Source organism: Beta vulgaris, chromosome 6 (genome assembly GCF_026745355.1).
Source record: "Beta vulgaris subsp. vulgaris cultivar EL10 chromosome 6, EL10.2, whole genome shotgun sequence".
NCBI lineage: Eukaryota > Viridiplantae > Streptophyta > Magnoliopsida > Caryophyllales > Amaranthaceae > Beta > Beta vulgaris.
In genome coordinates this window covers 11507862-11633055 of record NC_079207.1, presented here as the reverse complement: position 1 = coordinate 11633055, position 125194 = coordinate 11507862, and the positions used below count along the sequence as shown (strand labels likewise).

At 34.8% G+C, this 125194-nt stretch overlaps 6 protein-coding genes and 1 non-coding gene across 9 annotated transcripts; 4 read left to right on the top strand and 3 right to left on the bottom strand.

Moving 5' to 3' along the window:
• Positions 1 to 15320: 15320 nt before the first annotated feature.
• TRNAQ-UUG (transfer RNA glutamine (anticodon UUG)) lies at positions 15321 to 15392 on the bottom strand. The gene has a single exon. It is a non-coding gene; the product is annotated as a tRNA-Gln (tRNA).
• A 3431-nt stretch (positions 15393 to 18823) lies between these two features.
• On the top strand, positions 18824 to 23514 carry LOC104895902 (protein SOSEKI 2). Its single transcript, XM_010682548.4, has 5 exons — positions 18824 to 19355; positions 20222 to 20291; positions 20849 to 20967; positions 21832 to 22708; positions 23121 to 23514. The coding sequence occupies exons 1-5, from the start codon at positions 19043 to 19045 to the stop codon at positions 23263 to 23265; spliced, it is 1524 nt and encodes a 507-aa protein (XP_010680850.3). The 5' UTR covers positions 18824 to 19042; the 3' UTR covers positions 23266 to 23514.
• A 12907-nt stretch (positions 23515 to 36421) lies between these two features.
• LOC104895706 (protein DOWNSTREAM OF FLC) lies at positions 36422 to 39517 on the top strand. The gene is made up of 2 exons (XM_010682277.4): positions 36422 to 36918; positions 38887 to 39517. The coding sequence occupies exons 1-2, from the start codon at positions 36759 to 36761 to the stop codon at positions 39213 to 39215; spliced, it is 489 nt and encodes a 162-aa protein (XP_010680579.2). The 5' UTR covers positions 36422 to 36758; the 3' UTR covers positions 39216 to 39517.
• A 4193-nt stretch (positions 39518 to 43710) lies between these two features.
• On the top strand, positions 43711 to 49231 carry LOC104895705 (type I inositol polyphosphate 5-phosphatase 5). Its single transcript, XM_010682275.3, has 9 exons — positions 43711 to 43828; positions 44046 to 44115; positions 44239 to 44313; positions 45278 to 45371; positions 45478 to 45582; positions 46991 to 47516; positions 47873 to 48066; positions 48183 to 48291; positions 48589 to 49231. The coding sequence occupies exons 1-9, from the start codon at positions 43718 to 43720 to the stop codon at positions 48955 to 48957; spliced, it is 1653 nt and encodes a 550-aa protein (XP_010680577.3). The 5' UTR covers positions 43711 to 43717; the 3' UTR covers positions 48958 to 49231.
• A 10720-nt stretch (positions 49232 to 59951) lies between these two features.
• LOC104895704 (hypothetical protein) lies at positions 59952 to 64928 on the top strand. Of its 2 annotated transcripts, XR_790354.4 has the most exons (6): positions 59952 to 61169; positions 61333 to 61410; positions 61964 to 62181; positions 62823 to 63046; positions 63539 to 64337; positions 64439 to 64928. XR_790354.4 is itself a non-coding variant. In XM_010682274.4 (5 exons), exons 1-5 carry the CDS (start codon positions 60329 to 60331, stop codon positions 64194 to 64196), a joined length of 2019 nt encoding a protein of 672 aa, XP_010680576.2. In that variant the 5' UTR covers positions 59952 to 60328; the 3' UTR covers positions 64197 to 64432. The 2 variants fall into 2 exon arrangements, 1 of the variants encoding a protein (XP_010680576.2); XM_010682274.4 differs by lacking the exon at positions 64439 to 64928 and having other exon boundaries at positions 63539 to 64432.
• Positions 64567 to 69757, bottom strand: LOC104895703 (acyl-coenzyme A oxidase 2, peroxisomal). Its single transcript, XM_010682272.4, has 7 exons — positions 68974 to 69757; positions 68539 to 68654; positions 66708 to 67588; positions 65822 to 66001; positions 65560 to 65726; positions 65309 to 65432; positions 64567 to 65011 (listed from the first exon to the last, which is right to left on the bottom strand). The coding sequence occupies exons 1-7, from the start codon at positions 69420 to 69422 to the stop codon at positions 64856 to 64858; spliced, it is 2073 nt and encodes a 690-aa protein (XP_010680574.2). The 5' UTR covers positions 69423 to 69757; the 3' UTR covers positions 64567 to 64855.
• Positions 69758 to 72302: 2545 nt separating this feature from the next.
• Positions 72303 to 116681, bottom strand: LOC104895901 (transcription factor PIF1). Of its 2 annotated transcripts, XM_048646549.2 has the most exons (5): positions 116352 to 116681; positions 114257 to 114367; positions 99016 to 99111; positions 77007 to 77072; positions 72303 to 72753 (listed from the first exon to the last, which is right to left on the bottom strand). In XM_048646549.2, the coding sequence occupies exons 1-5, from the start codon at positions 116625 to 116627 to the stop codon at positions 72394 to 72396; spliced, it is 909 nt and encodes a 302-aa protein (XP_048502506.1). In that variant the 5' UTR covers positions 116628 to 116681; the 3' UTR covers positions 72303 to 72393. The 2 variants fall into 2 exon arrangements, with proteins under 2 accessions (XP_048502506.1, XP_048502508.1); XM_048646551.1 differs by lacking the exons at positions 72303 to 72753; positions 77007 to 77072 and adding an exon at positions 92527 to 92766.
• Positions 116682 to 125194: the final 8513 nt, after the last annotated feature.

Genomic DNA, 125194 nt, shown 5'->3' with positions numbered 1-125194 from the left:
AATTTGTTTAGAACGAACTATTTTCGATTTTTTGCATTTCTTTTTGATTTGTTAAGCTACCTGATCACTGCGTTGATTGATCGAGATCTGTATCATCGTATGTAATTTTTAAAATGTAACAATTCAAGGATAATTTTAGGCAAAAAGGGGGACAAAACAGGTAGTTAATTTAATTCAAGTACCTAAAGGCTTGGATGAGGAATAAAAAGACGGATTATAATGTTAGAAGTTGCCTTTTGTTATTGGAGTTGATTTATAATTGCGAGAATTTTTTTAAAAAAAAAAATTGTTTTTTACCTACCTATTGCTGTGGGGCCTACCCAAAACCACAACAATAGGCTTCATTTTTTTAATTAAAACACATACATGTTGCTGCGATTTTGGCAAGGAACCGCAGCAATAGCTTGGCCTATTGTTGCGGTCAAAAACCGCAACAACAGGTAATTACCTAATGAGCGCCAGAATAGGCCACTTAATGACCGTCGTAATTAGCATTTATTCTACTAGTGCATTCTAGTAACCTCACTTATTTATACAAGTAAGCTCATATAATCATACGACTATGCCCAATTATTCCAAACGAGTAATCTCTTTTAATCATAAGAATAATACCACTCTTATTACCAATCAAGTCTAACCATAACCCACATTCTTTATCCTTAAATTATAATAATACTACTTTTAATAACTACTAACTCCTATCACATCTACTTTTCAATAAAATAACAATTAATAACCAAATAACAACTTATCATCTAAAACTACATGCCTTGATAAGTATCAAGAGTAACGTATTTGGAACGAAGGGAGTAATTTTTATTTATTTAGTTATTTTCCAAGTGTAAAATATTTAATATTATGATAACAAAGAATATTAAGGCCAAAATTATACTATAAATGCTTTATATATTAATACTAGTATTGGGGACCTGGGCAAATGCCCGTGCTATTCATAAAGAAGATGTAGACTTTTGAAATTTTCACATATCCTATTTGATTGTATTTTATTGTATTTCTCTATATGTTTATTAGTAATATCTGCTGCCATTTTCTTATAAAATATAAAATCAAATATATTAATAATTAGGTTTTTCAATGTCAAAAATTACGGGAAAATGGTACAACTATTTTTGTATTTCATTTTATTTCTTTTATTAGTTGGTTTTGAATAAGAAAATGCTTATAATTTCAATAAGTGAAAATTTATATTTTTTTTAGTTTGATTGGTTAAATATGTAATAATGAATTTACTTAACGATCCATTTTGGAATCATAAGTAACCTAATAATATATGAGAAAAAAAAACATCAGGATGATTAAGGGTTTGTTCTCCCCATCTTATTTTAAGTTTAGTTCAGTTCCGTTCCAATCAGTTTAGTTTAGTTTCTAATTTATTATCATTACTATTAGTTACAATTTAATTCAGTTAAGTTCAGTTGCAATCAGTTCAGTTCAGTTGTTATATGCCGAAGAGAACATACCTTAAGACATGAAGGTTGGAATCATTTGGAGCTGTACTTCTTTATTTTTCTTTTTGCTTTTTTTGTAAGCCCCATGTCAGCCAAAACAGACAACGATATCCTAAATTCGACTTTATATTGATGGAAGAAGGAAAATGTTAAGGACTATTTCATTTGATAGATAAAGTTAATTTTGTTAAGTTTTTTCTTTTTTCATCTATTTGTGTGGTTCAGTTATGCATTTCATACGATTTATAGATCTAATAGGTGTAACACTTTAATTTTTCTTTACTTGCATTTGTAATGTTGTAATTGCATTTGGTGTAGGTTGTTTGATGTATTTTTTTACGATTTGGTTTGGAATATAATGGTTGCATTTGGTGTAGATTGTTTTAGTTTAATAAATATATCCTCTTATACGTTACTCCAATAGGGAGTTAAAAAATATTATGAATGGATCTTATATATAACTTTGAATATTCTAATTCAATTCAACACATGAAAAGGTTTTGTTGAAAATTCCTAATTCTAATTGCAGTTGGTTACTTGGAGTACGTTTATTTCTTCTTATATGTTACCGTAATATAAAATTTAAATATAGTATGGTAATGGATCCTATTTTTTAAATACTTTCCAATGGTACAAAAACTATAATTTTCTAACCTATATATTAAAAGTTATAATCGATATACTATACTTAAGTTTTTCATTGTAGGCCAAATCTATCTTCTCTTATATTAAACTATATATGTGTTTTTATTAATTCGGAACTTTATTTATTTTTAAAAACGGTTTTTTCACCAAATACCCCCGACAAATAAAGGTGGCCATGGGCCGGGCTGGCCCGTGGGCTGCCCGAGCCCGGCCCGTTTTCGGCCCGGCCCGGCCCGAGCCCGCTATGGGCACGGCCCGGCCCGCTGGCCGTAACATGGGCCGTGGGCCTTGCACGTTTGGAGATTTTAGATTTCGGCCCGGGCCCGGCACGAGCCCGTGGGCCTTGCAAATTTTTTTTTTCAAAAACTGTGATTTTTGGACCAAGCCCGCGGTGAGCACGAGCCCGGCCCGCCAGGCCCGTGGGCCGGGCTGGGCCATGGACAAGTTTCCCATAATTTCAACCCGGCCCGGCACGGCACGAGTTTGATGGGCCACGGGCCTGGCCCGGCCCGTATTCCACTTCAGCCCGCGGGCCTGGCCCGTGGTCAGGCCCAGCACGGCCCGTGGCCAGCTCTACCGACAAATCAAGAAATTCACCATATACCCTCAATGTTTCAGAAATGCACCGTATACCCTTGAGTTTTCGAAAACGTGCACCAGATACCCTTTTCCTAACTTCCGTTAACTCACCGTTAGCTCATCGTTAGCTTTATTTACCATTTTGCCATTATTAACCATAAACCCTATTTCTAATCTAACCCTAACTCTAACTCTAACTTTAAACATAAACCATAACCCTAACCCTAACCCTAACCCTAACCCACCCCTAACCCTAACACCATGGCAGCCCCCACCCCCACCCCTCCCCTTCCCCTCCACCCAGCCCAGCCCCCCACCCCTCCCCTCCACTCCACTGCCGCTCCCCACCCCCTACCCTCCCCTCCCCTCCCAGTCGCTCCCCCACACCCTCCCTCTCCTCCCCTCCCAGTCGCACCCCCCACCCCCTCCCCTCCCCTCCATCGCTGGTCCCCCAGCCATCCCCGTGCTAGCCCAGACCACCATCTCCACCAATCCTCTGTTTTGCAATCTTTCTCTCTCTCCTCTGTTTTCCCAGCTTGTCCCACCGCACCACCACTCCCTCCCCAATTAAACCACAATCTCCACCAATCAAACCACCATTTGCCATTTTTGCGGGTTAATGTGTAAAACCGAGCCTAGAAATTGACTGGTTGGGATTGGAAAATCGACTAGTTGGGGCTGGAAAATCGACTGGTTTGGCGTTCAAGGGGGAGGGGTAGGGTGGGGAATTCGAAAGGTCTGGGTTGGAAAATCGACGGGGAAGGGGTAAGAGGTGGTCGGCGGTGAACGGGTGCGCAGGGGGTAGGGAGGCCGGCACGGGCAGCATCAGTGGGGGTGGAAGACGCTGGCACGCACAATGGCAGTGGGGGTGGGGGAGGCCGGCACGCGTAGCGGCGGTCGGGGTGGGGGGCTGACACGCACATCAGCGGTGGGGTAGGGGAGGGGGTGGGTAGGGTAGTGGCTGGGGTGGGTGGAGGGGAGGGGTGGGGGTGGGGGTGGGGTGGGGGCTGCCAAGGGGTAAGGTTAGGGTAAGGGGGAGGGTTTAGGGTTAGAATTAGGGTTAGATTAGGGTTATGGTTAGGTTAAATTAGGATTAGGGCTTAATGATGGTAAAATCGTAAATAAATCTAACGGTGGGTTGACGGCAGTTAAAAAAAGGGTATTTGGTGCGCAAAAATGAATTATCAGGGGTATATGGTGAATTTTTAAAACATTGAGGGTATACTGTGAATTTCTTGATTTGTCAGGGGTATTTGGTGAAAAAACCGTTTTAAAAAAGATGACACGGCACTTAATAAGCATGACAAATTATGGCTTCCAATGAGAACGCCAAATGTCGTGGCCTTGTGAGATGGCTTTTGAACTCTACTTTATATATTAGTTATATGATATGATATCATTAAGATTACTCATTGACTCATGCTTAATTAATTTGCTTAAATAATTTTTTTTCAAAATTTGGTAGTTCGGTCCAGCTCATCAAACCCATAGCCCACCAAATCCGCACTATAAACTGCTAAAACCCACACCATATTATGGGCCGAGCAAGCTGGCCCATCAGACTAGCTAACCCGCCCAGCCCGCGAAACTCGTAGTCCGATCCAGGGTCATAGCAAGCCAAATCGCTTCAGCCCGCGACCCAACTTCCTCTAAACCACCATTGGCCACCTCTACTTTCGTCAATGTCGTACATGTAAATAATTCTTTATATAGTGAAATGGAACCTTGAACCATAACAACCATTGTTGTTACTATTACTTTTCTATTTCCTTGAAGATACTCCCTCCGTTCAATATTAATCGATATATTTCTTTTTACCCCCCACATTAAGTGATACACTTTTTCTTGGACTCCCTTCATTCAATATTATCGATTTATTTTTTCTTGTGTCCCACATTAAGGGCATGTTCTCCCCAGCTTATTTTCAGTTCAGTTCAATTCAATTCAATTCAGTTCAGTTTTCAGTTCAATTCAATTCAGCTCTGGACAATACTTTTACTCTCACATATCACTATTCATTTCAGTTCGATTCAGTTCAATTCAATCCAATTCAATTCAGTTCAGTTCAATTCAATTCAGTTGTTTTATGCCGAAAAGAACATGCCCTAAGTGATACACTTTCTAAAATTGCATGGTCCTACCAATCTAATATAGTTTATCTATTTTCGTCGGGAACCCAACAATAATGAAGAAATAGCCGACGCACTTACTTTAAAAATTGAGGCCCAAAAGCCACCAAGTAAAAGATATCCAACTACCAACAAAAAAATTAATAAGTCAAATAAAACTCCTAATAACTCTATGGCAGTCAAACTGTATCAAGTAATAATATGGGCCAAAGAGAATACTTATACTACCTCCGTTTCTTTTTAATTGTTACACTTTGACATTTTACACTATTCACAAATTGCACTTTGACCATCGTTTGTGATTTATACGTGAATAAAAACATAGTCATGTGGGATCTTGTTAGATACGTATTAGTATGTATTTTATTAATATGTAGTTTTTATATTTTTTACAAATACAAAATTAGAGATATAAAGGCTCAAAGTAGTGCATAGGCATGCATGAAAAGTGTAAGTGTAACAATTTAAAAGAAACGGAGGTAGTATATACTTTCAATTATTTCCATTTTACTTTATTTGGCCATGTTCTTTTGAGCCTATATCACTATTCATCTTTGATAACTTCAGTTCAGTCAAATTTAGCTTACTTCACTTCAATTAAGCTCACTCAGGTTCAGTTCAACTCAGTTCAACCTAAAAGATCAAGCCTTAATGCGTTTCAATTTACTTCCAACACTATGAATTAAAGAAAACATGCCCTAACTACAAATACTACATCCTTTTTTTTTAATTTGTATATTTTCTTAATCCATTTCCTTTAAATCTACATATTATTCTATTTTTGTAACATGTCTCATCTTTCTCATCTTTTCTAATCATGCGATCCTTTTTTAAATATAATACCCCACCTTAAATCCATTTTGTAGTTTCTCTTATCCTTTTAAAGTTTCTTTATTTTATTGTCTTAAGTTTCTCTCTCATACGTTTGGACCCCTCCCTAGTTCTCCCCACAAAATTTCTTTCTCTACCTTTCCTTAGTATTTCCTTCGCTCCAAAATTAATGCAATTCTTGCCTTTTGGTAGTTCTTTAATCAATGCAACACTTCTATACATGGAAAAAAAGATATACCTACACATTGGACCACTTACACTAAACAATTGTTCTCTTTCCTTACATTAACATAAATTTTACGATTTTTTCACCATATATACCCTAATAAATATATTTTTGCACCATATACCCTTTCAACTTTTTAAATTCACCATATACCCCTCACACTTTTCAAAAAATACGTTCACTTACCCTTAATGACTAACGACATTAAACTCTTTTAGTCATTAAACCCTAAATCCCCTTATAACCTTAATTAACTAACCTAAATCTAACCCTAATCCTAAACATCCCTCCCCCACCCTAACCCTAACCCTAACCCTAAGCAAACCCTAACTCTCTTTCTCCCAAACCCAACCCCACCCACCAACCCCCCAACCCAACCTCATCCCCACCAGCACCCCAACCACCGCAGCCCCCACCATCCCCCAACCCCACAACCCCACAACCCAACAACCCCCCACACCATCGATTTTTGTACTCATCAACTGAAATTTCGTGAACGCTTCGATTTCCTGGAAATGGGAATCCGGTGAAACAATGGTGTTGATGATGACGAATTGCAGCCCAAAACGAACGACATCAAACTGTTTATAAATCCAGTAAATTTGGCGGTCGCGTTTTCGAATCGGGGGGGGGGGGGAATTGACAAGGGTGTGGGTGGGGGAGGCACGCGAAAATCGATGGGGATGGGGAAGAGGTGGCGGAGGGGGGTGGCGAGGCTACGGGTGTGAGGGAGGGATGGTGTGGGGTGGCGTTGGTTGTGGAGGAGGGGGTTGTGGGGCTAGTGGACTGGGGGTGGATTGGGGAGAGAGAGAGAGTTATGGTTTACTTAGGGCTAGGGCTAGGGCTAGGGTTAAGGTGGGGGAAGGGTGTTTAGGGTTAGGGGCTAGGGTTATATTTAGGTTAGTTAATTAGGATTAGAGGGGGTTTAGGAGTTCATGACTAACGGATTTTAACGTTGTTAGTCATTAAGGATAAGTGAACATATTTTTTGAAAAGTGGGGGGTATATGGTGAATTTCAAAAGTCAAAAGGGTATATGGTGCAAAAAATATTTGTCAAGGATATATGATGAAAAAATCGTAAATATTAACAACATAACCCACAACCAGCACCCTCACAAATCTCAGTGTCATGTGCAAGTAGGGTTAGCAAAAGACGACCCAACTCGACCCTAAGTCGAAATTTCCGAGTTTGGATTGAGATTCTCATCTCGAAATAAAAATTGGTTGAATCAACCTGGCCCAAAACTTTAATGGATTAAATCAGGTTGACTTTTCGAACCCTAAAGTAACTCGAACAACATGATTTAGAAATCAAGTTAGATTCAGATCCGATAAACTTGATATTAACCCAATCATTATAACCTAGGTGACCTATTTTACAAAGTCTAAATTAAACCGTGGGCCAATCCCATTTCCGTTTTAACCCAATTTTAGGGATGAAAAACCTTGAAATTCTAATCTTCTCTTCTCCCAACTTCTCACCTTCTAAGTTTCTCTAATTTTTGGTAGAGAACTTTGGTTGGATTTAAATATTTAAATTTAAGCTTTTTAATTTGAACTAGGCGACCAATTAATGAATTTGAACCTTTGTTTAATTGTCATTTGAAGTTAGAATTTATAATATTTTATAGTAAAAAATTATTTGTAGAATATAAATTACTAGGTCATATTGGGTTGGTTTCAGGTCAACTCAGGCCCCGGTTCTGACATTTCCCTTAATACTATATTTGTAGTTTTAGAATTTTGAGTAGTACAGAGTGCTTTTGTAAAAAAAAAGAACCTAACTTGGCCAGTCGATTTCTGATTTTCATTATCTTTTGAAAAAAATCAACAAAAGCGTAAAAGAGTAGACAAACCTTTTTTTAAATGAATGAAAATGCATTTTGCGATTTAAATATGGAATATACTTCTACTAGCTAATAACCAAGCAATGCTCCATTTCTTAATTACCACATATGAATAAGTAATAAGATATTTGTAACTTGTAAGTCGTTAAAAAAATCAAACTTGCAAAAGTCGTTTATAACTTGTAAAAATACATGTATATATAATTTAGTTTTTTTAATTGTCAATATAAAATTGTTATCTTATAAAGATTTTAAAAAAAAGTTCAAATCAAAGTACTCTTATAAACTAAAGTACTAGTTCTACATATTATATGTTTTCAATTCAAATTCTTTGCTATGATTCATTATTAAGAATAGACAAAATTTCATCTGCATATAACGTAACCTCATGAAATTGCCAATATTCTTTTTTTTAAAAAAAAGGAGATTTGCAAGATAGCAACAAGCACGCACATTATGCTAGTGGAAGTGGAAATTAACTACCTACTAAGGTCTTGTTTGGCTGTATATAGAAAGTCATACTTCCTAGGAAGTTATTTTTTCCATGTATTTGAAATTCTTAGGAAGTGTAAAATTATGTTTAGTTGATAATGGGAAGTAGAACTTCCTATGGGAAGCTCTACTTACCTAGGGGGATCTAGGTAAGTAACTTCCTCCATTTTGGAGGAAGTAGAACTTCCTAGGAAGTGCAAATCCCTATGATTTTGCCAACCAAACAAATTCATATACTTCTACTTCCTAGAAATTTGCACTTCCCATGATTTATTTTGTCCAAACACAGAGCCGAGCGTTTTAAAAAGAAACAAAATATGAAACAATTACACAATGCTTTTGTAAGAAACAAAACTTGATTGCTACATTTATATGCAAGTGTTGTATTCTTTACGGAGTGTCGATAGAGGTAGTACTGTACACGAGCCAAACAAGCTAAGTTTGGTTTTCGAGGCCTTATAGGCTCATAGCATAAGCGAGAGGATTGTAGGTTGAGTAAACAGTAAAGCGCTAAACTTTGAATAAACAATAATGACCAAGAAAAGTAAAAAATTCGATTGATATGACAAGGTAATCTTATAAGTTTAGCTAAAAAAAGGATATATACAAACAATGGCGGGTAAATACAATGGTAACAGAGGTGAAGAACAAGAGCCATAAATTTTGTGCAGCAAATACACCTAAGCAGCTGTGCTCAAGTCACTTCCTGCGCCATTGCAGACTTGCACTTATAGGGAAACAGGTCTCTCTCTCCTCGGACTCCGACGTGTAGACTTTTCCAACTGTTTTTTTGCTATTAATATAAGGTCGGTTTAATTACTTTAGAAATTACAGTTACCAAAGTTAAATTTTATAAAATGATGATTCATAGAAAAGGTACAAAAATACTACCATAAAATTCAAGGTAATTAATGGTGACAAACTTCATAATTAAATATGAAAAAAATTAATGATTTAGAATAATCTCAAATTCATATATCTAATTATAAAACTAAATTTAATTAGATCATTAGATTTCTATTTTTCTATGATCATAATTATGGCGACCATCTTATAATTTTCATAATAAGTTCCTGTTATTTTGGACTGAACTGGGCTGAATTGAACTAAATTGAACGGAACTGAAATAATATAGTAATAATAGAAATAATAATAACAATAAAAGTAATTATAATTAATAATAATAATAATAATTAATAATAATATTAATATAAATAATTAAAAATAATATTAATAATTAATATTAATAATAATTATTAAATAATAACATAATAGTAATTAATAATATTCCCTCCGTCCCATAATATAAGTCCCCTTTCCTTTTAAAGTGTCCCAAAATATAATTATACCCAAAATACCCTCATGAAAATAATTTAACTCCCAAAAAGTCCTCATAATTTCAGCTTCCAATGCACCATTATTAATGATAAAATAGAATCTCATAACCCATTAAACTCCTTTACACATTAAACTATGCAATATTAATATTAAGTTTTTATTTTTTGTTAAAAAGAAAAAAACAATGCAAGTGTTTTCCAATAAAAATGAATCTTTTTATTTAAATAAAACAAGATTCTAGTTTACCTTAATTCCCGTGTAAAAACAGAATCAGGACTTATATTATGGGACGGAGTGAGTAGTAACTAATGACAATAGTAATAATAATTAATATGATATTATTTTTTTTTCTTGAAGAGAAGTGCATTAATCAAGGGACAAAGTGTCCATAAGTACATAAGCTGCCACACCTCTTTAGGACAATGACGCTCCCAACCTTGTTCGACTCCAAAAGGCGCAACTCTAGCAATATTATGGGCTACCAAATTCCCATCTCTCTTAACATGATTAAAACTAATAGAATGAAACTATTGGCACAAAAACAAAACATCACCAAGTATAGAATCTAAATCAGAAAAAAAGAGTGCGGACTTCATCATTCTTGTGGTCACCACTTAGGCATCAGACTCGATCACCACATCCTCCAAACCATGGGACTTGGCTAGACGCACCGCCATATGAATGGCTTTACACTCCGCTACTTCAGGTGGCCAATAATCTCTAACGCGTCGCACTGCAGCAAAGTACACACGACCAGTCGAATCCCGGGCCACAATGCATAACCCAATCCATCCATCATCACCAACACGGGCATCAGTATTGAGCTTAATTACCCCACTTGGAGGAGCAATCCATCTAGACGAGCTAATAGCGGTATACTTTGTAACACGTCCATAAATGCGTAAAGAGTATTGATTATATTCCTCCACTTGCCTTCCTATTCTTTGACATACTACAAATGGTGGAGTGCTTACATTCTCAATGCAAATACCTTCTTGTTTCTTTCAACCCACGTATTCCACAAGATATAACAACCACGTTGGACCATTTGTTTCTCCAATAATCCACACCAACGCACTAACGTTTCATCCATTTCCTCTCCTAATATACCTTGACGAACTCTTTGCAATTAATATCCTCCCAATATTTTGCCACTTTCGGACAGAAGAACAAGGCGTGCTGTAGGGACTCGCTGCTGCCTCGCAGCGTGGCAGCGAGACTCATCAAGCAAATGTCGGCTCTTGAGCAGCTCCTTTACCGGTAAAGACTTCGTACAAGCCCGCCAAAGAAAACGACTAACCTTAGGAATACACACATGTCAACTCATCATTGATATTTCACTAAATATATACGTTGTTTTCATAAAATATAATCCATTTTTGGAATACTCCCATATCAACTCATCATTGATATTTCTCGAACTCAATGGGATGGCAAAAATGCAACAATGGTCTCTTTATGTAAAAAAAACCTCCCTACCACATTATTAGTTCATAATAATAATAATTAGTATAATAATACTAATAATTATTATTTAATAATAATAAATAATAATAATAATATTAAATGAAATAATAATAATAAATAGTACAAATAAATAATAATAATAACAAAATTAATAATAAAAATAATAATTCATAGGATTTTTTAACAAGAATAATACAAATTTTTGCCCGTTCTCTCGCAATAATACAAACTTCGAATTACTAGTATTTTTTATAATACAAACTTTTGATCAAAATTCCTCCAGTAGGGTAATACCAGTTGTTAACTTGTTGTAGTTGTTAACAAACTGAGGTGGTTCAGGTGGGTGGGGGGTTGGGGGAGAAGGGAGAAAGAAGAAAGATCAATTGTAATTTTTTTGACCTATTTTACAGGTTACAAGTCAACTTGACCTATTGGAGGAATTTTGATGTAAAGTTTGTATTATTGCTTGAAAAAGGGCAAAAATTTGTATTATTGTAGTTAAAAAATTATAATTAATAATAATAATAAGAAGAAAAAGAAAACAATAAAATAATAAAATAATAATAATAATAAAATAAAATAAAATAAAATAAAATAAATAATAATAATAATAATAATAATAATAATAATAATAATAATAATAATAATAATGAACTGAAGATAAGGGCCTAAAAATGCAGTGGAACGAGGAAAGCATAATAATAATCATATATAATAATAAAAGAAGAAAATTTTTGCCTACGTGGCATGCTTCTATGAATCCAGCCCTCACATTGCACGATTGATCCATGGGGCATGGAGATTATAAGCCATGTGTCACAATGTATTGGAGAGCAATGTTGCTAACCATTTTTTAATTTTGACTTTCTACGGTTTCTATTCCTTTTTGAAATCATGATTAATTGATATTCATATCCCTAATCAAGGATAATATCAATAATTACCATATTAGAAAGCTAATGAATCTTAAATCAAGGAATAAAAATACAATCTTATGACTAATACGGTTATATATGATTCTAAAACAAAATTGATTACACAGAATAATATATTACACCGAAACTGTTAACAATTTAGATACCCCATCTTCATAATTCCTTCATATTGACAAACTGAAACACTAAACTCCATAATCATCACTCTCATCACCTCCAAAATCATCACTTTCATATTGTGATTAAATTATAAGCTACAAAAACAACGCCCACTCAATTGTTTTTCATTCAAGTTTGCTCCTAATAGTCCCAACTATCCATTATGTTAGTAAAAACACATTGCTCAATTTTAAAAACATTAAAATAGTATTTGCTTTTAACTCTCAATCTATTTTCAAGCAGCAAAAATGAAGAAATATTATTCATCAAAATTTATTATTATAAGAACCCTTTTCCATAACAAACCAAGAACAATTTATAGTAAGTAAAAAAAAATGGATCTACACTCATATATGTTTCAAAGTATGAAGATTTTAAACTAATAAATTATTGTTTATTGCGAGAAATTGAGGATGTTTTGGTTTATATTTATAGATATGTTCTGAATATATAGATATATGGTAACACCCTGATTTTTATACTAAAAACTAAGACATAAAATATAAAAAACGGATGGATAAATGGGTGACGAATGGGACATAGCACCACCCAAATCTAATCTAATGTGTCACCAGCTCCATCCAACAAACCACCACCGACTTTTCATCTATTTAATATGGGCTTTTACTAGTTTTCGAAATTTGGGTGAAATAGATAATTGAATATCCATCTAAATTGACCATCCTTATCTACACCCTAATTTTAGGAAAAATATCAATATATCATAATGTAAAAAATTTTCTTATTTTTTTATCAACCTTTAATGTAACCATTAACTATAAATATGCACCGAATCAAATTTGAAATATAAATATATTGATTAAACGAAAGATTTTCCATGCTATTTGCACGGGTCTAGAAGCTAGGAAACTCTTTAGATCTCAATTAGAAGAAACAACAACAACTACTAAGCTAAATAAAGTTAACATGTGTTCATAATATGTCCTTTTTGAAATTATGCTAGATTAAAGAAGAAAGAAAATTAGCTAACTCTTTAAATATCAATGAATAGATGTTAGCTAGGATTATCATATTCAAGATCAATTTCATCATCAATGGGCATAATCACTTAGAAACTAATATATATAACCAAGATAACCAGGTTTATATCCATTACACGAAATTGTCAAATCTAAATAAATCGGTTGATTATTTTATTGAAAACTTTAAGAAATTCTACTAATCATACTATATAAGTTTAAACAATAGCTGAACAAATTTGACGTGCGTGCTAAATTTATTCAAATATTATACTTAGACCATGATATTTATAGTGGGACTAAAAAGTGGCAACATGTACAAAAAACAAAGAATCAAAACTTAACGTTTAGAACGTTTATAATCACAAATAGGTGTTGTGTTATTCATTAGATTTTCCTATGAAACTTTTTTTTTTTGACAGACAATGACAATGTTGAACATTAGCATACAACAGTTATTAAAATTATCAAGGTATATAAAATAAACAATATATTTGATACTTTCTAATAGATATAAGTAATGATAAATAAAATATAAGATTTGAAATTATTAATTGAGGGATAAATGAATACCAAAAAAAAATGACATAATGCAAGATAACCACAAAAATTAAAAGTCATAAGTTGCTTTAAGTAGAAGGATCATTCCAACCATGAAAGTCTAAATAGTATTCTGAGACAAAAGAGAATAAAATGTATTTGGATTACTCTAGAACAAAGAGGGTATTAAAGATTAATTTACATTAATTTTCAACGTAACATACAATGATACAAGACTACAAAACAAGTATATATAACGAAAATAATATAATTAGACTTTTGTGACCGGTCATTGAAGATTCTCATTTATGTGTAATTACTCCCTTAAATTGTAAAATCTGCCAATTTTTTTTTTTTTAATAGATAACGCCTGTCAAAGTTCCCCGTGGCATGGTGGTTCGATGGGTGGTGAAAAGTGGGTTGCCAGGTGCGGTATAGTGATGGTGTAAGAAAAACAAGAAATTGGGGGTGAGTGGAACTGCATAAAGCGGGAGCGAAAGTAGTTGTTATGATTGAGTGTAATAGTAGTGCAAATTGTGTTTTTATCAGAGCTTCCGAGTGATGCTACAGGCAGAGCGGCAAATTTTTCAGTCAATATGTTTTATTCTAAAATGAGGTTTGTAATACGTCCTACCATAATATTAACTAAATTAGTCACTGAACGCACGAGTCATAAATCAGTTTTGAACATTTTTTATTACATGATATGACTATAAAAACTTTGAATCGTGAGCTAATATCACACTACGTTTTCAAAAGAAATGTCTTAAAATCTTAAAATTATATAAAAAAAATCTCGTGCATTAGAACGGGTCCAACAACTTTAAATGACAAAAATATTTCAATCACCATAATCGATGTGATCATGAGTTATGGATTTCAAATTTTAGAATGCAACTCCCGGGTTATAAGTCATAAGTCATTAGTCATAATCATGCAACTCACGGGTTGTAAGCCATTTTCACCTAATCAATGTGATCAATACTAATTATTACAAATAAGTGATGTCATAATTTAACTCACGGGTTGTAAGCCAATTTCAAATTATTATTATCTTACCCTAAGCAAGGTACATGTTTTTATTTCATAAAAACTATATATTAAAATATTTCCCTAAATCTTTAGTAAAAATTTTATTACATTATATATTGTACGATACAATAAGGATATAGCACAGTTATATTACATTTGTGAGCAAAAATTTTTTCTAATATTACATTGTTGGTAAATTAAAGAAAATGGTAAACAACATTAGGATAATATATTCTAGATGATTTATATTGTACAATATAATTAACAAGGATATAGCATGGGTAACATAAATCATAATGGTGCAACGCATGAGTTGTAAGCCAGTTTATAATTATTTTGAATACAAAATCATAAAATTTTAATTCAGCAGCTAATACCTCAATTATACATTTTATATTCTTTCAACTTTATATGCATGTATTCTAATAAATATACATTTAATAGATTTGGAACAGAAAAAAACTACTTAATAAATTAAAGGATTCCCGTGCATTACGCACGGGTCCAAAAACTAGTAATAAAAAAAAATAAAAATTGAAAGTAAGTTCGAAAAGTAAGGGCTTAAATGCAGTGGAACGAGGAAGGCATATAATTTTTAATATACCAAGGTGGTGAGCTGAAAAAGTCTGGCTGGAAAAAAATGTGTAAAAAGGTCCTACCGGGAGTCGAACCCAGGTCGCTGGATTCAAAGTCCAGAGTGCTAACCACTACACCATAGAACCTTTGCTGATTACCTTTTCTCTCTATACATATTTGTGAGGGCTTTTATAAAGAGAAGGTATGCCACTGAAATACACATCACATAACTAAAAGGGAATATTATTTGTCCCTAATATTATGTTACTCCATCTTTTATTGTTGTTTCTATTTGATTTTTCAACGCACTTATATATATCATTGAGATACTACCTTAGAAAAATGTATAAAAATTTAATCATTTAAACGAATTTAATATTTTTGAAAGTGGGGAAGGGTAAGAGAATTCTCTCTTCCAAAGTGCTCAATGGAGATTGAACTTTCGACCTTGTGATTGGAACTTAAAATAAGGGTACATCCTACTCCTTTCTATTAGATCGAACTTAGCTTAGTGCGTGTAGAACCGACAATCGCAAATAGGAACATGCACCCAAGTGCATGTAGAGGATGGTGCACCCTCTGCTAAACAACGTAGTTTTAACATTTTAAGAATCCATTATTTTGAGAAAAATGTTGTTTTTTTGTTTCTTTAAATCTTGCAACTATTGTTTCACCTTTTCAAATATGATTGTTAGCGAGATTTCTTTTTTAAAATTTGAATTTTAAAAGTTATATTCTTTTAGTTTAGACTAGTTGTTCATTTACTTTATGTTCTTTTTATTATAACGTATGTTCTTTTGTAATTGGAGATTTACATGTTCTTTAATTTTAAATTATGTGTTTTTTATAGGAATGATATGTTATTCAGGGTGCACAATGGGCACTGTGCATGCACCTTAATGCATAATCCACGCTTTGATTAACAATATTATAATACGACAATTTAGACATGAACCGCTTTTGATTAACAAGAGAGAATAGAAGTAGTCAGTCTCATAATAATCAATAGAGAATTCTATTTGGTACCACTCTATTTTAGGCTTTTACATTTGTTATCTAATTTTTTTGGATTATATATGGTACTGTTATGGGCTACTTGACCGGCAAGTAAACTCCTATCTTTCAACTGCTCTTCAATGGAGACTTGTGCATTGATGTATGAAAGTTTCTCTCTATCTCTACTTTTCCTTTTCATTCTTGATAACTGACTTAAGCTTTGGAGGGGGAACCACCACCCAAACCTCTCGGGTTGGTCCCCTTTTTTTGCAGGTTTTGGGAATGGAGCTCATGTTCGAATTTTGAGATTCAGACATCAATGCACACGTCTCCATTGAAGAACAGTTGAAAGATAGGAGTTTACTTGCCGGTCAAGTAGCCCAAAACAGGTACAACTGTAGTTTGGGCTTATTCTATACTGTAACGTTGTGTTAAAAAAACTTTAATTTGAGGGTTAAATAGGGTTAGGAATTTGTCTAATTTTGAGCAATTAAAGTTTTAGGAGTCATTTTTGTCCTTAACGACAAAATTCAAGGTCCAATATGGTAAAAAAAAAACAAAAATACAAGTTGGCCTTTCCTGGCACGTAAAACGAGATTGTAGTCGTTTTTTCGCCAATTTGGACTCCAATTTTGACCCATAAGAGCCAAAATGAATCTCAAACCTTAGCTGAACAATTCTCGATGCACAAGACATGTAAACGAGGTAAACTACTAATCCTATCTAACCCAAAACTAATATTTTATTTAACGGAATGTTAAGGTAAAGAATAAGTCCAAGCTATAGTGGTAAATGTTGTATCTAAAAAAACAATTCGGTATAAATGAAAAAGTCCAAAGTACAATGACACCATATAGAATTTCCCTAATCGATATTACCAATGTAGAATTATGTATTCATGTTAAAAAAAACTAATAAGAAAACTTTTGTTTTGGCCAAATAACTCTTAACAAAAAGAGGTGAAATCGGTTTATACCAACGACAATACACAGGATTACATCTAAATAAAAGGAGGTAAGAGAAAGACAATGAAAATGTCCATAAGTAATACTACCTTCGTTTCACAATACACGCACCATTTTTATATGACACACAAATTAAGGGTGAGAAAAGAGAGTATTCTGATTGTTTTTTAAACACAAATTATAGGAAGAGATATATCGTGAAACATTCAAAAGAAGAAAATAGGGCATGTATTGTAAAATACAAGCGGTATATTATTCTCAATACGTTGACATTCTCCATAACATGTCATTATCAGTTTACTGCAGCAATGTGCTCCACTTCTTTGCTGGAATTAACTCTGGGGATAAAATAATGAATAAGCAGTGTTTGTTCTGCCACAAAGTGAAAAGCAACAAATAAAAGGCTTATAAACAAAATAATACTAGTACTAACATTTATTTAGGGCAATCTGTCACGGTCTTAGCTTTTATTATTGTTGTAATTTAGAAATAAGTGATAATTTGTTTGTGGAATGAATAATAACTAAGAAAAAACATGAAATTGAACAACAATTAAGTAAAGCAAAGAGAGAGAAAACAAGAAAAAAACACCAATTTACATGAGAAATCCGAGCTATGGGAGAAAAACACACAAACTTGTACTATGGAGTCGATGGTGGAAATACAAATCTCGCATAAACTCTCTGTCTCATTAACTCGGTTTCTTTTTGTGTAAAAGTCAAACCGTTGCAAGTCAAACTCTCTCATTAACTAACTTTATTAAAATTGATGAGTAATGATGATCATGTATTCATGTAAAAGAATGTATAAAATAATTATGTTGTAAACATGTATAAATTTTTTTATTATGAAGAATTGAACAATATGGCACAAATTCCGACAGGTAATAAAATTGTGAAGAAATTCAAATTTTCATTTTTTAGGGGATGAGAATATAAAAATTAGTAACTAAAGATGTATCTAATTATGTATGTAGTATTAGTCACATGAGGAGAACATATAATTTTGACGGGTACGGAGATTAAGGAACCGGAATAAGAATAATAACTTGTAGTAGTAGCACCCAAATTTATGACCCATCTTTTGCAATATTATGATTTATGAGTAGCTAATATGAACATTATGTCAAATTGAAATTGGTCAAACTATATGATAGGAAACACGCTTGTATTTTTGAGCAAGTCAACCAATAATCTAGCTTATGAGGCCAAAACTTTAGGAAGTAGTAGCAGATCGATAAGGGAAATCCCTACTTCCAAAAGACGTTTAATAAAGATTTGATCCATAACCTCAAGATCAATATAAGCTATACTATCATTTACAATTACCGTTTTACTATTAAACCAAGTACTACATGATTGAGACTTGGAAGTAGCTTATAAACCAAATTCTACAAAGTACCTTCCATTGTACCACATAAGAAGAAAAAGCGGATACTGCCTACTTCTTATTTCCTACATAAGGAGTCAATGACAAAGCCACTTTAGCCAGGGAGAGAGCCAACATTATGATACTGAGATGAGAGATCATCTGAAAACTCCTCCTAATAATACTAGTCCTATTTACTACTCCATATACCTATTGTTTTCCCCCTTATCTCTAAAGAATCCAGCAAACTACAAGACACGAGGTTTTATGTTATTTCACTTTCAAAATCCTTTTTTCTCTCTTCATTAACTCCTCTTTGGAAGACAGATGAGAGAGAGAAACAAACACAGTGTCAGTTTATATCAGGGCAACTTCTGCATATAAAAACAACATTTTACTATATGTTATATTCTTAGAATAAGGTGGAAGAGAGAATAATACACTTCTAGTTTTACTAAGAATAAAGCATGGAGGTTAGAAGAGTTGGAAGATCATCAATAAGTGGGAGGTCAGAAGTTAGTGCAATTAGTGTAACTTTAGAGAGAGACAAATTAGCAACAAATGCTAAAATTAGTTGTCATGGAAAACTTCATCATGAACAACAACAGCAGCAACAACAAGAACAACAACAACAACAGCAGCAACAACACCCAAAAAATAGATCAATGAAGATGTTCAACAAGGTTCAAGTTGTGTATTATCTTACTCGAAATGGCCAACTTGAACACCCTCACTTCATTGAGGTTTCCCACTTAGTAACTCAACCTCTTCGCCTCAAAGGTACTACCGTCCTATTTTTATCTGTGTGCATTTAATTATAGTAAGAAAAAATAGGACGGCAAATAGCAAAGTCCTTCGATTAACTTAACTGTTTCGCTTTAAAGGTATAAGTAGTTAGCCCATTTCCAACCTTAGGAACTCGGCCAACGTTTTTTGGTGGATGATGTTATTTTAATTTACTTGTTTCCATAAAAAAAGGCCCAAGTAGTTCGATATAACACAAGACCCTTGTTTTAGCGTATCTGTTTACCATTTTCAAAAACATTTAAACATGTAACAAATTATGCAGAATAAACAAATCCCAAAATTTAGACTTTTTAACATATTTTCACTATTTGAATGAGTTAGACAATAAAAGAATTTCTTCTACATTGCATAGAATTGAGATTTTTCTTTTTTTTGCATTAGTATCTATCATAATCACCAGAAAAGCTATGCCTTGTCAATATTCATGGTCTCAAGTAATTCAAGCAGAAATTTGTCTCTAAAGAACAAAAACAAAAAGACGCAAAATAATGTACCTTCAATCTTATGTGGACTGCATGTCAGTAAATACAGTAATTACATTAAAACCAATGGAATTATGGATGATTTTTTCTTCTTTTAGTAGTAAGTAGAAAAATTGTTGAGTAAAAATGCAAAATTTAGTGTTTTGTGCTAATATTGTCTAAAATTGTCAAATTTGAGCTAGTTTTGTTAGTATACCAACTTACCAAGTTCATGTCAATTGTTGTAAACTTGTAATTGAATTAAATTTTGTGTCAATGAAAGTAAATTTTTTAGATTATAAACGTTCATGAAATGTACTTCATATTTATTGCAATTACTTTGGTGTATGATATTTCTGCATTTGTACATGCATACAGATGTTATAGACAGACTAATGGTGCTACGAGGAAAAGCTATGCCTTGTCAATATTCATGGTCTTGTAAAAGGTACATCATGTGCCATCACTATCACTATTGGCAACACATATAAGCATAGATTTATATGTTACTTATATGTTATATTCTTCTTGCCTTTATTTTTCGAATCCTACTGTATTCCACAATTGGTCTAGCATTTGTCTATCACAATATTCATGGTCTTGTAAAAGGTACATCTTGTGCTAGCTATTATCTAACATAATTTACTCATTAGAAAAATGGTACACACAATGTGCATTACATATATACAATTATATAACAAAATATTTATGTGGGGAGTTTTCTGATGCAATTGTTGTGCCGTGTGAAAATATGAGGTCTAGGTGTTTAGGAATCAATGAAAAACACAATTAACTTCTATAATATTTTGATTGATTGAGAAAGATTTAGTTGTACCACGTCGGATTTACAATAGTTGTAGGGGATCTTTTATGCTATTCTTTATGCTTTGTTTTTATTTCAGACAAAACATTTTTGGCTATAATTTGTGTAGTGATTCAAATCTATTTTAATTTGCACCAATATATGTAGCGTATAAAATTGTTGATGTGAATTGGTATATGTAGGAGCTATAAGAATGGATATGTATGGAATGACATGACGGAGAATGATGTCGTATATGCTTCGGAGGGGTCAGAATATGTACTCAAAGGCTCTGAAATCATACCCGAGAGAGACTTCTCTGGTCAGTTATCATTTTGGACTGTATTTATCCTTTTTATCGCTATATGCAATCCTAGAATCCCAATTAAATTGTTATACAAAGTCCCATTCACATAATTTTGACACAAGATGTTGGGTTTAGTGGCCCAAATTTAATAGTCCATTGTAATTTTCTAGAACTCCACCTTAGATGCTAAAGAGGAATGCATATTTCTCTAGAATGTTCTTCTTTGGCAAATGACTTATAAGCTCTTGGAGTTACTACAAATTTGATGTCGGTTAAATCAAGGGACATAATTACCTAGATTATTCTAGACTTGGATCATGTGGCATCATATGTGAAATATCTAGACAATGTTCTAACCAAAAGCACCGACATACTTCTACTATAAATACAAAGTTGGACATTCATTTGGGGACATGCCATTTTTGGGAGATCAATACATCCACTACAAGAAGCCATACACATACACATCTATAAGCCTTCCTACATACTCCCTCCTTGTATACAATCTCCTTACAAATTACTATTCCACTATTTCTTGTAATTACTCCTAGCGAGTTTATTATAGTGAGAGTTTCCTAATTGTACTTTTGTACTTACTCACCCTAATAATATTTAGGGTTCTTGTACTCTCCTATTTTCATATAGTGGATTTTGGGTACTCGTCGTCCGTGGGTTTTTTGCCTCTATTTGAGGATTTTTCCCACGTTAAATTGTGTGTCCATCTTTTACTACTTTTCTTGCCACATATTTCCAACTCTATTTATTTATCTCAATCTCTACATCTTTAATTTGCTTCCGCTACGCTCTCACAACCCTAACACAAGAATAATAATTTGGAATGCATGATCAACTAATGAGTCCTCTAAAAATGAATTACAGAAATCAGATTAGACGAGTTACAAATTAAAAGGAGGCAACAGCAAAAAGGTGATCATACGAAAACTACTGGATTGACGAACAAATCAATTAGCACAAATCAAGGGCAAAATTATAGCCAAGTAGCAGTGGCTAGGCATCCCGAACAAAATGACAATAACGAGGATGACGAAGAAGAGAAGGGAAGTTGCAATAGCTCAAATGCACCTTACCCAAACCCAACAATGGAAATGGAACAAGAAGAGTCCTACTCCTTGCCCTCCACCTCATCCACAAACTCAGACAAACAGCCGCCACCGCCACCACAACCACCATCAGTACCACCAACGCAATCAGCGAAAACTAACAGAATAATAGAGGAGGACGGGAACCCAACTGTTTCCACCTCCTTGACTCGAAATAGTACAGTTCTCCTCCACCTGATTGCATGTGGAGGAGGTGCAATTGGGGATCCTCAGGTCAAGGACAAGGGAAAGGGCAGCAGCAGCAACAGAAACTTCAACTTCAGCATGAAGAATAGTTTCATACCGTGCTTGAAACAGCAGCTGAGTACTAGAGGTTCGAGTACGAATAGTAATAATGTGATTCCCTTAAGAGTAAAAGGAGTAGGAGCAGAAGAAGATGAACGACATAATAATGATCATAATCAAGTAGTGAATAAGGAAGAATATGATGAAGATATGATGATGGTAAGGTTTATGTCTGAGAATCCTCGATTTGGAAATTTACAATCAGAAGATAAGGAATACTTCAGTGGCACCATCGTCGAGGCCATGGCTCATCATCAGCACACTGGTTCCTCGGCTTCTGCCTCCGGTCACCCTTACCTTCATCCTCAGACTCCTGTCTTCACTAAGTCATCCTCCTATAACGAGCAAAGGTATATATTTCATTATGCATTTTAATTAGTTTAAGGCTATTTTTGGATCGTCAAATATTCTCCATCGTACTAAACATATGCGGAAGAGGTATATTGGTAAATCTACTTAGTTGTTCTGTATGGCACTGAACATGTGAGAAATACATATTTGATAGAGTATACATCTAATCCTGGGACCTCAACCATCAGTATAAGCTTTTGGTTGAGTTGGTCTTTTGATATCATATCAAGAGCCAGCGTGACAAAAAGGTCATGGGTTTGAATCTCATCCATCAGCTTAGATCTATACTCTATCAGTATTTTTGATGAATCCATTTGGTATGGGTTCGATACAAATTTCTCGTCTCTCTTTGGTGGGAAACAAGCTCTTAATTTGAGTTTTTGATTAGTACATATTATATTTTATTGACAGGAGTTCCAAGGCTGGGCTAGCAGCAGCATCAACAACCCAACAGCATGAAGATGATGAGAAAGAAGACACGAAATTCAAAGGAATTTTCAGATTATGTATTCCTCAAAAGAGAAGTCAACTCTCTACATCCACCAAGCTTACTTGATAAGTTATGAGCTTATAGATCTTTTCCCCCCTTCATTGTCGAGGATTAAGTGTAATCGGAGTCCCTTAACTCTCGGTGTAGCAGCTGTAATATAATGAAAAGTATTCAACATTAGTTTGCTCATGAAAGAGCAAAACAAGAAACATTTCCAAGCATAGATTAATACATGATCTGAGAGATATCTGCCTTACTGCTAGGATGAGAAATTGTTGCTCAATAGTCAGTACTATCGGCCTTTGAGTTGCTCGACTCGGCTCGTAACACTTTTACTCGAGCTCGAGCCGAGTGTCGAGTTTTTTCAAGCTTAAATTTCTAATTCAATTTATCTTAAAACTCAATTTGAGTTAAAAAAAAAACTTATAGTACATATATTGTATAAATATATGTTTATACTACTTTGAGCTTTTCACAAGTATTGTGCACAATTACTTTTCATTTTATTTCTATAATATAGCTAAAACATCAACGAGTCTGCTCACTAACTTTTCGAATCAAATTTTGCTATCCTCGGCTTCAGAAAATTTTGAGTTGAAATTAATATCAGATAGGCTAATTAATATCCCTAACTAGAGGGCTAGGAGTCTAGGACCATAGTGAATCTAGCATACTACATATTTCAAAATAGTGGGACGCAGTTTAACTTTTAATACTCTACTTTGGTCGTGTTTCGTAATTTCTACGTAAGAAAAATTTTAATCATGTGAAATCTTGTTATAATTGTCTCAACACGTAATTTGAAAGTATAATTTTTATTATTTGTAATTATAATAGAGAATATTAATTAATTATTAAAATTTTGCATTGACAAGTGTGTCTGAAAAAGGCAAATTTGGCCTCAACATCATAAACTATGGCGCGGATCGGTGTACCCAACGCCACCAATTGACTAGTAGCCAAAATACCCCAAACTATTAGCCTGAGTGCAGCTAGTGTCACAAATAAAGCCAAAGCTAACTTTCTTGTCGGTGATAGGGAAATCGTGTTATTTTTTTCCATTCTTCCCAATTTCTTTTATTTATCTTATTTTTTTCATTGATTAGAAGCTCAAGTCACGTGAACATGTATCGAGGAAAGTTAGATTCGACATTATTTATGACACTCGCTGCACCCATGCCAATAGTTTCTGGTGTTTTAGCTACTAGTCAAAGTTGGTAGCATTTGGTACACACGCGCCTGTAAAAATGCGTCAAATATGTGGAATCGAGGAAGTTACTCTATTTTCTATAGGGGTGTAAGTGGATGGACTTCGTCAAATCTAAATTTAGTCCAAATTTTTTTGGACTCGAGAAATTGAGTCAAAATCCAATTCATACTTTTTTGAGTCTAGTCCAGTCTAGTTTGAAATTTTTTTCTTGAGTCCAAGTGTAGTCTAATCCAGTCAGATTACTATATAATATAATAATTTTTTTTCCAATTTAGGTTAATAATTTTTTCTCATGATTGAATAATTGAAAATTGAAAATTGAAAAATTGGACTAATTACATCCATTATACAAAGTAAGTTATGTAATGCAAAATATTACATATATTCAATAAAGATTTTTTTATTAAAGATGTTAAATAATGTTAAAGATTTTTTTAATATATACATATATTCAATAAAAATATTATTTGAATTGGATTGGACTTATTGGACTCCAAATAAATTAGTCCAAATCCGAAAATAATCAGACTCGAAAATTTGAATTCGAATATATTCTAAACATGTTTCAGTTCAGTCCAATCTGAACTTAATTGAATTGGACTCTGGAATTTCGCACAACACTTACCCCATAATTTTCTATGACACACCACCAGGCTCGGGTAAAAAAAAATAAAACAAAGGTGTTTATCCATTGGACCAATGGTATGGCAGACAGACTTTTGGGTCGATATCCAGCAAATTGAAGCCTACTAGGCTACTATAGTCTATACCATCATCTCACAACGTAAACAAACGTCCCAGTGTCAAACGGTCCAACCCCTCAAAAAAAGACGTGCTAGTGGCCCAAGATGAACTTTAGTCATATTGACTTTTGGACCATAATTTGGTTAAATATTTCATGTTTATGAAATATTTTTATCTTGGTTGTAATGAACGCTTTATGTTTAATCTAATCTGATTTCCCTTTGTTTTTTTTTTTTAAAAAAAATATTTTATCTCTTTCTTATTTTATGTGTTTTTATTTAAATGTATTATTTTCTTTATTGGTAAAAATTTTGGGGTAATTTAATCATTTTATTCTCATTTTACTTATACTACGTGCAAGAAAAACATGGGCAATTAGGTAAGATTTTTATCTCTCTTCTCTTTCTTAATATTTGTACAAATAGACAATTTTGGGTGCGTTCTGTTCAACTTAAAAAATTAAGTTTCAGGTCCAATAAGTTCAAATAAGTTCAGATAAGTTGCAATAAGGTCTAATAAGTGCAATAAGTTCCAATAAGGTCTAATAAGGTCCAATAAGTTCCAATCAGGTGCAATAAGTTCCAATCAGGTGCAATAAGTTCCAATCAGGTGCAATAAGTTCCAATCAGGTCTAATAAGGTCAATAAGTTCCAATCAGGTCTAATAAGGTCCAATAAGGTCCAAATAGTCAATGTTTAATAAACATTTGTATTATTTCCACTATTTTGTTATTCATAATTTCATATCACTATTAGCGGATTATGTTATTATTAGAATTTTAATTAAAGTACCACAATGATTATATAGTATTATACTTGTATTAGTGTCTATTTTTATTATTTATTTGATTATGTCTATTATTTTATTATTTATTTGTATTATGCTATTATTTTATTATTCATATTAACTATTAGCTGATTATGTTATTATTAGAATTTTTTATTAAAGTACCACAATGTATAGTATTATACTTGTATTATTGTCTATTATTTGATTATTCATATTGCTATTGAATAATATTATAATCATGGTCAAATAATTAAGGTTAACAATAATAATAATAATAATAATATAATAATAATAATATTATATAATATAATAATAATAATAATAATAATAATAATTACATAATAATAATTAAGGTTAAAATAATAATAATAATAATAATAATAATAATAATAATAATTACATAATAATAATTAAGGTTAACAATAATAATAATGATTATTAATTTTTTGATTTTCTACTAGTGTTTTATAAAATTAAAACAACACTATTAGATATATTAGTGATGAAAGTTATGTATAGGCAAATATATAAATAGTAATTTTTTTGTTAAATTAATTATCATAAGAGATAATTAATAATCATTATTTTTTAAAGGACGAATTATAATAATTATTATTCCATAAAAAATTTTGAGGGGTAGTATTTACGTTAGTGATAATATTTATGTTATTCATGGTCAATGTTTTTGTCTAATAAGGTCAAAAAGTTCAATCAGGTTCAATAAGGTCTAATAAGTTTCAATCAGGTCCAATAAGGTCTAATAAGTTTCAATCAGGGTCAATAAGTTCCAATAAGGTCCAATAAGGTCAATCAGGTTCAATCAGGTCCAATAAGTTCCAATCAGGTTCAATCAGGTCCAATAAGTTGAATCAGGTCCAATCAGGTTTAATAAGTTCCAATAAGTTCAGTTCAGGTTCAATAAGTTCAGTTCAGATAAGTTCCAATAAGTTCAGGTCCAATAAGTTGAATAGAACGCACCCGTACGTGCAAGAAAAACATGGGCAATTAGGTAAGATTTTTATCTCTCTTCTCTTTCTTAATATTTGTACAAATAGACAATTGTTGTAAAAAAAACAGAGATAATATAATATACTTCATCCGTTTCAAAATAGTTGCACCATTTGACATTTGGTTATTATTTATGAATCAACTTTGACAATAATTTCCTCACCATTATATATGAAAAAATATAGTCAAGTGGAATCTTGTTAAATTCGTCTCAATACGACGATTTTAAGTATCAACTTCTTATAATTTCTATTTATATGCAATTAGAGATATTAACGTTCAAAAAGAGCCTCTTGATAAATATGAAAAAGCAAACGGTGCAACTATTTTGAAATCCGGAGCAAGTAAATCTAACCGTGTTCAGTTGGATGGGGCTAATTTTAAATCTAGTGATACAGATTGTTGTCATCGATGAAGAGTGAAGACCGTCCATTTTCTTCTGTCGGAAGTCTGAGAGAAAGTTATTAGATATTACTCCAAGATGCAAAGTCAACAGCAAAAAGGTGTTTAGAATTGAGATCCACGCCCAAATTTATCAATTTTGGTTTTTATAAAAATGAAAAGTTGAAATTGATATACTTATTACTTAAGCATTACTTCAGCTCACAAGGTATGTTATAAATGCACATGCATGTCAACACATTTCTGTAGCAATTGGCCTTAGAGTAGATTCCCCGATGATGCATCTTAAAAATTAGTCTAAGCGATTTTCATGCCGCACGGTAGCATCTTCAACATTCAATTACGACTATAGTGAATAGTCTATAGGCCAAAAAGGAAGTAGTTTACTCAATTACTCATGCTAGATTGCTAGGTAGTGTGGTTTGATGAAACCTTATTTCCATGAGGAGAAACGAGAAAATATGAGTTAGTATATAAATGACCATGAGTACATAACAATTTTTTACGTTTGATGATCAAAATTTAAAATTCATTATTTTCGATTATTTTATTTTTTGTTAAAAGATACTCTAATTGTTAAAATAAGTTTGGAAATTGTATAAGTGTAAAAGGTCCAATATGTGTGGTACTAAGATAAAAAATTGCGAAAAACATTATTAGTTTTTTTGGTTAAGACGACATAATATTAGCAAAGTTTTCAAGTTACGGGCTTGAAAAACCCATTACAATAATCCATTCTAATAAGTTCATTACAATAAAGAGGGGAAATAGGAAGCTCCCTAATATAATAAACTTGTAAATGGTTCCTTCGGCATTCCTTTGCCAACGCATCAGCAACCCGATTATGCTCCCACATCAAAACACGCATTTCACAGCCTTGAACTCCTGTTTGGACTCCCTACAATTTTTCAAGATATTTGTATATACATCATTAAAATCACTATACTGATCAATTAAAAGGAATAGCTTGCTTGCAATCCGAGCAAACCATAACATTGTCCACAAATTCACTTTTTGCCAAGGGTAAGCCATAGTTATTGCAAGAATTTCAGCCATAAGAGCATCCAAAGTATAATCAGAATAATATGATGTTATTATTGCTTGTTTCATATCATAAAGATTACAACCCTTTATATAGAGAAACATAACATAAATTTAACCTAACACAACTTAACCTAATGGGCTATGGCCCAATACTCCTAACACCCTCCCGCAATCGTAACGGCAGTAACACGAACGTTACGATTGGACAATCACAATTATTAGGAAAAAAAACTCAAATTCTTCAATTATTCTTCAAATCTTCAATTCTTCAAGGAAGAAACCTCGTCTCAAGGTACAAGGAGAACCCATAAATCCATGTCGCACGACACATGGAGAGCCGCTTCAGATAAAATCCATGTCTCATGACACACGGAGAGCCGAAATAAGTCTCACAATCTGTTTTGAAAATCTGAAATTGAGACGAAAGAACCAATTTTTGTGAAAGTTGTGATGGAATGGTCATCATCACAGAAACAAAGAACAAATTTTCGATGGAATGAACATCATCGACAATTTGAAAGAAACTGATCTGTTTTGAAACAGATCTGAACAGAATACCAAACAAAAAAACACTAAATTTTTGAAGAAAAGAAAGAATAATAACACACCCAGGAAAAAAAATAAACCAACATCAATATTTTAATTGATCCATTATAAGTCTCACATGAGACAAAAGAATGAAGATTTGAAGAATGAGCCTTGCCTTGCCTTGGGAATTCCGTATGAGTGACAGAGAAGGAATTCCGTATGAAGTTTTTGTTTTTTTTTTTTGGAAAAAAAAATGATTAAGAAGGTCAGATATAAAAGCACAGCAGAAGAGCACTGCGAAATATCCTGCCGGTGGGGTTAATTAATCAGTCACCACCCACCGGCGGGAGAAAGAAGAAAAAAAATTGAGAGATCCCAAGAACTTAACCTGCTCTTGATACCATGATAAATTAGTGAACAGAGAGAATAATATGATGTTATTATTGCTTGTTTCATATCATAAAGATTACAACCCTTTATATAGAGAAACATAACATAAATTTAACGTAACACAACTTAACCTAATGGGCTATGGCCCAATACTCCTAACAGAAACCCATTAATCCAGTGCCCGTGAGAGTTGCGAATACAACCTCCAAAACCTGAAGGCTCAAAACGGTTAGTGAAGGACGCATCTATACGGACACAAGCCAAATCAGTAGGGAGGGATATAGATCATATAATTGTGTCATTTGGGGAAGGGGAGATGCTTTGCGATGATGTATATTCCCAAACAGCGAAGGTGGCTTTTTTAGGCTCACATCGAGGGGTGGATGAGGGATACCTTCAAACAACATCTTATTTCGGCAAACCCAAATTTCATAGCAAACGAAGGGAAAAGGATCTCGCCATTTTAGCCCCTGCACATATTCATTATTCCCAAGGTTGAGCTTGAACCATAAATCCTTATCATTAATCTCTACAGTGATATCTATGGGAATAAGGGCCCAAATGTTCGAAGCATACTCACAATCTCTTAACATATGGATTACAATTTCATCAAAGGAGTCACACAAGTTGCACGTTGGATTCGACACATTGTTTCTAAGAAAGAGAAGGGGCTAAGTGGGGGAGTCTATCCCACCAAATCAACCAAAGAAAAAATGTCAGTTTCGATGGATGTCTACCATCCCAAACCCAGAGATATCTTTCACCTTCTCTTGGTTCGAGACAGTGATGTGGTGAAAGCTTGCTTATGGGAGAACATTTGGTTTTTAACGAAGGAGGAGAATTGTTGATCAGGTTCGTCAGAGGGGTGCCAGTCAAAGTTTAAAATTCTTTGAGATATGTGCATGGGAAGGTCAAGGGAGAAAGAGATCCCATTCCAATCACCCGAATGCCAACACTCCCTCACTGAGGCATTCATTTCATTATAGTTCATAGGGACGGAAACAAAGCTCCTAGTAGGACACACACCCCTAGCCAATTATCATGCCAAAAGGAGACTAACGGCCCATTTCCTAAATTTCAATGACAACTAGATTCTAGAATAGACCACCCCTTACCAATGCTTTGCCAAATCCTTGATCATTTCTGAAACTTTGTTATGGCATTATTATGGATACATTTGGACAGTACTTTAGCTAGATTCGGAGGGTCTTGACACATTTTCCAACCCAACTTGGCCTTAAGAGTGAGATGGCTCCGAATCCCTAGCCCCCCCCCCTCTTTTCTTTTGGGAGAAAGAAAGCATTCTTTGAGACTAATTGTAAGCGATTTTCCCCTTCTTTGGAGCCCCACAAAAAGTTATTGCAGATTCTATCAAGATCATCAAGGGTAGAAGTGGAAAAGAAATTAGCCTGCATATAGTAATTAGGGATTGTATTTAGGGTAGAAGTAATAAGGACAAGTCTACTAGCCCTTGACAGAGTAGCCTATTTCCAACTAGCTAGCTTGTTCCTAACTTTTCCCACCACAAACTGAACTTCACTTCTCTTTGGGCACTTATGGGAGACTAGAAGGCCTCAATATGTCCCCAAGTTTTCCGAAGCATGCACGTTAATTGTGTTATGGAACAATTCTTTTAGTTCAACTCGAGTATTAGGGGAGAACACAAGTCTACTCTTATTCTCATTAAATATTTTGGCTTGAGAGTTTACTAAATTCATCTAACACATCCCTTACCGCAAAAGCTGTGTTTTCATCAACTTTCCCAAACAGTAACAGATCATTAGCAAATAGAAGATGCGAAACCTTAACTCTTTTTCGGCCAACCCAAAACAGGGTCGAAACATGATCTTCACAAGATTGATTAATGAGGGTAGTCAAATACTCCAAGCACATGTTGAAAAGATGTGGGACATAGGGTCACCTTGTCAAAGACCGTGAGAATGGTTGAACGAGTCAGTTTTTTTGACAATTAACGAGAACAAAAGACGAAGCCTTAGAAACACAATCCATAATGAGCTCAACAGATGCATCGTCCAAGTCATACATACCGAGACATTTCCTCACAAAACTCCATTCCATTGTATCGTAAGCCTTTTCTAAGTCAACTTTTACTGCGAACCACCCTGCTTTCCTTTTTTTCTTGTGCATGGAGTGTAGGATTACGGAAGCTACAACATGATTAATCTCCGGCCCTTACCCTTTATGAAACTATTTTGGTTGTGGGATATCCACTCCGGGATAAGAGGTTTGAGCCAATTGATGACAATGATTTTTGTGAGCAGCTTATAAAGACTATTACAAAGACTAATCGGTCTCAAATGCTTCACCGTTTCGGGAACTGCTTGCTTAGGAATTAGGCAAATTAGGGCATGACAAAGACTTTTCAAAATTGACCTAAGATTAAACCGAGTTTGGACTTCCTCACATATATTCTCCCTATAAGATTCCATTTGGTTTCGAAGAAGATTGGGTGAAACCGTCAGACTCGAGCGCCTTTAAAGGTTTCATAGAGAAAAGACACACTAAATCTCTTGAGGAGTGGGAAGGTAGGCAATATTAATATTACCATCCACGAACACCTAGTGGCGAATCGAGAGAGAGAGAGAGAGATCAGTTTCGTATAAGGTTTTGAAGGCGAAACAAATGTGATCCCTAATTTGCTCCATAATATCCAACTCTTCACCACACTCCTTCATAATATAAAAGATCCTAGAGGTGCTACGGCGATGAGTGACACTTTTATGAAAGAAAGCCGTGTTTCTCTTTCCCTCGGATAGCCACTTAACCCTACACTTCATGTACCAAAGTCACTTTTCTTGCTCTAGGATTTCTAACAACTCCATTTCTAAGTCGGACTCAAGATTTTGAAGGAACGGGGAGGTAGGATTTTCATGCAAAGCAATCTGAGTACCTCGAAGTTTTCGTCCCACTTTTTTTTTTCCTAAAATAGATATTTCGAAACACCTCTTGATTATTTAGATTGAAATCTCAACCCTCATATATTATTGTCTTTTTAAGTATCAAAAAACGTAGAGAGCTAAAGGTTTAGGAACAAGGTTGTTCGATCGAAGTTATAAATCCATATTTGGACTAAACTGAAGCAATACAAGCAAAGCTATCAATGTTGAGGTCCCTCCTATTTGAAGGATGCTCAACCTCAAATAGTTACAGTCTATTATGTACTCTAATAGGACCAAGGTGATCTTCTATATAAAGTGGATCGAGAATTCTTTAAATATAACTCTTTTTGGTACCACAAGAAGCTAAGTACAAATACATAAATTATAAAAAAAGGAAATACCAATACATATAGCAAATACAAAATTCAAATAAATCTATACAAATATATTAAAAGGCGTGCGGAACAACGTCTATGCGTCACGTGGCACCCTTCTCCTGCCACCAGAATTTTGCCACGTGTCTGTTAACCAACAAAGTCAAGTGGTCATTATTTAAAAAATAAATATGCTGAAGTCTGGGCTCGAACCCCTGACCTTATGTAAGGGTTTTCAAAGAATCACCATCTGATCTAACGTCTCTTAATGATCCATGTTTCCACAAAATTACAAATATGTGTTGTAATTAGTTAGTGTTATTAAACATATCCCTTGCATCTTTAAAAATAAATAAATTTGCATATGTTCATTAAAATTAATTATGTATGACCACTACAATACTACCCTTATATATTTACAATAATACTATAAACAAAATTTAGCCTAGGTCGCATCCTCGTCTAATATATTGAGAAACGTTCTTTAGAACGTATATGTGCTATGTGTCACCATCCCTTATTGAGTAACATTCTATCCATGTCTTTCTCATATAGTAAAAAAAAAAAAAGCATACGTGAACATTCGAACCCACAACCTCAAGTATGAAGGAAAGAGATACAACCATCACTCCACTATACTATTATTGCTTATTTAATCAAAATTAATGATGATGTATGAAAAGAGAACTTTCAAAATCCATATAATGAATTACATAACTTTTTAAATGAGTATGAGATGACTTATTTAACTACTACTACATTGTAGCACAGGAAAACCACGAGGCATCGCTCGGTAAATACTAGTTGGCACTTTCAAAACATGTCTTAGAAATACTAGAAGGATTTTATATAGCCCCAAAATCACTCAAAATTAGTAATTAGAGATGACAAACGGATCATATGAGTCGAGTACGGGTCGGATCATAATCAGGTTGATTTTGTGTTTGGCTTTCATTCGGGGCGGGTACGAGTACATGTCCATCTCGGGTCCATGAAATTTTAGGTGAGATAGAATCGGTTTAAATCAGTTTTTTAATCTCTCAGATAAATAAAACACATATAAGACTAATTATAAGAGTAAGTTAAAGAATAAATAAATAGTGGCTAAATCATATATATAGTATTTTATGATAATTTTTTCCTCAAATTTGTTTAAAAAGTAACTAACATACCAACTTTTTGGGTTGAGTTCGGGTCGTTATCGGGTCACTCGGGTCGGGTAGGTTCCGGTTCAGGTCTATTTTACTTTATGGTCAGGGTATTCAAGTTTTGGTTCTATTTTGGGTCATTATTTTTAGGTGGAAGTCGGGTCTCATGTTTGGGTATTTCGAGTTGGGTCAACAGGTACGGGTCTATTTTGCCGGCTATATTAGTAATAGATTATTAGTTCTTACTAGATGCAATCATACAAAGTTAATATTGTAAAAAAAAATTGTAATTGTCTACAATAGAAACTACTAGTGGTTAGACTTTTTCTCCTTAATTATAATCTTTAAAAACTATGGATGCCATCTACGTAGATTTAGCGTTCAGGGGTTTTGCATCAGCCATTTAGCGTCCGTTAGCGGACGCTAATCTAATTAGCGTCCGTTAGCGGACGCTAATCTAATTAGCGTCCGATTCCGCGTTTTTAGCGTCTGATTTTGGCGGACGAAAAGGAGTGACATTCTTGTTGTATAATTTAGTTAGTAAATTCTTGTAAAGCAGACACGAAAGACATGAGATCGAATCGTGTATACATTAGTATATTTAGTCGCTTTTTAGCACCAAAAAATATAGGAAAAATTATTTTTAATAAGTTAAAATTTGCGTGTTCTTCTTAAAGTAAGTCAACTTTTCAGTTAACTATGAATAAGTTAACCTTGTATCTACTTTTGCTATAAATGAGTTAAATCACAATGTCATCCTATTAAAATGTGATACATATCATAATTTCAACGTCATTAACTCGTTTACAGCAGAAGTAGATATAAGATTAACTTATTCTATGATAATCAAAGGATTGACTTATTTTGAGAACATCAACCAAATATTGACTTATTAAAAATAATTTTTTCAAAAATATATTTAAAAGCTCACCTTAATCCGAAAAAATTCAAAAATTACCACAAAAAACTCCTTGATTGTGAATTGGTTTTGGAGGGGGAGAAAATGTTGATCATATTAATGAAAACAGATAACTTTTTCTGTTTTTGTTTTACTTGTAACATTGGAGTATATATGGCGCAAAAATTTAGGAGTGGGGAGAGCTAGAAAGAGATAAAAAAAGAGACCCCAATATAATAGCTTTTAGCAGAGAGAAATATATAGTGCGTATTTGGCAATAGTTAAGGTAGCTTTTAGTGTTTGGAGTTTGGACTCAATGAAAACTCTAATAATGGTGAAAAGTTGAGTTTGGTGAATTAGTGTTTGGAGTAGCTTTTGGTGTTTGAATTAGTGTTGTGAAAAAGCTATGTGAGTATTTGGCAATTAGAGTTTTGGAGCAAAAAGAGAGTTTTAGACAACTTTTAGAGTTTTGACTAGTAGTAAAAATCTCTAAAAGGTGTGTTTGGTAGAAGAGAGTTTTAGAGAGAGTTTTGGAATAAAAACTCTCAAAATGAAAAAGCTCCTAATAGAAGATTTTTTTTTTAGAGGATTAGGTAAAAATGTGTTCAATGACTTTTTTGCCTCTAATACTAATCCTACCCATATGTATTAAAATGTCTATAAATGTCATTTTCAAACAAACAAATGACAATAAGCTTCTAGCAATCAGTTAATTATTACCAAACAAATTTATAAAAAATAAGTTGTCAAATTAGCAGTCAAATTTGTTGAACAAAAAGTTAAAACTCTAACAACAAACTCTAAACTCTAGAATCTATTTGCCAGACAGGGCCTTTATATATATATATATTAGCTTTTTGGATAGATGAGCTTTTGGAGTAGCTTATAGTTTATTTTTGTTATTTTTTAAAACTAAAAGCTAGTTTTGCCTAGCACTAATTATCATAAAAGCTATTTTTCAATCAAACTCTAACAACTACTACCTGAGAGCTGCGAGCTAGTACAACGCCTAACATCTACATCTGTCACTAACAACTAGCGCAACAACTATTTTTGTCGAACATGCCCATAATATATTGCCAAAAATGTCTACAATCTAACTTGCGTGGATCCGGTTCACATAAACACTAGTGTGCATCATGCCAAAATACGTATCATTACTGAACAATTCACTATATCAAGCAGAAGCCCATTATATTATGCAAAACCTACTATATCAATAAGAAACATACTATACCATGCAGAATTAAATTACATCATTTCTCAACAATCCACTATATAATTCAGACACATACTATATCATGCAGAAACTCACTATGTCATTCAGACACACACTATATCATTCAAACACACATTATATCATGTAGAAACTCACTATATAATTCACAAACTCACTATATCATGCAAAATCTAAATTATTCTATATGTTAGAACACGTTATGTTAGAACACGTGTCACAATATATACTATACAATTTAATTCTTCCTACATGTAAAACATTTTAACTAATTCCTCCATTATATTGCATATAATTTTACTATATGATTTTTGTTAATTAAATCCACTAGCTATATTGTATATAAGGTCAATATATCTCTATAAAACTCACTATTTAAACATAATATCAATTACCAATCCGGTCCAGACTAAGTCGGTGTGTACCGGGTCCATTTAAGTTTTTTTAAAGGTCTAATATGAAACTTCCTAAATAAATAAAAAAACATTGTAGGTTAAAAATAAAGAAAAGGGAAATATATTATATACAATCTTTGAAAAAAGAGGTAGCTAGCTTGGACAAAAGCGAGGGAGAGGGCGGGAGAGTAGGAAGCGCCGAGCAATGCGCATTTTGTTACTACCACGCACTCTAAACTCTAAATCACATTCTCACTTGAGAGTTGATTCATTCATTAAAGAGGAAGCACCTTCCCTTTGCATCTGCGATCAACTCCCATGTGACACACCACCACTTAATCAACAACTTGCTATTCTATATATCTACTTCCTCTACTTATATTAGCGTACCTCTTCTTACTTGACTTTTTAACCTCCTTCTTCTTCTTCTTTCAGTAGTACTTTTACTCTCATTGTACGTAGCTACAGTTTTGTGTGTTGAAGATTGTCAAGATGATGAAACGAGGTTTATTACTCTTGATTGCACTTATGTCCATTTTTGCTGCCACCACCGTGGCTAAGAAATTGCGCCAACCCTACGAGCTCACCGGCAAAGTTTATTGTGATACTTGCCGCTTTGGCTTTGAGACTAATGTTACTTTCTACATTTCTGGTAAACATCTAACTTTCTATGTTACGTCCTCTCTCTTTCATTTCACTTGCTCCATTAGCTTTTTCATAGTCGGTTACATCATTTTAGAACTTTTTTTTTTTGGTGAAAATGGATTGCATAGAAACATTTTTTAGACCTTTACCACTATCTTTACTTACATATTATCAATAATTACAAGGAAGTAATAATTTCATATTATGAAAATGCGCATCAAAATGAACTCACAAAGATCGTATATACGTACAATGCATATCTACATGAGAAATTAAAATGAATTTTACGTGTTATAACTCTTGTGGGTAAGTGATGTAACCCTAATGAAAAAGTGATGTAACTCCAAAAAAAGTATATCAAAATTTTCTAGGGGTATAACTCTAATGAACAAGTATTATAACTCTAATCTAATTGTGTGGTTGAGATTCATTCTTATTTCTCATGTAAAGAGCATTCTCATGTGATCTTACCTCTCTCTATATATATTTGTGAAATAAAATTGAACACCTAAACACACTTAAACATTAGCTTCTAATTTTATTATTTCAAGTCTCAACTAACTCTTATGTTTTAAAATATGTTAAACATTTATGTTTCGAGAATTTGGCAAAAAAAAAAAAAATTCAATTTCGCGAGGAAAAGCATTTTTTGTGAAAAAACCACAAACTTAATTTTTCTTGTAAGATGAAACATATTCCTATTTTTCGGTGTGGTTTTTGAGATGCATGGGAGTGCTATTGCAGTTAATAAAAATAGGGGGGTTAAAGAAAGATAGAAGGATCGACGCCGGAATTGAGAAAAACCACACCGACAAATAGGAATAGGTTTCTTCTTGCAAGAAAAATTAAGTTTGTGGTTTCGTTTTTGCAAAGAAGCAGGTTATTTTTTCGCAAAATTGAACTTTTAAAAGGGTTTTTCTAGCAAATTTCCTTTATATTTTAGTTTTACCCGGTTTATCAATTTCATTAGACAATCCAAATTCTTAGATGCTCCAAGTCTGAAGTGTTAGTAATAAATGCAATTTATAGAACCTAGGATTTAGAGTATTAGTTAACTTCAAATCTAACAATAAATGCAAAATCTAAGACTTTAATAAGAAATAAAAAACACTAAAGAGAGACAAAGAATGAACGTGGCTCTGTCAACTTTGACCTACATCCACAAGCAATAACCTTGAAGTTTGTCTTTAGCCTCTCTATTGGAAGAATTAAAATGGAGAAGAAGAGAGTAAGAGGAGAGAATAATTATATTTGATGGCTAATAATGAAATTAGGGTTCTCAAATGGCTTTAAGATGCCTTATATATACGACCTCCTAAATTAAATTTGCAAAATGAACCGAAACAAAACCAAATAAATTTCGAAAAATCCATCTAAAATTGTGCAAACACGAAAACAAGGCCAAATGTCCGACCGGACGAACGGCCAGCCGACAGTACACGAGCCCGTCTGGGCACACAAATCCTCGAACTTATTGCCTTGAGTTTCCCTTGGAACCACGAGACGAGGAGTCGATTCCCAATCGGCGACTGCCCGGCCGAGTCCGGCCAGGCTGCTAAAATTTTCTTGTGACTCTCTTCTTCTCCCTCAAGAAATCAAGGCACGACTTTACACGAAGCACTATTTTTTAATTCATTTGATCATTTCTTGCTCATTTGACAATCTTAATGAATAAAAAAGATTTGGGCTGGATATATACTAGGGAGCACCTAAAGATGAAGGTTTTGGCTACACAAACACACACCCTAAGTTGATTTATATAATACAAAGTTATAGCTTGAGTCTTGGGATTGGAGGCAATACAACATCTTTGGTTAGTCGTGAGTCGTTTTAGCTAATAAAATTACATCTAGACGATAATCAAATTCGTCTTGAAATCAATTACACCACATGAGTACATGACAATGCAATCTTAATTTTTTCCATGATAATTTGTAAATTGCACGTTAAACTGACGACAATTATAAAATGACAGGCGCAACTGTGCAATTGCAATGCAACGACAAATCTGATTCAAAGTTAGTTTTCACCAACACAACCGCCACAGACAAGAATGGTAGGTTCACCTTTCAAGTGTGTGAGGACCATGGTGATCAATATTGTGATGTAGTATTGCTCAAGAGTCCATTGCCACACTGCAAGATCATCGATCGTGTTCGAAGCCATTCTCGAGTTATTGTCACTGACCTCAACGGCATCATCTCTCGTCGTCGCCATGCTAACAACTTGGGCGTCTTCCAGGATTATGCTTTGCCTGTTTGTGGCGACCTTTACAAATACTACTTCCACTCTGACGACATATAACTATAAGAGTGGCCATACCTTAGCTTGCTTGTTACTAGAATGAAGTTGTTTTACTTAATTTTCAACTGAATTAAAAAAAATTTATTCATGCTTATATGAAGAAGAAAAAAAAATACTATGAGAAATTGTAGTTCATGTAAACGGATACAGAAAAAAAAGGAGATAAGCCAATTTTCTCATTGGTTTCTTCTATCTAGGCTTCATCGTTATTGTACTCAATTAGTTGTTCATTAGTCTAGTGCTATTGTGCTAGTGATTGCAGAATCATATGTGCTTATAAATTACACTTATCTGTCTGCCTACATTAGCTATACACTTTGTGAATATGAAATTACTGTGTACTCCCTCCGTTTCCTAAAAATCTTCCCACTTTCCGTTTAAGGGTGTTTCCAAAGATTCCTTCCCACTTTTGCTTTATTCCTTATTTGGCAAAACAAATTTCCCTATTTACCCTCTCATGTCACTATCATGTGGTCCACTATTACATTATTAATTCAATTTTATTCCCTTTCTCTCTCCTACTTTAACCCCTTTTTATTTGTTTATTTATCTTAACCCTTTCTCTCTCCTACTTTACTCACACCATGCCCCACACAACTTGATTTTCCTTGGTATCTGTAGGAACAGTAAGTGGGAAGATCTTTAGGAAACGGAGTGAGTATTAAATCTTGGATCAAACAGTCTTAACTAGAATATAACATTTGGTTAAACTAGTAGGTTTTGGTTTAAAGAAAGGGGTCACCGAAACATGAAGAAATATGTCAAAAGCTACTGTCTAACGTCTAATCTAACAAGTTGTAATATATATCATCTAGGCTTCGTTTGATAGGGCGTAAAACATTTTCGTCTAAAATTGATTCCATCTATTTTTAATTTTATATCGTTTGGTTTGCAAAGGAGTGTAAAACCATTTTCTCTAGTAGTAAAATTACTCTCCCAATAATAGAAAATCATTTTTCCTTCAAAGACCTCACACCTCTAAGCTAGCTCTTCCGCTAGTAGCATAATTTTAAATTTGATTTAAATGTACTTATAGCTGGCAAAATAGACTCGTACTCGTTGACCCGACCCGAATACCTGACTAGAAACCCGTTTTTCACCCGAAATAGAACCAAAATCCGAAGTAACTCGACCAGAATTAAAGTAGACCCAAATATGACATGAACCCATTCTACTCGAACCCAAATCTACATGACCCGAAATTGACCCGATAATGATGACCACAACTCGAACTCGGCCCGAATATTTGTCATATTAGTTATTTTTAAAACAAATTTTTAGGAAAATATATCATGAAATACTAATATATGATTTAGCCACTGTCCATTAATTATTTAATTTACTCTCATTAGTCTTATATGTATTTTATTTATTTGCGAGATTGTAAACCCGATCTAACCCGAAACCGCATGGGCTCGATGTGAACCCGTACCCGAACGTAATTCTGATCCGATTATGTCTCGACCCGTACCCGACCTATATGACTCGTTTGTCACCTCTAACTGTACTAGGTAAATGTAAGGTGGCATAGCCCGCCAATCACGTGCAGCCCATAACCTATGCATTTTGAAGATGATGGAATGGTAAGATAAATCTCATTTTGAAATTATACGTACTCTATTTGTTTCTTTTTTATTGTTTATATTTTACACTAAAAATATTATATGCCCAACCAAATAGAGTCTCTAATGCTTAGATATATAGCCTTTTATTATTGTATTACTTTTAAAGATTTCAGTATCTACTTGATAATGAGCCTAATTAATTGTATGCTTATGGAGAAAGTGTCTACGACTCTTATCATACACATGAATATATCATGAATATGACCTTTTTTTTTTTTTTACTAATTACTCATTTAAAACCTTCAAATAAGGCAAAATTTGCATATCGAGGAGAGCCCAAATGAATATAAATAAACCTTGAGATTATTAGGCTCATAGTACACCCGAGTATACCATAAATGTTATCAAATACTCCCTCCGTTTCCTAAAGATCTTCCCACTTACTGTTCCTACAGATACCAAGGAAAATCAAGTTGTGTGGGGTATGGTGTGAGTAAAGTAGAAGAGAGAAAGGGATTAAGATAAATAAATAAATAAAAAGGGGTTAAAGTAGGAGAGAGAAAGGGAGTAAAATTGAATTAATAATGTAATGGTGGACCATATGATAGTGACATGAGAGGGTAAATAGGGAAATTTGTTTTGCCAAATAAGGAATAAAGCAAAAGAGGAAAGATCTTTTGGGAACACCCTTAAACGGAAAGAGTGAAGATCTTTAGGAAACGGAGGGAGTATCTACTAATTACACTTGAATAGTTAGGATTAGATTTAGATGTGACATATTTTAAAAAATTAATATGAACCCGGTGCACCACTAACTTATTGTGTACCCGATCCATCTCACTAGAGTTGTAGTGATTGCAACTTTCAGTTTTTGTCGCGTTCAATCTTCCACTCTTTCTCTCTCCTGATAACTTCTCTCTCCTAATAGTGTATTTCTGAAATGATATAGTGTATTTCGAAATAATATAGTGTATTTTAAAATGGTATATTGTATTTTGACATGATTGTATTTTGCTGAGTTTTTTTGGCACGAGTGTTTTGCATGATATAGTGTATATTGACATGATATAGTGTATTTTAAAATGATATTGTGTGTTTTGACATGATGGTGTTTTGCTGAGTTTTTTGGTATCATAGTGTTGCATGATATAGTGTGTTTTGACATGATATAGTGTATTTTGAAATGATATAATGTAGTTTATTTGTATGGTACACAATATTATCATAACTGATCATTATAGTGTTGACATGATAGTGTGTTTCTCCTGTAAAAAAAAATGATAGCGTGTTTTAACATGATATAGTGTATGTTTGTTCTGAACAACTGTTTTTGTTAAAATTTTAGAGTGAGAGAATCTTATTAAAGAGAGATAAAATCGCAGATTCTGAAAAGTAGGAGTGACTAGTTTGTAGCGGGGCACATGTCTGAGCCTGATCTACAATATTTTTAATGTGAATCGGATCCACGCAAGACGGATTGGACATATTTGACAACATTCATGTTATGAGGCATGAGCATATAAAATGACAATAATTTAACATATAGGAAACTTCTGACTTCTGAGGAAAAAGAAAAAATTATGAAGACAACATTAGTAATTTCCTGAAAAAGAAAAAAAAAACATATCACAATAGGCAGGAAATAAAAGCTCCAGCTATTGGCCTTGTGACATTTTAGACTGCCCGTAAGGCCTTGTCACATTTTGGACTGGACCATAATTAGGCTTACTAACATTTTGGACTGGCCACCTAGCCTCATTGTTGTTCGACTATCTCTTCAAACGGATTTGTGTAAGACAACGTTATTCCCATACATTTCACTTTCACATATATGATGTATTGATGTACACATAAAGCACTTGATGATCTAAGTTGAATAGCAGGTGATAGCTTAATAGTGTTGGCATTATTTCAATTTTTAAAGATCATGGAAACAAATTTCACTTCTTTCAAAAAGAGATCCTCAATTTTTCCCTCTCCTTGCAAGAAACTCCATCTTACCTTAAAAAAAAAATTGATGATCTAAGCTAGCATTTGGAATGGCAATTCAAGTAGATACCAACTATCAACTAGTTGGCCGGTGAGAAACTATCAACTATTAACTATTTTTAGAGGGGAGACACCATCTTCCTTCCCATTCCCTTATATATAATTGATATACTTCGTGGTATATATACAAAAAGGTATATTGTTTAACAAAAACAAACTTTTTTCAAAATAATTTTTATATTTGAGTTATAATAGTCATAATAAATAAATTCAAGCATCATAGAAATTGTAAAAAAGGATAGGAGTTAGCTCAAGTGGGTAGAGCGCTCTCCCTTCTCCCTTAAGGTTAGGGGTTTGATCCTTACTCCCAGCATTATGCTACTGGTAAGGATTAACTCTTGGGCTAACTTTATTTCCTAATAAAAAAAAAAACATTGTAAAATGTGATTTTTTTTTTCGCTAAAGAAATATATGCAAAAGAGGGAGCAACGGAAGGCTGAGAGCTTGAGACTTTAATAAGAGGCAAAGTAAAATAGAGGAAAAACTTAAAAATATTTGCACTATACCTGATACCTCCCTAGCTTCCCGAAATTCATGGCGATATTTTCTGATGATATCATCACCTGAGAACTCATTTGGATGCCTAGCAGCCTAGGGGAAGACAAAGTAAAACCCAAAAATCTAACAAAAATATTAAATTTTGTGGATTACATTTTCTCAAATAAACAACAAAAACAAACCAAAACCAAACAAATTTTTAAGGATCAAGATATGAAAACATAGTCTACAACTTTTCCAAAATTTCCAAAATCATAATATTTACATTTGAATTTATTTCTTATCCATCTTATCACACCCAAGAAAAAAAAAACCAACATTATATAATGAGGTTTGAATATATGAATGTATTATAATGATGATTTAACCTAAATAAAAAGAAATTAAAATATGACAAAAACAAGTTCCGGAGAAAGTTCTTGCTCCTCACCAACATCCTCGTCCAATAATGATAATGTGTCTTCAGCAGAGAATTCTGTCAAGAGCATCAAGAAGAAAAAGGTTTTATTTTGCGCCCTAATTGTTTCGTAGTGGTTGTTCATTTGTTTCTTAACCAATTGATTAGGGGTTCGATCCTGGACGTCTCGAAACATAAATAAATTCTTAGTTTGCCCCTTATTCATTGTTGTATACCCAAATTAATTTTGTTGCATATTATTATCTTAATTTAATTATTTGTAACTATATTCTTTTTTCTTTTTGGCTATTGGGGGATTAGTCCATACTTCCAAAGATTTTCAGCTCCAAGAAAAGTGGGAAAAATTCGGACGATGAAGTTTCTGATCCAGGTTAATCCATATTAATTTGTATAAAAACCATATAATTGAATTTATTGCACCTCCATTTTTTGTATTATATGTAATTTTTTTCAATTCTCCAAGTTTTGATTAGTAATTAGCATTTTTTAACAGAGTGCGACAAGAAACTTGCAGAACGGAAACAAGCTTTCTTGGACGACTCTCTAATGATCAGGAAGAGTTTCTCAGGTGGGCCTCTTTCTATATGTATTTTGAAAATGTTTTTAATAGGCCGACGAATACATTTTTTGGGTTGATTTTCGTTGATTTAATATTACTATTCCCTCCGTCCTAAAATATAGTTTTTTTGTTTCGTTTTGCATAGTCTTAAAGACATACCTTTGACCTACGATATTTCCTATTTCGTATTAGTTAAAAAAGATAAAATATTGATATTATGAATAAACACATTAAGGCGAATCTAACAAGACTTCACATGAGTATGTTTTTTATATACATTAGTAAGAGTATTTGGTCAAGGTTTTTAAAATTTGATTAAAATAGAAACAGGAACTATATTTTGAGGAGAGAATAGTAATTAGTTGTAACACCTTGATTTTGCATATCAATGCATATTTTTGACAATGATTATTTTTAATCTATCCGACAATATCTTATGCAACTAATATGTTTTAAGAAAAAAAGACAAAATATTCGGGTTAAATACAATCGTAGAACAATAGTGCAAAAGCCATAATGCAACTATTAAAGAATGAGAATTAAGTAGTACTTGGTCTAGTGGTTTGGTTTGTAAACCTCATTAAAGGTACTTTGTGGATGGGGACTTTCTCTTACCATTCCCCCTACTCCCAAGGGGTCTTGCTTGCGAACCCGAGGCAGGTTAACCTGTGCGAGATTCCGGTCCGATTAGGACGTCTTCTTCTTACCTTAAAAAAACTATTAAAGAATGAGAGGAAATGTGAACTAGTCAAAATATGTTGAACATCTCTTCTGTATTTTCTAGTGCATAATAGTCGTCTTCGGTAGCTCACCTACTAAATACGTATAATCAATTATGCGGCCATGCATTATTTATCTATAAGGAAGAAGAAAATGAGGTCAAAATAATTTATATGCTAAATTGTGCTTGATATCTTACAAAGCTTAAGGAAAATGTTTCTGTGGTGCACCAATATATGTTATAAATTCTCAGAAAGAAAGACAAATTCACATCTTGAAGGGTTGGATTTGTCAAACTTTGATTCATTAGCATCAGTAACAGCTGTAGCGGAAAGCATAGATTATCGGTGAGTAATAAATTATCCACTTAATTATTTATACTCCTTACTCATTTAAATTGCTTGGGTTTGGATTAATGATCTCTTAATTAAAGTGTTATGTTGGATTTTGTAGGATATTTGTGGGAACATGGAATGTAGGTGGTAGAACTCCAACTAATGAGCTCAATCTCGATGATTTGTTGCAAGCTGAAGGTTCTTGTGATATCTATGTAGTTGGGTACAATTCACTACCTATTATCCTTCACTTTTCAATGCCTAATGTCTTAAATTGCATGCTAGTATCTAGCTCAATTGACATAATATGGTTTTTTTTGTTGAATAGTGTTATTTCTCGATAGCATTTCATGTACTTTTAATGATTTGAGATGTGTTTTTTCACCTAAATGCACATTATACGAAGGAAAAACTTTATCTACCTAGTGGGTCAACAACCCATTACTAATATAAATAAATAAATGGTGGAATTCAACTCATCGGTTCTAATAGTTTTTTAATGCTCTATTTCTAGTGGGTTAACTACCCACCGGATAGATGTAGCATTGCCATTATCTCTATTATATAAGTCAAGGGAGGAGGTGTGGTGTCCTTTTTTGAACTGACTAAAATACCCTTAATGATCTAATTAATGGAATGAAAAAAATTACAAAAGCAAATCATTTAAAAACAAGTTTAAAATGGTATATGCATCAAATACTTCAATCAAAAATTAAATAGGCAAAATATTTATACCTTATAAAAAAAGATGGCATATATAACGTGCACATGAAAAGTCTGAACATTCACTACCTTTGATACTTTTTAATCCAGTTAAACCAACTCATTATTTTGTTCTTTATGTTCAATACTCATTCACAAAAATTAATGTTAACAATCACTCACAACTTTTTTATTTTTTTACATTAGCGAATTAATATATCTAAATTCATCTAACTGTTGAATTTTTCACATTTAAGTTTAATCATAAATAAAGTACGAATGGAGTATCTAATAGAATAACAAGTTTTGAAATTAACGCACGCATCGCGTGCATATGAAGGCTAGTATGAACATAAGCTAATTTATTTGACGATTTGGCACTTAATATTAGTACTTATTGGATCATATCTTAACATCTTATTAGAACTTATTAGCTATGTACTTAACTTATTTTTGCATAATTAAGTGAAACTAAGGCGAGGAGAATATAGACTTGGTCGTGAGCTTTCTAGAGAGGTGGAAATAGAGGGATAGTTGATTTGTGATTTGTGTTTCTCGTGCGGTCGTGCCATGCTTTATGTAACAAAATCAAGTAGTACATGTACAGAGAAAAAAATCCACATGTGAGTTTGTAGTTTTGTGTACCACATTAGAGGAGAGGTGCATCGTGTTTCTGATGACTAATGCATAGAACATCACTAGACTTGTACGTAGTCAGACTCTTTCAAGCGAGGATCTGCGTGGGTAGGTCCGTTTTTGATGGTATTAGAGTCCCCAATTCTCAAATGACATTTATTTTTTTGCAAAATGGGAAGATTTTGCTGTTTTCAAACTTTTAAGACAGCATTTAACATAGCAATATGAGGTTATATGATTACTACTTCATGTTTCAATCTAGTCATTTGATATTATGCTCATCTTTCTCTCAGGTTTCAGGAAATAGTTCCTTTAAATGCAGGAAACGTATTGGTGATAGAGGATAATGAACCAGCAGCAAGATGGCTAGCCTTAATAAACCAAGCACTAAATCGACAAAACCATGATTCTTCCTGTGATTCAAGCCCTAGTGCAAAATCATCCAAGGATGCGAAATCAAACTTTTTCCAAAAACCAAATCTAAAAGTTGTTAGTAAGAATCTAAGAGTTGACAGCAGTCTTGTTAAGACCTGTAATTGTTGTTTGGATTCAGTAACACTAGTTCCAGAAAGGTATAGACCAAGACGTATACATGACAATCCTTTCCAACATCGATATAGCAGCAGCTTTGAAGAACTTTTCTCAGTTGTACCAGGATCAACTGGCTGCCATGGTCTTGCTGAATATAATCTCATTTCAAGTAAACAAATGGTTGGCCTTTTTCTTTCTGTTTGGGCTCGAAAAGAATTGATTCCATATATTGGCCATCTTAGAGTTTCTTCCATGGGTACCGGCATTATGGGTTGTTTAGGGAACAAGGTACATTAGCTATGTTCTTCTGATCACCTGAATTTCCATTGTCTGATTTTATCTATAGTCTATAGATGCTAAACGAACTTAGGTCTTGTTCACTTCGCCTGGTTTTTATTGAAGAGAAACTATTTTTATCGATTCAGTTGATTTTTGTTGATCAAAAGTTATATATTAGGTAGAAATGAGCAGGGCTTTGATAGCCCTTATCTGAACTCATTCTAAGGTGGAGAGGAAAATTGAAGCCTAATTTTACTTTCAGAATCAGATAGAACATACTGTACTAACTATCACGGAGTGATTAGAATGAATGAGTGTGAATCGAATCGATAATAACTCTCATTGGCTGATCAATATGCATGCAGGGATGTATTTCAATCAGCATGACACTCCACAAAACAAGCTTGTGCTTTGTATGTTCTCACTTGGCTTCAGGACAGAAAGAAGGAGATGAGCTGAAGAGGAATGCAGACGTAGCAGAGATCTTGAAAGGCATGCAATTTCCAAAGATATGCAAGAACTCTGACAAAAAGGCACCTGAGAAGATCATTGATCATGAGTATGCTTGTATTCATCTACTTATAATCAAAAGCAATTTAACTTAATCTATAGTCTGTATTAGCTTACTCACCATTTTTGTTAATCTAATATGTAATTACTCTGATTTAATGGCAGCCGAGTCCTTTGGTTTGGAGATCTTAATTATCGCGTTTCTTTGCCTTATGAAGAAGCTAGGTTACTGCTAGAGGACAATGATTGGGATACCCTCCTTGAGAAAGATCAGGTTTGTGATCCTCTCATCTAATTTTAGGCACTGATTGCAGCAAAATCTTGTACAATATTAGTGCCTGTCTCACAAAGTTCGGTAACCCTGTATTTGTTTTGACAATTGGGTCTACAAAAATGAAAAAAAAAAAATCAGATTTCATGATATAACTCATGCCAAATTTACTACTCAAAAGGTTTAATGAACACTTAGCAATCTGGTAATGGAGAGAATAAAGTAACATGTTTATCACTTTAAACACCTTATTAGACGACTCTGTATAAGATGATCTCATAATAACTTATTGTCGTGCAGCTGAAGATAGAAAGAGCAGGTGGCAGAGTATTTTGCGGATGGAAAGAGGGACGAGTAATGTTTGCACCCACTTATAAGTACACTCAAAATTCAGACATGTATGCCGGAGAGACAGCTAAGTCTAAGAAGAAACGACGTACACCAGCATGGTGTGATAGGATATTATGGCATGGACAAGGTATTGAACAATTACACTACGCTAGAGGTGAATCAAGGTTCTCCGATCACCGCCCTGTTTGTGCTGTATTTACAGTAGATGTGGAGGTGAGGCGTAAAATTAGCTCAAAGTTCAGGAAAGGTTACTCATGCACTAGCTCCAGATTTAATAATGACTGCATGCTCCAACGCCATAGCTTCTATGATTACTGACTTTTAACATTTACAACATCTTTGTATATTTTTGATTAGGTCATTTTTGTGTAAAGAGAGACATACAGTAGCAGTAGTAGCAATCTACAGTTTTGGTATAGTAACTATATGGTGTAACTACATTAAGTGTTACCTCATCAGTGCTAGCTTCTCAGTAAGCCTACTGACAGACAAATTGGCTAGGCAGATGAATTTAATGGATGTTGTTTGGTGTAGGTTCAATTTGTAAATGTATTAATTGCTCTCTTTCTCTTTTGAATTGTATCTACTTATTCTTCGCAATATCTCTAAAGTAGGATCATTCTTCGTTACTTTGATGGGTGCATACTCCTTATCAAATCATAAACTTGTCAGTTGTCACATATTCACCTTTTTTAAACTTGTTGCTGATTCTTGTTAGAATCAACCGAGACCAGATATATCTTATAAGACCTTAATTCCGTTTAGTAATTATAAAATATAAGTAGTTTCATATTAGTAAGATATGAGAATCAGATATTTTAAAAGTATTTGTTGAGACGAATCTGACCGGCAACAAAACCTCATATAACTACGTTTTTTCTTATAGATTGGCATAAAAATATGGGCAAAGTTCATTCAGTGTATAGGATCAAAATTTACTAGATCAGACCAAAAAGAACTAGATCAAACCTTGTTAAGGTGTTAACCCACCTGTGAGCTTGCTCCGCATTGAAAAAAAAAAGAAGAGAGTGACTAACATGGAAGCTTAATGGGCTAGAGCTAACTGAAAAGGTAATCAGAAATAATCCTCTTAGGAATTACCTTTCGAGATAAACTCTTACCCAGTTGCCATCCTAAACCAATAGGCAATAGGAGGCTTAACCCATTAAGCTTATATGTTAGTCGCTCATATGAGCCCGTCTGAAATAACAAACCTGAGCAAATTACAAAAATCCAAACCTAATCACCTTGTTTTCTGCTGAAAAGGAACATAGACTTCATCCCTACACACTATCACAATAAGATATACTATCTCTGATCTTTATTAGTTTACTCGTATTTCTTATTGGAATGTCCCTTGTATGTTTACCCATTTCTTTTGTTTCTATTTTTGAAATGAGACCACTAACTTTCCATCACACATACATTCAACTTTAACATACAATAATAGTTTTTCTTTCCTTCTATGTCCCACAACATTGTTTCTCCTAAAACTTTATGCAAAAGAAACGGATAAACTAATAAAGACCGGAGGGAGTATCTTTTAAGAACTTGTAACAATTGAAGACCTCGAAATTTTAGGTTAAGTTTTAAGGCTTACCTAAAATTAGGTGTCCCCTATAACACTTACGCCTTGTTTGGCTGACAAAACAAATCATGGGAAGTGCAGATTTCTAGGAAGTAGAAGTATATGAAGTTGTTTGGTTGACAAAACTATGGGAATTTACACTTCCTAGGAAGTTCTACTTCCTCCAAAATGGAGGAAGTTACTTACCTAGGGGGACCTAGGTAAGTAGAGTTTCTCATAGAAAGTTCTACTTCCCATATCAACCAAACACAATTTTACACTTGCTAGGAATTTCAAATACATGGAAAAAATAACTTTCTAGGAAGTATGACTTCCTATATACAACCAAACAAGGTAGTGTGTGGCCCGAGCGCTGTCCGGGAGCAGAGATGGCCAATAGTGCGGATCAATCCAGCCCGGCCCACGACCGTATTTTAAGGTGTTAAGACAAACCAATGATTAATCAAATTGCATATATTAAAGACATTTAAATAACAAAAAAACCCTTAATTGAGTTAATTCATACCCTATACAGGTGTTAAAGTTCTCATTTACCCATCTTAAATTGGGCTATCTTCTCTAATAAACCTATTATATTTAAACTCAAAATTCACACATGTACACCGGAGAGACAATTAGAGAAAGAGCCATGAATTAGATAATAAATGGAGACCTATAAAAAAAAAACTAAAAAAACGGTTTTAAAACATTTAAAAGTTGTATTACATCGGATTTTTTTTAGAGACTACTCTCTCTGTTTTTTTTATCATTCTCACTTTCCTTTGCACATCTCCCAATGCACTTCTTTGAACTTAAATATCTTTCATTATATATTAGTAAAAAATTATAACGATTGAATATTAATAATGTACTAATTGAGACGAATCAAACAAGAACTCACATGACTATATTTTTTCTTATAAATTGAAAAAAATTGAGAAGATTCTCTCCAAGTATGAATAGTGCCAAGATTCCAAGTGAGAAAGATAAAAAAAAACAGAGGGAGTATTAGTTTGGTTAGGAATTTCAATATTGATAATTTATTTTCATTTTTCATATAGCTAAACAACAAAATAGTTAAACATTGCTGGTTATTTGCGATAATGCGAGTCTACCCTAGTTATAAAACAAAACTTGTTATTAGGTACGGGCTATGCCCCGAGTAAGAAAAAAAATTTATTTATTAATATAATACTTTGTAATAATAACACTAAATATAACTTAGCCTAGTGACTAGAACTTTAGTATATGTACTTAAGGTTTTGGGATCGAACTTTATACTATGTAATTTCTTAAATTTTTTTATTATACATGGATTACATGAACTAAAACTCCATAGGAAGAGTGCCACGTGGCACAGCTTCTTGTTTTCGCACGCCTATAAATATATTTGTATAGATATAAATGTGGTTCATCTTTGTATTCAATAGATTGAAGTATTTTTTTCATTTAATATATTTTTTGAAGGGGATAATAATCAACTCATTTACTTAACGATTAAGTATTCAGCTATTCACTCTTATAAAAAAAATATTCAGCTATTCACTTCCATTAACAATAATTCTTATAAAAAAAAAAAAAAAAACTATGGAAGCTGGAAAGAGGGGAAAAGGGCTTTACATAAAAAGCTTGATCGACTTTTGGGCCGCTCCAAAGCACCTGATTGACTTCCATCCATACTTTGTCCATATTAGCTTTAGGTGATTTGTGATTCTTTCTCTTTTGTAGGATTAGAGTAGAGAGATTGGATCAAGGACAATTATAGAAGAATCAATATCTACAATCCCATATTTTGTAAATGAATTATTTTATTATTTTTTTATTAATCTGTAATTATCATTTAATCATCACTGTTTTTATTGTTGATTGATACTAAAAACCATAAAAAAATTATTCTTTAGAAATAAAGTACAAAGGAGGGAAGGAGGGATTCAAACTTGTGACCTATCGTTCCTAGCACCTCAATCTTAACCATTAAGCCAAGATATCCTTGGTTCAAATTAATAATTATAATTGTGTATTGAAAAATATAAAAGTAAAAAGTTTTCAATGTTTCAAGAAGAAAAAAGTACGCCCCTTAAATAAAAATAAAAATAAAAATTAAAAAAAAACTAATATGCAAACTCAATTATAAAATTAAATGGATATTATCTATAGGGCCGGTGAATGGGCTGTGCAAACAGACCCATTGCACAGGGCCCCCAAGTCAATAGGGCCCCCAAATCAGTTTATAATTATGTTGTTGTGATAGAATAGCAAAGGTTTATGTTGTAGCACATTGGTATTACCTTATATTGATTCCTTGTCTTTGTATTTAGTCAAGGGTTCAAATCCTACAAGGTAACTTTTGAGCCCCTTTTTTTTCCTCTTTTATTTATATACCATCAAACTAATAAAAGCAAGTATGCTTTTCTCAAAAGAAAAAATCAAGTATCATTTTCGTGGAAAATTACCAACTCTAGAAATTTATCTTTTTTTTTTTACCAAATTAACTCTTAATATTTTTCATTTTTTACATTCAAGTTTTAAATAGTGATAAAGATTTCTCGTTCTTAGGTAGTATTAGTTTATTCTCAACTATGAATTTTGTCGTTTGAAATAACAAATATGACAATATATGCCTCGTATGTATTTTCACATATGTCGTAGTTATATATTCTAAAAATTTTGGGGCCTAAATTTAAAATTAGCACAAGGCCCCTGAATTGTTTAAGACGGCCCTGATTATCTATAAAGCTAGAAACTATATAAGGACTTGTACAAAAAAAAAAAAAAAAGACAAGCATCTCTATTGTTTTTTCTTTCCATATTATCCATTGTGATAATATAGATGCCAAATTTTCATGATATTTTCTCCTGTTTTTAGTTGTCACTTGATATGCTACTTATAATTGAATCAAATTAGGACCAACTTATATTTTCTGGATTTATTATTCAATGTATTTTCATAATTCCCACATTTCTTAAAGCATTTAGTTTCCAACCTGTATACATGACTCTTTTTTTTCTCGTTTGCATTCCTCTACATGCACAAAATATGACACGTCACCATGCACCTCATCTAATACACGATGAACTCTGGACTCTGGTACACTGAAACAACAAACAATGCAAGTAAAATTACTAACCTTGTGTGTTTCTAAACTCTAGAGTAGTGTGTGTTTTGGAGGAAAGCTTTGGACGTGACAAAAGAGACACAAACAGAATCTCCTCAGTCTTCCTCCACTAACCTTGTAATTGAATTTGTAAGAGAAGCACACCCATGACCCATCTCAATTCTCAGCCACAACGTGACCCACACCCACCACTCGACTTTAAATTGTAATAGTTTTTTGGAAGTTGGTTTCAAAAATTTTAGAAAAATTTGTCAGAAACCACCTTTTATAATCACTTTTTTGTGAGAAATCACCTTTTAAAAAAATTTGGTTAATTAGCCACCTTTTTTGTTTTTTTTTTTTTGTTGGAAGCCACCATTTGCCGGAATCCGGCGTTGACCTTGATTTTCCGGCGTTGACCATCAAATTTTCGTCATTTCCCCCCCCCTTTATCTTTCTCCCCCCTCCCCCTCGCATCCCCGGCAACCCCCCTCCCCCTCCCCTCGCATCCCCGACAACCCCTCCTCCCTCGCAACCCGCCGGCAAACAACCCCACGACCATCCCCACCCTCCCAGCCTTAAGCCCATCACCTCCCTCGCATCCCCCGACATTTTAGGTGGAAGAAATGTCGAAAAATCTGGAAAAAAATGGCGAAAATATGATGGTCAACGCCGGAAAATCATGGTCAACGCCGGATTCCGGCAAGTGGTGGCTTCCAACAAAAAAAAGAACAAAAAAGGTGGCTAATTAACCAAATTTTTTTAAAAGGTGGTTTCTCACAAAAAAGTGAATATAAAAGGTGGTTTCTGACAAATTTTTCAAATTTTTAAAAGAATATTGTACTTCGAGAGTGGATTAAGGCTTTAATTATATTCTATTTGACAAGCACTCCCTCCGTTCCAAAATATAATTTTTATTTCTATTTTGGGAGTCAAACTTTAAAAACTTTGGCCAAATACTCTCACTAATATATATATATATAAAAATATATTCATATGGGGTCTTGTTAGATTCGTCACAATGTATACATTCATAATATCAACCTTTTATATTTCTTATTAATACGAAATAGAAGATATTGTTGGTCAAAAGTACGTCTTGAAGACGGTGCAAAAAGGAACAGGAACTATAATTTGGGACGGAAGGAGTATAATTAGTTTACTTTTACCTAATTTATCATTTGAATTTGCATGTGAGAATAATGATACGGCTTAACCCTAATGAGGGTGCCTGGACTCATATATATAATATACGTACAAAAGTACAATTACAAGGATACCTTTATTATCCTCTATTACACCCCCCTCTCAAACTGTGCAGGGGGGAACCACATACAGTTTGGATCGCAAAACTCAAAACGCTGAGCAGACAAACCTTTTGTAAAAATGCCTGCAATTTGTAACTGATCAGAAGGAACATAACATACAACTAAATCACTATGAGCAACATGCTCTCAAAAAAATGGTAATCAATCTTTATGTATTTGCTATGATCATGCTGCCTAGGTTCACAACAAAATAGGAAGCAGAAACATTATCACAAAACAGCTTAACGGGGGTCCAAATGATGAGTCCTTACTCAGCTAACAAGGAATTAATCGTGGGGGTGTCTTGTACTGTGTAAGCAACAACACGATATTCGGCTTCAGTGGAAGACTTAGAGACAGTGGGTTGCTTCTTTAAGAAACAGAATATGAGTCATGAGATTCTCACCTAATAAGATAGTATAACCAATGGTGGAACGACAACTATCCGGACATCCAGCCCAATCAACATCCGGGTATATATGCAATCATGATAGATATAGTCAGAATTATCCTGCAAGTACCTGTAAATACGATTGACAACAAACAAGTCAGATATGTGGGGGGGCATGCATAATTTGGGAAACTAAACGCACAACATACGTAATGCCAGGTCTTGTCATAGTGAAGTATTGTAAAGCCCCAACCATGTTGTGATTGTCAGTAGGATTAGATAGAAGATCACCATCCGTAAGCGAGAGTAGTTCTACTCGAAAAGGATGTGCGAACATGTTTAACATGATCATGAACATACTTTTTTCTGAAACAAGAATAAGCCTTGAGATGTGCGAATAGCCTGCACACCGAGGAAATAATGAAGAAGACCTAGATCCTTCGTAGCAAACTCAACAGACAGAAGAGAAATAAATTTCTTGATCAAAGTGGTTGAGTTGCTTGTGACAATAATATCATCAAGATACAGAAGAAGATAGAGAATAGATTTGCCATGACGAAAAATGAACATAGAACTATCTGATTGACAACAAAAGAAACCGTGTTGTAGCAAGAAACTACTAAAGCGAAGATACCAAGCTCGAGGAGCTTGTTTCAACCCATAAATGGATTTCCTAAGACGACAAATGTGATTAGGAAAATCAGAATGAACAAAACGACAGGTTGTTTCATATAAACTTCCTCAATCAGATCACCATGCAAAAAGACATTGTTCACATCTAATTACCGAATGACCCAATTGTAGCAAATGGTGAAGGACAAGACCAACCGGATAGTAGTTGATCGAACAACAGGGCTAAAAGTTTCGGAGTAATTAATACCTTCCTTTTGACCAAATCCCCGAGCAACCAGACGAGCCTTAGGCCTAATCACATGACCTTCCTCGTCAGTTTTTATCGTATAAATCATTTTGTACCTACCAAGTTCTTTGACGCATCAAACGACACTAAATTCCAAGTTTTGTTGACAAGCATGGCCTTAATTTCTTCCGCCATGGCTTAATGCCATTTCGGAATTTTATTGGCCTTAGAAGAACAAGTTGGAGCTTCTTCTTTTTCCAGTGTTGTGAGAGTTAAAATGGAATTTGGTTTTAAAATACCATCTTTTGCACGAGTTTGCATTTTATGAAAATTATATGAAGATGGAATTGCAAAAATACTAGGCGTGGGAGGTGCAGTCAAAGGGACACGAGGTGGGGACACATGACTAGACGAATTGGGAGGGGAGGGGGTGGACTCGAACATGGAGGGTGTAATCCCCGTAATTTTATGAAATTTTATAAATATACTTTAATGTGTATTTATATATATTTTAGTATATTTTAGTATTTAAATTATTTATTTCTTGAAAGGTTGACTATTAAAGTTAAAGGAATTATTTAATGATTTAAAATAGTCAACCATTTATTTAGTCATACTTTAAAAATTATTCAAATAGTTTAAAACACCTTTTCGTTTAGCAAAAAAGGATTTAAAACTGGGTTAGAGGAATCCAACTATTAAATATTATTTAAGTCCAAATACCTTTTTTTTTTAAGCCCAAAGGGGTAACTATATAAACCCCAAAACTCCCAAAAATTCTCCCATATACTTATTTTCTCTCTCTCTTCCTCTCCCCTAATTTTCAGCCCTCCTATTTCTTTTTCTCTCTCTCCTTTCTTCTCCTCCTCTTCATGTTGTTCAGCCGACAGCCGGCCAGCCCCAGACCGTTGCCGCCTCTTCCCCTCCGGCATCCCTTTCCTCTTCCTTTTTTTTGGTTATATATTTTCTTCCTACTCAAGGTTTATTTAATGCAAAGTTATATTTTTAAGGATTATTTTAATATGTTTATGTTTAAAGTCATAATTTGATTATTTAAATATAAATACAAAATTATGTAGTTAATATAAAATTATGCACCTCAACAAGGATATCTTCGGACAAAGTAGCAAATAACCAAGATCTAATAGTTTGATCAATACGTAACCAATGAGTATTCGTGATTCATGGATTCTCGATTAAGACGATCAAGAAAAAAAACCTCAGGCATTACAATAGAACTATCAATCATTCCTAACAAACCATGGGATACTAAAAATCATTCAAATTGAGTACACCAAGGTAAATAATTCTCAACCGTCTGAAAAGCAATAGTAACAATATTTTTTTACATTAGAAGTAGATGTTACCAACGTTGAGGAGAACGATGCAAGATTAGGTTGAAGAGTGAATAAACCTGATGACCCACCATAACCGGTGGGTGTGTGTGTGGTGTTGCAGCAACAACCTCGGGTGGTCGACGAAAGTAGAACCACCGAAGGATGGTTGTTGCGACAAGGGAAGGGGTGGTGCTCGAAACACATATGGTGCGGATGTGGTAGCACCAAAGGGCAACATGGCAGCCTCGAAGAGGCGCCTTAGTGTCGGGTGTGTCAGGCTCCACGTGAACCCAAGAGCAGGGCTGGGCGTCGCGACGTGCTGGAAGTCGAACACGGGTGGGCAAGTAGTGATGCCTGGCTGCGAACCAGTGGTCACTAGGGTAGACGAAGCGCTAGGGGACTGTGTCATAGCAGCAACCTGGGTGGCCATCGACTGGGTAGTGTCGGCAAACGTAGAAGAGGAGGTCGAATTTGCAGCCATGAAATCACACGAAGGAGAGAGAAAGTGGAAGCGAGAGCACAAGAACGTTGAATAGAGTTCAAGACAAAATATTGTACTCTTGATACCATGTGAGAATAATGATACAGGTTAACCCTAATGAGGGTACCTGGACTCATATATATATATAAGATACGTAAAAAAGTACAATTACAAGGATATCCTTATATCCTCTATTAGAATTAACTACTCATACTAATCTATCATTTGAAAATGAAATTCCTCCTATACTATCAATATATCACATAACTCTTTTCTTTTCTCTCTTGAAAACCACAACCATCCTAAATAGATTCAGGAGTTCCTATCGATAAATTAATCGATAGTTAGCCTCAAAATCTTTTTAAATTTCAGTTTTATATTCTATAAAGATTACCATGATGATCATAATGAGTCGGTGAGTCCCCTCATATAGAGGTTAGTCGTGTCCTTTACATGTGGTTTAGTTATTTTCCTCTTGTTAGCTCTTGTTCTATTGGACATAATTTCAATTCAGTTCAGCTTGTTTCAATTTAGTTCAGTTATTTTTCTCTCACAATTTTACTTCAATTCAGTTTAGTCATGCTCATTTCAATTGAGTTTAATTCACTCCAAAAGAATATGGGCTTAGTCATGATGGAATTTTCAGTTTTAATTTTTGTTTGTATTTTTGTGTGTGCACACATGTGGAAGATCTACTTTGCAAACTGTTAGATCTGAATGTTTTTTGGTTTAGGGTTTGCAAATGTGTTACAAATTTGTTGATCTAGAGAATTAGTGAAAATCTTATCATTTTGACTATATACATCAATGGAGTTCTATCAAGAACGATGCAAATACATCTACAATTACGTTGGAGCATATATATTAAAAACATATCAATACACTGGTATTTAATACTTGTATAAATTTTTTAGAGATTCTTTATAAAATGATTATAAGAGTATGTACAATGGGGTTCTCCAACTAGCTCTCCAAGGAGAGAGAAAATGGAGAGCCACCTCTTACCCAACAATGGGGCTCTTGGGTGTCTCTCCATGGAGACACTTTGCCAAAGGGCTCTTGGGGGAGATTCCATTTGGGTTGATGGAGAGATGGCTCTCCAATGTGTGGGACCCACTTTTTATTGTAATTACTTCAATTCTTTTTTCTTCATGAAACTATTTAATGATCTTTTCTATAAAATTAAAAAAAAGATGGTAATAATTATTATGTCAACAAGTATAATTTTCCTTTATCTATAAAATGAGCCTAATATTGGATATTTAAAAATTAGTTTTTCATGTTGTAGGTTAATTCTTCATTCCATGCCAAATTTATGAAAATTAAATATTAGCACTCATAATTATATTGTTTTTTAAAAATTCTACTTTGCTTAAATTATGAAAAAGATTAATTTATAATTATATTTAATTTACATGAATAACTTAATTTATATAACTTTGATCATAATATGAAATGAGGTTCATTTATTGACATGGGGACCACAAAATAATGAAAAGTTAAATGAAGAGCTCTTTAAAGGGTTTTATTGTTGTTGGGTGTTTTTAAACATGGCTCTTGAGAGTAGCTTGAAGAGAGAGAATAGGAGAGAGAGAGAGTGTGGAGAGCTAGTTGGAGTGCCAAAGACTTTTATTTAGTAGAATCACAACTTTGTTATACCTTGGAGAAAAAAAAAACAAATAAGACTATGGTACATTAGTACTATGTTAGAGTTTAGACGTAATAACCATAAATGAGTTACAGAAGGAGCCGTTGGAATTCTATAAAAGGAGCGAAAAAAACAAGATTTACAAAAATCTGGACTATTTTCTCGTGAACAATATACAAATTTTCTCCTGTGTCCCCACTCCCCTAACAGGCTAACACACACATATGACATATCCTCCGTAAGATTCTGCAGAGTGCAGAGGAAGGTTTTTCTTTTCTTTTCCCTATTACTTAACAAATCACACTACTTAGCTTATATTTAGTTCACTTGAAATTTTCTGATATGAACTTATCTGATTTGAACTTATTTTTTTTGATCTGATCTAAACTAATTTGATTACAAGATCTTTTATTTTAGATTTTTCTCAATATATAAAAAAAATAGTCATATGGAGTTATTCGTCACTTAGTACTTTATTAATATTCAATTATTAAAATTTTTACAAATATATAATGAAAGATATTTAATAGTAATAATGATTTTTAAATATAAGAATGATTTGAACTGATCTGAACATAATTTTTCTGATCTGATATAATATGATTTGATTAGATCTGAAATAAGCAAGAATAAGGTGAACTGAACATAGCCTTAAACCAAAAAAAACATCCCCTCAAAATTCTAATGGGCAAAATAGTCTTTTCGCTCCTACAATCTTGATCAATCAAACCACACTTAATTACTCCAAATTCGAGGCTCCCTGTTTCTCTCTCTTTCATTCTTGCTTTTTCCACTGCTTTTCCCCATCAATATTGCCATCATTCTTCATGTCAGCTTCTTCCCCAAAATCTCTCAAAACCCCATAAATTCATATAGTAAATCATAATAACCCACAACTTTTGTTTCTTCTTAAAAAAAACATAACTTTCTTCCCAAAAATGACACTTCCATAAAAAAAACTAACATCAACCCAGAAATTCAAAACCCAAAACTTCATACAAAAAATGGGGAGCACAAACTCAAAAGCAGAAAAAACAGCAGCATTAGGAATGTGCAAACAAAGAAAACGGTTAATAAACCAAACAATAAATTCAAGGTACAATTTAGCAGCTGCACATATTTCCTACATTCAATCTCTCAAAAACATTGGCATTTCACTTCGACGTTTCGCAGAAGCCGAGGTTTTGATAGAATCATCAATCTCAGTTTCTCCTACTCACATAACTGAAGTTGATAAAACACCATCTCACTCTTCTTCCTACCACCCTTCTCCTTCTCTTTCTCATGACGAGCTTTATTCCTCTGAACCTAGATTAAGTTGCATGAAAACATCCGCCGCAAATACTGGTGTTACTGTTACTTATAATCCTAGTACCAACATTCATACTTTCACTGATAATAATAATAATAATATTAACAATGATGAAGATTCCTTAGTTTTTCCGATGCCACCACCGCCACCTCCGCCGCCGGAATCTGAAGCTTCTTGGGATTATTTTGACCCGGGTGGTGACCCGGATCAACCCGAGAGTTTTCGCTTTGTGGGTCCGGGTTTGGAAGAGGGTGAAGGTGGTGGGAGTGTTAGGTTGTGGGGTGAAGAGGGTAATGTTGGAAATTTACATAAGGTTGAAGATGTGAAAATTGGGAAGAAATTAGGAGGAGATAATAAGGATGTAAGTGAAGAAAGGGAGGATGCTTCAGAGTATATTACACATAGAGCAAAGGATTTTGTGTCAAGTATAAAGGATATTGAGCATCGGTTTTTTAGAGCATCTGAGTCGGGTAAAGAGGTTGCTAGGATGTTTGAAGCTAATAAGATTCAGGTTGGATATGCTGAGGTTAAAGGTATTGTTTTCATAATGTAGTAAGTAGTGTACAAGTTATAATGCGAGTGGAGTGTTGTTAATTTAGTACTCCATTCGAAGCGTTTCATTTATTTCAGAACGAGTGGAGGTAGTATTTGTTGAGAATGTTGTTTGGTATGATGTATGATTTGTGTTTTTTGTAGGAAGCTCGTCTTCGTCGGACATTTTAGCTGCTTTTCCTGTACTTTGTTGTCGTGGCGAAAGTGTTCATGCAGCTAATGGTGCGGTTTAATTTTTGCTTCATATGCTTGGATTTTTTAGATTGAAAGTTGTCAAATTTGCTAGAATAAGGATTGTTGATTATGTGATATTATCCTTTATAGGAGGGCTTGTGATTGTTGTTTGATGTTTTCGATATAAAGGAGTAATGCTAAAGAGTTATAAGAACTTCAATTAATCACAAGGTTGAATTGTTTTGTGCTTAAGCATGAATGTAAGGAAAAACATAAAAGCATCTAGATTGTCGTATGCTTCTATGATTTTGTATGTGAAGCAATAGTCCTAGTCTCTTAGACTCTGGGAACCTGTTTGATATAAGTGCTAGTTTTCTGCTTGTGGTTTTATGTTTTTAATTAAAGGTTATATGAGCTTAAGTAGTCATCATGAAAATTGACAACATGAATCTGAATACTACTTTTTAATTTTGTAAACAAAAACAATTTCTTGTATAAGATCAGTAGCTGAAATGATATGTGAGTCCTGTTACTGCAATTTTGTTGATTGGTCCATCTAGTTTAAAGTACTTTATCCAGATTTTATTGTTGCTCTATGTAGAACTTCACCCACAAAATGTGCCCAAGGTCATCATATGGAACAGATCTACATCTTCACAATCATCATCATCTAGAAACCCTCTAGCCGTAGCATCAAAGGATGATGCAGATGACAGTGGCAGTGAGTGTGTCGAGGATTTTTGCATGATTTCAGGGAGTCATTCCTCCACTCTAGACCGGCTCTATGCATGGGAAAGAAAGTTATATGATGAAGTCAAGGTATTTCCGCACATTCATTTACAGTATTCCATGATATCTGTTTGATGTTGTGATGTAAGAATAGTAGTATGATTTTAGAGTTAAAGATGTATATAAAGTCCCCTGTTAAGGAGTAGTCTGGTCTGGCATGCCTGGCTTCACAAAAGAAAGTGTAACACACTATATGTGGTTGCCTTTAGTACAAGTTTGTAAGCTGTATTCAAAGCTTGGCTTCATATTAGTTTTCAGAATGTTCAAGCATTTGTAGAATTGAATCTCTTATACAGGTTGTGCTAGAAGGAAAACAATATGTATTTTTTTTGCTCTTTCTGGATGAGGACTTTCTACTGTTTGCAATAGCACAACTCTGTACTGTGGCCATTGATTGGACATCATTGAACTGTTAGTGTGGTTAAGGCAGGTTAATATAATGTAGACGACTCACATGTCGATGCAATAAGGTGGTAGAAATTAAAATGATATCTTATGCTTATAATGTTCCTATGGGGAGAGACGCAGACAGGGGAGCTGATGGAAAGCTGGAAGCCCTGGCCTCCTACATTACTATGTCAAGTTCCTCTTAGACGTTGGAATGGCAAAATGTTTAAGCACTCTCGTCTTTACTACATGCCTTCTCTAACTTGGTCTTTATTAATCATTAGGCCAGTGAAGTCATCAGGAAGGTTTATGACAAGAAATGTGACCAACTCAGGCATCAGTTTGCTAAAGATCTTAGTACCCACGTTATTGATAAAACCAGAGCAGCAGTAAAGGATCTGCACTCACGCATCAGAGTAGCCCTTCAGGCTGTTGATTCAATAGCAAAGCGCATTGAGAAAATGAGAGATGAAGAATTACAGCCGCAGTTCAATGAATTGATCACAGGGTAAGATACTAACTCTTTGCCATCTTTTAGATACTAGGAAGTAGAACTGAAACATTGGGCTTAGCCATCTTCCAAACTTCTGGCATAGTGATAAAAGTGCTTGCACCTCTTCTTATTTTCAAGATATCAAGTCATACGGTGGTCTTGGTGCTCTCGGAGCCTTGTAAAAAGAAGTACGACCTATGTTCTCAAATGGATGCTACATTTGAGTTTTCACGGTCTTGAATGCACATCTTTGACCAACCACATCTTTTGTTAATTTAAAAGAGTGGCCTCACATGATCTCGTAACAACGTCAAAGTTTACAAACTGTGATTATAAAAAATCAAATGCAGCATCTGGTTGAGAACAGAGGGAGTAGATGAAAGTATGAAACAAAAGAAACAAAGCGTTAATTGTTGTTTTGAGTGTAGAAAGTGATATTTCACCTTTTTCCATCAAACTCAATTTCTTGGATGAGCTTATGTCTTATATAAGTAGTGGTTCATGCAGATTCATCAGGATGTGGAAAGCCATGCTAGAGTGCCACCATGCTCAGTACATAACAATATCATTAGCTTACCATGCTAAGACTTCTGTTGGGACCTTGGGAGGAGAAACACGTAAGCAAATAATGGCTCAACTCCAGTATGAATTCGAGTGCTTTGGTCTCAGCTTTGCTAACTGGATGAATAGCCTTACGTCCTATGTGGAAGCTCTGAATGGATGGCTACAAACTTGTGTGCTTCAGCCTCAGGAACGCACTCGAGGTAGTAGAAGGCCATTCTCCCCTCGTCGTGTCTTGGCCCCTCCGATATTTGTTCTCTTTCGAGATTGGTCAGCAGGGATTAAATCTTTACCTTCTGAAGAAGTCGGTGATGCCATTAGAAACTTCTTATCAGACCTTCAGCAGCTGATAAAACAGCAGCAGCAGACAGAGGAGAAAAAGGAATCAGCAGTTTCAGAAAACAATGAAGTACAGGGGAAGAATGAAGATACTAATGATGGTAAATCTGGAAATTTGGGCTCCATCCATACAAGTTTGACAAAGGTACTTGATAAACTGACCAAATTCTCCGAGGCTTCTTTGAAGCTTTATGAGGATATTAGACAGAAAAACGAGGATGCTCGTGTTGCATATTTGAATCCGAGACAACCTTTCAGATACTGAAGTGAAAGGTGCATGTAATTACTACTACTGGAAATATATCCAAGGATTTTGCTCCTGATACATCCGTCAAGTTTCAGAGTTAATTTGCAGTTTCAGCTAGAGTAGAAGTAGCTAACAAAGCTAGAAAAGCAAGACGCTCAGGTTTTTTTCGAACTGTGCAGTCGATTGGTGTGTACTGTATTGTGCTTCAAAACTTGTAGCATCTAGCCTAATGAAATGCTTTCACATTGTCTGTATTTCAGATACTCTTGGTCAGCATCGCGTGCATGAAACTTGAAAGGGCCACATAGAAGAACTAAATTGGAACATGATGCTTAAGAAAACTTTCTTTATATTGAGATGCTTAAGAAGAACATGAAGTTGCAACTCCTTGAAGAAACTAATTTTCATAAAATTCATGAACAAAAAATTAACCAAATTTCAATATGCCAATCACAGATAGCTTAAGCAGATAATCTACAATTCAACATACATTTGAACCGAGCCAAATACAAGCTATAATGTCTTTACAGCCATAATCGGTTGCTGTATCAACCCTTCACCCACAATGAAAAAAGTGAATTGAAAAAGAGGATGTAACTGAGAAATGTGTCATTAATATTTTCTCTGCTTTCTAAATGTCCCATAAAAGATCAATTCTGCAATCCCTGTATCCAGATTTAGAATCCAACATGCTGTGTATACTGTAAATAAGCTTCCTTCTGCATTGCTATGGGGGCACGAGTAACACCATCTGGAAGGTCAAATGCATCGACTAGCTCCTTCGCTATATTCTTTACTTGAAAACTAAGGTAGTCTACCAGCTTATGGATTGCCTGCAAAACCACCATTAATTTCAAATCTTAAGCTGATAAGCACATCACTGCAATTTTTAGTTTCTTACAGTTCACAGGTACACTTAATTGCACTCGATACAGAATCTCAAGAGGAAGGAGAGTAGCACAATCCTCTGTACCAATTAATGAAAAAGACAACTAGTGTTGACGCATTTTTTTAGCAAAACTCTCTAGTTCTAACAAATAGCAGTGACGTGTCGCGGTGTATGGGTGTTGGGCATCACTTTCTTTTCCTTTTAAGGTTGAAATTAGAAAGCCGAATTACAAAAAGAATACCTTAGCTTTATTGGGAGCTACATAATCCACATTGCGATATGTTCCTATGTCATTCCAGATATGTTCCAATGCATATAAATCACAGACAAGTTTTAAGGCAGCACGACTGCTCTCATCAGGGCAGCTGTGGAAGTAAAGAATAACCCAAACTAGCATCAGTAAAGTAACAGAGGAGACTTGAAAGAACTATTACACAGAATCAAGAGCTGGAAAAATATCTATAAGAGATCAGAGGAATGCAAAGAATAAACCTTTTCACAGCTTCAATAAATTTGGCAAGTATGACAGATTCGATGTGAGATTCTGCTAGTGTAAGAAGGTGATTTAAGCATCTGTTCCAAGCACCAAAACTACCAAGAGTTTTGGAATGCTTATTTAGACGCATTGCAACACTATGGAGAAGTCTTGAGGTTCGATACTGTAAAAAGAGAACTCAAAGATCACTACCAGCATTTTCTTTCATTAGTAACATGAACAATAAATACAGACCACAAGCTCAAGTGAAATATATACCCTGAAAGCGTCTAGCTGAAACTGTGGATCTCTAAGATGCTCTTCTCCTTCCCAACGAGCAGTCACAGGATTTGGCTGAGAAAGATATGCACTCATTGAATCCCTCAAGTAGTTCCATGTCACTGTGAAAGTACCCCCTTTGAACTTCTCTTGGTACCTTTTCAAAAGGTCCCCTGCGACCTGTGTCATTGGCCATCAGACAGCTTTGTTATGAAGCACTCATTATACAAAATACAATGTCCTACAATATTTCATTATCAGCAAACTGTTGAAAAAAATAAGAGAAGTCAGAGAATACAATCTCATCGTGAGCGTGCAACAGCAATTACAATGTTAACTGTCATCGAGCATAAAGGCAAGAAGTCACAACTCGCACAGTCCACAATTTTTACTCCATTATGCCAAATTCTTACTATAAGAAAGGCAAATATCCACACAGCTAAATTTACAAACCCATAGATTTCACCATATATACTTGGCTATGGAAGGAATCATGACAGAAGATAAATATGGCATGCTTGATGCATCATAAGACCATGTCCACCCTGTCTACTGGCTCATAAACAGCAATAGCAACCCTTTGTTGTTTAAGTAATTCATTATATTATCTTCATGACAAAAAAGAAAAGGATGTTAAGAAGTATACGAAGAAATTAGGTTCGCAGGACTGCAAGAGCATATATCACTTGGCCGAAGGAAATGGATGCAAATGATCTATGCGGATAACCACTACAGATAAAAATCTGGGATCATGCAGCTGACCTCCTATTGGAATTAAAGCTTAGCATTGTTGTTTCATTATAGCACAATTTTCTTGTACACATAGCAAGGCGTGCTACTGTAAATTTTAGAGGCAATTAATGTATCAGAAGGAACTTGATCAAACCTGTTGCAGGAGCACTGTGTTATCTCCTTCAAATGTCTGAAATATGTCATGATCATTCCTTAAGCTACCAAATCTGTTGACAGCAGCATAACCATGCCCTCCACAAGCTTCCCTGCAGATACTTATCGACTTTGCTGTATATGATGTCACATACGCCTTCAGACCTGCTGAAAGAGCATGAACGTCACCCACAAGCTCCTCATCGTGAGATTTCTTCATCTGGGAATACTTGTCTACCAGATCCAATGTTGCAAAGTGGAAGGCATAGGTTGATGCCAGCATTGGCATCAGCTTATGCTGCTGAGACTGATAGTCGAGAATACTGATTTCTGGTTGCTTTGGAGGCCCAAACTGTTGTCTTAAAAGAGAGTATCTAATCGCTATAGTAGATGCAATCTTAAGCACACCAACTGAAGAATAAGCAAGACCGACTCTTCCTCCTACAAGTTCCCCTAAGGTGGCTGCAAACCGTTTATTGATGGTGGGTAGACTACTTGTATACTTGCCATCACGGGAAACATCTCCAAAACGGTTCAGAAGATTATCTCGGGGGATTCTGACTGAGCGGAATCTCAGAGCTCCATTATCCACCCCGTTTAAGCCAACCTTGTGACCACAATCATGTATTTCAATCCCAGGGAGAACCTCATGAGTTTTCAAATCTCTAATGGGGACAATAAAGGCATGGACACCCATATCGGTAATACCTTTTGTATCATGAGTTGGCAACATTAACTTTGCAAAGACTGTTGCAAATTTGCCGTGAACAGCTGCATTTCCAATCCACCATTTAATGGCACCGTCATTAGGTGTGTCTATGACAAATTCATCTTTGAAGGGATCAAATGTTGCAACTGTCTGAAGGCCCTGGACATTTGAGCCTAAGGCAGTAACTTAAGTATCAGCATAGGGAGATATCACGACATATCAATAGAAATCACGAGAAAAGAAAGCAGTTTCTGTAGATTTATAGGAGGCATAGAAAGAAAAGTAGACAAGAAAACATTGACCACTATTTGTTACTAATATGAACTTCAAAACATTATCATGTACGATCTTGCTAGATCCCTCAAAACATTCCTCTAGATAGTAGTGGTCTGATATGTGCATTGCAGACAGTGAAAAGCAAATGTAACCATCAAAAAGAGGTATTATTCAAAAAGATTGCCAGATTATCTATTAAGTTTATACAAGCGTAAAGAAGGAAAAGTAGAGAAAAGTTTTGCACTAGAATTATATATACACCACAGTATATTGAATCGAAATACCAACTTTAGAATGACAGTGATTTTGTCGTCTTGAATCAAAGGGATAATATCACTATCTTCCAGAAGATATGCATGGTTACAACTGGGGCAAGAATGAATTCGATTTCAAAATAAGGAAGATTACTAGGTCCACCAGGAAACATGATTTCGTAACAATCTAAGAATGAACACAAGGGGTGGAGCCGGTGCACCGGTTCTTTGGCTCTTAGATTGTTTCCATATCACATGAAAGATATGTACTCTCAAGTAAACCTCATAGGTTTTCCTAAAACAGAAAACTCATACAATTTGCTACTCCATCATATACCCCTGTTAGTGAAAATTCATAAAGGAATTGTTTGTCTTTAGGTTTATGACTTTTTCATGTAATCAAACTATCCAAAATCATCATAAACAACATATTTCGATAAGTTATAAAGATAAGTTCAGATAAATCAAAAATTCAAAATCAGTACGGACTTGAACAACATATAAACCAAGTGAATTAATCAGCATAAAAAGTTGCAAAAATATTACAACATGAAAATAAGCACTATCAACTGAGTTATAGAAATAAAACTTACCATGATGAAGTTCGGTCATAGCAAAACAACCCATATACTCAAGATTATCAATCCCATCAAAGTATTTATCTCTATGCTTTTTAGTACCCAAATTCAGCACTGAACCTCCCCATAAACTGCACCACATTCACATTAACCAAATCAAACCAATTTCATCAAATAATACTTCCTCCGTCTCATAATACTCGCTACACTTTCTATCGGGGAAATTTCACATTACTTGCTACACTTTCTTTTTGGACAATAAACTCTCTTTATCTATCTCTCTCCTCTCACAAGGCCTCTCTTCTTTTTACTATCTACCTCTTTCTTCAAATTCCCTATAAATCTGTAAATTGATAAGTGTAGCGAGTAATATGGAAGGGAGGAAGTAATAATAATAGTAACAAGATTATAAACCAAAGTATAAATTAAAAAGGAGAGATAAAAAAAAACCTGTATTGAACACCCATTTTAATCCCAAGAGACATATCAATCCCACCAACAGCTTCAAGAATTGCAAAATACTTAGCAGGTTCTTCAACAACATATTTAAATGGTCGAATATTAGCTTCTCTAACTAAACCCAGAAGTTGATTTGAACATAATTCTCTATGATTATCTTTTGAAATTTCAATTGGGGTTTGAAGTTGAGGCCTTTTATTAAAATATTCATAAACTTTCTCTTGAATATCTCTGTATTTTCCTCTCATATAGTCTGATAAAGCTTCTGTTTTTACTTCCATGGCTGCCTTTTTCATTCTCTCTCCTCCCCTGCATTTCTCCACCTCCATTACTGCCATTATTTCATTGTTGCTGATGATTGGATTCAGGTGTAATCTCAACCGTTGGATTCTCCGGTTGATCACGGTTGATTGGTCTTCCTCCGCCGTTTGATTTATCATCTCTGATTGATTTTTTTGTGGGATAAAGTTGATTAATTTTTGTGGGATGTGTGTTTTTTTTTTTTATGCTTTATGTTGGTTGAGGATGAATAGTGGGATTAATGGGAAATTTAATTAATGATGAGTTTGTTGGATTAAGATTGCGTGGTTTTCTGGTAGTAATATGCAGACGTGGAGGAAGGTGATAGGATGTGGGTTTTGGCGGGTGGAATTTCAATCTATATAATAATTGTTTGGTCAAATTATAGGATGCTTGTTATATGGGATTTCTTTTATTTTAGGTAAAGGTGGGATGGGGGATTTGATCGCTGAGTATGGGATATGTTGTCTATTATTCATATTTATTATCCGATTTCATGAATGGTTTTATCCTTCTGCAAGTTGTATGGAAAAAACAACAATAACATGGTAACCCATATGGCCATATGGCATATAGTTATTTACTCCTTAACTAGTGAATTGCGGATAAGAACCCATGAATACAATGTAAGCTCAAGCAATCAAGTAAAAGCCCCAAAGGTAGGGATGTCAATTGCGCGAGTGCGGAGGATGGTCCCTCTATACCTGTTGACTCGTATTTGCATAAAATTTTCATCCACATTTCCGGCCCACCACAGATTATGGGGGAAAATCTCAGAACCATCCCCGTCCCATCGGGTACGTATTTAAAATCATCCACACCCCACCACCCGCATACAGGCCCGGCCCTGAGCCTTGTTTGAAGGGGCAATGGCCCAGGGCCCACGCGTACAAAGGGCCCAGTTGAAATGTTTTTCGCTGGCAACTACTGTGGAAAGCAAGTAAAGGCGTGAAAGAAGGAGTTATGTCAAACACTCAAAGTCAAACATAATTCCCAATTCTCAAACGCTTCATCTTCTTCCCTCTTTAATTATTTTCTCTCTTCTTCCAAGATCCAGATTTAATCCTTTTTAATCTCTGTAATTTTCTCTCTCCTTCCAATACCCAAATTTAATATTCTTTTAATCTCCATAATTTTCTCTCTCCACCATTAAAATCAATGGAAAATTTTCATAATTCCCGAATATAGTTATTAAACTCCTTATAATTATAGCAACTAGATTTTTTTTCTTAAATTTATATGGGAGAAAACTGCATTTGTATAATGCATTACTCATATATATCATACTCTCAATCAATGGAAATCATTAAGAAATTTCAATATTAGAATTGTTTTTGGGAATTTTAGCCAACTGTCGATTAAAGATTATCGGGTTCTGTCGAGTCCCGTTCCGGTATTTCTGCCTCACTATTCATGACGGTGGTTCGGTCCTGCTCCGGCGTTCCGACGGTGGTCGTGGACTCGTGGTTCGTTGCTGCCTCAGTGTCTCCGCCGGATTTCTTTGGTCGAGGTCATGTTATCATTTCATTCTCTATTTTTCTTTTTTTGAACCTGGATGAGCATAGCACGAGGAAGCTCTCCACCAACAACAACACTTTTAATGTCATTCTGATCTCTAATTTTCTAGTAATATGATTGAGGTTTTAATTTGTTTTCTTATGTGCAAATGTGTTGCTTGAACGGAAGTTAAAAAAAAAAAAGAGAAAACTTGCTGAACAGTTACCATAAGTGATGTATATGAGTTGCTTAAACAAATTTTTTGGTAATTTAATTTATAAAATTGCATTCGCTTAAATAACGGGTTTATTTTAATAGAACTACCATCATATGTTTTTAAGTTCTTTTATTATAAATTGCATTTTTTTAAGGGCCCCAATCTCCTATTTTGCCTAGGGCCCCAAAAAGGTCAGGACCGGGCCTGCCCGCATATATGGACATTCGCGTCCGTTTCTTACCCGCGTCGTCGTGCCCACTTCATATTCACACCTATCCTCTCAATAATCCCAAGTATTACATTTGCAAAGTAAAATTATTAATAATATAAGTTTATAAATTGAATTTTAGTGATACATACTCTAATATATAATAAATATATAATTTTTAAATAGAGAAGAGGGTATAAGATGAAGGGGAAGCGGGGTGGGCGGGGATGGCGTGGGTATAGGGTATAGCATAAAATCCACACTCACTCCACCACCCGTTGCGGGTACAATTTTCATTCCCACCCCCGTCCCATCTCCGCCGAACCTAGACCCATCTGGCCATCTCTGTCCAACTAGGGCGGGGACGAGGGCGGGTCTTCTACTTGACCTGCCCCACCGTTATCCCTAACCAAAGGGGCTAAACCTAGAGTTGGGACATAGGGCGGGTAGGCGGGCATGAATTTAGCCCTGCACGGCATGGGGCTGTCACTCACCCTGCACCGTTGCTGATGACATGTCTCAAGAAAGGGACGGTGATGGATCATGTGTTGTGCATGGACATTATTTTTGAAATTAAACATGAACAAGATAGATTGGCATGAATAAAAAATGTAAATTCTTATAAAGACTTCGCCAGTCATCATATCTAACAGATATGATAGACAACTCATGCGAATTTTATTAGAATATTGGCATAATACTATTATTCTTTGGACCATGTCAGGCCCAATGAGGTAATGGACTCACTTGGTTGGCACGGCACGATCCATTTTGAGCTCTTTTTTAACTCATTGATGCACATGACATGACAATAGTGAAGCAGAGAAACAATCAACTTATCACAAGTTTATTTGTATATCATGTTGATACAAAGAGTAAATTTACATAGAGTAGTGGCCAGTGGGTATCAACTTTTTCTCAAACTCCTTAGTCCTTACCATTTCCCGTTTCTTTTTCCGAATATCTCCCAAAAAAACATGCAATTTTCTTAATTTAAGATCAAACAAGACATTGTATTATAGATATATATATCACAGTAGTACATTTAAGAAACCCTAAATGAAGCATGTCAATGTTTTGCAACTAGAACACACAATTACATAACTAAAACACACATATGATCACATATGATTGAGAACAGTAGACTGACTATTAATACCACATTGTGATGTTATTATGTGTATACTCATCAAGAAGTGGGTGGTTGGGTGTGAGGCTCTCCGGGGAAGGTGACTTGTGGTACACAAGTGACAGAAGGCAATACCACAGGTGTATTAGTAGTACTAGTACTAGTAGTAGGAGGGAGTAATTGTGGGGGGGATAAGTTTGGTGTAAATGGAAAATGAGATTGGGGTTGAAGGATGGGTCGTTGAGTTGGAATACTACCACCATCAAATGCAAATGGTGGAAACGTTAATGGATATTCAGAAGCATTCATTTGAGGCCACCAACGCCAAGGCCCTGATCCATAAAACATATTGGGCGGCATTATCATATGTTGTGCATATGGAACTTGCATCTGGCTTTCTTTGCTTGAACTTGACAACACCTGTTATTTTTTAATGCAAATGTTAGGAAGTCTTAAAAATAATAACATGCACATACAAGTCTTCAGAAGTATTCTAGAACATATTATATACAATTATACATCATAATAATATTGTTCAATTATTCAGCAAAAGTTCAAAAGGTTAACCTATGATTTTTTAATGCACATGTTAGGAAGTTTTATATAAAAATAACATGCACAAAGTCTTGAGAAGTACTATAGAACACATTATATACAATTATACATCATAATAATATTGTTCTATTATTCAGCAGAAGTACGAAAGGTTAACCTTGTCAAAGGACCAACTCAACCAAAAGCTTAAGCTGGTGGTTGGAGTCCTAAGAATTGATTTATACTCTATCACGCTCCCTCACGCGAGAGCCCATTGGGCTTGAAGTATGGATGCAACACATGCCTCCTTTATACCTGACACTAGATATTCCACTTAGAAATGAGGGGTGGATGAGATTTAAACCCGTGACTTTTATGTCACGCTGGCTCTGATACCATGTCAAAGGACCAACTCAACCAAAAACTTAAACTGGTGGTTGAAGTCCTAAGAATTGATTTATACTCTATCAAACCTATTTAGAATCTTCGAATCTCTTCTTATTTTCAACTTTCCCGAATGCAAGAAAGCAAATTTACTATTGTAGCATATTAAAACATTTCACATTTACAATTGCCACCTCGGTACCTCTTGAGAGTTTGGGCAGATGTTTTGCCCCAAAAATGATGCTAATAAAGTTATAATGTACCATCTATTTTTTGAACCCCAATAGTTTTGACCCTAAATTTTGTTTTTGCCAAAAATTAACATAAAATCCATCCAAAGAAAGAAAAGGTAGTATTTATTAATCGTAGATGCAAGGTGTCTTATAAAGTACTCCCTCCGTTTCTTTTTGATCTACACATTTACACTTTTCACGCATGTCAATGCAAAACTGAGGACATATATCTATAGTTTTATATTAGTAAGAATTATAAAAAGTACATATTAATAAAATACATGTTATGATGAATCTAACAAGATCCCACACGACTATATTTTCATCTGCGAATAAATCACAAATGATGGTCAAAGTAAAATTTGTGAATAGTATAAAATATTAAAGTATAACAATTAAAATGAAAATGAACGAGTACTAGATTGCTATTTTAATAATTATTTTTTAATGATTTTTGGTTTTCGATAAAATAGTTGTAGAAAGTAAAGAAATAATATCCAAAAAAAAGTGAAGAAAAAATGCAAGGATTGATCGAAATTGTATGGGTATAACCTAAGTGTATTAGCGGACCCACCGGAAGACTCCGCGAGCATGGTCGAGGACGTGAGCATGATAATATCATCTACAACTCCACCGAAGTCAGTTCATCCCCCAGATCTGACAACGTTAGCGGACGCCTAACAAGACAAAAGTAAGGGAATTTTCCCACCCGTCAAGTGCGTCATAGCCCTACACATGTCGAAGGATTATATGCCCTATCAGAGGAAAAATACTTCTATAAACATCCCAATAGTACTATTTTGCAGGTACATTTTCTCTCCTACTAAAAATAGCTTATCTCTCTCTAGTTTCTCTCTCTAAATCCCAGTGAGACCAATACTAACTTGAGCGTCGGAAGGGGTTTCCTCACAACCACCCCGAGGGTAGCTCACGTTTGCGTACTGTGCAGTTATCAAGCAAGGACGTTACTCCTCACATCTTTGGCAGACTCCACCGAGGCCGTTAACCGTTTCACAACCAAAACAACTTGGCGCTAGAAGGAGGGGGGCTTCCTATTCTTTTAAGGTAACAACCATGGGTGACGCAAACAACAATACCGGTCACGGTCCCCAGGAATTTGATGTCGGCCAGACATCATCGCAACCAGTTATCATTGGGGCGCTAGGAAATCCACAGTTCAATTATCGGACACCTGAAGAGCGAACCCCGAAAAGTAATGTACCTTTTAACTTGGCTCAACTGAGTCAATTCTCTCCTGAGCAGCTACAAATTGTAGCATCCTTTGTACAGATGTTAACTGGTAATCCCCAGCAGAGTACTCCACCTACTCAGCAAACTGGCAGAACCCGTAAGCGACCACTGGTCACGACCGGTAGGAACGCTGACGGTACTCCGCTCCGGAAGATGCGGTCCCTGAACCAAGACGGATGAGAGATGGAGAAGAAGATTGATCAATCAGATTATGAAGAAGAAATACTGGAGACAAAAGAGTTGTATCATTCTGAAGAAGAGGCTCAGGGTTGCTCCCGCCGTGAGTACAACGCCACTAGTGCTAGTAACTATTCGACAGGGGGTCACCTTCTTATCAAGCCAAAGCTCTCACCAACTTCTTCCCAGATTCATGCCAAGTGTCATGGTGAAGTTAAAACATAATAAAGTATTGGGCGGGATTTTCGGAAAAGTAATCATTAACTTTTCAAAATTATTCAACTCCCCAGAGCGACATGTGGCACCCATCAAATTTATTCCTTCGAAAAATCAAACACAACAAAAATATACTCGCGTCCATCTAATAACATCCTTAGCGGTCAAGACCCCAAAAGATGTCCGGGGGCTAGTTGTATGGGTATAACCTAAGTGTATTAGCGGACCCACCTGAAGACTCCGCGAGCATGGTCGAGGACGTGAGCATGATAATATCATCTACAACTCCACCGAAGTCAGTTCATCCCCCAGATCCGATAACGTTGGCGAACAACGCCTAACAAGACAAAAGTAACGGAATCTTCCGACCTGTTAAGTGCGTCTTAGCCCTACACGCGTGTCGAAGGATTATACGCCCTATCAGAGGAATAGTATTTCTATAAATACCCCAATAGTACTATTCTGCAGATACATTCTCTCTCCTACTAAAAATAGCTTATCTCTCTCTAGTTCCTCTCTCTAAATCCCAGTGGGACCAATAATGACTTGAGCATCGGAGGGGGTTTCCTCACAACCACCCCGAGGGTAGCTCATGTTTGTGTATTGTGCAGTTATCAAGCAAGGACATTACTCCTCACATCTTTGGCGGACTCCACCGAGGTCGTTAACCGTTTCACAACCGAAACAGAAATCATAGATTTAAAAGATTATATATGATTAATAGTATGAACAACTTTTTTTTATTATTGTGGGTTGTAGACTCGTACTGATACTATTTGGCATAGAGCTAATTGTTTTTCATATTAATAAACAATCCTATTTACTATGCTTCACATAAGTTATGTAAATTTTTTTTGGTCCTACTACGAGAAGTGTTTCACCGCCTTCAGCGAGTGGACTAATCTCATGTGGAAGTTTGCATAAGTATCTCAAAAGGCAACATTTATCCCAGCTGAGATTTTTTCCATACCCAAAGCTCGAACTCGAGACCTTGATTAAGGAGCGAGAGGCCCTTAACCACTCACGCCAACCCCAATTGGTAATTATGTAAATATATGATCAGTGATATTGAATGTTTTCTATATACTTTATTATATTATGTTTCCTTAAAAATATGAGCAGACTTGGCATTATAGAGAACTAGCGATTTATGCACGCGATGCGTGTCTGGTTTTTTTTTTCAAACATAAATTCTAGCCTCTTGGGCATAATCAAGGGTAAAAGTTTAAGCATTAGACATTTAATCTGGCTAAATTTCGTGGTTAAGCCTCTATCACTTAATCCTTATTTTATTAATTTTTTTACTTATTCTTTCTTTAGAGTTTTTAAAATTAAATTTGATGAAAGATAAAAGAGTATTAAGTGAATTATTTTTGGAATTTTGTATGATGTATTAACATAGTCTTTTGTGTTAGATAAATCATTTCACTTTGTTAATTGATTAATTTCATTTTGATATAACACTTCATTGTGTTTGTGAATTAATTATAAGATATTTGATTGATATAATCTTATAGTCAATGTTTTTCATTTTGGTGGTTCAATTATAACTTGATTGCATTCAACATTTAAGTTGATTTTTTTAATGTTATATTTGAGCTTAACTCTGATTCCTTTTTTTGGTAATAGTTGATTTACCGGGCAATTCAGTAAATTTATAAGGGGACATTAAGCTCCTCCCTTCTTTTATATAATAGAGATAAAACATAATTTGTTGAGCACTCGAAGGCTTGAACCTAGGTTCAAGATTATGATTCCCCTCAAAAAAAAAAAAAAAAAAAGTTCAAGATTATGATGAGAAAATGAGCCGAAGCCTGAGTTGCAGATAATCAAGGAATAAAAATACTCATACTGGAAAGAACATGCTGTTAATATTACTTCAACTTGAGACTTCAAGGATTTGATGGACTCGATGGCATGGTCGAGTATGGACACATGGTCACTCTGCAACATTATTACACAAAAACCTTTTTCAGTCTCATGAATGATAATTCATAATCATAATATGATAGCAAATATGTCGGTAAAATTTAAGAACAATGTCGTGGCTTAAAAAAAATGCCATTTATTCCGAAATACACAAAGTTGTTAGTTATGCAAGCTTAATAGTACTCTAATACAATTAAAAAGGTCTAGAGAAATACAAAAATTCTTATATGTGACCGGTCACATATTCACATCTATAACATTTCATTATAGTCGCCCCCATATAATAAGCCCATAGGCTAATTTTTCAAACAAAACTCTAAAAATGTCAAGAACGATAGGAGGAGAGAGAAATATTTGAAAAGTAACAATAGCGGAATGTTTATGAACCAAAAGATAACATGGCCGGAGACGGAAGTAGTGGAGCTGGGTTTTGAGATGGGAGAGATAATCCTGGGTTTGGTCGTCGTCGAGAGAGACATTGATGATGTCACGACTGATTTAGGTGTGTGATTTGAAGTTGATCTGAGAGAAGGTGAGAAGGTTGCCATGAAGTTGATATGAGTAACTCCATGTTGTTCACGTAAGTAATTAAGCCCATTTTGTTTCACTTTTTGCTTATTGATGGTGGTATTGTTGCGGTTTTACCCATACGCTGCAATAAACCACGTCAAAAGAAAAGATAAAATATAGAATTTCAACGGGACGATTTTCAAACTTAAGTTGACTTTTGACCAGATCTATTGCTGCAATAATATTTTAATCTATTGTTGCGGCTTCTTAAAGGAACCGCAACAATATCCCTTACAAGCTCATTACAACTTAGGATTTTTAGCGCTCATCCTCACACCTATCTCCTCATTCAAAATCTCTCTCACGCCTCTCATCCTTTTTCAGATTCTGACTCTCTCTCACCCTATCCCCTATTTCAAACTCTCATCCTTCGACCCTCTCATCCGTCGACCTCTCTCCTTCGTCGACCTCTGTCATCTCTTTCGTCCTCACACCATGGCGAAGCAACACGCTCCATCTTCTTTCAATGAGAAATGCTCCATCTTCGTTCAACGAGATACGCTCCATCTTCGTTCAATGAGAAACATGCTGACATCCATGCCGAAGAAAAATACATGAAGACGAGTTTGCCGCCTTCGACGAGTTTGGCGGTGGCCGTCCATGGCGAACTTCACTGACATCCATGGCGAAGCAAAATACGAATTGTTAGGGTTTGCGTGAATTTCATCTAAGATCTTAGATGAAACAATCAAATATAGAGTTAGCGAAGTCAAAAATTCCGATCAATTCGGCTTCAACTAGTAACGATGATCTTCGACCTTCACGTTACGAATCCGACTTTGGATTCAATTCGCCTTCAACGATAGCAATTTCTTCAATCGAATTTTGAAGGTTGAGATCATATATCCCAATTCACTCAGTATATTTGGAAAATTCAAGTTGGATATTAAAATTTGGCTCGATATCTTTCCAACACTTGTTCAGACGCTCGTTTCCGATAAGAAACGAGTGAGATATGACCTTTTGAAGATGAGCTGGCTGGCTGACAGACACGCGCGTGCGGCCACACGCAAGACGAGTTGTAAGTTTTTGGGAGTTAGAGGAATCTTTTTAGATGAATTAGCAAGTTCTAGGGGTGAAACCCGCGCCCGCGGATTTCAACATGTTTTCAACTATTTTCTAGTCTTGTTACGTCATGATTCTTTTGAAAATATTTTTATTTCATAATAATTTGTTAATTGTATTAGAAAGATAAATAATTAGTTTCGTAAGTCTAGTTGGGATAAGATTTCATCCTCTATATATGTATAGGGGGATTTGGCATCATTATGTTGTACATATATATATGTTCATCAGATATGGGAGTGATAATTAAACTTTAAGGTTTCTAGATATAGTGCTTGAGAGAGGTTAATGAAATTTTGGTGGTATTTCTTCTACGTGTCAAGGAGAGTTTTTCCACAATAAATTTCCGTTTGCCGTTGCTTTAATTTTTCCTCATTTAATCTGTTTATATTATTTCTTGCTACGTTTTCGCAATAGTCCTTACAGAAGTACTATTAGAATTGAGTATTAGGAATATAATTGCAATAATAAATTAAAATAAAAAAGAAAAAAATGCATTTGATATCAAAAAGTATTATTATTGTTAGGGAAAAAATGTGGAGTATTTGATAGCAAGCAGGAAATCACAATTGCTAGCAAAGTATTGTACATTACATTAAGTAGGAAGTTATTATTGCCAATAATTTATCACACATATCAAGTTAGCAAGTTAACAAATCTAAATTATATCATAGCAAGATAACTTAACTAATATATACACCCGAGTCCAAATTGTAACGCAAGAGGTCATGACATATGACATCCTCGTTAGATACCATTTCTCGCGCTAGCTAATAGTGTCGAGTCATTAATTTCTAAATGTATATAGAGTTGTAGGGAGTTAAAAGTACATATAGAATTTAAGATAAGAAGAAATATAGTTTCATTTGGCATAAAATACTTAACTATAGTAAATTGATTATAACTTTTAACATATACTTCAAAAATTATCCATTTATACTATATTTAGAAATTTATAAATGGCTTACAATCAAATACTTAAATACAGTAAATTGATTATTATAAATTTTAATATATACTTCAGAAAACGTCTACGTACTTCCATTTCTAAATACATGCAATATTTGAAATTTTGTATTATTCCCTAACTTTGACGCATTATAAACCTAATATATGAAAAAAAATATCATATACTCCCCGCATTTCTTTTTAATCTACACACTTATTTTTGGTCTTCTTTATAATGTATACAATGTTTTCTTTTCTGTTCTTGGTAACATGTCCAATTTCACTTTCTCCTATTTTTCCACCCATGTCATTCCCTTTTTAATATGTTAATCTCTCACACTTTCAGTTTCTCTCTCCACCTTTTCAATTTATCTCATACTTTTGGACTTCCTCCTTGATTCTCCATCAAAACGAAGTGAGTAAACTAAAAAAAACAGAGGAAGTAAGATATTCTTGTATTAGACTCATAATGTATTTCAAATTTTTAATTTGATTTTTTTTGTAAATTCTACTAATCGATAGTTAAAGATATTGACTGTCATCAAAGTATCGTATTGGCATGTATAAAAGTCAACATGTTGCACATATTTATAAAGTGTATTAGATTCTGTACCAACTGAAAAGAAGTTCAAAAAAAACTTTAAAACAAGATCCATTTACAATATATCTAAAATTTTGTAAAAATAAAAAAAAAATCAAAAATTCCTTAGAATATTTGAATTAATGATAATTTCAAGGTATATTTTTTTTATCAATTAGTATGAGAAAGGTTTGATGTGGCTAAGATAGACATTGTTTTAGAAAAGACTTGCTTCTAACCATACAAAGTATTAGGTATACATACATTCAATATTCACTTAAGTAAAACAACTTCCATTGATTATTTATTTTGTATAATACTTTCTTTTTATAATTCAAAATATCCATATATGAGACACAAGTACTACAATAGCTCATGTATTTAAAACTGCAAGTCTTTACCAGGGCAGACTTAAGTAATATATTTAAAATAATAATATTACCATAGTCGATAACTTATTGTAAGTCTGTGTTGTAGAATTGCGAGATTATTCACACACACGCTTAATAAGAATACCTCTCTTATTATTAAAGAAAATTACTCAATACTTAAACTCCTAATCTCATAAGTTGTGCTACAACCTAGCACCTCCTTATATAGTAAACTAACTCACCTTATTCCTTATCCTATTATGTCTCTACTTTATATTTAGATAACTCCTAAATACTATATGATATCTCTTCTATCTGATATCTCATATACTTAGATAACTCCTAAATATACTTTAATCTGATCCTCTCGCTATTTCAAGCTTACAACCACATTCTCCCCCTTAATCTTGAACTCATCGTCCTTCACATCTTGAACTCCAATAAGACTCCTCATTTCTTTGAATCTGGTTTTTCCGAGGGCTTTTGTCAAGATGTCAGCTTTTTGCATATTACCAGGGATGTGTTCAACCTTCACTTGTTCATTCTCAACACACTCACGGATAAAGTGATACCTCGTGTGTATATGTTTACTGCGTCCATGGAACACTGGGTTCTTGGTAAGAGCTATAGCAGATTTGTTGTCAACTCGAATAGTCACCCTTTCATATTCTCTACCAGTTACTTCAGCAAATAGCTCTTGAAGCGAGATAGCTTGTTTTGCAGCTTCCGTAGCAGCCATAAATTCTGCTTCACAAGAGGAGAGTGCTACTGTTTCTTGCTTTTGAGAACACCACGTGATAGGACACTCATCAAAGTAGAATATATGACCAGTTGTGCTCTTCCCATCATCCACATCAACATTGTGGCTGTTGTCACTATACCTTACTAGTCCTGAACCACAACCATTAGATCGCTTAAAAACAAGTCCATAGGACAGAGTTCCTCGCAGGTACCTTAACACTTGTTTCGGGGCTGCTCCATGGGACTCCTTTGGTTCTTGCATGTATCGACTAAGAACACCAACACTGAAAGAAAGATCAGGTCGTGTGTGAAGTAAGTATCGGAGACACCCAATACTTTTCCTGTAATTCCTTTCATTAATGCAATGTTCTTCAAGCCTCTTTGATAATTTCACATTGACATCCATAGGCACTTGAGTTATATTGCACTCATTCATTCGAGCTTCTTCCAGAACCTTAGATGCATATTTCTCCTGTTTTAACGTTATACCATCCCTATGTTGAAGTACTTCAATTCCAAGATAGTACGTTAGCTTCCCAAGGTCACTCATCTCAAACTTTGTTGCCATTTCTTTCTTAAATTTGAACACTATATCAAGAGTTGAACCCGTAACCAAAAGATCATCTATATACACTGCTACCACCAAAAGGTGTCCTTTCTCCTCTTTTCTATAGAGTGATGGTTCCTTGGAACACTTATTAAAGTCTAACTCTTTAAGAACCTTGTTCAATTTCTCATTCCAAGCTCTTGGTGCTTGTTTTAAATCATAAAGTGCTCTGTTCAGTTTGTATACTTTATTTTCACTTCCTTTGATCTCAAACCCTTCTGATTGGGTGACATACGCTACTTCCTTCAATTCTCCATGCGGAAACGTAGTTTTTACATCAAGATGATGTATCTCCCAACCATTTGAGGCAGCTAGAGCAATGATGAATCTGATTGTATCAATGCGTGCTACAGGAGCAAAGACTTCTTCACAATCAATACCAAGTCTTTGTACGTACCCTTTCGCGACTAATATTGCTTTGTATTTATTGATACTATTATCGGGATTACGTTTTATTTTGAACACCCATTTCAGCCCGATTGCCTTGGCTCCAAGCGGTAGATCAACCAGGTTCCACGTCTTATTCTTGGTTATAGATGAAAGCTCATCTTCACAAGCCTTTACCCAATGCTTACTGTTCCTTGCTTCACTAAAGTCCCAAGGTTCCTCATTGACCAAAACAAGAAGACGTTCACACTCAAATTCCGTAAGACAAACATAATCGTTCAAATATGCCGGTTTCACACTCATTCTTTCCGACCTTCTTATCGGAACTTGGGCACCATTAAGATTCCCATTCAGCCCATGATCAGGGCTTCCTACTTCAGAACCAAGCTCTCTGTCTGGGTTTTCTTCGTTATCACTCACAGCTCGAGTGTCGACAACTCGAGTGTTGTCATCATCACCACCTTCATTGTAATCGACCTCTTCGATCTCTATAGCACCTTCATTCTCACTTATGCCTCTATAACCAAACTCTTCCAAATCGACGATAAAACTTCCAGGGACTCTACTTGCTTCTCCCTCAGCATTGTTCCAATTTCATCCTTTATCTTCATCAAATATTACATCACGACTTACGATTATTCTCAACGTTAATGGATCAAATAGGCGATAAGCCTTTGAATCCGGTTCTATCCCTAGGTATACCAATTTCTTTGATCTATCATCTAGCTTCTTCCTTCCTATAGCTTCTGTCCTTGTATATCCGATGCAGCCAAATACTCTAAAGTGTTCAAGGTTAGGTTTCTTCCCCTTAAGTACTTCGTATGGAGTTTGCGAACTAGAGTTCTCATCGCAACTCTATTAATTAAATATGTAGAATGCCTCACAGCCTCTCCCCATAGATAGTTTGGTAAGCCCTTATGCTTTAATATACACCTAGTCATCTCCAAGAGTGTTCGATTGCGTCTTTGCACTACCCCATTTTGTTGTGGTGAATATGGTGCAGTCAAGTGTCTTTTGATGCCATATTTGTCACAGTAAGCTTGAAACTCGTGAGACGTAAATTCTCCACCCCTGTCAGTTCGGAACGTTTTGATTACGGTTCTCGTCTCTTGTTCAGCAAGTGTCTTGAAGCTATTGAATTTATCAAGGGCTTCACTCTTCTCCTTCAACAGAATTGTCCACATGTAGCATGAGTAGTCATCAACAAGCACGAATACGTACTTCTTGTGAGCTGGAGAACAAGGTGTGATGGGGCCACATAGATCCCCATGAATAAGCTCGAGTGCTTGAGTTGCTCGATAGGAGGTGGCTTGAGGAAATGATTGCCTTGTTTGTTTCCCACGAAGGCATGACTCACACGTTTCCTTTTCTACTACAACTTTTGTGTACCTATTACTACCTCGTTGTTGATCATTAGTTTCATTGTCTCCAAGTTAACATCCCCTATTCTTGCATGCCACTTTGATGACTCAGTGGATGTTGTCAACTGTAAACACTTGTTGCTTTTTACTTCCAGTATGACCTTGTACAGACGATTCTTTGATCTGGTTGTCTTCACCAATAATTGACTCAATCAATTATAGAGCATCAATTGATCTTCTTTCATACTTACTTCACATCCTACTTTTGTGGCTTGACCAAGGCTTATTATGTTGCTTCACAACTCTGGTATATAGTATATGTTGTTCAGGATCTTCTTTTCACCAGTTTTAAACAAGAATCGAATTGATCCTTTGCCTTTTATATCGACACGGGAATCATCTCCAAATCTTACTTTGCCCCTGACTGTTTCATCAATGCTCAGGAAGAACTCACGGTGACCACACATGTGGTTACTTGCACCATTATCGAGATACCATACATCCTTTGTGTCTAGTTCTTCTTCAAACTTGCTTGGTTGCACCTTTTGTTCATCGAGATGCATCACCTCATGCATTATTAATTTATCTGCCTCTTGAGTGTCGTCTTCTTTCTTCTCCATGGCTTCTTGGAGTTTAAGTAATCTATCTGGGTATTCTGAGGCATAGTGACCTTTCTTATCACAACGATAGCATATTATAGATTCTTTGTCTTGTCTTTGGTAACTCCCATATCGTCCACGTCCTCTTCCTCTTCATTGAGAACGACCCCTTCGCCCTCTTCCTCTGTTGCCTCCATAGTTTTCCTGAGAATACTGTCGCGAATCTGTGTTGGTATACATGAGTTTACCTTGATCATCGTTCTCAGTTTGATCTTCTACTTCTTCCTCACTGATTCTTTCTTCATAGGCTTTTAATCTCCCAACAATATCTTCAAAGCTTGTAGTTTTTAGATCGAGAACTTGTTCAATAGATGCAACAATGTGATATATATCTTTTTCTTGGTAAACTCTTAAGAAACTTCTTAACCAGTTTTGTTTCTCAATAGTTTCTCCCAAAGCAACAGACTTTGAGGAGACGTCTGAGATCTTACCAACAAAGTCGTCAATTTTATCGGTATCTTTCATCTTTAATCTATCGAACTCGACCATTAAGGTTTGTAATCTAACCTCTTTTTCTCGATCAGCTCCAACATGTCTCGCCTTTATAGCATCCCAGACTCTTTTTGAAGTTTCAAGATCTCCAACCTGCAAAATCAGTGCCTCGGGTATAAATTGGAATAACAGGGCTACGGCCATGTTGTTCTTGTCCTCATCCTTTGTTCCCGGATCAATGGTTTCCCACACTTTGTGAACCTTGAGTGCCACCTTCATACGCATATACCAAACTGTGTAATTTGTGCTATTTAACATTGGACACTTAATGGACAAAGGTCCGATCTCTTTAGCTTTGATTGCCACCTCATGCTCTTCTTTGTCTTCCATGGTCGATTCTATTGTGATCGACTTCTCGGAAGCTCTGATACCACGTGTAGAATTGCGAGATTATTCACACACACGCTTAATAAGAATACCTCTCTTATTATTAAAGAAAATTACTCAAAACTTAAACTCCTAATCTCATAAGTTGTGCTACAACCTAGCACCTCCTGATATAGTAAACTAACTCACCTTGTTCCTTATCCTATTATGTCTCTACTTTATATTTAGATAACTCCTAAATACTATCTGATATCTCTTCTACTTAAATAACTCCTAAATATACTTTAATATGATCCTCTCGCTATTTCAAGCTTACAACAACATGTGTCATATGAGAGTTTTGGATATTGAGCAAGATGGAAAAGCAAATGCACTAAATATTGCAAAACATTGATTAATTGGGTCTAACAAGAAAAAGTTGTAATGTAGCATTACATGCCAAAGTGTTGTTCTTTCCCCTGTTCTTACAATTTTTTGTTATATTAGTCATTACAAGACAATTGGGTCTAGCAAATTGGGCAGCCACTTTACTGTTGTTCTAGACTTAGGTGAATCTGCTAAATAGCGTACTCCCGACTCTCATGCCCGTGCTGATTTAATTATGCTCCTTGAGGTAAGCATCATTTGTGCATTCGTTTTTCAAGCTTCTACTCCCCTACATCCTTTAATATAGTGCGTATTTTTTTTTTATCATAATAATTAAAGTAAGTGAACATGAATTAAATGATAAAAAATTAGTACTATTGTGGGAAAAAACTGATTTTAGGAAAAAAGAATTGAGAGTAAGAATAATTGGTGAAAGTGTTTGACTAAGGCTATGTTCAGTTCACCTTATTTTTGCTTATTTCAGATCTAATCAGATCAGATCAGATCAGATCAGAAAAATTAAGTTCAGATCAGATCATATCAGATCATGCTTATATTTAAAATCCATTATATCTTTCATTACATATTAGTAAAAATTATAATAATTGAATATTAATAAAGTACTCATTGAGACGAATCAAACAAGACCCCACATGACTACATTTTTTCGTATATATTGAGAAAAATCTAAAAGATAAGATCTTGTAATCAGATCAAATCAGTTCAGATTAGATCAGATCATATCAGAAAAAATAAGTTCAGATCAAATCAGATAAGTTCAGATCAGAAAATTTCAGGTGAACTAAAATAGCCTATAGTGCTTCAATATTAGTCAATCCCTAGTTTATAGCTTACTAGTCGTTGCATATACACGCGATGCGTGCATCGACAATCTTATGTAGTTATATACAAATGAACATGTTTTTTTATCTAAAATTATTTTGATAGTGATGTAAATTATTGAGGTTCTTTTGTAGATGTTATTATGTTTTTAAATTAAAGGTGAATGATTTTTAACTGTTCAATACCGTCACTGTAAAATTTGGTCGATGATTTACTAATTTTCTTTTCAGCGACTTTAGTATAGTTCTTTAACAATTATAGATTTTAATAAACCATATTATTTGAACTTTGTAAATATGAAATATTATGAACTTTATTCACCCCTAATTTCATAAAGCTCACTAAAAAACCTAGCCTCCTCTCTCCTTTTCTCTCTCTAAAACCCTAGCCTCCCTTACCCCTTCTTCATCAATTAGGGGGCTGCCATGGATGTTTTCATCCATGGTAAGCCCACTTTCCCCTTTTATTTTCAGTTTTTAGTTCATTTTCTTGTTTTGTTCAATAAATTAGTATCTCTTTATGAGATTTTCTCAAACCCTTTTATGGGGTTTTTAGTTTCTGTTTTGGAAATCTCCTTCTCCTCTATGGGAGTTATGAGTATGGTTCTTTTGTTTTTAGGTATGAGAAATTATTTTCATTTGTTGAAGTTCGAGACTCAACATGAAGAATTAGGGTTTCACAATTTTTGTAAAATTATGGAAGACTATTGGAATACGTTCATCCCAAAATTTCCGCATCTGCAGATCGTATGCCGAACCAGAGCGAACTCACAGATTGCATTGATTCAGATGAAGATTTTTATTAAGGCAAAATTAAGTCAAATCTGCGATGTTTACATTTCTAGGGTGATATGTATTTCTATTAGAATTTTATGTTTTTCAAAAATGACTTGTAAGTGCCGTTTGGCGAAATATTAATGAAATCCCTTTTCTTTCAAAAAAAAATATGAAATATTATGTTATCACGATATATTGCTAACTATTTTTGGTTGAAGATTCTAATTAATTTCTTAAATTGATTGTGTCAGTCTAGTTTGTCAAGTTATTAATGGTATTGCATATTTCATTCATATGGCAAATTTTATTGATTCTCGTATTTCAATTTTTTATAAAAAGAAAAATATTATTTTAAATTATTAAAGGATATTTTAGTCACTTCAAAAGAGGATACCACACCTCCTCCCTTGGCTTATATATAATAGAGATTAGTTGAGTTGCTTGTTAGACGTGTAGGATGTAGTCAAGTAAATTAGTTGTGGAAGTGGGTCCATGATTCCACCCATTATTCCCACAATATTTTCCTTCTTTCAAGTAAAGTTTGTTTTGGTTTAGCTTATAAAAGCTCTTTATGTTTGTTGCTTTGATTATCAAGTTAATAAAACAAGTTTACTCTCACTTACTTGTTACCACTTAATTATTTTCTCCAACAATTTTGGTATCTAGAGCCAGCTTAGGAAGTCAACCATTGCAAGTCTCTTTCATATTTCTCAAATTGGTAAAGTAGGTGAGAGAAACCAAACAAAACAATCCCCACCCCAAACCAACCTTGCCTTTATTTCTTTTTTCTAGTGTGAGAGCAAAACACGGTAAGGGCTGTGAAACAAACAAAAAAAACATTCAGCAAATTGAGTGAATTTCTTTCTATCTTACGCCCAATCATGTCAGCAAATGGAACCAACCCCACCTTTAATCCCTTAATTCCAATTTTTAAGGGAGAAAATTACCAATTTGGAGCCTAAAAATGAAAACCTGATCAGTTGTTACGAGACAATTGCAAGAAGGACGCCAAAGCCTTGTTCTTCATCCAACAAGCGCTTGACGACAACATCTTCTCACGAATTGCTGCAGCAACCACGTCTAAACAAGCTTGGGATATTCTCAAACAAGAGTATCTTGGTGATAAGATGGTAGTCACCGTTAAGTTACAAACTCTTTGCCGTAGTTTTGAATTGTTGGAGATGAAAGAGAAAAAGTTTAGTTCAAGAGTATCTTTATAAAGTGTCTGGTAATTGGTAATTCAATGAGGTCATATGATGAAACAATAACTGAAGCCACCGTTGTCAAGAAGGTTTTGAGAACCTTACTCTCCTAATTTAATCCTCTAATCTCTGCAATTGAGGAAACCAAAGATTTCACTACCTGCACCTTTGATGAATTGATGAGCTCCTTGTTAGCCTATGAAGATAGGACGGGTAGGTCTAGTGAAAAGGTGGAAGAAAAAGCCTTTCAGGTGAGCCTTCCTGTAAGGGAAACTTTCCAAATTCTGGAGGTCGTGGCAGAGGACAAGGTGGCTTTCGGGGACGAGGTTGTAGCAATACCGGAGGTCGTGGACTTTTGGTGATCAACGTCAAAGCAAAAGCCACATTATATGCCATTATTGTAAAAAGAATGGGCACAAAGAAGTTGAATGTTGGAAGAAACAACGAGAAGACAACCAAGCCAACTTCACTGAGCAATTAGAGGAGGAGAGCAATTTGTTTATGGCTCATTCGACACTTGACATTGGGCTCAATGATGTGTGGTTCATAGATATTGGCTGCTCCAAATATGTGCGGCACAAAATCTATGTTCAAGGAACTTGACGAGTTGAAAAAATTTGAAGTTCGGCTCGGAAATGACAAACCAATTCAGGTTGAAGGAAGAGGTACCTTTGTCATGAGATCCTCTCCAGGTAATGTCAAATTACTCAAAGATGTGCAATACGTTCTTTGTTTGGCTCATAATTTGTTGAGTGTGGGACAATTGATGATTAGTGGTTATTCAATTATGTTTGATGATAAGTCTTGTAGCATTCATGAAAAGAAGTATGGCAAAAAATGTTTTAACGTAAATATGACCTCAAACAGAATGTTTTCACTTGATGTCTGTCAAAATCATGCACTAGTAGCAACATAATGTTCTGGAGACGATTTGTAGCATTTAAGATGTGGGCATTTGAATGTTAAAGGATTACAATTGTCAGGCAATAAAGAAATGGTTGTCGGGTTGCCTGAAATTAGTAATCTCAGTTTTTGTGAGGGGTGTGGTAATGGATAACAAAGTAGACGTTCTTTTCCTATGGCAAGGCTAGGAGAGCTTCAAAGCGCCTAGAATTAGTTTATGCTGACCTTTGTGGTCCTATTTCAGTTGAGTCCTTGGGTGATGCTCGATATTTTTTGTTGTTTGTGAATGATTATAGTCGGATGTGCTAGGTATATTTTCTGAAATACAAATCTGAGACATCTGACTACTTTAAAAAGTTCAAGTCCCTGGTAGAGAAACAAAGTGGGTGTCAGATCAAGACACTTCGCACCAATCGAGGTGGAGATTTTGTGTCAGATGAGTTCAATACATACTGTGAGAACAATGGCATTCATCGAGACCTCATAATACATCGCACACCACAACAGAACGGGATTGCAGAACGAAAAAATCGCACAATTGTAGAGATGACAAGAAGCATGATGAGTGCAAGAAGTGTTTCGAAGCATTTATGGGGAGAGGTCGTCGCTACATCAATCTATATCCTTAATATCTCCTATTAAGGTGGTCTACAACATAATTCCATATGAAGCATGGAGCGGTAACAAGCCCAAGGTAAGCCATTTACGTGTTTTTGGATGTATAGCTTATGCTTTGGTGAATTCTCAATTTCGCAAAAAGCTTGGTGAAAAATCAGTAAAATGTATCTTTGTGGGATATAGTACTAAATCCAAAGCATATAAGTTCTATAATCCTTTGAGTGGCAAAGTTTTGATTAGCAAGGATGTTGTGTTTAATGAAGATGCAGATGGAACTTTAACTCTGATCTTGTAAGTTCAACTTTTCCGTTGCCAAACTATGACAAACTTGTTGGTGGGAGTACACTTGAAACTGACTCTCGAAGTTCCCCTGCAAAGAGCCCTACCGCATCACCAGTTGCAAGTAGTGGCCCAACTCCTTCTAGTAGGGCAAGATCCTTCCCTTTGAACACGGCAGTACCGGATTCAGCCAGTGAAACTCCTCCTAGAAAATTCAGATCATTGCAAGACATTTATGGGTCATGTTCTTTTGCATTATATGTCACAGAACCAACTTCTTTTGAAGAAGCGCTTGACAATGAAGAATGGGAGGTTGTAATGACAGAAAAGTACGAGCAATCGAGCACAATCAGACATGGGAATTGGTTGATTTAGCGGAAGGAAAAAAACCATTGGTTTAAAATGGGTTTTCAAAATCAAGCATCATGCTGGCGGAAGCATTCATAAATTCAAAGCTAAGCTCGTGGCGAAAGGATATGCTCAACATCAAGGTATTGAATCTGATGAAATGTTCTCACCGGTGGCTCGTTTTGAAACGGTGAGAACTATTTTATGTCTAGCTGCCAAAATGAATCTTCTTGTTTATCAATTTGATGTGAAATCTGTTTTTAAATGGGGAACTAGAAGAAGAAGCTTATGTGTCACAACCTGAGGATTTGTTGTTAATGACAAGGAAGAAAAGGTGTACAAGCTTAAGAAGGCCCTTTATGGGCTTAAACAAGCACCGAGAGCGTGGTACAAGATAATTGACTCTAATTTTTTGGGGAATGGGTTTGTAAGGAGTGAAAATGAACCAACTTCGTATGTGAAAAAGAATGATAACAATGATTTCTTATTTGTCTGCATTTATGTTGACGACATGATTTATTTCGGGTCTGAAACTCTTGTTTCTGAATTTAAGTCTTGCATGCAAAGTGAGTTTGAGATGTCAGATTTAGGGAGATTACAATACTTTCTTGGTCTTGAAGTGAAACAGGCAGATGATGAAAATTTTGTTTCACAAAGAAGGTATGCAAAAGATCTTCTCTTCAGGGTTGGGATGTAAAATTGCAAGGTTGCAGCTACCCCCATGAATTCTAGTGATAAGTTTCAGCTTGAAGATGGTACACAACCTGCAGCTGCAACTTATTACAGGAGTCTGATTGGTGGACTTAATTATTTGACACACACACGTTCAGATATCATGTACTCTGTGAGTGTTTTGTCAAGGTACATGCATGAGCCTACAAAGCAACATCTAGGTGCAGCAAAGCGAGTGCTCCATTATATTGCAGGAAATGTAGAGTTTGGTATCTTGTATTCCAAGGATGCAAAATTTTAGATTACTTGGGTATAGTGACAGTGATTGGGCAGGCTGTGTGGATGACAGAAAAAGAACCTCTGGTCATGTTTTCAGTCTAGGATCAGGAGCGATATCTTGGAGTTCTAAGAAGCAGGATGTTGTTCCTTTGTCTTTTTCAGAAGCTGAGTATGTCGATGTGACTTCTGCAGCATAGCAAGCTATGTGGTTACGGAGACTATTGGTTGATATCCATCACAAGCAAGATCATGCAACTGAAGTTTTTTGTGATAACAAAGTTACTATTGGAATGACCAAAAATCTAGCTTGAAGTCTCACAGCAAAAGGGGAGTCTGAGTTGCATTTTTGTCCAACCAATGAGCAGGGCGCTGATATTCTAAAGAAGGCTCTTCCTCAAGCTAAGCATTATTATTTTCGACAGCTTCTTGGAGTTTGCATATTTGAAGCAAGGGGGGAGTGTTTGACTAAGTGCTTCATATAGCTTATTAGTTGAGTAGTTTGTTAGACGTGCAGGATGTAGTCAAGTAAATTAGTTGTGGAAGTGGGTCCATGATTCCACCCATTATTCCCATAATGTTTCCCTTCTTTCAAGTAAAGTTTGTTTTGATTTAGCTTATAAAAGCTCTGTATGTTTGTTGCTTTGGTTATCAAGTTAATAAAACAAGTTTACTCTCACTTACTTGTTACCACTTATTTTCTCCAACAGAAAGAACCTATGACTAATTCAAGTTTTGGGTTGAATAAAAAAGAAAAAAATGATTCTGAAAAGCAACTATATGATAGTGGCTAATTTTTAGCAAATCATTAAAAAAAGTGGAACTAAAAAAGACAACAACATTGTGAGACAAAAAGAAAATAAACACTATATTATGGGACGAAAGGAATGGTATTTAGATACACAAATGAAATCGATAATTATATTTTTGTTCTTAAGTTGTTTATCATCATTCATCAATGGCTAATGGCTACCTAGCAACTAATACACAACTCGAACAAATTTTAGCAACTTAGGGTCCGTTTAGCATTTTTATTAGTTCTCAGTTTTTGATTTTATGAATATAAAGTCATATGGTATAAGAAATATAATAAACTTAGTCATAATTATATATAGTAAACATGTCAATTCTGAAAAGTGCCAACAAAAAACTAGAAATTAATTTTCCGATTTTCATATTTTTATTTTTGATTTTTTAAAAAAAATACTGAAAACTGAAATAAAAAATGATATTAATGAACAAACCCTAAACTATTAATAGTCCCAGAAAAAGTGACATGTTCTTGTAGAGGGATATCTCCATGCTTCTCAGTTCTAACCTGTTTTATGAAATGTCCATTAGAAATTCATTTCAAAGGTTTAGATAGTTAAAAAAAAAAATATATACAGTGCAAATTTCGTGATGGTCAAATAATAATCGGTAAGACTTCGTAAGAGATATAGTGCGTATGTATGGCGATATTGTATGTTGTGAGTCAGTGATGTTTAATTTTAAGATATAGGTAACTCCTAAGAAAATTAACATTATTCTAAGGTAACCATGGATCTTAAAAGTGACATTTATAGGACATTCACTTGTTTTCTAAAAAATCTGTTTGAACGTTTTTCTTTTGTGGTTTCAATGTAGTACTTTTGTGGTTTCAATGTAATACTTGTATGCTAGGTTATGTTTACTTCACCTGAAATTTTCTAATCTGAACTTATCTGCTGATCTTATCTGATTTGAACTTATTTTTTCTGATTTATCTAATCCAAATTTTTTTTTTGATCTGATCTGATCTGAACTTAATTTTTTCTGATATGATCTGATCTGATTTACAAGATCTTATCTATTATAAAATATATTATTAATTTGTAATTCATTATTATGCGATACATTATAAGATCTTATTTATAGTTACTATTATTGTCATTTTATTACTATCACAACTTATACACAACTTTTATTATTATTAATAATTATTATTAGTATCATTATTATGATAACAACAACAATAATTACAATCATAATAATAATAATTCTTACTAAAATAATTCTATAACCCAAGTCATTAATCTGTAAGAGCACTTCTAAAATATTTCACACTTTCCCTTAGAAAAAAAGTTTCACACTTGAGAAGTCGGCAGACTCGACTCATTTTTTTTCATATAAAATATAATATGATGTACAAACAACTATGAAACTTTACCTAAGTACTACAACTAATTTATTTTTTTATGTTGCACACCGGGCAACCTCTCCTAGCCTCCTCATTTGCTATGAACATTGATATTTTCAGTTTTTTTTAAAAAAAAAATTATTTCAGCAAAAATTCTATCTCCATTATTTTCAGATTTTTTTTTTGAAAAAAACAAAAGCTCATGTTTTGCTCTGTGAACACAGAGTTTCCTTGAGCAGAGTGTTGTTCTTGACAAATTTACATTTCAAAAAATTGACTTCTCTTTTTGTACTATATCAATGGATGGTGGTTTCCCATGTATTGAATTGTTAGTTGGTTGGAGGACAAACATAAATTCTACTGTAAATATTGCACCAAGTAGAGCAGATTGTGATATGTTCAATGACTTGCGTAAGAAAGAAATTGATATGGTGCAACTTCAAATAGCTAGAGAGATTTGGAATTCGGTAGGAAGAGGTATACCTGATCTAAATTTATAATGTGCATCTCGCACTTAGCTTATTTTGAAATGTAATCCGAACTTAGTAGTTTCGTTGTCATGAATTAAAGCTATCATATTTCATATATTTCTTATTTTTGCCCCAATCTTATATTTTTAGCACATGGCTTTTAATTTTTTATTATTTAATAACAACAAAATAACTTAAAATAATGATAACAATGACATTTATAATGATAACAACGAGATTAATGATAATTACCAATATTAATAATTGATAAGTACAACAACAATAATAGAAAAACCTTTTGAACAAATGTACTAGTAAATAATAGTATTAATAATAATAATGAGTTTTTAAATATAAACATGATTCGATCTGAACTTATTTGATCTAATCTAAACTTATTTTTTCTGATCTAATCTAATATGAAATAAGCAAAAATAAGATGAACTGAACATAACCTTAATATCTTCAATTTCATAAGTCACAAGTTCAAAAAAGTTATTGATATGATTCCAGAGTATTATCATTTTCCTCATTTATTGGTATCAAATCTAATGGTCAAAGTTGACTATCAAAATTTGAATGTTGCAAGTTAAACTGTTTTTGAATGGGAACAATAGCATCTACATATAAATATATTAAAAGACGTGCATAAACAAGAAATTGTGCCACGTGGTGCTCTTCCTAGGGACTTTCAGTTCATGTAATCCATGTACAATAAAAAAATTTAGAAATTGCATAGTATAGGGTTTGATCCCGAGACCTCAAGTACATATACCAAAGTCTTAACCACTAGACTAAGTTGTATTTAGTGTTATTATCATAAAATTATATATTAATAAATGGATTTTTTCTTACCCGGAACATAGTCCGGGCCTAATAACTAGTTTACTCATGATAATATGATAATATTGTAACCCTATTAATTAATGGTTTATAAAATATATGCTCACTATGTAAGTACTTGTATTAATATAGGTTACATAAGGTCAATGGAAAACATTTTGGACTTAATTTCATTATTTTCATCAAAAATGTATTACTGATCACTTATAAAATCGCAGTTTGGGGGTGAAAATTATTTGGAGAAAGATGAAATTCAATCCAATCCATATCAAATTAGTGATTCGGATTGGCTCGGACTATGTTCAGATAGAATTTTTATGAAAAATTGAAGGACTGGATTAAGGGTGCTTGGATAAAATAATCCAAAATAACCGAATAGTAAATGGGGCCTATATTTTTTATTTATGATTAGGCTTAACTGCTTTTTTTTTAAAAAAAAATATCCCAAATGATTTGGCAGCCCTTTGCTTCCCCTAAAAGTTTAAACCCTAACTTGCTAATGTAAAGATGAACCTGCTATCTATTTGAAAATATTTGTTATGCTGTTGTTGAACCTTCTATTGTAAATTATGAGTTTGTAATGAATTATTAGTTGTTATTAGCTTATCAATGAACTTTTAAGGGACCGTATGAACTATAAACTATTATCGAACATATTATTTTGAAACATATTATTTTGATGCTCTTGTCAAATTTATTTCATCGAAAGAATAGATTTTTAAAAAATTGGATAATTCAAATTGGATATTTTTGACATGTTTTAACTATTAATATAGTATTATTTCTACACTCCTTTAGTTTTTATCAATAAAAAGTTAATACCCAACTTTCTCTCTCTTGTAGTAAAAATAAACCCCACCAACTTTTATGACATCTAATTTTCAAATAAAATAATATTTAATAACCACACTACAATTAGTCACCTTAAAGTATATGTCGCTACAAGTCTTTAGATTTTTATGGACAGATGGAGTATTTTTCAATATTAAGAAAACTATTCCCACTTATTAAAGAAAATGATTGTTCCTAGACAATGACTTCTTCACACTTAGATATAATGTATTCTAAGATTTATTTATATATTTGTAATATCCTAGTCAGCAAAGTACTTAGAGTTAGCTATGTCCAGTTCACCTTATTTTTGCTTATTTCAGATCTAATCAGATCAGATCAGATCAGATCAGAAAAAATAAGTTCGGATCAGATCATATCAGAAAAAATGAGTTCAGATCAGATCATGCTTATATTTAAAAACCATTATACTATTAAATATCTTTCATTACATATTAGTAAAAATTATAATAATTGAATATTAATAAAGTACTCATTGAGACGAATCAAACAAACCCACATGACTATATTTTTTCTTATATATTGAGAAAAATCTAAAAGATAAGATCTTGTAATCAGATCAGATCAGAAAAAATAAGTTCAAATAAGATCAGATAAGTTCAGATCAGAAATTTTCAAGTGAACTAAAAATAGCCTTAATTGGCTATAGTTTGTATAAATGTAGAAATCTTTCTATCATTAGTTAGCTTTTGAATAACATAATTTATTTCTTCTTCTCTCGAACGGGTTCTCTCTATCTTCTCTCTCTTGATGAAGATAATGAAAACTTGTTTTGAGTTTCTTCAGTCCAATCTCTTTTTTTGAATTATTATTCATAATTATCCATTAGTTAAATATGTAAATAAAATTCAATAATAACACTTCTTGATTAGGAGGGCATGGGAGTGAAACTTATTTTAGCTACATGCGTTTTGGGGGAAAACTAGTTGTTGCCCGGGCTAATTCCCGGGTCATTGCGTATAATTACTTTATTATTTTTTAATAAAATTTAATGGAATTACATGTCCCCATATCAACATATACATTTAGATTATACGTGACGACCTCCAATACTTTATAACTTTCAATTAGTATTGACTACCGAGGTATAATAAATTAATTGCTATATCATTCACTTTTCGATAAATGGGTCACTCTTTTACGTCAAAATGAGTCATTTTTAAACAAAGAATAATTATTTACCATAAACGAGTCACTTGTATAGAAGTAAAAGTGACTAATCTAGGGCAAAAGGTTACTCAGGCCTAAAGGGTAACTTGTTGTATTAATTAAATAAAATCACTCCTATACAAGTTTATAAAGTGTCTATATATTTAAGACAAATAGGTATCTGCTGCATAAACTCGTATCATACAATGGATCAGTCCTTCAAATAATTAATTCGACAAGACACAGTTTGTAATATCATTTTTTCAGTCATAAAGTTAAGGCACGTTCCATTTAGGGATGGCAGGTGGGTATAATTTGGCGGGTTTCGCACCGCATCCGCCCCAGTTGGGGCGGATATGGATATGACTTTGGTGGGTAGTGGATGGGTATGGATACGAAAAGTCAAATCCGCCATGGGTGGTGGGTAGGTTGTGGATATGAGGTCACATCCGCCCCAAATCCACCCACCTCGCCCAATATCCGCCCGCCCCGCCCCATATCCATCCGCCCCGTATAATATTTACTAATTTACCGTTTATAAAATAAAGAATTATGTTCATAAATCTAAAAAATTGTAAAAAATAATTAAGAAATATGAATACTAAGAATGTGTATTTTGTTTTCTTTGAAATGGATGTTTGTAATAACTAATTTATATGATAGATTATATATAGAAATAAATCAGGTGGGCGGGTGGAAAATCCACCTAGGTGATGGCGGGTATAAGTGGGTAATGGATATCCACTTGGGTGGTGGAGCGGGTGTGGGTATAACCTTATACCCACGTGGGCGGAGGTGGATATGGAAACTTGTACCCGCCATGGTTGGCGGGTAGGTGGTGGGTATGGAAAATTTAGGTGGAGGTGGGTGTGGATTTAGGGGTATCCGCATCCGCTCCGCCCATTTGCCATCCCTAGTTCCATTTCCATTCTTACCTATAACTGAGTGGAATTAGCTACAATATATTTTCTCAAATTTCTCCTTCAAATAGGTAATACTGTGTTTTTTATTTTATAAAAGGCTAAGCATAAATTAAGGTTGGATGGACCCATTAGAAATTTTATAGTGCAGCAAAGTTGATTGTGATATTTTATTATCACTATTATGGTAAACAGAAACTTAATAGGTATTATAACTTGTAATACGAGGAAATATATATATATATATATATATATATATATATATTAATCATTTACTTGATAGGTCAATTCATGTAGGAGTCCAATGTGTGTGTCAACTTAAGAAGCACTAGATTTTTTGCACGCTATGCGTGCGTGTCCTGTTAACTTTTTTGATTTTATCAATTAGTTATTAATCAGTATTACAAAAACTTTAATTTGAAAATATATTTATAATTATTATTAATTTTTAACTATATTTTTCTTAAATCAATGTTTCATTGGTTTTTTTTAGTTATTTGTTCATCATTATTCAAATATATTATCGAGAGTAAGAAATATACAGTAGAAGAAAGTTTGTGCTCAAATAAAGTGGAAAAAATTTGTGTATCAGGTTCAATGGTCGAAAAGAGTTTGATTTACATAATAGAGATTACTGAAGATTTGAAACATTGATTTAAGAAAGGAAAGGGGGGCAAAATAGTCAGCTCAAAAGAGGACACCATTGCTCCCCCCTTCCCTTATGTAATAGAGATAATTACTTCTACATTCAATAAAAACATCAATATGTGCTTGTAGATTAGTTGGTTAGTGTATTTATATCTTAAAGGAGAGGTTGTTAGTTCGAATCTTAACACACATATTTTTTAATTTGTCTCAATTGCTTAAAAGAGGGAAAACATGTAGTATCATGATATTTAGATGGATTCTTTCGCTGTTTTATTTGGATTCTTTTGCTAATATTGCTCTGTTTCTTTTTGTATATGCTACCCTTTCTAAAAATAGATGTTTCAAATTAGATACATCTCTTTTTTTTTTTTTTGAGAAATAAATCCTTTTTAGCTATCTCCTATTACATGGGTCTCCATTTTTCTTTCTCTCTATCTCTCTTTCCTTCAAAAATTGTCTAGCAGTATGCAATTTCAAAAGTGTAGCATCTAAAAAGAAATTGAGAATGTATAAGTTTATAATTTTACCTTTTCGTAGTTGGGAAGTAACATTTGTAACTCTCTCATCTTCGCATTGATGCGTTTCCTCCTCCTATTCTCACAACTTCGCTTCTGTGAACGTTTCTGTATATGTATATAGAATTAGAGAAAACATTTATAAGGAGATGCCAAACGACAAGAACAAAAGAATAATTCAAGAACATATATTATCTAGGGAAACAAAAAAAATAAATCAATACGGTGGATTATGGATATTATTAAGGAATGACCTAAATATTGTTACGAGTTGCATGAACAATTGACAATACAATATTTTGTGCTCACATCCTCACTCCAATACATTTGCCTCTTTTTACTTGCAAAAATATTCATTTCTCTAAACATGAAAATGAACTTTAGTGCGTGTTGACTAGAAGTTCAGGATGGATATATTTCCACAAAAAAGTCCATAACAAACTTTTAACAGTTATTGTAGCATATATTTCCACAAAAAATGTTGCATTTTAACTTGTCATCATTAAACTATTAAACATATACAATTTGCATCATGCAGTCAAGTGTGAATTTATGTTCTAACAGTTTTTTTCCACCCATGTGCTCATGTGGAAAGCACATGTGTGAGAGATTGTTCTATATATGCTCTAGGTATACCTAGTGTACTTATATGTAGGAGTTAGAACAGTGCAAAGAATAAGATCGGATCGAAATTATTTGGAACGAAACATATCGAAGATTCTGGTCCGATCTTCGATCCGCATAACCATTTCGGGTTTCCGGTATGGTTCGGTAAAAACCCAAAAATTCTAATCCGGACCGGTGGACCATTATTTCTATGTTTTTAGTAAAAAAACAAGTTGAAAAGTTAAAAACAACCTCAAAATTCGAAATTTAAAAAGTTAAAAACATACTCTTTATCACCTTTAATATTATTTTGTTGTTAAAATTATTAGATTTATATATATGTTCAAAATAAAAAAAAATATTTTTTTAAAATACAAGTTTCAATCCAAGAGGTCCAAAACTGGACGGAAAAATTCTGGTCTGAGTCCAGAAATTTACATATTTTGGTCTACCTCTTTATTCGATCTGAGTCTGGTTTGGTCTTGAACCGGTGCACACCTACTTGTATGGTGATTGAAGAATGACATTGTTGAAAAAAATGGATTTGATTAGTTGATTTCGTGTAAAATTCACGAGATGAAGATTTAAGACTTCTCACCCTACATGAATCAGGGTGTGAGTCTCCACACTAGAGCGCACCAACTGGGTTAGGTTACATTCATGCTGGCATAATCAAGGTTAGATTTAGCCAGCCTAAATACGAGCTGTTTAGATGAATAAATTGAAATTGTCAACTCAATCCCACCTACACTTAAGGGGATTGAGTTGATATTGACCTTATTTATCAAATTTTTGTTCCCCCCTTTTCTTATAAATATTTGAATGAAGTGGATAGCTATATATAATATTTCAAGAATCGAAATAACCTAATATTGGAGTTAACTATATGTACATATATGCCTAGCTAGTGGATAGATTACAACTCTTCCCACCCTTCAAAAAAGTAAACATCATGTTTCCCAGGCTTTTCCACGAAATGATTCAATCTATTTACCACAATATAACTCCTCCTCTGGCCTCACCACCGTCATCCGACAAGTCTCCCCATTATCACCCTTTTACTCTCCCCCCATGTTGACCGAATAAAATGGAGCTACCCATGTCTGTTATACAGACCAATGATCCCTCTATATCGAAGCTCATCTCCGGAAAGAAAAAGAATTGACGAACGAATTGTCGTTCACGGAAGTCCAAACTATAATCCTAAGACCATCTCAAGCAACACCCGAAAAACTAAGAATTCTCATGTATCATAAAAAAAAATCGTGCCTGCTCATTTTCCCCAACTCCAAGATGCAGCGCATGTCCTAAACATTCCATGGTGTTCCTCAACTGGCTACTAGAGAAACAGAGAGAAGTAGAAGACGAGGAGAGAGAAATTATGTACCAGTTGGGACCGTGGCTCGACCCCAAGCCATTTATCTCCAATCGAAGGTAGCGCATAGAACTCTTATTCTCGGCAGTGGAATTGACGGCTTACAACAACTCCAATGCATTAATGGAGATGGAGATACTCCCCATATTGAAACAAATGGGCCTCTTCCTGAATTAGAAAGAGGTGAAAGGTGCAAGACGCCTAAGATCATCTACCGCGAGGGTTCAACCTCAAAGGAACAGATGGATTTGCCCCATAATGGGGGAAGTAGTAGAACCGTGGACCAAAGAACAAACCGGGGTGATCAAGGCGCTCAAGTGTAAAAAAGGAGAGAAAAATTTCATAAGAAATGGGTTAGGTGTTTCTCTCTCTAGAATTTCTCTCAATACTTTGTATTACGATACTGTGTATTGGCGCCATGGCGAGAGGTTCTAAAGCTCAGAAGACAAGTAATGCTAACTCTAATAAGCCGAGAGGTCCTTGCTCTGATTCTCAAGCAAAGAAAACGAAGACAATGGATGAGTTACTTGGTGTAGAATCAATGGAGATTGAGAAGTTATCTGAGGAAGAAGAAATTTGTGCAATCAAGAGGAGTCAACAATCTCATCGTCTGTTTTCGGAGTGGTTGACAGCGATGAATTCTCCTGATGCAGTACAGAAGCAGGGGACTAGTAGGCTGGCTGATCGATCAGTCAGGATGGTGGAGCCGGTGCCGATTCTTCAATTTGATGAAGATGAGGTAAGTCCAAACTGTAATGATGTGGATTTGATTCATGAAAATAGTATGCCTATGATTAAAATTGATGAATCTGATATGCAAACTGAGGTTGATTATTGAAATTCGGCATTAATTTGTTATGTGATTGGGGCGAATCCTCCACCAAATGTTATGGAGGGATTCATAAGGCGAATATGGAAAAATAATGGTGTAGAGAAGGTTGTGATGATCAGGAGAGGTATCTTCATTGTAAGATTCCGAACTATGGAGAGAAGGGATGCAGTATTAGTAGGAGGTACTCCATTTTTTGACAATAAACCTCTGATAATGAAAGCGTGGGATGCTAACATGGACATGGTGAAGGAAAAGTTTGATGTGTTGCCAACATGGGTGCAATTCAAGGTGGACTTCAAATATTGGGGAGAACAATACTTGAGGAAGTTGGTGGCTCCAATAGGGAATTTTCTGCGTGTGGATAAGGCCACTGAGCAGAGAGAAAAGTTGCAATATGCTAGGATCTTGATTGAGGTCAAGGTGGATCAAGATTTCCCGGAACAGCTTTCATTTATGAATGAGAGAGGTATTGAGGTGGTTTTTGACATTTACTATGAATGGAAACCTGTGATGTGTGCTGTCTGTCATCAGTTGGGGCACTCAAAAGTGGAATGTAAGAAGGCAACGCAGCAAAGGTGGATGCCAAAAGCACAGGAGAGATCAAGGGAGGTGAATGTATCAAAGGAGAATGGGAATGTGCAGAGAATTACAGAGGATGTAGAGAAGAGTGGAATGGCCCAGGGGGTATTGATGATAGGAAGGAACAGGAAATAAGGGGTTATCATGTGGTGAAACAGCCTGCTAAAATGATTAACAGTCCAGCCAAAGAGGTATGCATAGGAAACTCTTTTGAGGCTCTAGCTGTGGAGGATGATGACATTCTAGTAGGGGACATTATGTGTGAAAAGGATGGTGTTGAAGGAAGCAGGAGGGGGGACCCTCCAGATGAAGGTGGATAAAATCCTATGCTGGAATGTCAGAGGGATTAATAAGGTTAATAAACAGTTAGATGTTAAGCATCTTCTGAATCAGCAATCCCTTGGCATTGTAAGTCTCCTAGAGACTAAGGTGAAAGTTGGTAAAATGGGTCAGGTTTATCAAAGGCTGTTCTCAGGCTGGTGCTTCTGTACCAATTCATCTTGTCATGCTGGGGGTAGAATAATTGTTGCATGGAATCCCCTAATCTTTGATGTAGGCATTGAATTAGTAACTGAACAACTAATTCACTGTCAGGTATGTTCTAAAGGAAGTCAAAAGAAGTTCAGTTGTAGTTTTGTGTATGCTTTCAACAGCAATGCACAAAGAAAATGTTTGTGGCAGGATATGGAGAACTTAGCTGAGGTCATTAAGGGCCCATGGATTATTTCAGGAGATTTTAATTGTGTTCTTAATAGGGATGAAAGAGTAGGTGCTGCTGTTAAAGATGCTGAAATGGAGGACTTTAGAAGATGTGTTACAAGATGTGGGATGGAGGATTTAAAATCAAGTGGGTGCTTCTTTACTTGGAACAATAAACAGCAAGATATGGATAGAGTGTATTATAAGCTGGATAGGGTAATGGGGAATGCTCAATGGAAGGAGTTATTTCCTACTGCTGAGGCTTATTTCATGCCAGAAGGATTATTTGATCACTCTCCTATGATGATTAGAGTGTATCCAGAGATGGAAAAAGGCAAATGCCCTTTTACATATTTCAATATGTGGAGTCAGCATCCCAGATTCATAGAGCTTGTGACTGAAAGTTGGTATGTTGAACTCAGTGGCACAGCAATGTTCAAAGTCACTAGGAAGATGAAGAAAGTGAAGGAGGCTTTGAAGATTCTAAACAAGGAGGGCTTCTCTAATATGCAAGCTGCAGACATAAAGGCTAAAGAGAAACTTTCTCAAGCTCAGGCTAGAGTTCATAGAACTCAGAATGGGGATACAGAGGCAGTGGCTTCTGAAATACAGGCAGCTGAAGAGTATAGAAGGATACATGAGCAATACATGTCTTTCTTACAGCAAAAGGCAAAGTTAAAATGGCTCCAAAATGGTGATTCTAATACTGTTGAGTTCCATAGAGCAATCAAAGAGAGAAAGCTGAAGAGTAATGTGTATGGCATTTGTTCTATAGATGGTACTAGGGCAGATTCTCCACAAGAAGTGAATGATGCCTTTCTGAAATACTATCAAGGGCTGTTGGGCACTGTAGGTGAGATTAAGGGCTCAATCCATGAAGCAATTATTGCTCGTGGTCCTGTGTTAAGTGATGATCAACAGAAAGAGCTTATGGAGCCATTTAATGGCAATGATGTGAAAACAGCAATATTTTCCATCCCAGAGGATAAGTCACCAGGGCCAGATGGCTTTGGGTCTGGGTTCTATAAGGCAAGCTGGGCTGTAGTAGGGAATGATGTTATCAGTGCTGTGCTTGATTTCTTTAGAACTGGGAAGTTGCTGAAGGAAATAAACAATACTGTATTGACTTTGATCCCCAAAGTCAAGTGCCCTGGGAATGTAGCTGAGTTCAGACCAATAGCATGTTGTAATGTAATATACAAGTGTATTACAAAAATGCTATGTGAGAGATTGAAAAAGGTGCTGCCTGAGTTAGTTGCTGAGAACCAAGGAGCTTTTATCCAAGGTAGATTCATAGCTCACAACATTATGATATGCCAGGATATTGTTAAGGAGTATGGTAGGAAAAATGCAAAGCCTGGTGCTATAATCAAGATGGACATGATGAAGGCCTATGATTCCATTGATTGGAATTTTGTACAAAACATGTTGCAAGCATTAAAGTTCCCAGAGCAGATGAGAAGATGGATAATGGAATGTGTTAGCACACCAAGATTCTCTCTTCAGATAAATGGAGGGCTTCATGGCTTCTTTAAAGGAAAGAGAGGACTGAGACAGGGAGATCCAATATCTCCTCTTCTCTTTGTTTTATGTATGGAGTACCTGTCTAGGACTCTTAAATATGTTGCAGAAAAACCTCAATTTCATTTTCATCCCAGATGCTTAGGTGTGAAACTCAATCACCTATGTTTTGCTGATGATGTGATTCTATGCTCCAAGGGTGATTTTGTCTCAGTGTATACCATGCTCCAGGGTTTTCAACACTTTTCAGATGTATCAGGGCTGGTGGTGAATAAAAGGAAGACAGAGATTTATACAGCAGGCATGAAAAGAGCTGAGGTACAGAGAATTCTTGATGTTACTGGTTATAGCCTTGGAAGTTTACCTTTCAAGTATTTGGGTGTTCCTATATGTTACAAAAAGATCTCAGCAAAAGAGTGTAACTTAATAATAGAAAAGATGACTGCTAGAATTCGTACTTGGAGTAGCAGACACTTGGCATACCAAGGAAGATTACAGCTAATCAATTCAGTGTTGATTAGTTTGCATGTGTACTGGGCTCAGGTGTTTCATTTGCCCAAGAGTGTTCTAAAGGAAGTAAATAGTATCTGTAGAGCTTATTTGTGGTCAGGAGAATATTATAGTGGCAAAGCTGGGTATGTGGCTTGGCCTCAGGTTTGTTTACCAAAATATGCTGATGGACTAGGATTGAGGAACATCCAGGTCTGGAATACTGCAGCCCTTGGGATATATGTGTGGGCATGTGCAAACAAGAAGGACAGTTTATGGTTGAAATGGGTGAATGAATTGTATGTAAAAGATGAGCATTGGTGGGAGTATGTACCTAAAGCAGGGAGTAGTTGGTATTGGAGGAAGATTTGTGAGGTGAAAGAATGCATCAAAGATAAAATTAGGGAAGCTGAAATATTGCAAATGGCAGATTATTCTGTTAAATAAATTTATAATACACTGTGTGGCACCTTGGAGAGGGTCAATTGGGATTCCATGGTTTGGAATAGAATGACTATACCCAAGCATAGGTTCTTCATGTGGCTGACCATGAAGAACAAAATGCAGACAACAGCAAGACTGTTCACAATTGGTGTAAGCAGAGATCCCATGTGCCTGATATGTGGGTTAGCTGAGGAGGCACAAGATCATCTATTTTTCAACTGTGTATATAGCTGTGAAGTGTTAAAAACAATCAAAAGATGGCTGATGTGGAATACAACCAGCACTAATGTTCTAGATGTATACAGGTACATAAAAAGAAGCAGAATGTCTAGAATGTGGAAGCAAACTAGCTACGTTGTCCTTGCTGCAAGTGTTTACCAGATTTGGAGTGTCAGAAATGATGTGTTTTGGTCACAGATGGTTGTTAAGGTAGATAAAAGTGTGTATAGAATCCAAAGGAATGTAATAGACAGAGTGTATAGTGTTTTGCCTAAGAAATGTTCAAGGGAGGATAGAGATTGGTTGAGGCAGTTAAGTTTGGTAATTTGTAATTAGAGCCACTGTTGGTGGTTCTGAATGAGGTTGATAAATAAAATGAAATTACTTATTGAGCTAAAAAAAAAAGGCGCTCAAGTGCAAAACACATATCTCTTATAATTTGACGGTCTTATTCTGGAACTCGCGCGGCTTGGCGAGTCCCACTTTCAAGCCAAACCTTATCCATTTAATCAGTCATAACCGACCTGGTTTACTTATGTTGGATGAAACCAAAACTAGGGGAAATCATATGAAAAACATTATGAGAACGTTGCCTTTTGACTCTTGGTTCCTAGCAGATCCGGTTGGCTATGCAGGTGGTATATTGCTTGTGTGGAACTCGGCTCGTGTCAATCACTACAAAAAAAAGCTTATATAGCGACGGATTTTTGGAGACGGATATATATCCGTTTCTAATTTAGAGACGGAATATTGATAATCCGTCTCTAAATCTATTTAGAGACGGATTTTTTAAATCCGTCTCTAAATTAGAGACGGATTTTTTAAATCCGTCTCTAAATTAGAGACGGATTTTAAAAATCCGTCTCGAAATAAATTTAGAGACGGATTTTGAAAATCCGTCTCTAACTTAGGGACGGATATTGATAATCCGTCCCTAAAGTTAGAGACGGATTTAAAAATCCGTCTCTAAAGTTAGAGACAAATTTAAAAAATCCGTCTCTAAATTTACATATGATTTTTTCCACGTATTTAATTTGAGAGGGATTTTCAAAATCCGTCTCTAATTTAGGGACGGATTTTTAAAATCCGTCTCTAAATTTAGAGACGGATTCTAAAAATTCGTCTCTAAAATCAAATATGAATATTTTATTGCACTTCTTTAATTTAGGGACGGATTTTAAAAATCCGTCTCTAAGTTAGAGACGGATTTTAGATATCCGTCTCTAAGTTAGAGACGGATTTTAAAATCCGTCTCTAAGTTAGAGACGGATTTTAGAAATCCGTCTCTAATTTAGGGACGGATTTTAAAATCCGTCTCTAAATTAGGGACGGATTTTTGAATCCGTCTCTAATATTTCTTCTACATATTACCAATATTATGTAGAGAAGTATACAAGTTGTATTTGGTGTAGTTGGTTGGAGCTTCTTCTCGTTTCTTTGAGGTTACAAGTTCGATTCCTACGAACAGCGATTCTTGCGACTGTGGAGTCTTCTTATCCTTTCTTGTAGAGCTGAACCGGGTTTACTTAAGGGATATTCCTAAATGGAATGAGATCAACTTGAACTAGGTAGGTAATAATAGGTGATTAAATATAATCATGATAATATTAGGAACTATCGTGTTGTTAATTTCGTTTATATATTTTTTATATTTTCAGCGAATTTAGAGACGGATTTCCAAAATCCGTCTCTAAACTAGAGACGGATTTCCAAAATCCGTCTCTAAACTGAGAGACGGATTTCCAAACTCCGTCTCTAACTTAGAGACGGATTTTCAAAATCCGTCTCTAAACTAGATACGGATTTGCAAAATCCGTCTCTAAGCTTAGAGACGGATTTCCAAAATCCGTCTCTAAGCTTAGAGACGGATTTCCAAAATCCGTCTCTAAACTTAGAGATTCAATGACGATTTTTAAAATCCGTCTCTAACTCGAATTAGCGACAAGGGTTTTAGAGAGGGACAATATCCGTCTCTAAGCCCATATAGCGACGGAATTGACCTATTTAGGGACAGATTTTGTCCGTCTCAAAATGGACTTTTTTTGTAGTGAATGTTCACATAATCAGTCATAATACCCAAGGAATCCATGCTTTGGTTGAGGTTAATTCCAAAACCCCCTTTTTTCCTGCTATCTATGCTAGCCCGGAGTTTAGACAAAGCAAGGTATTATGGAATGATTTGTGGTGATGTTGCTCTAAATTTCATTATGCCTTTGTTAGCGCTGGGAGATTTTAATGAGATTATGTTCCAAAATGAAAAGTGAGGAGGGCCCCCGATAAATAATCACAGGGCCAACCTTTTTCAACAAACTATTAATAAATGTAACTTACTTGATCTTGGTTTTAATGGCCCAAAATTCACTTGGACAAATAAGAGGAAGAATATTCCTATAATGGAGAGGCTTGAGCGGGATTTTGGGAATAGGGAATGGGGAATGGTTTGATGCGTTCCCGAACTCTTGTATTTGGCACTTGATTATAATTTTATCTGATCATGCCCCTTTATTATGTAAGTTAAATAATCCAACCCTGTCCCTAGGTACCAAGTCGTTTCGATTTGAACCAATGTGTTTACAAGACCCTAGTTGTGAGCTAGGGGTTCATTAGGGAAGCTTGGGATCATGGGGATTGTGAGGTTTCTAATAAGCTGCATAATGCAGGGGTTAAGCTCACTCGTTGGAATCATTCGATTTTTGGAAATATATATGCTCGGAAAAAGCATATTCATGCGCGTTTACATGGTATTCAAAATTATCTTCAATTCAACCCGGCTTATGTGTATCACCTTAATATTGAGGAGCAATTTCATATTGAACTTATTGAAATCCTTCCTCAGGAAGAGTAGTTGAGGTTAGCTAAAGGGTGTATTAGATTAATTTTGGTGATAGGAATACATTTTTCTTTCATCGTTCCGTCATTATCAAACATCATTATAACTCAATTAGGTGCTTAAATGATAATAGTGGAAACCAAATATCAGAGCCTCAAGCCCTAACTACTCTCATCAGGAATTTCTATGTCAATCTATACACTATTGAGAAGTGTTATTCGGATACAATTGATCTTGGGGTTGGAATGACCTAATCTCCATAAGCTCCCCCCTTCCAATATTGTAATGAAGTAAGTGCTCTTCTCGATGAAACCCCTCAAAACCCCTGGCTCAGATGGTTTTCATCCGATTTTCTTCCAAAAAGAGCGTCACATTGTGGATGAGGATATTTGAGAAAATATTAGGTAATGGTTCATGTCAAGAGATATCCCGATTGATCTTGGTCATGCTTTAATTTGCCTCATCCCTAAACAGCCTAACCCTAAAAATGTCAAACAATTTCGTCCTATTAGCTTGTGTAATACCATGTATAAGCTCACTAAAAAAATCTTGGTCAATCATCTTAAATATTTGATTCCTCAGTGGGTGTCGCAAAATCAGAACGATTTTATTCAAGCGAGGGGTATGAATATTAACTTGGTTGTTGCGTCTAAAATCCTGCATGCAACGCAAAAGAAAAAAGGCAAGCATGGATGGTTTGCGTTGAAAGTTGACTTAGAAATAGCTTATGACCGGTTAGAATGAGATTTCATTCGTCATTTTGTTTTTATGCATAATCTTAATTTTCATTCCATCTCATTTATCATGAATTGCATCAATAAGGCAAGCTCGTTGGTTTTGGTCATTGATAAGAAGACATAAACTTTCCGTCATTCTAGAGGTCTTAGGCAAGGAGATCCAATGTTACCCTTTATTTTCCATATCTGCCTTGAGTTCCTTAATGGTATTATAAACCAAGCATGTGCGGAGAAATTTCGGACCTCCTTTTGGATAGGTAGGGACCGTGTACCCATATCTCACCTTCTCTTTGCTGATGATATCCTTTTATTTGGCAGGGTTGATGAGAACATTTCATTTAAGCTTAGGGAATTAAATTCTAAAGATTTTCAGTCAATTATCAGGCAAAAAAAAACAATGAGAGCAAAAGTAGACTTATTTTCTCACCTAATACCTCGGAGAATCACAAAAATCTTTTCCGAGAGACCATGAACATTAGAGAAAGAGAGGAGTTAGGTCTCTATTTGGGTCTCTCCCTTTCCCCGTAAGCGCCCTAGGAAGAAAGATGTTCAATTTGTCGTTGACAAAGCTAGAGGAAAATTGGCCATGTGGAAATCTAAGCTACTTTCTAGAGTAGGTAGACTTACCCTTATAATCTCAACAATGGACACTATTGCTTCCTATGATATGCAAGTCACTCACTTTCTGAAATCTTCTCTCCTTGATCTTGATAGGATGTGTAAATGTAGTAGGTCAACCTCATACCTTTTTGCCGAAATCAATGAGGGGATTAGGGATAAGAAGTCATATGGACCTAAAGCATGCCTTGTTAGCAAAATTGAGTTGAAAAATGATTCATGGGCCACAAAAGTTAACTGAAGAGTGTATCATTTCAAAATATAAGAATGAAATATTTTCAATTGCTTTTAAGAATGGTTCTCAAATTTGGAAAAATGTGAGAATCGACTCTTCTTTGCTTAATCAATGTAGGAAGTGGAAATTGGGTAATGGTTACTCTATTGACTTTTGGGTTGATGATTGGTTGAGCATAGGTTCTATAAAAAGTCTTGTCCACGGCCCTTTACACCCTAATGAAGTGAACTTAAAGGTGGTGACCATATTATTGAGAATGCTTGGAACCTAGAGAACCTCAGAACTTCCAGATTATATTATGCAAATGATTCATGCCTTGCCCATAGCTTTTCATCTTACCAATACCTCCTTCTTCTCCGTTGTACAGAATGACAACTTTAATTTGTCCAAAATGTATAATGAGATTGTTAGAGATTGTAGTTCGAAACAAGGGAGTGAGTGGTTATATATGGAAGCTTGAGATCCCTCCCCAAATCTGTTTATTCCCATGGCTTTTATGGTGGGACCATATTTCTCAATCCTATCTTTTACATAAACGCAATATCATCCCTTCCCCTTTATGTCATTCTTGCCCCACTTGTATTGAATCCTCGCTTCATGTTATTCGGGATTGTACTGCTGCTTCGGATGGTGTTTATTATCCCCTTCCTAAGATTTTTGGATGTGCAGCACTATTAAAGAGTGATTGCATTTTTCTGTTAGTAGGCATCATCAAAGCAATATGTTGAATTGGTCCCTTCATTTTCCTTTGGTATGCTTTGAGATTCGGAAAGCAATATATTGTGCCCTTTTTGATAAAAAGCCGCATATGCCAACCCAAGTCACCCGGAATTTGGCCATTAAAATGGCCAAAGAGTTTGGAGCCGCTTAGTCTCCCCCTATTTCAAACCTGTCAGCCAGGTGTACTTCTTGCAGACCTTCTCCACCTCCATTTGTCCATATTTATGTGGACGCTTCCTTTATGAACATTGAAACGAAGTCAAGTATGGCATGAGTTATTAGAGATTCTTTAGGAGATTGGCTTCTTGGTTTTTATTCATTATCCTATGATCTTAACCCATATCATGTATAATTGTTGGCTATAAAACAGGGATTCGAGATGGCAAGAACAAAACATTTCACGCATGTTGCTCTAGCTTCCTTTTTGTAGGCATCATAATGGCAACTTTATGCAAATTGACTTCTATAGTGATCTGATTATGGACTGCAGGGAGATGTGACACTACTTCTAGGAAGCCTTATCTTCGTTATAAGGAAGACAACCAGTACTTAGCGGATATGTTAGCTCATGAGTGTATGAGCGGGTTTGATACCCTTGATGTACCCGATCCCTCTAATTATCGTCAAAAGTTACTCTAGATCTATATGGATTGTCATAGGCTTTTTGCCATAACTCTTTGATAATTTATGTTACCATTGTTAAAAACAAAAGTGGGTAGATTACTACTAATATAGAGTACGAGCACTATATGCACGCGATGCGTGTGATAATATATCAATATTAATAGTAACATCAAAAAGTGTTAAAAAATTAACTTAAGAATGTAATATTTATGGTGAATCTTGATGAGCTTTATGATTTTTTTATTTGCATTGCTCTAGTGTAAAAGAGTAGTGTTTTCCAGAAAGAACTATGTCGAGGTACGATATGTTATCTTATTTGGTAGAAAGACTTTCCTTTTAAAATGATCTAGGTTATGTTTTTTTATTTATATAAATATATATATATTTTATAGGCGTATTTTATGAGTAGTAGTTCAATTTAATTGCTTTGGCTAATTTAGGCAAACTATGGTGAATAGTTCTTCAATCACAAAAAAAGTAGAAATTGGTATTATCTGATGCTTTATGTTTATTTCTTTGATTTTATTATTCTAACTGATTGTGAGCCCCTAAAAATAAAAAAAATGATATTCTCTAACTTCCTTAATTATTTTATGGTTTGTTAATGCATGTTATCTGAAATTGTTATTACAATTGAGAGTTTAAGTAATAAGAATCTCTATAAAAATTTTCTTTCATAATCGTTTAAAAATTGATTTTGTCATCAGTTTATTTTCAATTGTTAGTTTTCTCTTTTTACACGTTTTTATGTATTTTTTTTGGTAATGTAGAACTTTCTTTATTACCCATATTTGTAAATAAGGAAAGAATTAAGTAAATCTTTAATTTATTATTTTTTGTGAGATTAAGGGTATATAAGTCTTTCCGAGGGGGACACCATAACTCACCCCTTAGCTTATATAACAGAGATACACAACCTATTCTCTTCATAGGTTCGATTAATATATCCTAAACCTAGTAAGAGAATGTACATTTACTATCGATTACCATTTACCAATACGTACCATGAGGTTTGTTAAATATCGCCCCAAATCTACTTAAAGTCGCCCCAAAAAATAGAAATTACATCCCTAACCTTTTCTTTCTTTTTTCCTAAACCACCACCATTCACATCCTGCCACCACCACCATTCAACTTCTCCTTCTTCAACGTATCACCACCATTGAAATTACCCCTTGCTTTCTCTCTCTCCCTCTCTCTTCAGCGTACCACCACCCACCTCACTCCACCACCCTTACCTCCACTACTTCCTTCGTCGCACACAACCGCGTACTCAACCTCCCCAACCACCACCTCCTTCGCGTCACCCCCACAAGTTGAAATTTCTTTACCATGGGCGAACGTCCGGCCAGGACGTTCGCGCCACGGGTGGAACGTCCTGACCGAACGTTCGCCCATGGTAAAATTTTTCCAGATGTATAGAAGTTCAGGTGGTGGGGGTGACACGAAGGTGGTGTTGGTTGGGGAGGCAGGTGATGGCAGGGGGTGGCAGGTGGAGTGAGGTGGGGGTGGTGGGTGGTGTGAAAAAAAGAAAGAGTAAAATGGTCTATAAAAATAAATTTGGAGTGATTTTAAATAGATTTGGACGATGAATAGAAATTCAGCTTTAGAATATATAACTTCATACGTTTTTTTTAATGTAAACATACGAACTGCAACATCCCTTATGATCATAATTAGGGAGGGAAGGGATCATATGATGATTGTTGAACCCCAAAGTTGTGGTGCGGGAGGTGAGTGGCAAACCACTCAACCTCTCGTAGAACTATTTGAATTTTTTCCTTACATAATGCAAAAGTGGGTTTTAATTCCCAAAATATGCCCCAAAAAAAAATAATTCCATGCGTACCGTCCACGTAGGACAGCACGGGAGAATTTTTTTTTTTCAACTTAAGCAAAACCGCTACTCGAAGTAGCGGTTTACAAAAAAAAATTTTTTTTTTGTGTGTGTGTTGTATAAACCGCTACTCAGAGTAGCGGTTCATTACTCAAGTAGCAGAGTTTGATTTGTGCTTACAATATTTTGCCCAAGTAAACCACTACTCAGAATAGCGGTTTTCTTGGGCAAAAACAAAAAAAAAATCAGTTTCTCGCGTGCCGTCCTATGTGGACGGTACGCAGGGAATTTTTTTTTTTTGGGCATTTTTGGGAATTAAAACCCACTTTTGCGTTATTCAAGAAAAAAATTCAAAACTATTTATGGATCATACATGAGCCCATTTTTATTCTACTATATGCTTATTCAAAGTTCCATCCAACCTTCAAAGAAAAGAAAGAAAATTTTCCTCCTATACGAAAAAGTGTTTTCTCCATTTTCAGAGGACCTTATTTGTATAGTTGGATCGAACTAACCTGTGTGAGATTGAAAACTAATACAACACTAATCCTTATTACTAATAGTAAAAAAAAAAAACCTATTTTTTTTTTTTTTTTTAACATTAGTAGTATTGTGATGCTTATAGAAAATGTTTTCATACTTCCATGCTTAAACTTCATCCGGATCCACACAAGCCACACTGAATTATAGGATATACTCTATATGGTAATAATATTATAGTGATCATTCTTTATTATAAAAGGTTGTGAAAATTTGACAACAAAATTATTAATTCTTGAATATATAGGGAGTACTGCAAGTCTTCTAGCCGTGTCTTTCATTGCAATAGATTCTAAACATAATACTATAAATAAGGAGAAAAAGATTGCAAATTTGCAATGTTCTTACTCTTAATGATTCATGCAGTTGTTGATGAGGAATGGGAATTCGTTCAGGCTCCACCGGCTGTTTTCCTTTTGTGCGCGCTTTGGCTTCATCTACATTCTTGACTTCTGGTCCCTGAATAAACATGTTTTTTTTAATCAGAAATCACATATTATAGTAGAGTAGATTAGTAGTATCCTTTTAATAAGTATAAATACAATGAAAATTGTATTCCCTATGTATGGTGGGCTTCTCGGAAACCTCCTTCTGAACTTACAAACTACTTTATGACCGTCTCTCTTTGAAGAGCATCCACTCCGTCTTATTTTATAGTCCATGTTTTACTTTTTGGACAAGAGAATCAAGAAAATCATGATTATTATGTATTTACATAGAAAGTTGCTGTATTTTTCGAAATTATTGTTGTAAGAAAATAAAAAAGAATTAGAACATTAAATGGGTGAGCATGTGAAAAGAGGACAGAGAAAGTAAAAGAAAAAATTCTTATACCCAACCAATAATATTAAAGGTATAATAAATGAAGGTATAAAAAACCCACGTGAAAAAGTGAAGAAAGAGTAAGAAGTGGTGCTCAAAAATGAAAATAAAGGAAATAAAAATAATATTTTAAGACACTCAGAATATAATACGGGAATTATAAAATGAGACGAAGGGAGTAAATGTTATTTAAAAATTATAATGAAAATTGTATCCGACGCCTATAATAATTTTTTTGAAAGTTTAAAAATGACTCTTAATTAGATATTCTTAAGAATTATTACTCTCTTTCTTTCTATCTTTTCTGTTTTTCTTGTGTATATGAGATTGTTTTCCATTGTTATATAATACTTATATATCACCGATTGTTAAATTCATTAAATATCTGTATTTACTTCATATACCAAAAAACATGGTCAGAATTTAATGGAGATTATGATCAAATGAAAGAATAAACAATATAAAGATATTATTCTACATTTTTTATGAATATATATTTACGTTGTCTTAATTTTTTATAATTTAATGGCCGAAATTCTGGAAAGAGAAACATCAAAGCCTCTATAGTGCATTAGTGTCCCTTGGAACTATCTAGAATTAGATACTTCCTCTCATATGTTTTTTTTAAGTTTATATTTCCAAATTTTACATTTTACTCATTTGAGCATAATATATGACAAATGAGCAAAAATATATACTTGAAAGCACATAAATTAGAGCACTAGGAGCACCTATGAATTTATAAGCAAAAATTAGGTAGGAATTAAGGAATGACGTTTATAATTTTCTCTCTATCTCATAATAGAACAAGATGTTTCTTATATTTATGATATAGAGTTTGTCTTATAAGACAACGACTATTTTTAAATTAAAATTAGGTAATATAAGTCTAATATTAAAAAGAAAATTAGCTGAATAGTGATTAGGTTAATTTCTTTTGATAACTAGTTTAATCCATTTAGTTACCAGGTCTACTTTTATATTAAAATTAGACCGTTCACTTTTAATAATTTTTGTATGATGTAAACTAATTCTTGACTGAGAATTGCACTATTTAAGACTTTTAATTAAGATGATATTTTAATAAATTGCACGGCTGTTTAGTGTTCAGATATAGGAATACTTATTTTCTATGTAGTATATAACTTTAAATTACACCCCCTTATTATAGAGTATTATGATTATTATTTAATAAAAATCTATATGATAAACATGCATTTTGTGAGTTGGTATCAACAGGGGAAAAAAATCATTCCGGCACAATAATAATCACACATAAAATGACTAGGTAATATATATATCTATACATGCATATATATGTATACATGTATATCTATATATACTTACTCCTTTTTTATTTTAGTTGTAACATTGTCTTTTTTACTCTAAACATACAAATTTTCATCATATACTACTTTTATAAATATGTATAAGATAAAAAATTATTATACGAAATCTTGCATTGTTAGATTGATCTCAATATATTTTTTCAAACTATAAATTTCTTTTATAAACTTTTTAATATTACCTAAAAGTAATACTATATAATAGTTTTCTTCATTTTAATTATGATATAATTACGTACGATATATACTTGGGGTGGTGTAAAGTAGAGACCAACCTGATCATGAGTTTGAGAACCTTCTTGAGCAAGTAAAGGACTGGGCCCATGCAGGCCTTCACTTGTCGGAGCATCCGAATGATAATATTCGGGCCGGGTAACTGATGCATGGGTTAGTAGGGGAACTTCCGACAGATATTGAAATATATCATGCAATGATGATGATGATGATGATGATGATTGATGACCCCTAATGTTTTCAAAGGATGAGCATGCAGAAGAACTACTTGTAGAAGTAGAACTACTATTGAATTGGTGTCCCCCTTGATCGCCCATCTTTTCCAAGAGGCAAGAGCTACAATTCAAAGGCCTGTTTTTTTTTAAAAAAACGATCATTATTATTCTTTATATACTTATAATTCATAGAAATATATGTACATATAACTTTTTTTTATTGTTAGTTCCAATGTGAAGATTATCCCTTTCTTATTAGAAAACTAAAAATGAAAGAAATAGCACCAGCGATTTGGCACTTTAACTTATCCCCATCTGACAATTTTCGGGATGAAGGAGAAGAATTTGCCACTTGTTCCATACCAAGTATATTCCAACATGACTCTTTTTTTTGTAGGGTAATCCAACATGACTAAGCACTACATCACCTTATAATTTTATACTATCGTCACTTACTAGTTACTATTTTGGGGTGTCAACTTGTTTTGGAGAAATTCCTAATTCCAACCTGGTTGGAAGTTTGTATAAATATAATGTTTATCACATCTGTCAGCATGAAGTTAATTTAATTTTATTCAAAGACATAATGTTTCCTTCCTCCACTCAAAAAAAAATATCATACTTGAGTTTTTATTATCTCCAACACACAACTTTAATTATAAGTATAAGTTGTGGATCTTGGGCCAAAAAAGTAAGGGGAGAATGACCAATGTTTGATAATATTTGCATGTCTTATGAAAATAATGAGCACCTAACCACTTTGCCACAACTTGTTACATCAAAACCTACCTTAGACAAAATATTAATTATATCATCTTCTCTTGGGGGCCAAACCCCTCCCAGTAAGAAAAGATCCGCCCTTGATAGATATCTATAATTACATAATAATAAAAAATATCAAAATTTATATTTTGAAACTATACATTTACATACTTTAACAAGATCTCAAATGATCATGTTTTTATTTATAATGGTGGAAATCTACGGTCTAAATTTGTAAAGTTTGACTATAAAAATACAAGTGTTTACATTCACATGCTACAAGAAACCCCTATCGAATCGCTTGCAAAATGCAAATAACCTAACGAGTCGCCTATGAGGTGACTCCCTAGACCTTGTCCCTTGTGTTAGAAGATCAGGCGATTGTATAGGTTAAGTTATTAAGTTGCTTTTTATAACACCCGACTCATACAGAGTCGATTTCAACACATTTTGTCCTCACTCAACGCATCCCTAAAATACATCTTAACAGGTCACCTATCCTAATACTACTCCTAGCCAAGCACACTTAACCGTGGAGTAACTAAGGATTTAGCTCACTAAAAGAAAGATGCATCTTGTTGGAATAAGTAGCATGCTAAATCCCTTTAAATCAATCATGACTCATGAGGGGTATTACATACGCCACCACTTGTGGACAATAACGCTCTTGTTGCGCTTGAGAACTCCACATATTCGGCCACAACAACCTGTAGGTCGCCCCAGCCTTAAAGCTAATCACATATTCAACTGCAGCCTATGATATATCCCCTAAGTCCTCCCCCACTAGGCAACTACCTTAGATCAATAATCCACACAATTAGCATGCAATTGTAGGGTTGCTCTAATACGATTTTAACACATGACCCATATTTTCACTAGAGGTGGCCACTGGGCAGCCTAACATAAACCATCCTCGAACGACTCGTAAAAATCGATTCGGGTTCGTAGAATCGCCAGATGATTAAGCCTGAACTAGACAAACAACGAGTTCTCGTGGGCTAAAATTGATGAGTGAGGGAACTGACCCGACTCTAACACTGAATCGGCCCGTAAATCGTACTTTACCTTAAGCCGGCCCATCAAATTAGTGGAGAAAATGAATAAAATTACTTCATCGTCGATTTAGTTATAAAAAATATTAGTGTATATGGACGATATCGAAAATTATTTATTGTAAATACTAGTGCATATACAATTAAAAATTTAAAATCAGAACGCATTTTCATTTACGCAAAAAAAAAAACACTCGACCGGTGGGCCAAACCAATCGACCTATCCCTAACCCTGCCGGGGACGAACTGGTTGAGATTTGAGAAAACCCAACCTTGAACCTGAACCGGACCAGACGAGTCAACTAACTGATCCAATTCAGGTTCACGTCGAGCTAAAAATGCCCGACCTACGAACCGCCCCAAAGTAATTGATTTGACAGCTAATGTACATTACTATTACATCCAGTGTACATGTCTAAACTTCAAAAAGTAACTGATTTGACAGTTATTGTTCACCATTTAATAACTGATTTGATGTCACCTGCCATAATTTCCCCCCATATACTGTTCACCACTTCTCTCTTTTCCACACTCAACCTCCTTGTACATTCTTGGATTCGTGGCTGTTCATTAACAAAATCAAAATGTACAATGACAACCCCCCAGCTGAAAGTAACCTAATTCCTGAAGCTGATGTCAAGTGAGTAATTTGCAATCTTTGTACACTGGTGTGTTGATGTTTGTTCACGAATGAAATTCAATATGTACAATTACAGTCCCATACCGAAATTCAATAAATCACAATTTACACTGATGGTCATTACTATTGTACACCAAACCATATGCATTTGTTCATTAAAAAAATTGTTTTAGCAAATAAATGAGAGAGAAAGAGAGTGAATGAGTGAGTGATGAGAGAGAAAGAGCTGGTCCACTTTCAAAAATACTGCCAAAAGCCAGCCAAATAGGCAAGGTGTAGGATGCTCATCCTACACCTCAGCGTAGGATTTAATTTCCGCTGGTTTAGGGGGTATTACTGCGATACCAATTACCACCTAGTAAACACCCCCCCTCCCCCTCCTTTTTTTTTTTCCCCTTTTAAGCTTATTTTAATTTAATATGTTATCTACTTTCTTACAAAAAAGAGTATATATAAATAGTATTATTATATGGGATTTTTAGATTTATTACCATTTACCACATGCATTTCGAAATATAAACTTTGACATTATATGGAAGTAAATAAAAAGATCTGCGACATAGCATCTGTTAGTGCACGGCAGTATCTGCTGTCCCAGGTGATGATCAGGTGAAGATCTGCAGACAAGATACAGACAGATACTGAATCATCGGCGACCTAGCTGAGTACAAAGCACTATATATATACAGATTGAATATAGATTACTAGTACTATTCGGCTGCACTAGTCGCCAAAGTACGTATGATGTAACCCCTTACGTACTGAACAACAGTGGCGGCTCCAGAAATTGAGTCACGTGGGTTCGGAGTTGTTCGAACATAAATTTTAAATTACATATTATTATTTAGAGTTATATTTTTTTTTTAAAGGAAAACTTTCAACCATTATACTTAACGGAGATTCCATTCTTGATTAGATTACAAAAAAATACTCCCTCCGTCTTTTTTTATTTGCTACATTTTGCCATTTAGGGGTGTTTCAATTTATTTGCTACATTTGCAAATATTTCCATATATAGTACATAGGTCCCACACTTTATTTACAAATTTGCCATCACTCCCTTCTTGATTTTGTAAATGTTTCCATATATAATACATAGGTCCCACAATTTACCTATTTGCTTTTTTGTTAATTCCATTTATGTCAATGGTCCCCAGGTGATGATCAGGTGAAGATCTGCAGACAAGATACAGACAGATACTGAATCATCGGCGACCTAGCTGAGTACAAAGCACTATATATATACAGATTGAATATAGATTACTAGTACTATTCGGCTGCACTAGTCGCCAAAGTACGTATGATGTAACCCCTTACGTACTGAACAACAGTGGCGGCTCCAGAAATTGAGTCACGTGGGTTCGGAGTTGTTCGAACATAAATTTTAAATTACATATTATTATTTAGAGTTATATTTTTTTTTTAAAGGAAAACTTTCAACCATTATACTTAACGGAGATTCCATTCTTGATTAGATTACAAAAAAATACTCCCTCCGTCTTTTTTTATTTGCTACATTTTGCCATTTAGGGGTGTTTCAATTTATTTGCTACATTTGCAAATATTTCCATATATAGTACATAGGTCCCACACTTTATTTACAAATTTGCCATCACTCCCTTCTTGATTTTGTAAATGTTTCCATATATAATACATAGGTCCCACAATTTACCTATTTGCTTTTTTGTTAATTCCATTTATGTCAATGGTCCCAGGTGATGATCAGGTGAAGATCTGCAGACAAGATACATACAGATACTGAATCATTGGCGACCTAACTGAGTACAAAGCAGATTGAATAAGATTACTAGTACTATTCGGCTGCACTAGTCGCCAAAGTACGTATGATGTAACCCCTTACGTACTGAACAACAGTGGCGGCTCCAGAAATTGAGTCACGTGGGTTCGGAGTTGTTCGAACATAAATTTTAAATTACATATTATTATTTAGAGTTATATTTTTTTTTTAAAGGAAAACTTTCAACCATTATACTTAACGGAGATTCCATTCTTGATTAGATTACAAAAAAATACTCCCTCCGTCTTTTTTTATTTGCTACATTTTGCCATTTAGGGGTGTTTCAATTTATTTGCTACATTTGCAAATATTTCCATATATAGTACATAGGTCCCACACTTTATTTACAAATTTGCCATCATCCCTTCTTGATTTTGTAAATGTTTCCATATAAATACATAGGTCCCACAATTTACCTATTTGCTTTTTTGTTAATTCCATTTATGTCAATGGTCCCCACTCCATCCTTGATCTTTGTGAAAGAGGATTGTTAAACATCGCCTATAAAATACTTAAAATCGCCCAAAATTTCACATGAATATACCATAATACCCTTATTTATATTTTCTGATTTTTTACCCTCTTCTCTCTCATCCACTCTCTCATCTTCTTTTTCCCTAAACCACCACCCTTCACATCTGCCACCACCACCACCCTTCACCTCCATTAGAATTACCTCTCCTTCAGCGTACCACCACTGTTAGAGGATATTGGGCAATGTCGTCTTTGATTTATTATCATTCTTCTTATAATGTCTTTTCGGATCAATGACGCTCCTCAACTTCAAGAGTTGGAGATCATATTTTTACTCAGGCGTGACGACTAGGGCAGCCATCGTGGTGTCTTTCAGTTGTTTGCGGAGTAATTTGTTGACTGCCATAGGATTATTTGGTGGAACGTATGAGCCAGTGGTGTCTTCGAAGAGGCGAATTTTTTTTAGAAAGGGCGAACGTCCGGCCAGGACGATCGCCCATGGGCAAACGTCCGGCCAGGACGTTCCGGCCATGGGTGGAACGTCCTGGCCGGACGATCGCCCCATGGCCGGAACGTCCTGGCCGGACGTTCGGGCCATGGGCGATCGTCCTGGCCGGACGTTTGCCCTTTTTAAAAAAATTTCGGTTGGTGGTGGGTGACGCGAAGGTGGTGGTGGTGGGTGACGCGAAGGTGGTGGTGTTGGGGAGGTAGGGGATGGCAGGGGTGGCGGGGATGGCAACGACTAGCCGGGGTCGCAGGTGGTGGTGGGGATGGTGGGTGGTGTGAAAAAAAAAGGGTAAAATTGTCTAAAAAATAATTTTGGGCGATTTTAAGTAGTTTTGGGGGCGATAAATAGAAGTTCAGTTGTGAAAAAGTGCTTGTAGCAAATAAAAAAAGACGGAGGGAGTAACTAAGTTTTGACTACATATATTTTACTTGTGGTCAACAAGTAAAAAAACAAACTCTAATACTGCTACCCACATTCGAACCCGCGCACACAAACTCTGATGCACGCACAATTTGCCACTAGGCTAAGTTTATAATACTGTTATTTATACTCATGTTTTTTCTATATATCTTTTATTTGCTTCCTGTTAAGCCCAGTTTTTCTCCCGGATCCTCGTGGGTTCAGTTGAACCCACTGAACCCACGTGGATCCGCCACTGGAACAATATATATGAATTCTATGTCTTGAATTATAAAAAATTCTATGTAGCATATAAACTAAATATATGAAAGGGGATTGTTAAACATCGTCTCAAAATTATTTAAAACTGTCCCCTCAAAAAAAAAAAAAAAACGACCCAATTTTGTTTTTTTAGACCATTTTATCCCTTTTCTTTTCCACATCACCCACCACCTCTGCCACCCAGGGCTGTCTTAAACGATAAGGAGGCCCCGTGCCAATTGTCAAATGTAGCCCTTATTTTTTTCTCCAAATTATCTATTTTTTATAAGACAAAACAATATTTTTTTTTTTGAAAGTACAATATAATATAATTATAATTATTAATATTAAAAAATTCAACATAACTTGAGTTTTTGATATTAGCATAATCTCATCAATGCTTAATTTCTCAGTGTATACAGTATCAAAACCAAGAACATATTTCATGAATAAAAGCAAACTACTTTAGAAATGGGCTGTGAGGACGCACGTTTTGTTTTAGAAAAAAAGGGAAAATCTGATGCGGTCCAAGAAGCCACATCAACTTTTTAATCTGATGTGGTCCACAAGAGGACCGCATCAGATTTCCCTTCCAACTTTCCTTTTCATTTTTTTAATTGATTTTCTAATGCGGTTTTGTAAAAACCACATCTGTTACTAAATGACAGATGAAGTTTTTTCCACTAGAGATAGGGAAAACCTCCAAGATATATTTGCACAAAGCCGGATCTCGATCAGTCACAATGGCATTTGGCGCCACACTGCCAATGAGGTTTTTCAGTGTCGACAACATCCAGCGATAACTCTCAGAATCCTCATGCTGCAGCAAAACCCATGTAGCAAGAAAATTCTTGTTGGTTGGTGTGACACCAACAATCTCCACCAAAGGATACAAGTATCTGTTTGTCTTGTATGTTGCATTAATGTGAATCACATGCGGATACGTACGGACTAAATTGACGGACGTCAGGTGTGCAATGAATGTATGCGTCACCCTACCAGTCTCGTCCGAATCAAGCCAACACAGATAATTACTTTGAACAGCCTGAAGAAGAAACTCCTGAGCTGCATTTCTGCCTTCTGATCTCACCCTTTTTAACACATCTCTACAATTGTAGATGTGCCTCATGTTAGGCTTCAAAGACGGAAATGCACCTTTTTCACATGAGCTGCAGTTAGTTCTCCAACTAACTTCTTCGCACCGGGGCTGAGACCGCTAATAATATGTCGATGACCCTCTGGTATAACATCATTGGGTGATTATGAAACCCATGTTCTGCCCTAGTCTCGACAACCCAATACGAAAAGTTAATCTTTGGGACAAGGAATAACCGAAATTGACAACCACATGCTTTTCTCTTCGTTTTTCTCCTGATTGCTGAACTGAAATCACGAAGCTCTTTTTTCTTGCCACGATCACAATCTAGAAGTTGATAATTCTTTTTGAGATTGGTAATCGTCAAGAAAAAACCTAACCCAAGAGCAATCTTTCTACACCACTCGACAACATCATCACGAGTATAAAATTCAGGACAATTGCCGAAATATTGATTATAACTCATCCCATCACTAACACGCTCCTGGAAAAAAAAAATCATTAATTACAAAAAAATCAGAATATTCAAACGATACTTTAACCAAATTAATCTTATTATAATTTTTTTATTATATATTTAATATCTAATTGAATTTAACATCACATAATATAAAATAAAGGTTATGTAAAAAACTAAGCGAGCGTTTGGCCAGAACGTTCGCCCCATGGGCGCAACGTTTTCGGCCAGGACGTTGCATCCATACGGCGAACGTTTGGCCCGAACGTTCGCCCCATAGGCGGAACGTTTGGTCAGGACGTTGGATCCATGGGGCGAACGTTCTGGCTTAACGTTCGCCCCATGGATGCAACGTCCTGAGTAAACGTTCCGCCCATGGGGCACACGTTCTGGCCAAACGATCATTATTTTGAAACGGTTAAAAAAAGCACCTCTTCTGAAGAAGACGAAATTTTTCGGTGTTAATGGCGTTCGTGCTGCGTTTGGTTGGAGGTCGATGGTGGCGAGGAGTGGTGGTAATTTTAGAGAGAAGTGAGAGTTGAAGTAAATTTGAAATGAAGTAAAAAAATTCAAATGATAAAGTAAAGTAAAATGGTAAAATGGTAAAATGCTGAAGTAAAGTAAGATTGGTAAAAAAACAACAAGGGCATAATAGTCCCTTCACATATAGGTTTGGGCGATTTTAAGTAGTTTTTGGGCAACGAATAGAAGTTCAGTTACTTTTATGTGGTTGACCTTCATGATTGATTGATTAGTTGATACACATCGCTTGATAATTGGTATTAATTTAGGACTCTAAACTCCCTAACAACGATTTTTAGAGCTGTTTACATTTGTTTAATCCATTTGCATATCCCCAATACACATCAACCCCCTTATCTCTACTTGGTTCTTGGATGTGAATTATGATTGTGGTGTTTTCTCATTCCTAGTGCGTTTTCTAATTTAATTTCAATAGTTTATACCCTAAGTTGAACCAAAACTTGACGATTTCTTCGACTTAGCTTACACTTAGCGATTCTATTTTAGTGAGAGCTCTGATCCTTGTGGTTCAACCCTTTCTTCCCACTTGACTAGTTTAGGTAGGTAGTTAGGTTTTTATTTGACATTAGGGGAGTTAGTAACAACTTAGTTTTCCCTTGTTCATGCTGCTAGTGAGAACATTGAAAGCTTTTGCTCAAGCTTCTGGTCTTAATGCAAGTCCTGAAAAATCAGATATATT

Coding starts and splice junctions, on each gene's coding strand:
- LOC104895902 (XM_010682548.4), top strand. CDS start 19,043: ATGGAGGTTAGAAGAGTTGGAAGATCATCAATAAGTGGGAGGTCAGAA. Junction 20,292..20,848: donor TATTCATGGTCTTGTAAAAG/GTACATCATGTG, acceptor TGGTATATGTAG/GAGCTATAAGAATGGATATG. Junction 22,709..23,120: donor TCCTCCTATAACGAGCAAAG/GTATATATTTCA, acceptor TTTTATTGACAG/GAGTTCCAAGGCTGGGCTAG.
- LOC104895706 (XM_010682277.4), top strand. CDS start 36,759: ATGATGAAACGAGGTTTATTACTCTTGATTGCACTTATGTCCATTTTT. Junction 36,919..38,886: donor TGTTACTTTCTACATTTCTG/GTAAACATCTAA, acceptor ATAAAATGACAG/GCGCAACTGTGCAATTGCAA.
- LOC104895705 (XM_010682275.3), top strand. CDS start 43,718: ATGACAAAAACAAGTTCCGGAGAAAGTTCTTGCTCCTCACCAACATCC. Junction 44,314..45,277: donor GATCAGGAAGAGTTTCTCAG/GTGGGCCTCTTT, acceptor ATAAATTCTCAG/AAAGAAAGACAAATTCACAT. Junction 45,372..45,477: donor GCGGAAAGCATAGATTATCG/GTGAGTAATAAA, acceptor TGGATTTTGTAG/GATATTTGTGGGAACATGGA.
- LOC104895704 (XM_010682274.4), top strand. CDS start 60,329: ATGGGGAGCACAAACTCAAAAGCAGAAAAAACAGCAGCATTAGGAATG. Junction 61,170..61,332: donor TGGATATGCTGAGGTTAAAG/GTATTGTTTTCA, acceptor TGTTTTTTGTAG/GAAGCTCGTCTTCGTCGGAC. Junction 61,411..61,963: donor AAGTGTTCATGCAGCTAATG/GTGCGGTTTAAT, acceptor TGCTCTATGTAG/AACTTCACCCACAAAATGTG.
- LOC104895703 (XM_010682272.4), bottom strand. CDS start 69,422: ATGATAAATCAAACGGCGGAGGAAGACCAATCAACCGTGATCAACCGG. Junction 68,655..68,973: donor AAAATGGGTGTTCAATACAG/GTTTTTTTTTAT, acceptor AATGTGGTGCAG/TTTATGGGGAGGTTCAGTGC. Junction 67,589..68,538: donor TATGACCGAACTTCATCATG/GTAAGTTTTATT, acceptor TTACTGCCTTAG/GCTCAAATGTCCAGGGCCTT.
- LOC104895901 (XM_048646549.2), bottom strand. CDS start 116,627: ATGGGCGATCAAGGGGGACACCAATTCAATAGTAGTTCTACTTCTACA. Junction 114,368..116,351: donor GTTCTCAAACTCATGATCAG/GTTGGTCTCTAC, acceptor ATGTTTATTCAG/GGACCAGAAGTCAAGAATGT. Junction 72,754..77,006: donor CCTTGAAGTCTCAAGTTGAA/GTAATATTAACA, acceptor AAAAAATAACAG/GTGTTGTCAAGTTCAAGCAA.